Source organism: Oreochromis niloticus, linkage group LG15 (assembly GCF_001858045.2).
Source record: "Oreochromis niloticus isolate F11D_XX linkage group LG15, O_niloticus_UMD_NMBU, whole genome shotgun sequence".
NCBI lineage: Eukaryota > Metazoa > Chordata > Actinopteri > Cichliformes > Cichlidae > Oreochromis > Oreochromis niloticus.
In genome coordinates, this window is record NC_031980.2 from 26,007,527 (window position 1) to 26,151,705 (window position 144,179).

Below are 144,179 nucleotides of genomic sequence, written 5' to 3' on the forward strand. Positions count from 1 at the left end.
TTGGATTTTCACGATCCCCCCGCTCAGGTTAAGACTTGCAACGGTGTCTCACAAGCCATCTGACTTCGGAAGCATGGACAGCTGGCTCTCACTCAGGTTAAATAATTTAACATTTAGGCCTAAATGTAACTCTTCTTTTCTACCGGAAAAAAAACCCTATGCAAGAGAGATTCCGATTTTGGGGCTATGCCTTCAGCCTAAGAGAGAGCAAAATCTTTTTCTACCAGCTAAAAGGAGGTGAAAGTTTTGGTCCCCTCACACCGCGGATCGCCTTTACTTTGTCTAATTGGGGTGTTTTGAGCCTCATCGCTACACCCGAAGTGCAGAAGAGCCTGCGGGAAACGAGCTCGCAACAACCGAGAACCAGGGATCAACAACAACTCGCGTCGCTTTCCCTATGTGCATATCACTCGGTAAGTGTTCATCTTCCTCTCTAACTACATTTTTGCATTTTCCTTTTTACCATTCTCTCAATCCTTTCATTTAAAAAATATCACATTGGTTTGTAACACGTACAATACACCATCCGTCCATCCATTCGCTTCCGCTTATCCTTTTTTCAGGCTCGCGCGGTGCGCTGGAGCCTATCCCACGTACAATACACTTTAAAAATATATATAAGATCCAGTTTAACTCCCGTCAAAGCTTATACATTACATCTCTACATCACCTATCATTTTCTCATCAGGTATCTCATATCCTCTTGTTATTGTTATGTTATGCTCCTTTGATATTTTGCTAGTTTGCGTGTTTTAAAATTCTTTTTGTTTTTCTTTATATTTTTTAGACTCTCATTTAAGCCAGATGTGTTAACCTGATCCCTGCGAAACACCAGCTCTCCGTGGATTTTGACCGCGAGTGACCGGATGTTGTTTCCGGCCTGAGGTTGCCTGAAATGCCGTGAGGCTCGTTTGAAAGATTGCGCCCGAGACCAACTCCGCCTCCAAGGCGTGCCTACCTTTAGCTGCCACCAGTGAGATATCAGAGCCGGGCTCCACATATCCAATCAGGAGCACGAGCAAGACAGCTTTTGCAGACTCTCCAGAAATATACAAGTCCTTACCAACTGCTCTGCAACCCAGTGTTTCTGGTCCCCTCACCAACATCGCTTTTTGAGATATTTTTTTTACGAACCACCAAAAAAGCAATTTTACCCCCCAGTACAGAAGACTGGATCTGAGGGCAGCAGCGGGGACAAATGATTGTAATGAAGCGACAGACATTTCATGGCTGGTCTTAGATAATTGTGAGTCATTGTGTCTTATGGTGAAAAGTACATAGTTTTGCAAGAGGCATACAAGCACTGTGGAAAAAGTAATCATAAAACTGTTTTTGTGAACACTTTGCTCCCTACGTTATGCTTTTAAAATTTGATACATGTAATGTGATCATCAAAGAACATGTTCTTTTTAAAAACACTCATTCTTATGCTTTTAAACTATGTCAGATTATCATAAAACACTTATTTGTATGTTATAATGTTTTTCTTACACCATGTGTAATTTTCATTCACACCTTGTTCATTGTATCAATGTGTAATTATGTATCTTTGATAAATAAATAAAATATTTAATCCTGTATTTGTGTACTTTCTGGTGATTCAATAAAAAATTAGTCACATATCGCTCTGATAAACACAGATGGCTGAAAGAAATGTTTGATGGAGCAAAGGAAACAAGTGTCTTGCTGCTAAACTTTTAAGTCACCATGGTTTAAATGAGAAAATGCCACTAGGAAACTAGCAGCCCTAAGTCTTTATGTAAAACATGAAAAACTCCATATCAGTGATATCTACAAAGGTGTACTCATTTCTTTGTTATGGTACTTTACTGTTCCAATGAAACAAAAGAAAATCTCATTTTAAAGTACATTTTTCAGCCATCCTGGCCTATTTTCAGGGGCAAGAATGTTGATGTTAGACTGTGTTTTAAATCAGGTTGTGATCTTAAACTATCACAGCACTGATTTTACAGTAATGTGCAACAGTTGTAATGTCAATTAGAATTCCAAACTGGCTTTTCTCCAGTCAGTGTTATTGTGAAATTTAACTTGTTCTTTTGTGTAATTGCACATGGCCCATCAAAGGACCCCTTAGTAAGCTGTACAGCATAAGTTTTCAATTCACTTTTGTCAGAAAACTTCACAGTATGAGAAGTTACAGCACAGTTTCTCCAAATGTGTGCTTCTTTTTCAGTCAGCGTGCTTTTAGAGCATCTACATTAGCTCATGTAGTAAAAGTACAATCAGTAAGTGTACTTTAACATTTGAGATTCCGAGTGACTCTTGCTTAGATCATGTGAACAATTTCATCAACCTTTTTTTTTGTATAATGCATCAAACCTGTTCAAATCAGTTTATTTTCAATTCATATTAACTAATCTAGAGACAAGGAACTCCTTTTTAGCTTCTGTGATGCATTTACCTCTCGCACGTTAAACTAAATGTTAGTGTTCACAGAGTTAACATGTCTTATGTTACCATCATGTATTTCTAAAACCCAGCCTCAGTCTATGCCCTATAGACTCTCACATGGAAACACCATTGATCTAGATATTCACAAATTTCATCAGGAGATTCTTAAGGTATTAAGTTTTTTTGTTTGTTTTAATGTTTTACACAAAAAACTTCACATTTTTATATTTTTAAATGAAAGTGTCATGGAAAGACATTTTTTCTTTAATGATGTTGCTGCCACATTCTCAAATACTAATTATTCTGGGATTTTATGGTCAAACTATGTGATTTTCCAAGTGTGTGTGTGTGTGTGTGTGTGTGTGTAGTAAAATGACCTTATGATGCTGTCACCGTGAATCATTCAGGATTAACAACACAAATTGTATCGATAGCAGAAACAGTCTTAAAACTTAATTAGTCTTATAGTTCTCACACGTTACCACTAGTTTTACAAGCACAGTCTTCTTCAGTTCTGTTTATGTAGCTTTTATGAAACTGATTTTCCATAGTACAAGTAGCATTTAATCTTTCTTTGCTCTCCAGTATAAATGCAAGAATTTTCAGGCTTTTATTGAAACTGTCACAAATGTAACACTCAATGCCAAAAACAGGGTTGATCAATGTTTCTATGAACACTGCTTCGTATATAAACAGCTCTGAAACCCCCTTTATTTTTCTAAAGTAATGCAGAACAGGATCTCTGTGACTCTCTGTGTCTCTAAAAATCCCAACAAAACTGGCAATCACCTTGTAGAGGAATTTCTTTCATTTATGTATTGATCACTTTGTTTATTGGTAATGCTTTTAGGTCACTGTTTTAGCATGTCTGCCTCATACTCCATTCAAACAGTTAGACACACGGTGGGGGTCTGGTAAGGAAGTTGTGGGGAAAGCAGACAACTCCACAGGAAGAGTCTTTTTGTCTTTTCTCCACTGTAAGAGATAGCAAGGGAGTGTGAAACTTTCTTTGGGGGAAAGACCAAAGGTGTGAAAACAGCTGTGTACTGCCTTTTGTTCCTGTAGGAGGTATTTAACTGAGAGCCATGCTCACCGTCTGCCCCAGCTATGGCAGTCCCTCACCAAGCTTGATTTCTGTTCTTTGTCTTGATTAAAGAATGTTAGCTACCGCTCTTCGCTTGTCTGCAGGCTCTATTAAATGGAAAACTTCCACAACAACCTCTAAACAATGGTTTATGGCTTTTTGTCACCTGCAACACCATGTAACACTTGGATGTTATCACATTTTCAAGGGTTTATGTGTTATCCTTGATCACAGTTCTAAACAAGTTAACTTTCTTAACATAAAAGTAGCCCAAAAAAGACAAATATACGTCCAGTTCTTTTCTTACTCCAAGCCTACTGATCGGAAAACATTATGTGATGCTGGAAGTTTTCATCCTATCCACCTCCAAAACAAGTTTACCTGTAAGCCAACACATTAAACTCAAGCAAATTTGTGAAATTCCTGAACAATATGCTTTGTGCAGTAGCAGTAGTACTAGAACTAGTACTAGTAGTCCTAGTATTGTGCAGCAACCAGGCTTTAAGAGTGATCACTATTCTGGCTTGCAAATGGTGAAAACATGTCACAGTCTTAGCTGCAAATCAGAAATGTTGGTAAATTTAAAAAAGGAGTTTAAACTTCAGGTTTGGCATAGACACAGACTTTCTTAATGCCACACTCAGGAAATTCACATGTTACACATGATTTAGCTCACCTGCTAAATCCCCAGAGCAATAACCCCATCAGCATCCTTAGCCTGAGTGTTGATCCTCCAGGTGAGTGAGTGGAGTTGAGTGTGTGTGTGATCAGAGGTGAAGCTGCTTTCTTCAAAGTCTCATCAACAACATCTTTAGAAACAAACATCAACAACCAGGAAGAGTCTAAAAGCACTGAAAATGAAACAGACCATTTACCATACACTGAAAAAAAGGCCATGTTGGATTTACTTGATTCAGTAGTGGACATTGGTTGCACACAAATGTTTTGCTTTGGCAGAAACTTAAACAATTGAGTTCAATCAACACAACTTGTTCATATTCAGTAAACCTGTGCATTTTGTGTTCATAAAACGCGATTGAAACATGTTTAGATGAAGTAAGTTGAGCTCTTGGAATATTTTAATCCTTCACAATTTTGTCATTTTATTTCAACACTATTCAATAACTTTTACCCCAATACTACTTGGTCACTTAAATACTACATGTTGTCTTCATATTACATAATATTCAACAAAGTCTAGATCCTGGTTACCATAAGAATTCAATGGATACCATCCTCCTATCTTTATCCTGGTTGCAGGGGGGCTGGGAAATAACACTGAAGTGATAGGTTTCAAGGCAGGGTACACCCTGGACAGCCCACCAGTCAATCACAAACAACCATTTGCACTTACATTGACAGGTAATTTAGAATCACCAATTAACCTAACTCCAACAACTGCATGGCTTTTAACTGTGGGAAGAAACCAGAATACCCAGAGAGAAACCAGTGGAAACTAGCCAAACTGTGGATTTGAACCCAGGACCTTCTTACTGTGAAGCAACAACACTAACCACCATGCCAACAATCCAGACTTAACAGAAGTAGGAAAGCTATGATTTCAAGGCTTGATGCAGAAGTTTTTTGTACGTTTTTGTCCTTGACAGGTTAAACCACAATAAATAGCAATAGCATACACGTGGTGTGTGTGTGTAGTTGTCTGCCTCTTATAACTCCAGTGTTTTCCTGCAGTTTGACATCTTGTGAATTTCATGAGTTCAGCAACTAACCACTCTTACTAGAATGTATCATGTCATCTCATCAAGGACAAATTAAGTTGTTGAATTTCGTACAGATCCTTCATGATTTAATTATGTTCATAGAAACATGAAATTATTGTGTTTAAATTACAAGTTAGACTTTTTTAATGTAACAACCACCCAATTTACTTTTTTCGGTATACCAAAAAAAAAAAGTAGAAGCGGCTGCTCGATTTGACTGAGATGGATGCCTTCCTGAAACCACGATCCAAAGCGCACGAGACTGAAAGTTATTGACTTACTTCACTCGAACATGAAATGAACAATTTAATCTAGCCTCTCTGCATATCATGTAGTTTCTACACTATATAGTTACACTTAACTTTAAAGCATGATGCACTTATGTTAAATACACGCAAGATGCTTACGTAAATCAAAGAGTTGGCCAATCCCTTTTTTTCAGTGTACCCAACACTGAGCTCCTGCACAGTCAGATGGAGTGAAACATAAGGTCCCAGTGGTGTTCTGTTGGATTTAGCAGGTGAGCATTGTTGCCAGTCAAAACTTTCTTGGAAAAGGATTGCAAGAATCCATGTAATTATTTGTTTTACTTGAATCAAATGTATTGGTTTCATTACATCAAATAAAATAATTTTGGAAACCCGTTACATCAAACAAAACTTTCTTGGAAAAGCATTGCAAGAATCAATCTCGTTATTTGTTTTACCCCATTCAAATCTATTGGTTTCATGACATCAAATAAATTGTTTATGGAAAACCGTTGCATCCAATAAAACTTTCTTGGAAAAGCATTGCAAGAATCAAACTCATTAATTTTTGTTTTCACTAGAATCAAAGTGTAATGTTTTTCATTACATCAAATAAAATATTTTTGGAAACTCATTGCATCAAATAAAACTTTCTTGGAAAAGCATTGCAAGAATCAAACTCATTCATTGTTTTACCCCGTTCAAATCTATTGGTTTCATTACATCAAATAAATTGTTTGTGGAAAACCGTTGCATCCAATAAAACTTTCTTGGAAAAGCATTGCAAGAATCAAACTCATTAATTTTTGTTTTCACTAGAATCAAAGTGTAATGTTTTTCATTACATCAAATAAAATATTTTTGGAAACCCGTTACATCAAACAAAACTTTCTTGGAAAAGCATTGCAAGAATCAAACTCATTAATTGTTTTACCCCGTTCAAATCTATTGGTTTCATTACATCAAATAAATTGTTTGTGGAAAACCGTTGCATCAAATAAAACTTTCTTGGAAAAGCATTGCAAGAATCCATGTAATTATTTGTTTTACTTGAATCAAATGTATTGGTTTCATGACATCAAATAAATTGTTTATGGAAAACCGTTGCATCCAATAAAACTTTCTTGGAAAAGCATTGCAAGAATCAATCGCATTATTGGTTTTACAACCAAATGTATTGGTTTGTTTACTTGAAATAAAACTTTTTTGGAAACCCGTTACATCAAATAAAACTTTCTTGGAAAAGGATTGCAAGAATCAATCTCGTTATTTGTTTTACCCCGTTCAAATCTATTGGTTTATATACCTGAAATAAAACTTTTTTTGGAAAACCGTTACATCAAATAAAACTTTCTTGGAAAAGCATTGCAAGAATCAAACTCATTAATTTTGTTTTCACTAGAATCAAAGTGTAATGTTTTTCATTACATCAAATAAAATATTTTTGGAAACCCGTTACATCAAACAAAACTTTCTTGGAAAAGCATTGCAAGAATCAAACTCATTAATTGTTTTACCCCGTTCAAATCTATTGGTTTCATTACATCAAATAAATTGTTTGTGGAAAACCGTTGCATCCAATAAAACTTTCTTGGAAAAGCATTGCAAGAATCAAACTCATTAATTTTTGTTTTCACTAGAATCAAAGTGTAATGTTTTTCATTACATCAAATAAAATATTTTTGGAAACCCGTTACATCAAACAAAACTTTCTTGGAAAAGCATTGCAAGAATCAAACTCATTAATTGTTTTACCCCGTTCAAATCTATTGGTTTCATTACATCAAATAAATTGTTTGTGGAAAACCGTTGCATCAAATAAAACTTTCTTGGAAAAGCATTGCAAGAATCAAACTCATTAATTTTGTTTTCACTTGAATCAAATCTATTGGTTTCATTACATCAAATAAATTGTTTATGGAAAACCGTTGCATCAAATAAAACTTTCTTGGAAAAGCATTGCAAGAATCCATGTAATTATTTGTTTTACTTGAATCAAATGTATTGGTTTCATTACATCAAATAAAATATTTTTGGAAACCCGTTGCATCAAACAAAACTTTCTTGGAAAAGCATTGCAAGAATCCATGTAATTATTTGTTTTACTTGAATCAAATGTATTGGTTTCATGACATCAAATAAATTGTTTATGGAAAACCGTTGCATCAAACAAAACTTTCTTGGAAAAGCATTGCAAGAATCCATGTAATTATTTGTTTTACTTGAATCAAATGTATTGGTTTCATTACATCAAATAAAATATTTTTGGAAACCCGTTGCATCAAACAAAACTTTCTTGGAAAAGCATTGCAAGAATCAAACTCATTAATTGTTTTACCCCGTTCAAATCTATTGGTTTCATTACATCAAATAAATTGTTTGTGGAAAACCGTTGCATCAAATAAAACTTTCTTGGAAAAGCATTGCAAGAATCCATGTAATTATTTGTTTTACTTGAATCAAATGTATTGGTTTCATGACATCAAATAAATTGTTTATGGAAAACCGTTGCATCCAATAAAACTTTCTTGGAAAAGCATTGCAAGAATCAATCGCATTATTGGTTTTACAACCAAATGTATTGGTTTGTTTACTTGAAATAAAACTTTTTTGGAAACCCGTTACATCAAATAAAACTTTCTTGGAAAAGGATTGCAAGAATCAATCTCGTTATTTGTTTTACCCCGTTCAAATCTATTGGTTTATATACCTGAAATAAAACTTTTTTTGGAAAACCGTTACATCAACTAAAACTTTCTTAGAAAAGCATTGCAAGAATCAAACTCATTAATTTTGTTTTCACTAAAATCAAAGTGTAATGTTTTTCAATACATCAAATAAAATATTTTTGGAAACTCATTGCATCAAATAAAACTTTCTTGGAAAAACTTTACAAGAATCCATGTAATTATTTGTTTTACAAACAAATGTATTGGTTTCATTACATCGAATAAAATAATTTTGGAAACTCATTACATCAAATAAAACTTTCTTGGAAACCCTGTACATGAAGTAGAAGGTTTTTGATGTTGTAAGTTCTGGCTTTAATATTTTCAGCTGATAAGGTGAACTTCATACAAACTTTGTGTTAAAAAAATCAAACTATGTCTCGTGAGTGTGTATTGGCGTGTATTGTGACTGCTCCATCATAATGTATGGAGCAAATGTATGGAGCAAATGTACCCCTGAGGCACAAAGGGCTCAGAGGCACATTTGGCAGCCAGGGTTAGAGCTCAGAAACGTGGAGCCTGGGGGGTTGGGGCTAACAACACTGACTGGTAAAAGAATCTAACATCCAAGTGTTACATGGTGTTGCAGGTGACAAAAAGCCATAAACCATTGTTTAGAGGTTGTTGTGGAAGTTTTCCATTTAATAGAGCCTGCAGACAAGCGAAGAGCGGTAGCTAACATTCTTTAATCAAGACAAAGAACAGAAATCAAGCTTGGTGAGGGACTGCCATAGCTGGGGCAGACGGTGAGCATGGCTCTCAGTTAAATACCTCCTACAGGAACAAAAGGCAGTACACAGCTGTTTTCACACCTTTGGTCTTTCCCCCAAAGAAAGTTTCACACTCCCTTGCTATCTCTTACAGTGGAGAAAAGACAAAAAGACTCTTCCTGTGGAGTTGTCTGCTTTCCCCACAACTTCCTTACCAGACCCCCACCGTGTGTCTAACTGTTTGAATGGAGTATGAGGCAGACATGCTAAAACAGTGACCTAAAAGCATTACCAATAAACAAAGTGATCAATACATAAATGAAAGAAATTCCTCTACAAGGTGATTGCCAGTTTTGTTGGGATTTTTAGAGACACAGAGAGTCACAGAGATCCTGTTCTGCATTACTTTAGAAAAATAAAGGGGGTTTCAGAGCTGTTTATATACGAAGCAGTGTTCATAGAAACATTGATCAACCCTGTTTTTGGCATTGAGTGTTACATTTGTGACAGTTTCAATAAAAGCCTGAAAATTCTTGCATTTATACTGGAGAGCAAAGAAAGATTAAATGCTACTTGTACTATGGAAAATCAGTTTCATAAAAGCTACATAAACAGAACTGAAGAAGACTGTGCTTGTAAAACTAGTGGTAACGTGTGAGAATTATAAGACTAATTAAGTTTTAAGACTGTTTCTGCTATCGATACAATTTGCGTTGTTAATCCTGAATGATTCACGGTGACAGCATCATAAGGTCATTTTACTACACACACACACACACACACACACACACTTGGAAAATCACATAGTTTGACCATAAAATCCCAGAATAATTAGTATTTGAGAATGTGGCAGCAACATCATTAAAGAAAAAATGTCTTTCCATGACACTTTCATTTAAAAATATAAAAATGTGAAGTTTTTTGTGTAAAACATTAAAACAAACAAAAAAACTTAATACCTTAAGAATCTCCTGATGAAATTTGTGAATATCTAGATCAATGGTGTTTCCATGTGAGAGTCTATAGGGCATAGACTGAGGCTGGGTTTTAGAAATACATGATGGTAACATAAGACATGTTAACTCTGAGAACACTAACATTTAGTTTAACGTGCGAGAGGTAAATGCATCACAGAAGCTAAAAAGGAGTTCCTTGTCTCTAGATTAGTTAATATGAATTGAAAATAAACTGATTTGAACAGGTTTGATGCATTATACAAAAAAAAAGGTTGATGAAATTGTTCACATGATCTAAGCAAGAGTCACTCGGAATCTCAAATGTTAAAGTACACTTACTGATTGTACTTTTACTACATGAGCTAATGTAGATGCTCTAAAAGCACGCTGACTGAAAAAGAAGCACACATTTGGAGAAACTGTGCTGTAACTTCTCATACTGTGAAGTTTTCTGACAAAAGTGAATTGAAAACTTATGCTGTACAGCTTACTAAGGGGTCCTTTGATGGGCCATGTGCAATTACACAAAAGAACAAGTTAAATTTCACAATAACACTGACTGGAGAAAAGCCAGTTTGGAATTCTAATTGACATTACAACTGTTGCACATTACTGTAAAATCAGTGCTGTGATAGTTTAAGATCACAACCTGATTTAAAACACAGTCTAACATCAACATTCTTGCCCCTGAAAATAGGCCAGGATGGCTGAAAAATGTACTTTAAAATGAGATTTTCTTTTTGTTTCATTGGAACAGTAAAGTACCATAACAAAGAAATGAGTACACCTTTGTAGATATCACTGATATGGAGTTTTTCATGTTTTACATAAAGACTTAGGGCTGCTAGTTTCCTAGTGGCATTTTCTCATTTAAACCATGGTGACTTAAAAGTTTAGCAGCAAGACACTTGTTTCCTTTGCTCCATCAAACATTTCTTTCAGCCATCTGTGTTTATCAGAGCGATATGTGACTAATTTTTTATTGAATCACCAGAAAGTACACAAATACAGGATTAAATATTTTATTTATTTATCAAAGATACATAATTACACATTGATACAATGAACAAGGTGTGAATGAAAATTACACATGGTGTAAGAAAAACATTATAACATACAAATAAGTGTTTTATGATAATCTGACATAGTTTAAAAGCATAAGAATGAGTGTTTTTAAAAAGAACATGTTCTTTGATGATCACATTACATGTATCAAATTTTAAAAGCATAACGTAGGGAGCAAAGTGTTCACAAAAACAGTTTTATGATTACTTTTTCCACAGTGCTTGTATGCCTCTTGCAAAACTATGTACTTTTCACCATAAGACACAATGACTCACAATTATCTAAGACCAGCCATGAAATGTCTGTCGCTTCATTACAATCATTTGTCCCCGCTGCTGCCCTCAGATCCAGTCTTCTGTACTGGGGGGTAAAATTGCTTTTTTGGTGGTTCGTAAAAAAAATATCTCAAAAAGCGATGTTGGTGAGGGGACCAGAAACACTGGGTTGCAGAGCAGTTGGTAAGGACTTGTATATTTCTGGAGAGTCTGCAAAAGCTGTCTTGCTCGTGCTCCTGATTGGATATGTGGAGCCCGGCTCTGATATCTCACTGGTGGCAGCTAAAGGTAGGCACGCCTTGGAGGCGGAGTTGGTCTCGGGCGCAATCTTTCAAACGAGCCTCACGGCATTTCAGGCAACCTCAGGCCGGAAACAACATCCGGTCACTCGCGGTCAAAATCCACGGAGAGCTGGTGTTTCGCAGGGATCAGGTTAACACATCTGGCTTAAATGAGAGTCTAAAAAATATAAAGAAAAACAAAAAGAATTTTAAAACACGCAAACTAGCAAAATATCAAAGGAGCATAACATAACAATAACAAGAGGATATGAGATACCTGATGAGAAAATGATAGGTGATGTAGAGATGTAATGTATAAGCTTTGACGGGAGTTAAACTGGATCTTATATATATTTTTAAAGTGTATTGTACGTGGGATAGGCTCCAGCGCACCGCGCGAGCCTGAAAAAAGGATAAGCGGAAGCGAATGGATGGACGGATGGTGTATTGTACGTGTTACAAACCAATGTGATATTTTTTAAATGAAAGGATTGAGAGAATGGTAAAAAGGAAAATGCAAAAATGTAGTTAGAGAGGAAGATGAACACTTACCGAGTGATATGCACATAGGGAAAGCGACGCGAGTTGTTGTTGATCCCTGGTTCTCGGTTGTTGCGAGCTCGTTTCCCGCAGGCTCTTCTGCACTTCGGGTGTAGCGATGAGGCTCAAAACACCCCAATTAGACAAAGTAAAGGCGATCCGCGGTGTGAGGGGACCAAAACTTTCACCTCCTTTTAGCTGGTAGAAAAAGATTTTGCTCTCTCTTAGGCTGAAGGCATAGCCCCAAAATCGGAATCTCTCTTGCATAGGGTTTTTTTTCCGGTAGAAAAGAAGAGTTACATTTAGGCCTAAATGTTAAATTATTTAACCTGAGTGAGAGCCAGCTGTCCATGCTTCCGAAGTCAGATGGCTTGTGAGACACCGTTGCAAGTCTTAACCTGAGCGGGGGGATCGTGAAAATCCAAGCTGAGCGCGATTGGGTGAGCGGGGTGCGAATGGAGCCGCCCCTTTTGTAATGTGATTGTCATGGGGCAGTAAGGTTTACCTAGGACGATTGATATGCACACAGGTAAAAGTGCCGCTAATTGTTTTAGCGGTCTGGCGAAGGGGGTATTATTGTGAATTGGTCTGAGTACCGCTAATTGTTTTAGCGGTCTGGCGAAGGGGGTATTATTGTGAATTGGTCTGAGTACCGCTAATTGTTTTAGTGGTCTGGCGAAGGGGTATTATTGTGAATTCGGTCTGAGTGGCGGCAGGGCAGCGGGGCACCTGGGAGGCGGAGTGGATCTCCGGCGCAAATTTCAAACGAGGTAAGCAGCATTCGGGGATGAGCCGGGGAACGAACAAGAAGGAAAAAGAGAATGCTCTGGTTGCGGGCCGGTGCGGCTCGGAGCGAAGGGAGAACTTAGACTCTGAGCGGGATTTGAGAAAAAAAGACTAAGGATTTGGTTTCAGGATTTGCCCTGTTATCGAATATAAGGTTTTGGGTATACGGGGGTTCCCTACAGGTTATTTCTAGGGGTTTTTTGTTTTGCGTATTTTTGGAGAGAAACCGCGGAGGTTTTTTTTTTTTTTTTTCAGGAGGATTGGCCGGTTATGTGCCTAAGGATCGCGAGTAAGAACTTAGACACGGAGCTAGTGATAGGGCTGTTTTTTGAGAAAAAAAGACTAAGGCTTTTGTTTCAGGATTTGCCCTGTTATCGAGTATAAGGTTGGGGATAGGAGGGTGCCTACAGGTTATTTCTAGGGGTTTTGGAGAAAAAACGCGGAGGGTTTTTTGTTTTGTTTTGTTTTTCAGGAGGTTTTTTTTTGTTGTTTGTTTTTTTGCTGTAAGCCGCTGGGAGCCGCGGTGCGTTTATGATCGCGAGAGTTTTTTGCGACTCGGACTTTGATTTTAAATTTCTTTGTTCGGATTAAACAAATGCATATAAATTGAAATAAACTTTTCCCACAAGGCATGCACCCTGTATGTCTGGCCATACTGAACGTTACAAAAGCACAAGTTTAACTAAGCACATTTATACTGGTTTAACACATTTTCACCCATAAACACGAAGCCCCCACAGAAGCACGGTCCCGAGTCAGGCGCGCGCACGAGCGCGCCTAGACACACAGGCGCGCTCGTGCGCGCCCTGTGCACTCATGCGCTGTCATGCGCTGACCCACCACCAGATGGCGTTTCTTTAGGGAAAAAAGGAAAAAGTTTTTAATGGATTAAAAAAATAAAAGAATGCTATTTGATATAAAAACTTTTCTAAAATAAGCAATTAGTTCTTATTTTTGGGGGAAGAAAAGCAATGAACTAGCATATTTTGGATGAATATCATACTTTTATGAAAATCATAATTTTTATGAATATCATAATTTAATTATTATCATAATTTAATTACTTCCTGAGCTCATGAATAATTCATAGAACCTAACACTCAAAAAGCTCATGAATATTTTGACAGAAGGGGTCTATTATCACTCTCTCCCCAGGCTCCAGGTGTCTGAGCTCTAACCCTGGCTGCCAAATGTCCTCCTGAGGCCTTTGTGCCTTTTACCACCAGACTAAGTTTGTAGTCCTATCTACTAATATTATTTTATTTTTTATTATAGCACAAGGTTCAGTTAGGTTACTACTTTGACTTTCTCACTTTGAGCACATTTCTGACCCGATACTTTATCAAACCTTTACTCGAGTGTTTTTGACACTAGCAGCTGTACTTCTACTTAAGTAAAAATTGCCTGCACTTTTGCCACCTCAGTTGCCACTTTTTCTGGAGTTTGTACAATTTTTACATTCACATTTTCAAGGGTTTATGTGTTATCCTTGATCACAGTTCTAAACAAGTTAACTTTCTTGACATAACAGTAGCCCAAAAAAGACAAATATACGTCCAGTTCTTTTTTACTCCAAACCTACTGATCGGAAAACATTATGTGATGCTGGATGTTTTCATCCTATCCACCTCCAAAACAAGTTTACCTGTAAGCCAACACATTAGACTTAAGCAAATTTGTGAAATTCCTGAACAATATGCTTACTTATGCAGTAGCATAAGTAAGCATATCAACAATGGGAATTGTTGATATGCTCGCTTCACCTCTGATCACACACACACTGAACTCCACTCACTCACCTGGAGGATCAACACTCAGGCTAATGATGCTGATGGGGTTATTGCTCTGGGGATTTTTTTGATTCTAAATCTCCTTGTTCGGATTAAACAAATGCATATAAATTGAAATAAAGTTTTCCCCCAAGGCATGCACCCTGTATGTGTGGCCATACTGAACGTTACAAAAGCACAAATTTAACTAAGCACTTTTACTACGGTTTAACACATTTTCACACACACACAAGCACGGTCCCAGAGACACAAGCACGGGCCGAGACAGGTGCGCCCACGAGCACGCGGGGGCGTGCGCGTGCGCACACACGCGCTGACCCACTACCAGATGGCTTTTTTTAAGCATAAAAAAGTAAAAACTTTTTAATGGCTTAAAAATAAAAGAATGCTATTTGATATAAAAACTTTCTAAATAATCAATTAGTTCTTTTTTGGGGGGAAGAAAAAGCAATGAGCTATGAACTATCATATTTTTTGAGCAATATCATAATTTTATGAAAATCATACTTTTAGGAATATCATATTTTTTTATGAATATCATATTTTTTATGAATATCATATTTTTATTACTTCCTTTATTACTTCCTTTACTTCCTGAGCTCATGAATAACTTATTGGGGCCACAAATCACTCAGTTTGACATAAGGGGCCTAATCTCTCTCTCTCTTTTGTACTTGTAACTTGAAACTTGAGTGCAGAGTTTCACACGTATTTTTTGGCTATGTCCACACACAAATCTTTCTTTACGCACACACAAATTCTTTTTACACATACAAATCTTTTTCACGCACATAAATTCTTTTTACACATACAAATCCTGATTTACAAGTACAAAATATTTATGACCACAATTTGAGCCCATAACCACGGGCATTTCAGATTTCACACAGGTGGTTGGTTGGCTGTAACAGTCTTGAAATGGAATGAAGGTGAGTGTTATTAACCCTCTGGGCTCCACGGACACGCCGCACCTCCAAATCACATGACTTATTTAAGCTGACATAGCAACAAACTAAATCTCTATTTCAGCTTGTGTTGAAAGTTCGGACTTCAAAGTATACACCAGTTTTTACATTTTAATGAAAGGGCACTAAATCCAGAGGTATGATAAAAATATATATATATAAGTGATGCTTTTTTCTAAATACTATTGTCACGGTTAATTTTAAAAAAGCGTTTTCTAAGGACAGCACGAAAAGAGTAAAGAAAGAAAAAAAGCCACTTCTTTCCTATTGGTGGAAAAATGTACCATGTCGACCAATAAAAAACGGCAAGACCTGGGATTTGGTTGTTTAGAAAGAGGGGAAAGTTTTGGGAGTAATGGCAGCAAGACAGAGCCAGCGAGTGAGAGAGAAAGAGAGAGTTTTGAGATGTGAGAGATTGGTGACGTTTAGTGTATAGTTAGTGTGTTGTGTAGTCGTTGTTTTGTTTTGTGTGTCAGTGAGGGCACTAATGGATGTCACAAAGGCAAATTGCAGTGCAAACACTGTCTCCAGATGGAAAACAGGAGCAGTGATACACCTGTTGTCAGGCCTACAGGTTTATCCCTGTGATGTTCTCCTCTGTCTTGTGGTGGACATTTTTTTTACTGGCACAAATCATTTGTGGGGCATCTTATTGTGACACCTGATTGTTCTCTCATTTTAGTTATAGTAGTATTTTTAGATGGTTGTACAAAAACAAACAAACAAACAAACAAAACAAACACCAGATGCATTGGCTGTATTTTTAGATAAATAGTTGTATCTAACTTTAAAAATTTAAAAATTTACAATTAATATTTGCATTTCAAGTTATGAGTGTTTTTTTCACAGTAAAAAGAAAATATAACTATGACTAGAATTTTATGTTTTTGTGTGATTTCGAATCAGTTGTGTTAATACAGTATGTCAATGAAAAAAAAACTGTAAATTCAAACATGTGATGTTGTGCTGAAAAGAATGATATCAAGCAAGGCAAGGAAAAAAAATAAATAAAACAATTTGAAGGTGAAATACAAATGTAAAATCAAAAGTAGCCAAAAATGGCCAATTATATTTTGGACGTCACAGAGTTAACCCAACAAAGTATTAAAAAGTTAGGTTCACATTTTTGTTCATGACAGTGCAGATTTCTGACATTTTGTGTAAATTTAAGCACGTAACAATTTGATTTTTTTTCTAACAAAAAACAATGTGAAACTTAAATTAGACTTGTGTTTGTAAATGAACCACCCCATGTTGTGTAGCTTTCTGGATTTTATACTTATTGGACTACATATTTATTTACTATATAGGCTATACAGTACATAAAATCAAAATTCACATGTGTAGTATAACTGAAATGTTTAATTATGTGGGCTACAGAAAAGAATTAAGTTATAGTCTATATTTATGTGAAACGTGTATACTTACAGCATTTTAATCATTTAAATCATATGTAACACCTGCATATGTGTTTTAAAAAAGGCATTGTTTTTTGCCACCCCATTTGATTTTCATGCCACCCTCATGCCACCCTAAAAAATGTCTCTAGATCCGCCCCTGTCCCTGCTGCATCTGCACACACACAGAGATATAGTTTTCATAATAATAATTGTTATTTTTGATGTGTTTGTTTGCATATTGTAGTTTTGTGGGATTTGTTGTATTTCATTTTCTGATTTTCATGCATATTTTCTTGTTTTGAAGAAGAGACAAATTGGTACTATGAAATGAATAAACTGTGACTTCACTTCCATTTTTCATGTATTTCTTTATTCTGGTTATTCTTCATGTTAGTGTAAACCTGACGTAATTACCGGTAACCACAGAGACCGAGCACGTAGGTGAGAGCCAACTGCCACGGTGACGTCACCCTGCTGCTCTCAGCGGGCTCTGCTTCATAGAACAGAAGTTATGTGCGTACTGAAGCGCACGCACGCGCCCGCTATCGGCGGCTGGCACTGTGACCTCTGACCCCGCCCACAGGGCTCGCGCGGAGACTCTCGCAGACACCGATCAGTCCTTCAGACTTTGTCCGAGTTTCTGGAAGCTTCAGCGGGGACTGCGGGAGCCTTCTGCCCCCTCGGGGTCCGCAATAAGGACACGAGCTTACCGCCTCTCTGTCTCTTTAACGGAAACACGAAGCAGTTCGTGAGCCAAAACTTTTCAGTGACCTGCTGACAGATTCCAGGTAAGTTTGCATGATGAGCTTCTTCTGTTCCCGGTAAAATACACCTGTACCTGTGGGAGCAGCGGAGCGGCTGAAGCTGCTCCACCCTCCGTCCTCCGGCTGGTGTTACCGAGCCGAACCCACCACAGCACCGAGTGAACTGAAGCTCAGACACTAAATTCATTGAATTTTGAAGGGAGTGTGGTTTGGCGGGGACAGCTCGACCTGTCAGCGGTTTTTAGCCACAACTGTGTTTAAACTTTTGAACCTTTGAATCGGAGCATGCGGGTCTGCTCTTATCCAATCACTGTATTGATCCATCAGCACTGAGATCAATGCATTTGTTCTTCTGTGAGGGTGTACCACTAACAGATATGCGCATGTGTACAGTGAAAGGTCTGTTTGAGTTGTTAAATGATGACAAACACCTGAGCTTCAGGTTTAAAGGATCATTCCGCAGTTTTTCCGATACTGGGCTCTGATACTGAAACAACTAGCGCTGAGTTTGTTTGCTGGTCCTTCTCTGAAGCCTGAAACCTGCTGCTGCTGCTGAGGAGCGTTTGTTTCTGTGTGATTAAGGTTCCGATGAGGAGTGTTTGATTCTGTGGTTAAAGTTCTGCTGCTGGGCATGAGGAGGAGACCACAGTTTAATGATGAAGCATCTGTCCAGAACGAGGAAGAGTCTCTATCTGAGCTCATCTGCTGAGAAGAAATTTCTCCACCCAGTCAGCCTGTCTTCACTCACACACACACACACACACACACACACCCACACACACCTTTACAGGTGAATTTCCTGCCTTTGTTTCTGCTGGTTTACACAGTCAGTGCTCACGTTATTAGGACCATGTTGCAGTGAGTCTGAAAGTTTCATGGTTGTGTTTAATATTATGAAGCTTTACCAACGCAGGAAGGCTGGCTGGACGGGGCGATTCAAATGCCCCGGGGGAGATTTGAATCCAGGCTTCTGGAAACACCCTTTGACCATGTGACTGACCTACTCCACCTTTCAAGTTTAAAGTTCAGGTTTTCTCACAACGGTGCGTTAATGTGGCGAGCATGCTCAGCTGTCAGGACACGCACACGCACTGAATACCAGAAATACCACATAGCTGACATATTTCACCCACCACGCTGTGATGCGCAGTCACTCTTCTTCACTGATGAAGACTCTGCAGCACACTGAGTGCACGATTCACGTAGCCTTCAGTCTGATTCATTCAGTTTCCAAATCACAGCCATGATAGCTGCGAGTGCTTCGTGTTTATTTTTCTGTTACTGGAGCCAATCATGTGCTTTATCATCAGTCTGTTAATCACCTGACCCATCAGCCTGATTCACTGCATTCTTCTTCTTCTTCTCTTTTCTTGTTATTCATGCATTCCACAGAGTGCCTTTGTCCTGTCTTCCTTCCCTCACCCCAAACCGGTCTGAGTCTGGCTCTGCTGGAGGTTTCTTCCTGTTTTCTTCCTGTTAATGGAGTTTTTCCTTCCCACTGTCGCCAGACTTCTCACTTATGTGATTGTTGAGTGTACAAAGACAGTACAACACCTTGAGGTTACTGTTGTTGTGACTTGGAGCTGTGATTTGGAGCTGAATAAAACCAAGTTAAAACCGGTCCACATCAGAGGTGGACTCGAGCTGTTGGTCAGGAATACAATTCAAATAATAATTTATGACACAACCAAAGCCAAATGGAGTCCAATCAGAGTAAAGGACTCTGACCTCCTGAGCAGATAAAGACGTCCACTGGAGGAGCTCAGTTTGTGACTCAGAGACGTGTTAATGAATGTGAAACTGTGACCCGAGGCAGGCTGACACAGGTGTGATGTCATCGCTTGTGTCGGGTCTGCTTGTCGTGGACGTTAAAAAGATGATAATGTCATTGACTGTTTGTGATTGATTACCTGTATCTGTTTTAACCCTCATCAGCTCAAACGTCGGTAAAACATTTGGCCTGTCATCATGGCAACCAGTACCAAATGGGGGGCGGTAAAGGACCAGGTGACCAGAGGCCCCGCCACAGTCACTGACGGCAAGGTGGAAGCCAATCTGGAGAACGCTGACCCCGAGCTCTGCATCCGACTGCTGCAGGTAGGAAAGAAGCAGAACCTCAGGATTCCTGCAGGGGAAGAGGAGGGCGTCTCACAGCTCTGACCGATGGTCACTCTGCCCCTCCAGGTTCCCACAGTGGTGAACTACTCGGGTCTGCAGCGGTGGCTGGAGGCGAGTAATCGGTCATGGATGGTGCAGTTCCTGGAACTACAGGGTTTGGACCTCCTGCTGGAGGCGCTGGAGCGTCTGTCGGGCCGCGGCTGCGCCCGCATCAGTGATGCTCTGCTGCAGCTCACCTGCGTCAGCTGCGTCCGGGCCATCATGAACTCGTCCACAGGGCTGCACTTCATCCTGGACAACGAGGGCTACGTCAGGACGCTGGCTCAAGGTGGGTGCAGGAACAGAAAGTCAGAGTGAAGCAGATCTGCCTTAAAACCACCTTAAAATCACATTTACACGCTACCCTGAGCAACAGGTAGACTCGAGGCTGTTCCAGCCTAAGCCTAGCAGGTAGCCGGTGTACCTGTGAGGTGACGATGACGACTCCGAGTTATTACTTATGAAAGCTGTAACTCCGCCTCCTCCTATATGCCCTCAGCTCTCGACACTTCCAATGTCATGGTGAAGATGCAGCTGTTCCAGCTGCTGGCGGCTCTTGCCGTCTTCGACCCTCGGGGACACCGCCTTGCCCTAGATGCGCTCGACAACTACAAGGTATGCTCGTGTCCTTGTCCACTTCCTCCTCTTTCCTTATTTCCTTCCTGTCCTTCCTTTTTTCCCTTCCTTCTCGGTCTCCTCTGAGGTGATTTATTTCATGAGATCAGTTTAAGTAATCTGAACTCTGCCCCACGGTGGCAGTCAGGACAAGTAGGTGCTTGGTGATATAAACAGTTAAATGTTGCTGCAGGTCCAGGTCACTTTCAGAGGCTCTCTTGGCTGATTTGTTTAGAGGGGCATGTTTAACTGCGTGATGGACGAACTAACAGATGTCGCATGAGCTGGATGAGGAGACGTGAGCAGGCCATTTGGGTCGGTTTGAAAAGCTTTATCGGCAGGACGTTAGCAAAAGGAAGTGCGAGTCAGTTTCGAGGCCAACACGACAAGCAGAACGGCTCAAACTGAAAGCCACTGGCTGATTACCTGAGTCAGCAGAGAGCTCACAAAGCTCCACCAGAGCTCCTTGCTGCCAGGTGAGAGCAACGATGACGTCGTCTGTGTACCATCAGGGCGTGACTGCAGATATGCCACAACAAACAGCTGAGCCTCAGACGCTGCAGATCTTATCGTCCTTGCCCAGCCTGTTCTCACAGGCTCTGAACTTACAGCATGGAATCATGGGATACCACATGCACACACGTGCGCACACACACTCGTTTTAATATCTTAGTGAGGACATCTCATTGACATAACCCTTTCCCTAGCTGCTTACCCTAACCATCAAAAATGAATGCCTAATCCTAACCATAACCTAACTGTAACCCTGACACTAAAACCACATTTTGAGCCTCAGACATGCCTTCAAACTTGTGGGGATGGGCACTTTGTCCCCATAAGGGCTGTTGGTCCCCACATGTATAGTGGCATGCCAATTTTCTGTCCTCACAAAGATGTCTAAACATAACATGTGTATACACACACACACATGCATGCACGCACATGCATGCACACACACACACACACACACACACACAGCTGTTAGGAGTGTTTAATCATCACACTTCAGTCAGACTGAAGCAGGAAGTTGTGTTTAATGAAGGTGTAAATGAACCGTGTCCGTCCTCTGACCTGTCACTTCCTGTGTCTGTATTCAGAGCTTGAAGAAGCAGCAGTATCGCTTCAGCGTGATCATGAATGAGCTTCACGCCACCGACAACATCCCCTACATGGTGACGCTGCTGAGTGTGGTCAACGTCCTCGTGCTGCAGGAGGAGGAGCTGAGGAGGAGGCACCGGGTGCGGCAGGAGTTCATCGGTAAAACGAACTGTTTATCACCACTGACATCACCCCTGCCATCATCATCATCATCATGTCATTGCTGATATCACTGCTTTCATCATGTTGTAGGGTCTTTACCTCACAACAGAAAGACCTTGATGTGACTGTTGTTGTGATTTGGCGATGTATAAATAAAGTTGAATTAAACTGTTATTAGAGTAACGTGAAGGAGAAGCTTGATATCTGTCACAGTGTGACATCAGATCCTTGTACGGAGGCTCTCCTGGAGTCAGGCCTCGCTGAGGGCTCGAGCGTCAGACCCTCAGAGGTCGTCATGGTGTGAGTGCGTCCTGCTGCTTGATCAAAATAAGAAGTGATATATGTGTCTGTGATTTTCAGGTCTGCAGCTGCTGGACCTGCTCCCCAGGCTCAGGTACTGGCTTCATTCTCACTTTGCTTCCATCACTTTATTAATCAATAATCAATCGTGTTTCCGATCAGTTTCCTGTCTGTGTGTGCAGGGAGACGCAGGACAAAGACCTGAACATCCAGTGTGATGTGTTCGAAGACTCTCTGTCGGAGGACATGGAGGAGATGGAGAGACTGTACGGAGGGATTGATATGAGCAGCCACCAGCAAGTCTTCACGACGCTCTACACCACGGTAACCGCAGTTTCAAGAGCGATGCGACTCAAGCCGGAGCGTTTAAACCAATGTTTCCCAACCACTGTGCTGTGGAAGATTATCTTATTCCACCCGATTGGTACTCTAAGCGACCGGCGTGAGTAATGGGCAGAACAATTACCAATTATATTATCTTCCACTAGAGGGGAGTACAACTACCTGCTTTAATTTAATTGGTTGCCAACTGCCAGTAAAACAGAAGAAGATGAAGAAGAAATTACATAATAGTCATGCTGTGAGTGAGACTACGCAGCACGCAATAGCAATAGATAGATATTTGAAAAGAAAAATAGTTTTCTTCTTAGTACAAAGGCTTCGCCTCCAAAATTTTGAACACGGTAACAAATCCGGACAATTTCTAGCGAACCAGTTAAAAATCAATAAAGAAAAAACAACCATATGTGCTGTTAAAGATTTATCTGGGAACACAATATATGACCTTAAAAAAATAAACAAAGTTTTTAGGGATTTCTATGAAACTTTATATACACCACAAATAAACCCATCTAAAAACGAAATTGATCGATTTCTCGACAACGTAACTCTTCCAAAATTATTAGATACCCAAGCAATGGCACTGGATTCGCCACTGACACTAGGTGAACTCCAGGAAGCCCTGATAAGTATGCCCAATAATAAGGCTCCAGGTCCAGACGGCTTTCCAGCAGAATTTTACAAAGAATTCTGGACGATTCTGGCACCAATTTTTCACAGAATGTTGCAGGAAATCAAAGAAAATGGCAGACTACCACCAAATATGAACTCTGCAAATATTAGTCTCTTACTAAAACCAGGCAAAGACCCTGTATTTCCTTCAAGCTATCGTCCAATATCCCTTATTAATGTAGACCTTAAAATAATCTGCAAAGCTCTCTCAAAGGGATTAGAGAAAATAACCCCCCTTTTAATTCATCCTGACCAAACTGGTTTCATAAAAGGTAGGCATTCATCAACAAATACACGTAGACTACTTAATTTAATAGACTACTTGTGCAGTAAAAATACTGAAACCATAATATTGTCTCTTAATGCAAAAAAGGCGTTTGACAGAGTTAACTGGAAATTTCTATTTGCAACTTTACACAAATTTGGTTTTGGAAACTCTTTCGTAAGCTGGTTAAAAATATTATATAATTCCCCAACAGCTTGTGTCAGAACAAATGACCAAACATCCTCCAGCTTCTGTCTCCTAAGGGGCACCAGGCAGGGATGCCCACTCTCCCCTTCACTGTTTGCAGTTTTTATTGAGCCACTAGCAGCAGCAATTAGACAGGCTACATTAATTAAGGGCATAAAATGTAAGGATGTAGAACATAAAATCAGCCTTTATGCGGATGATGTGTTACTTTTTCTCCAAAACTCACAAACCAATCTCTCTGGGGTAATTGCATTGATAAACTCTTTCTCAAGAGTCTCAGATTATTCAATTAACTGGCCAAAATCTACAGTTCTTCCGATTAATTGCTCCTTCCATAATTCTTCATCTACCTGACTGCAATCTGGAAACATTAAATATTTAGGTATCAATATCTCTCCTAAACTTGCAGAATTAACTAAATTAAACCACATCCCACTTTTAAAGACAGTAGAAGGCGATCTGGCTAGATGGAAATCTCTACCCATATCACTCATGGGAAGGGTCGCCGCTATAAAAATGATGGTTTTGCCAAAAATAAACTATTTATTTTCAATGATCCCAATTAAGCCATCACAAGATTGGTTCAGATCTCTAGACTTGTATATTTCTAAATTCCTTTGGAAAGATAAACCCCTGCATATCAGCTTAAAAACATTACAAAGGACCAAGGATAAAGGAGGACTAGATCTGCCTAACTTTAATCACTACTTTTTAGCCAACAGGCTTCAGTTCATCTCTAGATGGTTAAAACACACCTTCTTAGATGAACCCTGGATAGATGTAGAACAGGCACTATGTAATAATCTAGAAATTTCAGACCTACCATTTATCAGCTCAAACATCAAACGACATGAATGCTTTAAAAGCATCGACATCAGCTCTTCTCTGACAGCATGGTGGGAGTTTCTAAAAATAACAGTCTTCATTAATCCCATGCAAATGTACACCTATCTGGAACAATCCGGACATACTACAAAACAATAATATGATCAACTTTCCAGATTGGAGTTGTAAAGGAATCAAATACTTAGAACATATATTAGAAGGAACAGAATTGATTCCATTTGACAGAATAGTTACACAATATGATCAACAAGAAAAGATTTTTGGAATATCAACAAATTAAATCCATAGTAAAAAAGAAATTTAATCCCAGTGAAGCTGAATTACAAACACCACCAAGTGTGGTTCAATTTTTTAATCTTAAAACCCCCAAATTATTGTCTAAAATATACAGAACACTTTCTAAAATAGATGAATATCCCTTCCTATTGCAAAATGGGAAGTGGATTTATCGATCAGTTTAGACCAAAACCTTTCGTCTCAGATATGCTTAAAAACCTTTCAATGGATCAGAAATCCCAATTTGCAATTAATACAATACAAAATATTACATAGAGTGCACTATATTGGTCATAGGATGTTCAAGATGGGCTATACGTCTTCTAACAACTGCTCACACTGTCAAGCAAATACACCGGACAGTTATATCCACTCTCTTTGGTTCTGTCCACCAGTTCAGAAGTTTTGGCGTGAGATATGTGAAGACTTATCAAAGTGTCTGAAATGTAACATTCCAGCCTCCCCTTTACTTGAATGAGGTCACTACAGAAATAAACACAGCCCACATTATTTTTACGGCCCTATGCATTGCCAAGAAAACGGTCCTCATTAACTGGATAAATAAAAATAATCTTAATTCTAACCAATATAAAAACCATCTAATAGATCACATTAGTCTTGATACAGCCTCTGCCATCACATTTGATCAATCCCTCTGGGCTCCCTTGATTGGCTTCATCACCTAGTGGGGGTGGGGGGGTCATGGTTTGGTCCTGCCTTTGCTATTGTGGTTGATATGGGGGTAGGGACGGCCTTAGGATGTCTGGGTATTCCCTAGGGACGTTTTCCGTGGAGAACCTAACGCGGGGGTTGTGGTCATGACCTGGTTAGGGGCTCTGGTGGCTCTTAGATGGTGTTTTCCTTGTGGCTCCGTACAGCGGAGATGGGGGAGGGTCTGTGCTGGCGGACGTTGGTTACTGGCCTGGTAGCCTGGCTGCCCCGGGGTGGGTCCGGGACGGGCGTGGAGGCTTGGGGGTCTGGGGTTGCTCCGCCCCCAGGCTGGGGCTCTGGCTGAGCCTTGGGGCCTTGGGTCCTGGTTGTTGTGTTGCAGGGTGGTGGGCGGGTGGGTGCATGGGGTCTCAGCCCCGGTGCGGGGGACCTCTAGTACATCGGCCCAACTGCAGGGCTCTCTAACTGGTGGGGAGGCTGTTACATCTTTGCAGGAGGTTTCCTCTCTACAGGAACTCACTCTCCAGGTGGGGGAGAGATTTTGGAGAGGTGGAGAATGACTCACCCTGGGTGTCTATTGTCTTGCGTAGTCTGGGAGAAGATTGGATGATGCGGTGGGTGCACTTTTCTCGGGGTCGGGTGGGCTGCCCTGGACTCTGTGGGGCGGGGGTGGTACTGCTGCTGCGGGCCCCGGTCCAGATGGGCCTGGACCCCCTTGCCCTGGTGGGTTCCAGAGTGTGGGGGTGCCTACTCGGGTCAGTGGGGGGAGCTGGCCCCAGGGAGGGGCTGCTTGCCCCTCCCTTTCTTCCCTCCCCATCCTCAGCTGCCTCCCTCTTCCCGCTCCACCACACCCACACACACGCAGGGCTTGGGGTGCAGGTGTGTCACCAGGGTGCAGAGGAGGAACTCCCCCTCTGTACCCTTCTGGCCGCCTGTGCCTCAATTTTATTCCGCAACCTAGACATCCACATTACTCATACTCTCATAACACATACATATAGGGCCTTGGGGGTGGGCACGTTATATACAGCATCCAGAGGATGGTCTGTGTATTCAAACCCACCTCTGGCGCTGGTGCCCTATCCTCAATTTTAAATGCATATAGACACTGAGGGTTTTCGGGAGGAGCTGTGCTGCTCTCTGGCAAGAAGCACCGTGCCCTCCTGTGTTTTAAATGCACTTTAGAACAGCACGCAGCAACACTACATATGAGCAGGCGGAGGGAGGTTTGGGGTCTTCACTCACCCCCGTTCTGTTAACCGTCGGGACTGGGGGGCTGGGAGGAGGTGCTGGCCGTCGGATTGGGGTCTGTGATGCGGGGTCTCCCTGCTACTGCAGATAAGGAGGTGGTCTGCTTTCCTCCACCCCAGAGAGAAGGGTTACATCTCCTGGGTCCGGGTACGGTTTGCAGGGGTACCCGTACCTGGGATACAGAGTATGTTTGGGGAGTGTGAATGTGTGTACAGTGTCTATTTGTGTCTGTCTCCACGTCGGGTGAGTGCCGAGTATTTGTTTGTGTATATGGGGGTGAGAATGCACGTTTGTGTCTCCGTGCGCCTGTTCGTCTGTGTCTATATGTCAGCTTGGGTCTTAGACTTCACCTCTCTGGGAACATCTCAGGCTCTCCAAGGTATGGAGGCCTGTCTCCTCTCACCACATTCCCTGCCAGTGGCTGATGCCCTCAGACGTTGGTGTGTTGGTGGTTCTTGGTGTCTGGGGCTGGGCGCTCATGTATGTACCGGCTGACTCCCGGTGGCCGATTGGCGGGGCCTGGCGCCTGTGGCCCAGCTGGGCCCCTTCCGGGGGGTGGGGTGCCCTCAGGCCTCTGGCCTCTGGGCCTGAGACCCGGTCCTCTCTGGCACAGCTGGCTGCCGGCAGAGCCCGCGGGCACGTCACTGCAACCCCCTCTGGCCTCTGCTCCATGGCTGCTGGGTGACCTCTCGTTTGGGGCTCTCCTCAGCTCTTCTCAGGAGGGTGGCACGGTTACCCCCCGGTGGTCCTCCTTGGGTCCTCATATTCTGGGGCCTCTGGATGTCTGGGGCCTGGATCTCCTCTATACCTGCTTCATGCCCTGGGGGATGGGGCTATGGCTCCCCACACTCCCTAGCAGATCATTACATGGAGAAACCTTTTGAATACAAGCGTTCCGATCCACACAGGTGTGCACACAGGCGTACACACGGGTTTTCACAGACACAAGCTACACCTTTCTTGGCTGCTACCTCAAAGCACATTGTGTGCTGTTGATCTTGCGTACTGCACAATAACATGTAATATTTAGTATCTACTGTTAGCTAGTTTATTGTGATGGTGTTGTATTTATTATGTTGCTCTGTTTTGTTTGTTTTCTCGTCTTTTCTTATCCCTATACAGGTGATCCAGGTGTTTTGTTTGTTTTTCTTTCTTTTTTTTCTTTTTTTTCTCTCTTCCCCCCTTTCTCACCATCTCTTCTCCCCTCTATTTTTCTTTCTCTCCCTCTCTTTCTTTCATTTTTTCTCCCTGTCCTATCCCCCAGTCATGTCTGTCCCGTCTGTAACAGCCGAAAAATCAAATCAAATAAATACATAATTATAATAAAGGTCAATCAAATGGACCAATATGGCAAGGCCATGATGATCCAATTGGTAAAGTAAATCCGCTTGGCATCTTTCTTGGCCTTCAGACAACAATTCTGATGGCTAAAGATCCAAACGGGACAGGCAAACAAAAAAAAAAGAAAAGAAAGAAAAATAGTCAATCTGACCTGGGTCCTTGAGAAAATTCCGACCCAGACGAAGGCCCTAGCATGAGTAGTGGTCAGAAGAAAGCAAAAAAGGTAGACTGGGAACAAACTGAACCAATTCTGCTAAACCTGGTGCGCGGGGAAAAATTATCAATATGCTTTTTGTGACATGTTTGTTTGGTGGTGTGCTGTGTGATTTTTCTAACGTGAAATATGTACCGTCGCTCCAAAAGATTGGGAAACACTGGTTTAAACTACAAAACCCAACACTGTCACCCTCAGAGTGATCGGCACAGTATCTGTGAAAGTGACACTGCTGGTAGTTCTCTTTTCAATGATAGAAATGTACGGAGACAGAATAACCTGTCTTGACCCTCTCTGCGTTCAGGTGTCCAGCCATCCGTCCTCCGTGCAGCTGCTGTCCATTCTTCAGGCCTTGTTGCTGGTGGGTCCGGACAGAGCTGAGGTCTGGTGTGCTCTGGAGCTGCTGATGGATCGAGCCACCCTGCTGGCTCAGGACGGTAAGTATGAGGGTGCATCCAGCAGCAGATCACTGGGTCCAGCTCTGATTCCGCCTCTTTGTAGAAGTGTCCTCTCTATATGAACCGTGACAACTGTAAAGAGTCCCTCAAGGTTCAGATGCAGGCCCTGTTTTTATGTCAGTTTGTATAAATGACAGCAGGCAGAGTATGATCAAAGCTGAGGGCATTTCACAGGATCAGGCGAAGGTGAACTCATCGGCTTTGGTTTTCTTGATCGCAGCTGAGGTAGACTCTGCAGACCACCTGCTGGAGAAGCTCCTCCCCCGAAAGACTTACTCAGCCAATCACAGGAGCCGTACCATCGACAGGGTGGTCCAGACTAGACTACCAGACAGTCCTCCCAGCCAATCAGAGGCACTCACCAAAGATGCCCCAACAGCCCCCACCGCAGCAGCACTGCCTCCGGCTCCTCCCACTTCCTGTCCCCCCGCTCTACCTCCTCCCTTACCCGGTGCTATGGCTCTTCCCCCTCCACCCCCTCCACCCCCACCCTTACCTGGTCCTATGGCTCCTCCCCTCCACCCCCACCCTTACCGGGTACTGGACCTCCACTCCCTCCTTCTCCTCCAGATGACATCAGAGCTGAGACAGTTCAAAGTCTGGGCAGGTCATATAGCAGCTCCGCCCCTAATTCAAGCCACACCCCCTTCCCAACGCTGCGGATGAAGAAGCTGAACTGGCAGAAACTTCCGTCCAGACTGGTGTCAGGTGAGGTCTGGTATTGGCCCAGGTCAGGTGCAGGATTCATGCGAGCTGACGTCACTCTGTGTCCACAGGCCACGAGTCTCTGTGGACGTCGACATCTTTGGACTCCATGGAGCCAGATTACTGCAGCATCGAGCAGCTCTTCAGTCTCCCTCCAACTGAGACAAAGACCAGAACCAAGTCAAAGACGGAGCCCAAAGAGGTGCCGCAGCTTTCCCTGTCCTCACCTTACAGGTGTGGCATTACAGGTTTTAAATTTTTCACATCCACATGTTCAATTCTCTCCACAGGTGTCCTTCATCGACGCCAAGAAGAGCCTTAACCTCAACATCTTCCTCAAGCACTTCAAATGGTGACTGTTCTTTTTCTGAGTCTTGCAGCCAATAAAAACACCTGTGCTGTGACATCACTGTCCCTGTATCACCTGACCTGTCTCACCTGCAGTTCCCACGAGGACTTTGTGGATCTGATCCGAAGAGGAGACCGATCGAAGTTTGATGTGGAGGCCCTGAAACAGTTGATCAAACTCCTCCCAGAGAAACATGAGGTCAGAGCAGAGGTCACCTGCGCTTCACCTGTTCTCCACCTGCGCTTCGCCTGTTCTCCACCTGTCCCTCACTTGCCCTTCACTTGTTTTCCATCTGTCTCTCACCTGCCCCTCACCTGTGCTCCAGTTGTCCTTCACCTGTACTTGACCTGTATCTCATCTTTCTCTCCTCAGGTAGGGAACCTGAAGTCTCATCAGGCAGAGCGGGACAAGTTGGCATCAGCAGATCAGTTTTACTTGCAGCTCATTGATCTGCCCAGGTGTGAGGACAGCGACAGCTGCAGCACACATCACGCACAGATAAATAAGCACAGCTCACCACAGGTCCACTCACTCGCGGTGTGTGTGTGTGTGTTGCAGTTACTCTCTGAGGATTGAGTGTATGTTGCTGTGTGAGGAGAGCAGCTGTGTGTTGGAAACTATGAGGCCCAGAGCTGAGCTGCTGGACCGCGCCTGCCAGAGTGTGTATACACATGACAAACACACAGCAGCTACACAACAAACACACTGGCTGCACACGCATGTTTGCTGCTGATCTGCTGTGGTGGTGTTCCTGTTTCTGTTTGTGTGTGTTGTTTTGTGTGCAGGTGTGAAGGAGAGCGCTCGGCTGCCAGTCTTCTGTAAACTAATCCTGAGTGTCGGAAACTTTCTCAACTATGTGAGAATCTTTTTTTTTTCTCCTTGTAATCTGATTACTTTGTGTGGCATGCTCAATGAGGGTCCTAAACCAGTTCTCTTCCCGAAGACTCAAACCACACAAACAAACTCAAACACAAACTCTGACCAGTGTCGGGGTCGTTACTCAGAAAAAGTAATCTATTACACATCACTTGTTGCTTTGCAGTCTGTCATATGACCATCCAACCTGAAGCACAGTGTTACATGATCATCAGTGACCAGTGTAAACCTGAGGCTACATTTACACGTGCAGCGCTCTGAAGCACATTTGTTTCCACTGCTGTGCCGCACAGTAACGGTTTCCCGCTGTGCCGAGTAAAGCGCAGCACGTCAGTGAGGAGTACTCACGCATGTGCGCTGTGACATAGTTTCACACGACCAATAGAATCGAAGCCTACCACTGCACTAAATTCCGTCACATGATGAAGGAAAACACTCGTATCAGTGCGTATCAGAGTTCTGTGAACTTTCTCACACAGGTTTATGTGCATGTATGGGGACCTCTAGAGCCTCTCAACAGCTCTGGGGACGACACACTCTTCACTAGTCGGGATAGTTGAAAGCTTTCTTCTATACTAAACGTCACCAATCTCTCACATCTCAAAACTCTCTCTTTCTCTCTCACTCGCTGGCTCTGTCTTGCTGCCATTACTCCCAAAACTTTCCCCTCTTTCTAAACAACCAAATCCCAGGTCTTGCCGTTTTTTATTGGTCGACATGGTACATTTTTCCACCAATAGGAAAGAAGTGGCTTTTTTTCTTTCTTTACTCTTTTCGTGCTGTCCTTAGAAAACGCTTTTTTAAAATTAACCGTGACAATAGTATTTAGAAAAAACCATCACTTATATATATATTTTTATCATAACTCTGGATTTAGTGCCCTTTCATTAAAATGTAAAAACTGGTGTATACTTTGAAGTCCGAACTTTCAACACAAGCTGAAATAGAGATTTAGCGTGGCTGAAGCTTGTTGCTATGTCAGCTTAAATAAGTCATGTGATTTGGAGGTGCGGCGTGTCCGTGGAGCCCAGAGGGTTAATAACACTCACCTTCATTCCATTTCAAGACTGTTACAACCAACCAACCACCTGTGTAAAATCTGAAATGCTCGTGGTTATGGGCTCAAATTGTGGTCATAAATATTTTGTACTTGTAAATCAGGATTTGTATGTGTAAAAAGAATTTATGTGCATGAAAAAGATTTGTGTGTGGACTTGAGTGCAGATTTGTGTGCACTCAAGTTTCAAGTTACAAGTATGAATTTTGACCCTATTTTTCTTCCTTTCAGCTGATTGGTCAATGTCCTGTCAATCACAAATTGAACTATCCAATCAGAGAACAGATGGGTTTGGCTGTCAGAGGGGCGCTTTTTTGAACTGCAGGTCCTCGAAGGATAAATGCCCTTTCAGGGCCACACCATGAAGGAAAACATCTGTGTGTGTCCAAGTAAACTTTTTCTCACAGGTCGACGTGCTTACACAGGGACCTCCCGAGCGTTTTCAAAGGCGCTGTCGACCTCGGAGGAAAAGCAGTTTTGTGGAAATGACACACTGTTTACTAGTTGGGACAGTTACAAAGCTTTCCTCATTATGAATGAGCGATAAGTTTTTATTAAACATTTGAACATAATTCAACACAAACTCTTGTGAAGGACACAAAGGCAGAGAGATGTAGGTTTAAAAAAGACTCGTAGAGTGGCAACAAAGAAAAAAAAGACATCCAAGCAGAGCACAGCGGCCAGCACAACACAAAGTTTGGGTCCTTTACGCTAAGTGGGACAGGTGGAGAACAAGCTAGCGGTCAGTGTGCCACGTCCTATGTGAAAGGGCCTGAAGTTCTTGGCTAGCTTAGCATTAACATGCTGTCTGTGCAGATGTTAGCAGTATAATGCAGCTGTTTATGTCCTGGATGCCAGTTCCACTTCACCATCATGCTTGTTGTCCTTTCATGCAAAATAAATAAGTCATGTCCATGTCTCTGCTGTAGACTGGGCTGCTAGCGACTGCTGGACTTCACCTCAGCTAACTGGAGTCTGATGAAGTTTTTATGAAGTTATCTAAGCAGTAATATCACAGCTGTGAGGTTGATTGCACTAACAGTTCATCTAAGGAGTGTTTTTTTTTTTTTTTTTTAAATGACACTGATTAGCAGGTATCTGTGTGACAAAACACTGATAACTAAGCTAGCTACTATCCACAGAAATGACTATCCAAACGTAGTCATTTCCTGGAACAAAAAGCAACATAACACCAAACAAAATGTTAACGTTGACGCTGGTGTTACGCTAGCTGTGTCCATTTTTATACAGTGTGTATGCTCACCTGCAGATTCAGGCGGGTGTGACTCAGCATCACCTAGTGGTTCAGCAGCAAATCTACCAAAAGACAGTTCATTTAGTTGCCAAATCATAAACGTGTCTGTTATTTAGCTGAAATAAAATGTAAAGGCTGGTAGTCTGATTTAGTCGTGTGATGTATGGTCCATCAGGGAACTCACACGGGGAACGCTGAAGGCTTTAAGATCAGCACTCTGCTCAAACTGACCGAAACCAAAGCCAACAAGTCAAGAGTCACGCTGCTGCACCACATCCTGCAGGTAACGCTGGGAATGCTGGGAATACTACGAATACTGGGGAATACTGCAATATTCTCATAATAATTCAGTTGCTGCTGTTTGTGACCCTCAGGAGGCTGAAGAAAATCACCCCGACCTGCTGAACCTTCCCGATGACCTGGAGATCTGTGCAACGGCTGCTGGGTAAACACATATAAAAGCTTAGCCTGCTGGGCGGAGTCTGTGACGTGGTAGCTCAGGTGTTTCGCCTGCAGCAGTGTTAAATTTCACCCTTTGACTCCACCTGCAGGCTCAGCTTGGACTCTATTCAGTCTGAAACAAACACTCTAAGCAAACGGCTGAAAAACTCAGAGAGGAGCATTTCCTCCTCATCTGACGACATGAAGGAGCAGTACCTGTCCACCATACAGGTGAGACACTCAGTATGACGCTGTCACCTTTACGGGCAGATAAATCCAGTCTGTACACTCACTAACACCGTTTTAGTGGGACAGATTTGCCGTTCCAGGTGAACTTACCTTGTGTTCTTCTGTGGTGTTACCAGGAGAGCCTGCAGGCTGTCGAGCAGCTGCAAGTGCTGCTGTCATCTGTGGAGGAGCAGAGGAAGCACCTGTCCGTCTACCTCTGTGAGGACACCAGCAGCTTCTCCCTCGAAGAGCTCTTCACCACCATCAAGACCTTCAGAGACCTGTTCCTCCGAACCCTCAAGGTCAGCGGCCAATCATTGTGCGGCTCAGTCTGCAGGGCTCGTACCCTGCCGCATGTTTGTATGTGTCATCTAAACGGTGTCTCAGCCAGCCAATCAGCTCTGACTTCAACCGTAACAGAGTGTGGTAGCTGCCACACATTAGTCCTGTTTCCCTGTAAATGTTAAGCTCCGCCCTCTCTGGGGGCCTGTAGGCCTGCTGAAGTTTGAGCTGTGTGTTCCTTTTATTCTTCCATCAGGAGAACGAAGGTTACAGGGAGCAGGAGAAGAGGAGGAAGAGGCTGGAGGAAGAGAGGAAACGGAGAGGAGAAGCTCCCACCGGAAAGATCAGTGAGTCAGACACTGTCATTTCACCTTAAATCCTGTCTCCTTAAATGGAGAGACAGGTGTCCCTCACCTGTCTCTCCAGGTGAGGGGCAGGTGGAGAACAGGTGAGACATGTGAAGGGCCGGTGAAGGACAGGTCGAGAATCAATAGCTGACATCAGCAACACTTCTCTGCAACAGTTTATCAGCAGCTGAATATTTAAAGGAAATGATGTGACAGCATCAGGACGAGAAGAAAGTTTGTAAAGATTAAATGCTGTGGTACCTGTGAGGCTGTCAGGTGACGCAGTGACAGCTTTCATCTGTACACGTGCCCTGAGGTCACAGGGGAATGTGTGTCTGTGCTGCAGTTAGGACGGACACGGCCAATCAGGACGAAGGATGCATCGTCGACAACCTGCTGGCCGAGATCAGGAAGGGCTGCAGGCTGAGGAAGACAAGGCCACGGGCAGAGCCGGGCGGTGGGGTTAAAGGTGAGAGCCCGGCAGGACTTCTGTAGACTTTCTTGTCACCACTGCTCGTTTGACCCAGGTTCTCCTTTTCAGGTCAGCCCAGGGTCACGCAGATGTCGCCGGCCCAAGATGAGCCAGATTTGCCCAAGAAGCCTCGGGAGGAGGTCCGGACTCCCACACATCCACCTGCTGGAACCAGACCAGAACCGGAGCTGGCAGAGCCCGACAGAGCTGCCTCAGAGCTCCAGGCCCTCGGTGAACCCCCCACAGCTGAGGCCCAGGGTCTGGAGTCTGAAGTGGAAACTGGACCGGCGCAGCAGGAAGTCCAGCACGCAGCAGCTGGTCAGCAGGATGTGACCCAGGCGAACAGGAGCAAAGATCCTAACCCGGAAGATTCTGCTCTCCAGAACGCATCGAACACCTTAGACACCAGCCCGGCAGGTAGAGTGAGGCGCTGTGCTCTCTGCTTCAGGCTTTGAGTATGCTCAGTGCTGCTGTTTGTTTCTGAAACGTGGAAACTTTAACTCTTCCTGTTCCACAGCCCACCCACACAGATCAAGTTGTGTTCAGTGTTTGCAGCAGAGTGACAGAGACTCAGCCGCAGATAGCAGTTGAGTCGAGTCGAGATTGCCATACCATGGTGATGTAGCCGGGTCAATCTGGCTGTTGTGATGTAGCTCTGAGTCTATGAGGTCACTTCCTGTTTCTTAACATTAGTGTTTCCTGCGACATGGTGAGCTGAGGCTCAGGCTGTAAGGTCGCATCAAGGCGATGATAGAACATCCTGTAGTGTTGATGATGAAATAAGCTTTATATCTAGAAACCGACCAATCGTATCCTCTCTTTGATCCCCAGGAGGCAGTGGTCACACAGGAAGGAAGCGTTCGAAGAAAAAGAAAAAATGCATCCTTCAGTGAGGTGAGCTCACCTGCAGCTGTGTAAATCCACGTCAGCGGCGATTCACTGCTGTCCTTCACTCTGAAGCATTTCATTGGTCGAGATGTTTTTATGTTGTGGGATTTGAAGGTCTTTTTTAAATGTCATTTATTATTTTATTCTTCTATGGTTCCAGGTGAATGGATCAGGACTTGTTTCTGTGGCGACAGCACTGAACCTGCAGGAGAACAAAGTGTTTAAAAGGGAAACACAATCACAAAGGAGGAGGAAGCAGCAAGGATTCTGGGCGGAGCTTCCTGTGACTGACCGATCTAACCCTCGCTCACCTCTCGGTGGCGACTGCGTCCGTTTGTGATGTCAGCAAGGTTTCTGTGTACACTTCCTGTCAGGTGGAGGCGCTGCTGGTCTCTGAGCTCAGGTGGTCTGATGTGGGTGGGGCTCAGAAAGCACAGCACAGCAAAGAAACTCTGGCCAGGTTAATGCCACCTGCCTGCTCACCTGCTTTCCTGCAAAAGACCTTTCAGATTAAAAGCCTCACATTGTTCCCCTGCAGGTGTTCAGGTTTTAGACTTTTCGGTTCTTATTGTTGAGGAAATGTTCGCTGAAACTTTTACTGTGAGAATAAATGTTGTTCCAACTCTTTGATGAGTCTTGTTTTTTGTTTTTTGTTTTTTTTCTGGCCCTGTTCGGTACTTTAGCAATCAGAATTGTTGTCTGAAGGCCAGGAAAGATGCCCAACGGGTTTATTTTTTCAAGTGGAGAAAATGTGGCAATGGGATATTGGTCCACTTGATTGATCTATATTATTATTATGTATTTATTTATTTATTTTATTTTAAGTTATTACAAATTGGACAGACAATTAGACAGAAAGGGGGAAAGAAAAACAGAGGGGATCGGGGGACAGTAAGAAAAGACACTAAGATCACCGTTGGATCACCTGTTAACAGAAGAAAAAAGAAAACAACACAAAACATAGGTCAAAGCAACAACCTAGCTACGTGTAAGTAACAGTAAATATTAAATATTGAATGTTATTGAGCACCACGCAAGACCAACAGCGCACGATATGCTTTAAGGAGCAGCCAAGAAAGATACAGTTTGTGTCTGTGAGCACCCATGTGTACACCCATAAGCACGCTTGAGTTAAAAAGGTTTATCCATGTAATGATCTGCTAGAGGGTGTGGGGAGCCATAGCCCTGCCCCCCAGAGCATGAAGCAGACATGGAGGAGACCCAGGCCCCCCAGAGTGCGAAAGCCCAAGGAGCACCACCGGAGAGACAACCGCGCCACCTTCCCAGAAAGAGCTGAGGAGAGCCCCTGAGCGCCCAGCCCAGGACACTGATAACTACCAACGCACCGACGACTGAGGGCATCAGCCACCGGCAGGGAGTGTGGTGGGTGGAGACAGGCCTCCATACCTTGGAGGGCCTGAGATTTTCCCAGAGACGCGGAGGTGGAGACTCGACCTGACACATAGACATAGATAGAATGGCACACACAGACACAAGCATACATTCCAATCCTCATTCACATAAATACAAATACTCACCCAATGGGGAGACAGACAGAAATGAACACTATACACCCATTCACAGTCCCCAAACATACTCTATACTCCCAGGTCCAGGTATCACCGTCCCCAGGGGGGAAATCAACCTCCAGACCCAGGAGATGTTACCCTTTTCCCTGGGGTGGAAAAGGCCGCCCCCGGCCTGGAAGCCGCAGGAAGGCCCAGGGTCCCAGGCCCCAGCCAGACTGCCAACTTCTCCCAGCCCCCTGCCCCGATGGTGTAGAGCAGCGGTCCCCAACCTTTTTTGCGCCACGGACCGGTTTATGCCCGACAATATTTTCACGGACCGGCCTTTAAGGTGTCGCGGATAAATACAACAAAATAAAACTAGTACCGGTACTGGAAAAAAAGAAGATTTATTCATAACATACGTGAAAAGACCCAGGAAAACCGAGTTAACGATAAAAACGATAACAAAATAACGCTGAAAACCGATAAAGAACCTGCAAACCATACATTTCACACCTGAGCCTCAACTCTCGTGGCCCGGTACTGGTCCGAGGCCCGGGGGTTGGGGACCGCTGGTGTAGAGAGAACAGGGTGTGAAGACCACATACCTCACTCCACCCGCTCATATGTCGTGTTGCTGCGTGCTCTTCTAAAGCTACTTTCCTTTTCAAACCTCACATCCTGAAACAGCGAGCAGCTCCTGTGCTCACTTGACACTCACCTGCACCGAGGAGCTGCTGTGATTTTCTCAGCATCCAAGGCCTTTACACATTCTGAATGCTGACTATGTACTGTACATTTCTATGGCAATGATGAGAGAAGCAGTGGTGGGACAGGTTCCTGGTGCAAGCTTTGGTCCATGACCAGTGCAGGTGAGGCCGTGTCTGCAGGCCAACAGACAGAGCAGCAGCTGTCCGAGAACCAACACGTTGTTGGACTTTCAGTTCCAGGTTTTGAGCCACGAGCGTGCTCATTGCTATATGCAGTAATCTGATTGGTCAAATCTGAGCCTGTTTAGAAAAAATAACTCCCAGATGCATCCACCCATGATGGGTGTTTCTTCTTCAATCACTATGTGTTAATAGACCTCCCTGCACTGTATCATACTTGTTATCAATCTCTGGCTCTCTTCCACAGCATGTCTTCTATCCTGTCTTCTTTCTCTCACCCCAACTGGTCGCGGAAGATGGCCGCCCCCTCACTGAGCCTGGTTCTGCTGGAGGTTTCTTCCTGTTAAAAGGGAGTTTTTTCCTCCCACTGTTGCTAAAGTGCTTGCTCATAGGGAGTCATATGATTGTTGGGGTTTTCTCTGTATTATTGTAGGGTCTACCTTACAATATAAAGCGCCTTGAGCATGTATAAATAAAACTGAATTGGTGTGTCCCCCCACACACACAGCTCAGGTAAGCAGCTGAGTCACACCTGTGAGGTGGACTCTTCATCTGCAGCTCACAGACGGTCACACGCAGAGCCACCCACCAGAGACGTGCACGTGCTTATTCACGTGTTTGCTTATGTGTTCATTTTTACAATAGACAGCAGCCGTGTGGATGACGTCATCATCCTCATCCCCGTGTCAGCGCTGCGGTGACGTCACGCAAAAACCGGCGCTTCCCGTACTGAAGCGACGGCGCTCCATGTGAACTCTGCCCGCAAGCTGAGCTGATCGATCAGAAGAATCTGTGCTGATTATCGATAAGCAGGTCTTCCGAAAACCCTCACACCGCCGAGCGCGCGACCGGAAACCGACCCGCCTTCACAATAAGTGCAGGCCGAGGGCAGCCGTTCTGTCACGGTCACACCTGCAGTCAGGTCTGCTGTGACGAAGCTGCTCGCGTGGTCACACTTTTTACTCGTACATGAGTTATCCTCCATCATCGCTCCTCAGCAGACCAACGCTGAGGGGGCCGTGCTTTTCCGTGCGCAGGACTTACAGTATATCAAAGCGACTCTGAGCTGCTCTCCGGTTTAAGTCTTGGTGGATCATGCAGGTCTGACGTGCCACTTAGCCATTCGAGTCAGTCGTGAGAGGTGTGCACCGCTGGATTGGCTCAGCACACACCAACCCTACCGGTACAATCTGCAGAATCCTGCCTACCACGTGACTTTAGCCAGCAGGTGAAACACTGGTTCATTTTAATCAATGACTAGTTTTGTGTGAACTTTACAAAAACAACATGAAAATTCAGTCTGACTCACCAAAACTACAACATAGCGCCTCTGAGTCTAACCTCTGACCTCTGCCAAGCCAGCTGTATGATAACAGAGCTCCACAGCGCCCTCTGCTGTGGCAGTACAAGGTAATGTGACAGCCAGCCCCAGTGTACCTGCCTCAGACTCTGTCGGTGCTGCAGTGGACTGTAATATTCTATTTTTTCTAATAAAACCTGGTCGAACCTCACTGGGCATATTATCAGGTGCGGGCTTTTATTGTGAAGGTCCCGGCAGCTCTTCCGGTGCGGTGGTCGCTCTCGCGGTGCGTGTTGACGCAGCGGGTGCGTCAGGAGGAGATGCTGTAGAGCATCATCGGAGCCGAGCCGCTCCAGTCCGTCCGAGTCCGGTTAACGGGACCCGCTCATGCGCTGCCCGCCCCGCAGCACGCCAGCCCCGGATCCAAGAAGCGGAGAGCAGCGGGGAAGAGCCCGGAGGTAAGAGAGGAGGAGGGGGAGGGCAGGGCGTGGAGGAGGAGGAGAGCCTGTCTGTCATCTGTCTGTAACTCCCCCACCCACCCTTCACACACACACACACACACACACACACAAACACGTCCGTCGGTCTGTTGGAACCGGACAGGAGGAGCCGGGCAGCAACTGGCGAGAGGCGCTGAGGCCTGGAGAAATGCTGCTGAAGAGCCGCTTCTCTCCTCCAGCATCAGCTCAGTGTGTGTGTGTGTCTGTGTATGTGGTTGTCTGTTTATGTGTGGTTGTGTGTGTCTGTGTGTGTATGTGCGTCTGAGTGTGTGTTGTGCACAATTGTCCACATCATGAGCAGCACTGAGTTTTCTTCACTGGTTCTATGCTGTGATGAAGAACAGGAAGATCCCGCCTCCCTTCCCCAGACTTTTTACCTATGGAATCACTTCTGACCTCCTGAGAAGGGCAGAGCTTCACAGCAGCGCTCCAGAGTGGATGTGAAGCCTCAGTGACTGATGGAGGAGCTGATCTACTCCATGTTTGCCCGTGTGTCAGCCTCTGATTGGACAGAGCATCTGTGGTGCTGCTGTCTGTGCTACAGAGGAGCTTCATCTTTCCTTCAGCTGTGTCTGTGAGAGCTCCTGCATGAAAAAACCCAGTGCTCAAACTCCAAACTCTCACTTCATCTGTTTGTGTGGTTCACACAAAAGTATTGACAGTACTGATGATACGGCAGTATATGTGCAGAAAAACACTAAAGCAGTGAAGTTTTCATGTCAGTGACTCTCACCTGTGTGTGTGTGTGTGTGTGTGTGTGTGTGTGTGTGTGTGCGAGATCATATGGTCATTTGACCGATGGATATTTCCTGTTAGAAATAGGAAATATCTTTAACCTGTTCCAAGGAAACAGAATCATCTCTGAGCCATTATTTCAAATTAAATGTTTTATAACGCGCTCGTGTTTTATTTTCTGCTGGTCAGCGAGGACCGACCCGTTTTTATTTTTTCTGTTGCTTTAGTTCAACGTTTAACTCTAAAGATGAAATGAACAGTTGACCTGCTCATGCTCTGTGTTTTTAATAAATATCACATATTTGACTGCATGACCCCGTTTCTATGCCGAGCCTCTGTAATCAGAGCACTGTGAATAAAAATGTCTGTAGGAGTTCATTCAGTGCTTGAATGAAAGCTGAAGGTGTTTAACCTCAGACTCAGGCTGGTGTGGACAACCTGCAGGTCCTTTTGCGGGTGCCTCGGCTGTCAGGATTCACACACACACAAATCAGTAAGAGCAGGATCGTCTGAAATTACTCATTTTGTCTGATTAAATATTAAAAATCTGTCATGGTGGCACAACAGGCCCGCACAACCTCACCTGCATCACCTGCCTCTGTCTTCATTTCCCAGGATGCTCTGGGGTTTCTCAGCAGGCCTGTGAAGATGAGTGTGACATCATGGTTCCTGGTAAGCAGTTCGGGGACTCGACACCGCCTCCCCCGAGAGATGATCTTTGTGGGCCGAGAGGACTGCGAGCTGATGCTTCAGGTGAGGCTGATCTGTGCAGGTGTTCGGGTTAGTAGAAATCGCCTCCCTCTAGGTTGGTCTGAAAAAGGAAGTTGTAATGGTGTCTTGTTTGAGTCGGAGTGAAAGTAAGCAGAAAGAGTTGTATGTGTGTGTGTGTCTCAGTCTCGCAGTGTGGACAAACAGCACGCTGTCATCAACTACAACCCGACCACAGATGAACACCTGGTGAAGGACCTGGGCAGCCTCAATGGGGTGAGCCATACACAGCATATCAGTACATTATCATAGGTATCCACCAATCAGCAGCAAACACGGGTAGGGGGTGGTGATGTCTAAGGTCAGAGGTCACAGTACAAAGATTTTTTTTATTTATTAACTTTAAAAAAAAATTAATTCCACTTTAATTTAAACAGGCAAGAACTGTAAAATCACAAAAGAGTGAAAACCTTCAGAGTGGACTTCATCATCATCATCAGAAAGTTTCACCTGGACGTTTGTTTGTTTGTTTGTTTCCTGCAGACGTTTGTAAATGACCTGCGGATTCCTGATCAGACCTACATTACCCTCAAACTGTCTGACATCATCCGCTTTGGATACGATATCCTTCAGACGCACACACTCACTGTGTGTGTGCGTGTCTGCGTGCGTATGTGTGTTTCTGTGCGTGTATGTGTTTGTGTGTGTGTCTGTCTGTGTGTAGATGTCTCTGTGTGTGATAATTTTAATATTTTTCTGAGCTGTTGTTCACATTCTCACGTCTACGTTCTGGAGAAAAGTCAACACAAAGTCCCAGAGGAGGCCCTAAAGGTTGGTTTGTGTGTGTGTGTGTGTGTGTTTTCTAGTGTACAAATTACTGCATAGAGGGTGTTATTTAATTTCCTTCTTTAACTGCATTTAGTTTGCATTTCCAAAACTACTCCATGTATCATGAATTTCTCATGACTACACACAGCATGTACAGTACTGTGATTAAATGCAGTACTGTGAGCACATGCAATACCATGGGTACATGCAGTTTGCAGTACCGTGAGTACTTTTGCCTCGTTCTTCTGTTTCAGCATGAGAAGTACAGCAGTCAGCTGCAGATGAGCCTAAAGCCTTCAGAGATGAAGAAGAGCGACGTGGACGAGCGGACGAGAGGCGAGAAAATGCAGAGTACCAAGAGCCTCGCACAGGGTAAAAATAATACAGCAACAGTACTGGCAGTAAAAATACTGTGTAAAGAAAAAGTACTCCTATTATACTGGCCAAAACACAAGCAATAACACAAAATCTTGACATCACACAGGGTCAAAAATATACTGCACTGTACAAAACATATTATAATACAAAACCCTGCACCAGAAAGCCTGGTGAAGGGTTAAAAAGTACTGGATCAGGTGTCTGGCCGATGTGTGTTCCTGTACTCAGACGATGTGTTGCTGGTTGTTCTGATGTATTTTTTACTGTAAATCTGCTCGTTCAGGAAAATGTTTTAATAACGAACCAGAAATTCATAATTATAACAGCGACGGCTGTTTGTTCACGCTCCTCTGGACACCCTGATTGGTCATCACATTCACCTATCACACGTTTCTGTGACAGAGGCGCCGGTGTGTCGGCCCACTCCTTTGTATGGCCAGCCTTCCTGGTGGGGAGAGGAGGATTATGGGAGTAAAGTCCAAACCAGCGATGAGCCACATTCAGGTACGCACACCTTAATAAAGTGGAGGAGTGCAGTAAACTGGTTCTATATAAATAAAGCTAAATTGAGCTGATGGTGCGTTATTGATGATGTTGATGAGATGTCGTCTCTTTTTCTCTGTCAGATGTTCAGAAAGACGCTCCATCTGCAGATCCAGAATTTTCTGCATCGCTGTCAGACTGTCAGCCAAAGACTGCCTTCCCTTCGTACCATCGTGAGCCGAGCTACTTTGAGATCCCCACCAAGGACTTCCAGCACCCTAAATCCTCAGGGGCGGAGCTCCATGAGATCCCCACCAAGGACACTGACACGCCCCCGGCCCCACCCTCACCTCCCACTCCAACTCCGCCTGTCGTTCAGAGCCACGCCTCCTTTACCATTGAGTTTGATGATTGCATGCCTGGGAAGATCAAGATTAAAGACCACATCACCAAGTTCTCCACTCGCCAGAGGAAGCCGCAGGCTACACCCACCAAGACAGCCATCATGGCCACACCTGCAGAGGTGATGTCAGCAGAGAGCAAGGTGGCTGACTGGCTGGTCCACAGTGATGTAAGCATGATGAAGAGACGCCCGCCGTCTGAAGACGTTTACAGCACCAAGAGTGACCTCGCCATGAACATCAAGACCCTGAAAGGTCAGAGTTGCACCTGTGTTCCGGACCATACCTGTGTTTGTCATTCACAGGTAATCGGGGTTTATGCTTCCTGCTGGTGATAAAACCTGTCCAGCACTTCATTGTTAACAATTTACTGACACACGGTCCCTGAATCTTCTGATATTTCTCTGATTTTACTGAACCCCACTAAACTTTTGCCTTCGTTTGAGGCTATCAAAGCTTCAGTCATACACTTGTGACCTTTGAGCTTCAAAGTTCAAAAGCTAGCACTCACTGACGTCTTTATTCCTGTCTTTAGGTCACCACCATGAGGATGGGACCCAGAGTGACTCAGAGGACCCAGTTCTCAAAGGAAGGAGTAAATCCCACCACTCGGTCCGCACTGAGCACTCTGTGCAATCAGAGCTGTCCCAGGCGTCGCAGCAGGCCATCCAATCAGGCCAGTCCATCCATAGTCAGCTACACCAACCACTGCAGTATTCTCCACCCAGACAGGCCTCTGCCTCACCCGTGGCCCCTGAGAGGCCCCTGTCCCAGAGCCCTCCTAAAACTCTGTCACCCACCGAATTTCCCAAACAGGGGCCCCCTGAGCACCTCACTCAGCAAGCTTTCATCATTGAGTTCTTTGATGACAACCCACGCAAGAAGCGCTCTCAGTCCTTCACCCATAACCCCGCCCATGCTGACTCATACTCCACACTCAGAGCCAAGTTGGAGCGGCGGAAAGGTGGCGAGAGGCCAGCATCCGTGCACGGCCACATCCCTCCCACCCAGCAGGTGACGGTTCCTCTGAAGGGCCAGAGCCATGGCGGCCCTCAGAGGTCAAGCTCTCTGAAGAGAGAAAAGACTGAGGGGGAGGTGGCTTCGTCAGCTTCCTCGTCTCGCTCCTCATCGGGCATCATCATCCGACCTTTCGGCAGCGTTGGGAAGAAGTCAAAGCTCGCCCAGGAGTTTGCTGCTGAATTTCTGAAGGATTCAGGTCGTAATGACTCCTCCCCAACCAGGGATAAGACATCTCCTCCACCGATGTCTGCACCTCCTGTGATGGTGTCGCCTCATCATACAAGGATCCCCTCCACACAAGAACCTCCAGCTCCATCTTCTGTCTCCTACCCTGCCTCCCCATTACAGCCTCCAGCAATCTCAAAGACCCCAGTCCCACTCAACATTCCAGGCCCAGCTGCCGCTCCAGTCCATTCGTCTGGACCTCCCTTCTCCCCCATGCTGCCCATGGCCGTCCGTGGAGGAGATGTCAAAGGTACCCAGAGGTTGGCCAGGAACGAGGAAGATGACAGCTTGAGCGATGCTGGGACCTACACCATCGAGACGGAGTCGCAGGACAAAGAGGTGGAAGAGGCTCGTAACATGATCGATCAGGTGAAGTCTCAGTGAAAACATAGTATGAATAAGATCTTTGTGATAGTAGAGGGGTGAGGCAGCATTCATTGTTCCTGCTGCTCATGAAAGGGTGTCTTTAAGTGGTGGTGCGTGCAGGAAAAGTGCAGCACAGCACACGTGCTGTGCCGTATGATTCTTCAGCAGGGATGTGGGCTTTGATAAAATCTTATGTCTTATGTGCTGTTGTATTCAAACCCTTGTGTCATTGCTGATTATCTCACCTTTGTTGTCACGTCTTCACTGAATCTTCCAGATAGAAAAATGTTTATGAAATTAGAAATGATCCTAGAGTATCTGGAAGTATTCTGATGTTGCTTATCTAAACAGCATCTCTTAGTGATGCACTGACCCTTGTATCCTTCCTATTTCTTCTTGTTTGTTTTTTCTGCCCATCCTCATGCATGCCCTGTGCTCTGACAGGTGTTTGGTGTCCTCGATTCTCCAGAGTACAGTGGTGTGAACACAGGTGTGTATAGACCTGTGATAAACGATGGAAAGGATGAGCACGCTAACCTGCCTAGTGATGGTAGCACTGTGGACTCATTGCATGGCTTTATCCCATCTTCTATCAGCGGCCCTTCAACAGGCCCCATACAGGTAAAAAGAAAATGTGAAAATTTTGAAGTACAACCTGGAGAAACACCTTTGTGGTCCCAGTGCCCACAGAACCATGTTGTTATTCCCTGTTTCTCCTTGTGATATGCATGTAAATGTTGACGTTTGTTTCCGCTGATCTTCCTGAAAATTGTGTTGGTCATCATATTTTGTTCTGCAGGTTCCAGCTGCTCATGCTGCAGGTCTGGAAGGCCCTAAGTGGGTTTCACGTTGGGCCAGTCTAGCAGACAGCTACGCCGAACCTGGTTCCACTCCACCTCAAGGAGAATGTCTAGAAGGTGAGGTTTGTTAAAAATACCTTAAAGATGTTTAAAGAGCACAGAGCCCCTGGTCATTGTAAGTGCCGCTGTTATCTCAGTTTTATGTGATTCCGTTTATGTTCTTGGAGTCTTGAATTAATCAGTAATTTGCAGTTTTGTAAGTGAACAATTAATGTATCTATACACAGTTCAGAGCATGTGGACCCATGGTCTAATTTTTCACTCCACTTATCGTTTTGAAACTAAAGTAGTTACGCAACATTAAAGCAACTCATATGAAAAGCTGATGTGACTAAACCTGTGTTGCAGATTCACGTCTCATGAGCCCTTCGTTGGGAAACTACAGCTACGACAACTCTGAGTCAGAGTCCAGCCACAGCTCCAGGACAAGAAGGCTGCTGCCCCAAGTGCCTCCAGAAAAGCTAGACGGTGTCACCCCAAGCATCATTATTCGCCATGAATCTTACCAAAGCCAGGAACCTCTGGACAGAGCCTCTGGTCCCTCCCACTCAGTTGACTCCACCCAGCGCCTGTCCGTTCAGGATGATGTGGACCCAGACAGCCTGAGTGATGCCAGTCGCTCAGATGATGGACCTGTTCAAGAGAAGATGAGGACGAATCAGGTCAAGACTGCATTTGTATCTCCAGGGATCACTGGTCCTCAGCTTAGAGGTCCGGAGAAAGTGTCTCCATCCTCCAAATCCACCTGCTTCTACATTGGTTCGGAAGACCATTCCAACAAACCTGAGCAAGCCCGGAGCCCAGTACAGTCTGAGAAGACAAGAGACCCCCCAGCAAAAACTCCCCCTACCACTGTCCTGATCCGACATCTGAGTGGACACGAACCCAAGAGGACAGGAGTCAAACCCAACAGCTCTGCTCCAAACCTCCAAACACAGGACAAAGATTCAGTTCCAACCAAAGACAGTTGCACATCATCCTTCATCCGTCAGGAGAGTTTCACCAAAGACCAGCCCAGTGACACTGTCCAGATGAAGAAGCTTCCCCACATCTCCAGCCACCCGTCCATCAGAGATATGGAGCAGAGGCGGGAGAACATCCAGGACGCACAGTCCTTCCTTCAGGAAGGAACTCTATCCTCTCTGGATACCAAGTTCCCCTCCTCTGGTTCAGGTCGCAGCTCAAAGAAGGAGGGTTCGTCCAGCCACATGGACGACTCCCTGTCTGGTGAGTCAGATGTGGACACGGCTAGCACGGTGAGTCAAGTGAGTAGCAAAAACACTCCAGTCAGCTCAACTTCTAAAAAGCGTCCTCCCATCAGCAGCCTTCAAAAGGAGAGGTCCTCCTCTAGTCCATCCATTCAAGAGAAGGGACAGCAGCTCAGCGCCCGTGAGCGACTTTCTGAGAAACGCCGAAACCAGATCACTGCCAATGCAGCAAATAAGGCAGAGGCAGCGAAGCGCTTCCAGATGCGCCGCAGTGCCGGGAATCGTGGCTCTCTGGATCTGTCTGAGGGCCAGCAGGGGTCTGGTCTGCAGTGGACCGAAACCCCATCATCTGATCACGAAACGTCCCGTCCATCCAGCCGCAGCAAAAAAATCATTGCCCCTCTTCAGAAAGAAGACAACGGGAAGACGCCCAGGACACTGACACAGCAGGTTCTGACACGTTCCAACAGCCTGTCGGCACCACGGCCGACCCGAGCCTCAATGCTGCGGCGGGCACGTCTGGGTGAAGCCTCAGATAACGAAGGTGCCGAGACTGACCGAGGCTCTCAGAATTCTGACCATATCACTGCGCCGCCCAAAGTGTCCACCGAGGGGAAGAAGTTGTCCAGGCTGGACATCTTAGCGATGCCCAGGAAGAGAACCGGCTCCTTCACCACCCCCAGCGATACCGAGGCATCCTCCACAGGACGGCCCACTTTCTCCAACCGGAACACAGAGGCTGTTGTCAGCACCAGGAAGACATTGGTGGGTGACAACCGGCAGGCAGCTAGCAGAGGAGGCGGAGCTCCAGCGAAGCAACCTCTGACACGTACCCGTTCGAGCGGAGCCAAGTATGCCGGCAGTGGTGAGTTATTCCTTACTGACCCTGAATGTGGGGGGTTCCTGATGTTTCAGTCCGAGCTGTTCCTCCTGAGTTGTTCCAGGATGAGAGACAGAGGTCGAGTCTGCCGTCACTCAGTCTAGTCGCATTAATCATAGGTGTTTCAGTTGCTCAGTTCTCCAACAGGTGAAGACTGGTCAGTTTGAATTTTTTGGCCTTTTATTATGGAATGATAATAATTTCATTTCACTGGTGCAATTAAATTCCTCATTCCTCTTAAATTCAACAACCTGCTTGTGTAAGTCTCAGAGCTCCGAGAAGCCATTGCTCATGCCGGCGTATCAAGGTACTAACCGCAAGTCCAATGTGTCCCAGGTGTGAGTGTTAGATTAAAAAAAAATAAAAAAATCTGTTTACCAGAATTAACTTTATTGTGCAAACCTGAGTTTGTCAAAAGTTAGAGCGAGAAGCCTCAGCTGACGGGTGTGAAACAGCAAACAGACGATTCAAAGGAACCAGGACAAATGTGAGGAAATCAGGCAAACACATCCTCATCGCGGTCTCACTTTTTGAGCTTCATGATGAGCTGAATTGTTTGAGTCGTATCAATGTCGCATCTTTAACTTTACAGCATAAAGTGCTTCGAGGCCGTGTAAATAAAATTGAGTTCAGTTGAATCGTGGTAAAAAGCACTTAATCTGCCCCACCCTCCATGAGCACAGACTCTCTGGTGCAGGGGTGGCAAACCAGTCAGAGACCAAGAGCCACTTTTTTTTACTGTGTTACCGCAAAGAGCCACATCATACGCATGGGCACACATGAACATCACCCATCCTTTCCTCCCTCTCTCTCTCACACACACACGCACATAAAATACACACATCTCTGCTCAGCCAGATTTATTGTAAATGTCACACACCAACATGATAATGACAGAAATGGACTCCTACAGTACTAAAACCACAGGCCAGTCATTTTCAACAATGAACATTGTGTGCACTGTCTCACACACACAAACTCTCAGTTCAACCAAGTCCACAAACAAAAATATAATAATCTACAATAGCATTTTTCTTTTACAATGCATGTTGTTTAGTGGGACTTCTGGCATTCCTTGCCTTGAACAATCCTCTTCAAATCTGGCTTGTATTCCGTTGTTGCCACTCGAAGCAATTCTTTCACATGAGTGTCAGTCAGAATAGATCGATGCTTTGATTTCACATGTTTTAGGGTAGAAAACACAGACTCGCAGATGTATGTTGACCCAAACATTGACAGTATCTTAAGTGCAGCCCGTTTGACATTGGAGTATTTTTCCATTGGCACACTTTTCCAGAACTCAATGGTCCCTTCCCTTAAAGCAGGTTTCAATTGGTCCTCCTCACAAAGATCGATCATCTCCAACTCAGCCGCAGCTTCATCTGTGACTAGCGGGACTTTCAAACAGCCGGTCTCTGCATTAAATGGGTCGACGAGGAACGTAATCTGTGGCCTTTTCAATTGTAGATCATGGAACCGGGTCACAAAGCTTTCGTGCAAGTTTTCAATCAGCGTTGCATATCTGGCTCTTTGCTTACTCAGGGCAGCGCTGGCGACTTGCCCGCTGGCTTTTAGCAGAGTGGGAAAATGTGTTAAATCTCCCTTTTGAATATGTGTCTTGAACAGCTTCAGTTTGTTGACAAATGCAAACACACTTTGCACCAGGTCAGGAAGCATTTTTAACTTACCCTGCAGGGTCAGGTTCAGTCTGTCCAAGTGACACAGCATGTCGACCAAAAAGGCCAGATCCATAATCCACTTGAGGTTTGAGAGCTCGGGATAGTCCTTGTAAACAGTTTCATGGCATCCAAAAGCTCAAAGAAGTGAGAGAGTACCTGGCCTTTTGACAGCCACCTCACAGTGCAGTGCAGCGGTAGGTCACCTGGAAACCCTTGGTCCAGCTCAGCGATGAGATTCTTGAATTGCCTGTGGTTATGCGTATGTGTGCGGATATAGTTGACGATTTCCATCACAGGCTTCATGACGTTATCTAAATTCAATGATTTCGACATGAGTTGCTCCATGTGGATGATGCAGTGGAAATTCCAAAAGTCAGGAATAGTTCGGTCAGCTTTGCACAGCCCCACAAGCCTGTTCACAGATCCCATCATGGCTGGTGCTCCATCCGTGGCTATTGCAGTTAAATTCGTTATGGGCAGATTTGCTTTTTCAAATGCAGCCATCATGGTTTCTTTCACATCTATGCCACGGGTTCTGTCTTTTAATGGCACAATATCCAGGAGTTCTTCTTTGATCACACAATTGTTTGACACAGACCGTGCAAATATTGCCAACTGAGGCTTGTCTTGTATATCACAACTCTCATCCAATGTGACACTAAAATACTCACATGTTTGAAGGTCAGAGTGCAACTGTGATTCAATAGCCGTGTTAATGTCCGATATTCTGTGTTCAACAGTGTGGCGACAGTTGGACGTCTGATACCATGCGTTTTAATTTGTCGTTTTCAGGAGACAAGATTTCAACAACGTCACTGAGGCATTTTTTAACTAACTCCCCTTCATTGTATGGCTTTTTGGTCCATGCAATGTTCAAGCCAGCTGATAGGATGCGAGCATTATGGTCTCTGATTGCTTCGTAAATTTTTGGAAAAACTGTATCTGCTTTTCTGCCTGACTTTTCAAAGTGGCCAACTCGTGCTTGCAAAGTTCAGTCCCTTTTGGAAATTCCTGGTTGATGTTAGCATGGAGTGAGCTGAAGTGGTGCTGGAGATTTGAAGCTTTGAAATGCGCTAATGACGTCTGACATATAAGGCAGAATGACTTGCCATTGCGTTCAACAAAAAAATATAAACTCTCCCACTCTGTTAAAAACGTCCTGTGTTCATCTTCATATTTTCTTTTTGCTGTGCATTTTTTCCCTGCCATTTTAAGGGCGAACTTGCTCCTACTGGGAAACTTTGCGGTATTTTCATCTCACACACATGTGCATTTGATGAAAATACCATATTGAACTCAAGCGAAGCGAACGCGCAAATTTTAAAACAACAACACAAAAAAAACCCAAAACACAAACACAAACTTTGATATGAACGTAAGAGCCGCATGAAACCAGGCAAAGAGTCGCATGCGGCTCGAGAGCCGCGGGTTGGCCACCCCTGCTCTGGTGGGACCTGCTGACCTTTGCTGTCATTGGAAATCTCGTTCAATTTCTGATGCTGCTGAGTCTGTTTGTATTAACGTGGAAACAGCATCAGCTCCCTTGTTATGAACAGGAATTAGGACACAAACCCAGATACCATCTGCAGCCCAGAGCCTCGCCCTGCAGACACTTTAATCTGATGTCCTGTCACATTTACAGCCATCCAAACATGCTTATTAACACTCTGAGGTCATCATCATCAGTGGCAGCCGCGGCCGTGGCTGCCACTGATGATAGCAAAACCTAGGGCTGTGTGGAGTTAGACAGAAAGCACTGTTTTTAGGTCTGTGCGGATGATGAACAGACCTAAAAACAGCTGCTGTGGTGATTCAGCACAATATAAAATAGTATTGAATTGAATAATTTCATTTTTTGAACCTTGATCACGTAGAGCTGAGATGGGAGGGTCAGGGTTATCACTGACGAAGGCTCACAGGGATCAGATGTCAAACTTCACCTGAGAGTCTGAGGTTTCTGACTGAATGTTGGCATAGCGGTGCTCTCTGGAAGTCATGGTTGGCTCTTATCTGAACATCGAGTTAAACAGAATCTGGTAGTTGAGGTTTGCGGTTTCTCATGACCGGCTGTTCTCAGGTTCCCGTCGCAGACAGAAGGGCTCGGACTTCTCCTCTTCCTCTGACGAAGAATACGAGACGAGTGGTGGCATCTCCAGAGCCAAACGCTCCTCCCATCCTTCCACCTCTGACCAGACACCACGCAGCCACCGGACGCCCGCCACCAGGACCAAGTCCGTCTCCCTGGAAACGGAGGAGGATGAGGATCAGAACGACGTTGACCCGTACCAGAACTGGTCCACGCACAGTGCTGAGATCGCCAAGTAAAAGCACCATCACATGTTGATACGTGTGCCACGGTAAGGTGATGTCACTCACGTCTCTATGGTGTTCATGTGTTTGCGTTTCCCCTGCAGGCTCAGTCAGGACCTGGCTAAAGACCTGGCCATCCTGGCGAAGGAAATCCACGACGTCGCTGGGGATGGGGACTCGCCGAGCTCTGGCATGGGCACCACCACGTCTCCCAGCTCGCTGCCCAACACGCCGGCCTCCACCATCTCCGCCAGGGAGGAGGTGGGCCACAAAAATCCCTCATAACACTCTCACTACACACAGGCCATACAATGACTAGCAGGCGGCAGTGTGGGCAGTGTTAGCAGCAGGTGTTGTGTTGCAGTGTCTCCAGGTCTTGTTTATTAGCTCAGCAGAGGTCAGTGCGGGCTCCAATGTTCCCAGTTCAGAGGCTGGTCTGACTGGGAGGAAACGCCTTCGTCATGCTTCGACTCATTGTTCATTTCTCTGTTCTGCTCGCAGACGCCATCCTGTCCATACTTATGGGGGGTCCGACCATCTCAGGTGTCTGACTCATCTCTCCTCGTGCCCTGTGATTGGTTCCCCCTGCCATCACTGATCCTAACACTCCCTTCTCATTGGTGTTGGATTGTGTTGAAGCACATTTGATTTGTTTTATTTGTGTTTTGAAAGATTATTGATAATAAATTGCTGAGGCGGTGCCGAACAAACCTGAGCTGGAACAAGTGCCCAGGTGTGTCAGAGCAAGGACTCGAAGCCCCCCGGAGGGTCCACCGAGAGCAAACAACTCCATAAAGAATATGACCTGAGGCCAGGTGACAGGTGGCTTAACCTGTGCTACTTCACCCTCCCTACATGAGAATAAAAACGTCTCACAGCTCGGCACGCTTCTTTGGATTCTATGGTTTGACAGTGGCAACCAAACAGCCTGTAGGGCCCTAACTGCCACCTTTTGGCAATCGTAATTACACCCTCCAGGTGCCAATAAAAACAAGATCAGAAGTCATGATCCCTGTAGTGTAAGCCTGTTCTCTCACTTTTCACAGCCACCACATTTAAGGCTTTATTGTGTTTTTTATCGGCTGTTTCACAGATTTGCCAGATACTCCACCTGTGATCCTCTGCGGAAAGCAGCTAATGACAAACCACAGAGTGTGAATCAGAGAAAGCAGTTCTTCATCACAGAGAACAAATTTCCACAGCGTACCATCCGGTGGCTCCGTCTGACACGCCCTCATAAACAGACGAATAAAACCCTCTGACGTTCGTACCTGTCTCAAACAGAGTCCGTCCCCTCCGTCAGGTGACTGAATCAGATGTAAGAACCTGAACCTGCCCCGATTGTGTCGCTTCCCGCTCGGTGTTGTTTGGCGCTCACTCAGTGGTTTTGATGATAATCGCGTCCATCGGCCTCCACCGTGAATGAACTGGTGTTACTGGTTTTGGAACAGTTCGTGAAGCCGTGGCTGGTGCCCAGTAGGGTTCTCCCGCCCTCCTTCGCCTCCCTGTTGTCGTTATGCTCTGTCTCCCAGCAGCACTGAAATTCACTGCATACGCTGTTGCCTCCACCATTGCAGCTGCATGTTGACTTGGTGCATGCGTTCACAGAGCACCACCATCACCGTCTAGCTGGTTTCATCACCGGAGTCAGACTCCTTTTATTCTCTTTCCAGCTGGTCCAGCGTATCCCTGAGGCCAGTTTAAACTACCAGAAGGTTCCTCCAGGTTCTGCTGCTGTCTCGGACCTGGACGCAAATATGAATGAGCCAGAGACCGGTTCTAAGCAACGGCGTCTGTGGAACCGTGAAGAGGTCACTGTCTAATCCCTCTGAGGCTACGTTCACACTGCAGCTTGTAGCGACACGGTCATGTTCATGTGTAATTAACAGACCAGTAAACGCCAAGGTGTGTGTGTGTGTGTGTGTGTGACCCATCGCACTGACCATCGTCACACCCAGATTTAGCTATGTGTTAGCTGGGACTAATAACCACTAAAATGATTGTAATATTTAGGTTTTAATTAGTGCTGTCAGGGTTAATCTCGTTGAAATGACGAGCTAACACGTTAGCGCGGTTAGCTCATTAATGCATTAACGCCGTCCAGCCCCACGCACGCGGTGATTCGCGTTAACTCGCTAACGGAGATTGGCCGCGTTAATGTGGTTATGGCGTTAACGTCATTTTAACGAGATTAACGCTGACAGCACTAGTTTTAATATTTTGGTCTGCTTACTTCAGGAGGAATTGTGACTGTGGTACACTGCAGCCTGAAACATGGATGTGCGTGCTGTGACACTTCCTGTAGTGACCATATTTGGATGGGATGGTGGTGCTCCAAGTGATCAGCTATCAGGTGTTATGAAGGGGAAATTATCAGCATCAGGCTGTAAATGTGTTTGTTTTAACACAGTCCATAAAGACTGACTCAGTGCTGCGTGTGCTGGACGTCAGAGGAAGTCCAGCTTCATTTCTCAGCCCTGGAAGGTGCGTCAGGCTGAGGACTCTAGCTGTGCTATATGCTCAGATAGTAACATCTAGAGGCTGCAGGGATCATTACAGCTCGCACCATGCAAAGGTCAGACTGAAGCGGGGCTCTAGACAAAGGCACTGTTATTCATTGTTTCAAGACTAGAATGTGATGCAAAAGTAATGAAACCCTACAGAGCTGCCGTGTGAACATAGCCAGTATGATCGTTACCATGACTACAACTGCTGCAGTTAGTTTTGGTGTGCTGGGAAATCAGGATGTAACCTGCTGGAGCCACGTGACGGGTGCAACGCTGGCTTCATCTCCTGCCCTCTGCATGTCCCTCTGAACTCTTTTAGGTGATTCTGGACAATCTGATGCTGAATCCAGTGTCTCAGCTGTCTCAGGCCATCCGGGAGAACACAGAGCAGCTGGCCGAGAAAATGAAGTAAGGAAGCACTGACTCCCCGAGGCTGTAGCAACTCAAACCTGAGAAATGTTGGGATCCCTTTTCATCAATATCTTTTTAGTTTGAACAGAAATAAACACCTCCTCCCATTCAACACATGTTTATCCAAACCATTCAGTCCAAGTACAGCCTCTCTCTGGGGGAACAGCTAGTTTCCCCTCACAGTGAGACAAAGATTTAAACTTCAGACCACAGATGTAAAACAAAGACGATTTCTTTGGTTACCTTCACTTGCTATCAGGCTTATTAGGGGTTCAGGTCTCAGGTCCAGGTCGGTATAGTAAGGGGCACTTTTGGGAGTGCCCCTGTGGTTTCTGAGTACTAGTGCTGACTCGACAGTGTCTTCCTCTCAGGGTTTTGTTCCAGAACAAGGCAGAGGTCTGGGAGGAGATTGAGGCAAAGATCAATACTGAAAATGAAGTCCCCATCCTGAAGACCTCCAACAAGGTTGATCTCCATATTTATTGGCTGATTTTAAACAGCACAAAAGCTACTTCACAGAACATCTGGAAAACTCCGTTTTCTGCTTCCTGTTGTAGGAAATTACCTCCATTTTGAAAGAGCTGAGGAGAGTTCAGAGGCAGCTTGAAGGTAAGTTCAGGTTTGGATTTGTGTGTTTTGTCCAGTTTGAGTCTGTCGAATCCAAAAACAGTTCAGGGACAGGGTTTTTTAAACTTCTAATGAAACCACAAGAAAAAGACAAAGAAGTGCCAGAACTGCCTAATAATTGAGCTGATGAACAGTGCTCAACAAATTTATTACACCACACAGTGTAAGATTTATGGCACAGTTGCCCTAATTAACAGTATTATTTATCATGTTTTATGTTTTTCTAATGGTTAATCCACCACTATGCTCATTTAACTGAAGTGATTTCAGTGCTAAATTATCATTACTGTGCCTGACTCAGCAGAACATATAGTAAAGCAAAATTATTGTTTTTTTTGTTTTTTTTTATTAGGATGCCAAATTATAGATATTTACAGAAAATCAGTTTTAGTGGTTGAATGTTGTGCTTGAATCATTCCTGTGTGTGCCGGCTCAAATTTAGGTACAAAAGTGTGAATTCAGTTTATCTACATCATAACTATTAAACAGCCCTTGTCACTGTAGTTTTCAGTTGAATTAAAGTTTTAACTGTGGTTCTTTATAATGTTCTCTTTGTTTTAACACAGTCCATAAAGAGAGTACAGTGCTCAGCATAAATGAGTACACCCCACTACATTTGTCAGAAAACCTTTAGTTTCCTTTCAGAATCAACATTTTCTATGAGATACTATACTACAAAATACTCCCACAAATGTGGGCCATTGATTGCAAACAAGATTTATGTGCACACACAAAAAAGTGATTTTCCTAAAAAAGTTCATTCAAGCCTATGTCGCAAAAATTAGTACAAAGCCACACTTAAGTCTACAAAATTCAAATTAACAGGCATTCAAGCACAGGTGAGTCTAATGATTCATTTAAGAGGTGTCCAGCAGACAGGTGACTGTAAAAGGGCATTACTTAACAAAGAAAAGCCCTTCCAATTTCATGCTGTCATCAATGGCTCCACATGGAAGAAAAATGTCACAAAATCTGAGAAAGGAAATAATTTCTTTACACAAAAAAGGTGAGGGCTACAACAAGATCAAAAAAGCTTTACATATCAGTAAAAATTCTGTAGCAAAAGTGATCCAAAAATTTATGAAAAATGGAAGTGCAACCATTGTACAGAGATGTCCAGGCCGTCCACGGAAGTTAACATCTCGACAGGAGCATCTTCTGATGAAAAGGGTTGAAGAAAATCACCATGCAAGTTCACTGCAGTTAGCCAAAGCAGTAGAAAGCCAAACTGGAGTGACCGTTTCCCGTGACACTGCAGAGGAATGGCATGCATGGGTATCGTCCATGAAGGAAACCTCTCCTAAAGCCCATGCATAAAAAAGCACGCCTAGAATTTTCTAGGGCCCCTGCTGAAAAAGATGAAGACTACTGGGACTCTATAATCTGGAGTGATGAGACAAAGATCACTGTTTTTGGAACTAATGGTTTCAAAACTGTATGGCGTCATAAAGGTGAGGATTTCAAAGAGAAATGCGTGGTGCCTACAGTGAAACATGGTGGTGGCAGTGGTCTTATGTGGGGCTGCATGAGTGCTGCTGGTGTTGGGGAGCTGCATTTCAATGATGGTATCATGAACTCAGCAATGTACTGCTCTATACTGAAGGAGAAGATGCTGCCATCACTGCGTGCACTTGGTCGTCGTGCACTTTTCTAACACGACAATGAGCCAAAACACACATCTAAAGCTACTGTTGCATTTCTGAAGAAGAACAGGGTGATAGAATGGCCAAGTATGTCTCCTGATCTGAACCCAATAGAACACCTGTGGGGTATTCTGAAGCGACAAGTTGAGCATCACTCTCCGTCCAGCATCCAGGCTTTAAAAGAGGTTATTCTTGAAGACTGGAAAAAGATAGATGTTGCAATATGTCGCCAACTTGTTCATACCATGCATAGAAGACTTGGTGCTGTCCTTGAAAATCACGGTGGTCATACAAAATACCTGATGTAGTAGTTTTTGTTGCAGGGTGTATTCATTTTTGCTTCAACCAATTTGAGTAAAACTGAAGATTTTGTGATCTAGGTTATATTATTAACGTAATTTTCATGTTATGGAGTTAAACAAGTGTTCAATAAAACTCAGCCTTGTGAAAATTTGGGAAATTGTTCTTTTGTTCATTGAGCTACTGATTAAATTTGTACTTTTTAAAGGGGGTGTACTCATTTATGCTGAGCACTGTACATCTTATAAATCAGCTCAGACTCCATCTGAAGTAGACTTGCTGGCCCTGGTATGTTAATATTCTTGTAATGTTCTTGTTATAGTTATAAACACGATTGTGGAGCCTGGTGGCGGTCTTCAGGCAGCAGCCAGCGCAGCATCCCTCAGTCAGACTCGACTGTCCTCAAGGGAGAAGAAACCCAGCACCAAACCTTGCGGAGCCCCCAACACCAACGAAAGCACCAAACGACCGCCTCATGGACCCGATGGGGCCCACAACATGGCCTGATCAGGCCTCTGTAGCACCTCTGAAGAGTAACTGTGCATCCACCAGTCCCTACCTCTGACTGTAACACCCAGATCCACACCTCAGTGCTGACTTCAGCTGTAAATTTGTGGTTGGGGGCTGGTGTGGGTTTGTGGCGGGCCTGTTTGAGGTCTGCCTCTAACTTATCATCCATTCGCAGCAAGAATGGATATTTACAAAGCTTCTGACAAATGCCATGCATCAGTGGAATTTTTGGTCTGAATTTATTGGTTTCCAACCCAAAACTGACAGAGCGATGTGATGAGGTGATGATCTCGGTGTTCCACAGGTCATAGCTGTGAACTTTCAAGGATGCAAATTTTAAGTGAAATGCTGCCGTGGACCAGAACCACATGCATCGTTTCTAGCAGACTCCTCTCACATGAATCCTTGTCTGTAAATACCACGGCTGTGAACAGACCTCAAACACGCCCCCTCCCTGTTTGCAGGGAGCCGCTCGGTCTTGCTCCTTCCGGCTGTTACCGGGACGACCCGTCTCTGGTGTGTGTTTGTTAGGGTGGAAGAGCTGCGGCGTGTGGATGCACTGAAACTGTCCAGAACTAACTCTCATTCGTGGTCAGTGTATGTCTGTAGAACTGCTTCCACTTTGCACAAGCTCAGCAAACATAGTCAAAGCTCCAAAATGAAGCAGCCGCTCGCCACCGTAGTACGTGGATGATGTACAAACATATACATAAACTTTGTGCTTTGATAATCTGTTGTTGCGTTGCATTTGAACAGATAGATTGTGTTGCTGTTTTTTATGTCTGTATTTATGAAGAGAAAGGGCTGTGCAGACAGGAAACGGAACCCTGAGCTCAGCTGTAGAAGAAAAAACGATGTAATGTTGTGTTCCTGAATGTTTGGGTGCTCCGCTGCCTGTCCCAACATGCTCAGCCTCATTTTCTTTTGCCATCTTGCTGTGAATGTGCATTAGCTTTGAAGTTGCGTCAGGTTGTGCTGAATGATCAGACTCATACTGGTCCCTGAACGCATCGCCTTTCTACCTAAAATGAAAGAAATGCGATGACCAGACTCGGCTCTGTTTGGCACGCTGGTTTCTGATAGAAAGCCCTGCCCCTTAACACAGTTCAGGGTCATGTGAAACAAAGGAACGCTGAGGTGTTCTCCACAAGTTCTGCCTCACTTCATTATGACTCCTCATGTGTTCCTGGTGATGAAATGAGCCGTAATCGCAGACCACAGACGTCTGTGAAAACAAAGCTGCAGCTCTGATCAGAGCAAGCCGCCGTTCATTTGCCACATCCTGATCTGTGAGGGCTCAGAGAGTCCAGCTTGGCAGCGTTATGTCATGAGCACAGGCTATATTCCTGATGATGAAGTGTGGACCCAGCCAATCATCTGCCGGCTGAGAAAAAACGTTGAATTTTTTTCTTTTCGAAGCTGTTCTGTCAGAGATGCTGCAGATTCGGTTCTGGAGTTCGGACTGACACTCCAATCGATGAGCAGCTCGTGTCCCTTATCTCCTCGCTTCAGCTGACTCTGCTCGCTGAGTTCTGCTCGTCTGCAAGCAGCATGAGCTGCGGGATCAGGCTCACCTGTGATACACTTGTGTGTTGTGGACTTGAGTGTGTAACTCCATTCATCTGGAGTATTTCTGATCTTTGAATTTCTTGTAAATTTCTTGTTCGGCTGCGTTAGAAAAGTTTATATGAAGAAAGTATGTAGAGTTTTACCTGTGAGAGCACCATCTGCTCTCAGAGAGGTGGAGGATGGCGCACGCGCGTGTGTGTGTGTTTTCGTTTAGGCGTCTGTGTGGATAGAAGCAGGTTGTTGAGCGCGCTCAGTGAAACCCTCTTGAGCGATTTGCCTAGCTTAGCACAAACCCTGGAAGCAGAGGGAAAGTGTTAGCATAGCTCCACAGGAGGAAGTTTGCTGTGTGAAGACATCATCGGTGGGCGGAGCACACACGGCATGCCAGGAGCTCGTTTGCGTTGCGAGGACTGCAGACCCAGCCAATCATCTGCCAGCTGCGACTCTCAGGACCAGTGCAGGCGAGTGGCAGGCAGGTGATGTATTAGACGGGTCTGTGTATGTCCAGGATTTATCCAGCCGCAGAGCTGTCCAGCACCTCTTCAGGAGGGATTTGCTCCAACGTTAGTGGGCGTGGTCTGTAGAGAGGGTGAACAGTTTAAGCTAGGCTCACATCACCTTGTGAGCTAGGAGAGCCGAGAAAAAGAGGATTTCACTGAATCTGCTGGAATGTGTGTGTCTGAAGAAGCTGGACTTTTATTTTGTAAGGTGCATGTTTCCTGTAGCTTGCGGCAGGTGAGAGTTTGAGGCTGGGTCACCAAATGTGCACTTTTTCATTGCCGAACGCCTGTGAGGGCAGCTGGAGCTGAGCTTTGTTTGCTCGTGGTGTTTTGGCGCAGCCTTCCAGAATGTACCAATTCATTGCCACCCACAGCAGACACCTGATTGGCCGTTGCTGTGATGATGTAACTGCTGCTGCTACAGGTCATTTGGGCTACCTGCCTTTGTGTTTTACTTTTGTTACAGTGCATGCGGCTGAGAAGCAGCCAGGGTGTAGAAACGTGTGCTCACGTCTCATCGACCATTTCACATGTCTGACGGTCCTGCGGCCGCCCGCAGCCTTTCTGTCCACATATCTGAAGCGTAACGCCTTCATCATGACGGGATTTCTTTTATCACCATGTCACTTGTAATAAACTGATCTCATGCAGATGTCTTGGGCCTCTGTGGTTTTTCAGTGCTGTGAAAATTGAAATGAAAATAAAAACCAGAACCTTAGACGGCCTGTGCTTAATGTGTGGCTGAGGTCAAAGGTGATCGTGCCCAGAGGAAGTGACATTGCAGGAGGAGGAGCTTAATCACGACACGTGACTCCACTCATACTCAAATCGTGTACAAACAGGTGCATAAAAGATCTCGTCGTTTAAAAACTCACATGATGTTTATTCACTTTCAAAATAAAGGCCCACAGCTCAGAGCTGTTAAACATTCATACAGTTACACATGAGAGCTGAAAACAAAATTTTTACTACACAACTTCTCATTTAAAGACTCCGCGCTGAGCTGCTGCAGTCACGTGACGGGACGAGCTGCTCTCAGCTGCTGCTGTGGCTCCTCTGCGCCTGCTGGTAGCCTTTCTTCATGGTGCGAGTGATGTACAAGAACAGAGTCTGCAGGAAAGAGAAGAGTCGTGAAAAAGGGTCAACACAGACGGCAGGGTTTGTGTGATGACCAGCAGGGGGCAGCATGAGTCTGCAGGCCCAAGCAAGCTGAACTGTGCAGGTAAATGAGGTAAACACAGAAATGCAGATAAACTTTCAAACATGAGCCTGGTCCTGTTACAGCAGGTCTGAGAGCACAGCGTTAAACCTGCTGCTGATATTTACACAGTCCAATCATCAGCTGAGGTCATCCCAACAAACTGACATCTTCATTTATGGAAAACTCTCTGGAATATGAACAGTTAATTTTCTGTTTCTTTATTTCTATGAGTTTCTTTCATTTTCTCAGAAAGCAGAGGTCAGATCAGAGGAAGCTCATTACAGCCAAGCTGTCTTTGTTGCCAGCATGGTGATGGTATCACTGCTCTATCCATCTTTGCAGGCAGCACAAAGGTGACCCGGAGACAGTTCAGCACAACCAACCGAAAAGTAGAGCTAAAACGCAGAACATCAGGCCTAAGATCCTGTGGCAAAGAAAAGACAAATTTAATTTTAATTATACAGCGCCAAATCACAACAGCAGTCACCTCAAGGTGCTTTATATTTTAAGTTAGACCTTACAATCATATGACCCCCTAGGAGCAAGCACTTTGGCGACAGTGGGAAGGAAAAACTCCCTTTTAACAGGAACAAACCAACAGCAGAACCAGGTTCGGGGAGGGGCGACCATCTGCAGCGACCGGTTGGGTTGTGAGAAGGAATGGTTGGCTCAACAGTGCGCTGACTTTTTGTCAACCTGGCTACAGTGCCTAAGAGAAACCTAGGGTTGTTCTTATTTTCTTCAATCAGTGATGAATAGTAAGATGTTGTAGCTTCACGGAGAACTTTCTTATAGAGCAGCAAACAATTTGTCCAGGCTAAATGATGAAATGTATTTCCCTTCTTCATAAGTTTAAATGCTAGTAATTAAGGGCCAGGTGGATGACAGGTAACAACAGATTAAAGTGGGGTTTTTTCACTTTTCTTTGTTAATTTTTCTGCTTAATCCATTTCTTGCTGTTTCTTTGTTTTTTGGTGGTCTGAGAGCAGACAGGGGGAGGAGGGGGGGTGCAGTTGCACATAAGAGTGCAACTGTTTCCTGGAATTGCCACATTTATCACCACTGTGATGAGTGTGGCAATTCCACCTAACAGTGACGTCAGGAAGAGAGAAGTACCGCGGGCTGAGAGAACAGCTGGAGCAGATTTGAAGTCCTTCAATGGGAGATTATTTGAAGCTACAGTTTTCGTATTAAAAAGGTGACTGACATTTCTAATAACCAGATAAACGCGCAGCCCTGTGAAAGTCCACTGCTACTGCCATGTACGAGTTCAGAGGGTAAGACGCAGACAGGAGCACAAGCTCAGGTGTGACAAAGAGCTTTCCCATCTTCATGGCTCATCATCCCACTGTAGTTCCTTCATCATGTTCTTGATCAGAAGCAGTACACTTCTTCTTCATTCGTCCTCATCCTCTAACTCTCCAGGACTGTGTTAAACTGTCCACCACCCTCTCTCCCAGATGTCTCGTTACCTGCACAGGTGTGTCCTCTGGACCAACCTCCTTTACCTCTTCATCCTCTTCATAGTGGCCTCCTTACTAATTCTCTGCACTTCCTACATTCATCAGCTCCTCAGATTCCTCCTTGCATCTTTTCACCACACTCTCCTCACTCCATGCAAATCCTTTCCAGCTCCATCCTTTTCTCCGTACTTAGTGTCCGGCCTCACATACAGCTCACTTTAAGCTTTTGTCATGGGCTGGTTGAGTCATGGGCTGTATCCCAATTCAGGGTCTGCAGCCTTAAAGGCTGCATTTTAAGGCCGATTACGTCACAGCAGCGCGCCGAAGGCTCTCCCAATTCAAAGGCTGTTCGAAATGCGGCCCTGAAATGCGGCCTTCATTTCCCTGAATTTTAAGGCTGTGGCGATGTAGACTTCGTGGCCCAACATATCCCACAATTCATAGTGCGGCAGTCACTGTGGATAATTTTGCCGCAGACGGCAGAAGCGTAGCGGCCGAAGAGTAAACTGTTAAATGTAAGTACTGAATATGATGTCACTTATTTATGTGCAAATGTTGAATAATGAAGAACATTAAAACATTACTGTTGGCCACATGTCGGCAAAGTTATGTGACATTAGCGATGTTTGTACTTTCAGCGTTTACTTGGTTTTAGAGCCTTTAAAATATAATAATACAATAGTTGACCTTAATCTTACAGAGAATCTGATGATTTTATGGATAATTAAAGTCAGTCATATATCCACAAACACAACAAGCTGAAAGTCAGTGAATGCTGCTCGGTTTGCAGTCCTGAATATCACGGCACAAGCAGGATTCACTGCACTGTTAATGTTAGCTATGTTATATTGCTGCCTCTGTTCGGTGGTGTCGAGCCAAACGGACTTTAACGTGTGTTTGAACGAGCTGACGGTTCACTCCTTAAGCTGAAAGAAAGATGCTTTAATCACAGGAGTCACACATGTGTCCACTGTACCATCTGGGAACTCTTCTTGTTTAGCACTCGTAATAACACAAACACTAAATCCTCCTTCTCTTGTGCTGTTTTGTAGCAGTGTATACACCTGAGACTGTCACCTGTCTGTCTGTCCTGCACTCTCTCTCTGTTTCTTTCTCTCTGATTGTGGAATAAAAGTATGAACATGTATTTATAAGTTACACTTGTGTTTGAATCCTGCAGCTTATCACACATTTGATTTCCATCTGTGACAACTGCAAGTGTCCAGAGTGAGGACAGACTGAGGGACCCACTGCTGCACATCATCTGTGAGGCTTTGCACCCCTGATGATCCACCAGGACAAACTCAGCAGTGTGTGAGGAAGAGGAGGAGGAAGAGTCAGCAGCAGCTGACAGATGTTGAGAATAGACAAACTGTTCCCTGTTTGTGAAGGACTGCTAGAAAAGTTTAAAATAACTAATTATCTGTCCTGAATCAATCTTATTAGGTAATCTTCAAATAATTATAATATCATTCCAGTGTTTTCAGTGTGGGAGAAAGTACTCAGGGCCTTCAAGTTACACACTATGAAAGGCAGCAACAAGTTTAATATTCAGAAACCTAAAGTATGTATCAGCAGCAGAATGGAGCTAAAAATAAATGTTTGTTTCAGTTCTATGAAGCTTTGAGTATTTTGGATTAGTAGTACTGCTGTGTTTGTTGCATCATATTGCTGTAACTGTTTATATGCTTTATATAGTCTGAGGTAAGTTGATCTATAGTGTTACATCATATTCTATAAGGATGTTATGTGTTTGTATACTTTCTGCCCAGTTTGACCCATTTAGCAGAAGTCAGCCTGTTTAAGGCTCTGATATCTATTCTGTATGACTTAAAGCAGTTATGACATGGTATGATTTTCTCACCCAATAAAGGAATATTTAATATATCAGTCTACTCTTTGTTTATCAGAAACAGTTTTCACAGCTCGTACATTTTCTTTTTACACATATATGTAAGCATTGAGCCAAATTTAGTAATGCCAACATATTAAAAGAACAATATTTGTCTCTTATATATAATACATCTACATATACACTGTCAAAGATACTTGTCTTTGAGTGAAGATTTAAGGTGATAGGAAATATAAATAACTGCAACTTGAATCTTTACTGAAGCTCAGTATTAGACACAGAGTTCACTCACATGAATTTCACTCACATGTGCTGTACCAGTGTACCTGCACATGTGATGTGACAATAAACTCACTGCTGTAATAACTTATGATGATTAATATAATAACTATAATATTGACTTTAGTCTCATGAACAACATTGGCTAATTGTTATTTACTAGCTAATCTTAAATGACTGTTCAGTACAGAACTGAAGGCCAACAATCATGTTTTACAGTCCTGTGGTCTCAGCCTCAGATACTTATTAAATCACACAAAGCTCGTGTAGAAACAAACACACGAACAAAATATGTTCTCCTTCATTTCTGTCAAACAAAGCTGTATGAAACGTTTCCAGCGGTTGGTGTTATGGTTGCTAGGCAACCTGGGCAGCGCGACGGAGGCTAGACCGTCCCATTTCACAAGCCTCGCACTTCCGGCATTAGCGGTCTTTGAGTACGCGGCCCTTGAGGATCGTTGAGGCTGCGTACTTTAAGGCTGCAGACCCTGAATTGGGATACAGCCATGGTAATTTTCCACAGTGTCTGCTCTTCCCCTCAGGGCGGAGCCCTCATTGCTTCTCCCAGGATCACCACCTGAGACTGACTGAGTCGGCTGTATTTAAGATCAGAGTTAACAACCAGCCTTTGCCAGATTGTCTGTTAACCCACTTGTTTCCTGACTCTCCTTACAATCCTGCAATAGCTTCACTCACTTGGTCGCTGATCGCATTCGCACTTCAACAGCCGGTGAACTCTCAGTCTTCTTTCTCCAACCTCACCTGCCTGCCTTTACTGTTTGGAATTATGGATCACTACTCCACGGGACTCACCCAGGCCTTGTTACTTCGCTTCCTCCGTTGCATAACTTCACCTGCAATCAAGTAACACTGTTCAGACTATCAGTTTGGATTTATTCAGTCATTTCCTCAAGGACCAACCTGACTCTGTTTTCCCTTTCCCGGTGTGGAAATCTGACTCTTTATGAGCCTCACGTCTGACTTGGCAAAGATTTCACACATTTCCTCCTAACAGCTGTGAGCACGCTGGAGGAGCCATGATGATGATGACATGAGCTTCTCTGTCTACAAAGTATTGTGGAGTCAGCATGTGGCCGTCTGTCCCACAGCTCCAGTTTGGACCAAACTGGGTCCTCAGCAGGACAAAGATGCATGCACAGCTGAAACAGGACAGAACAAGTCCAGAGCTCAGCCTGACTGAGAACACTGTGGACTGAATGTAAAGCCTGCCCTATTTAAAATGTCTTTATCTTCTTTCATGACAGATAGAGACAGCCCCTCTACAGGCTTCCAGAAGTTGGCCAGTGAGAAGAAAACAGGCTCTTCATTCTGATTTGCAGTTTTTATTGAAGCCATTGTCAGCTTCAGGCTTCAGCAGAGATCACATCTGTTTCTCCTCTGGTTGTTTATATGTTCAGGTTCTTGAAGCAATAAATCACATGTTTAATCATCATCTGTATGATGAGGTTAACTTTTCTCTGCTTGCTCTGAAGAATCCGTAAACGTCGACTCTGTTTACCTTCCAGGCCTCCTCCAGGTCTGAAGTCCAGCGCTCCTGCAGGACCGGATGGATGGCTTGGATGAACTCTTCCCCCATGAGCTGGACAGACAGAGAAAGGGTTTGTTTGATGAGCACACACATGCAGCTCTGGGTGGATGGAGTTAAGAGTAGAGCAGTTTGGTGTTTCCACAGAGCGTGACAAGATAAACCAAAAAAAAAGAAGGCCTTTCTCCACCCGAGCACTCCTACAACCTTCTTACAACTCTCCTACAGCCATCCTACAACTGTCCTACAACCCTCCTATAGTTATCCTACAGCCATCCTACAGCTGTCCTAGAGTCCTCCTACAACCCTCGTACAGTCCTCCTACACCCGTCCTACAGTCCTCCTACACCCGTCCTACAGCTGCTATACACCCGTCCTACATCTGTCCTACACCCGTCCTACAGCTGTTATAAAGCCGTCCTACAACCCTCCTACAGCTGTCATACAGCTATTCTGCAACCCTCATACAACCGTCCTACAACCCTCCTACAGTCCTCTACAACCATCCTACAGCCGTCCTACAACCCTCCGACAGCTGTCATACAGCTCTTCTACAACCCTCATACAGCCGTCTTACAACCCTCCGACAGCTCTTCTACAACCCTCTACAGTCCTCCTACAGCCGTCCTACAACCCTCCTCCAGCTCTTCTACAACCCTCCTACAGCTGTCCTACAGCTCTTCTACAACCCTCCTACAGCTGTCCTACAGCTCTTCTACAACCCTCCTACAGCTTTCAATCTGCCTAAAGCTCAGAAAACTGAGAAGAATCGCCAGATGTGTGTGAGCAGGCTCAGCTGAGGATGACCAGTGTGGACTGAACTAATGTCACAGCTGAGTGGAAACCAATCTCCACCACTGTGCTCGGCTTCACACTGACATCATAGTATTTTGGCAGGGCTTTGTACTGGTAATGCTTCCTGCCCAGATCCAGGATCAGCTGGTCCAGACGGTCATCCTGGTCGATCCTGGCGACCGTCTTCTCAATGATGTACATAATCCTGCAGAGAGGGCAGAGGACAAAACCAGTCAGCTAAACCCAGAGACCCTGCATGAGTCACAGGCAGCTTTTGCTGCTAGCTATCAGCTAACCGGCCCTCTGGGCTGTGTTTTAATGAAATGAAAGGTTAAGTTCATGCTTCTGTATGATTACAATAAAACTGATCAGAGGCAATAATAAATATATCTTGAGCCCTCGTCGCAGCCCTCATACAAAATGTTACAGCAGGATGTGAGAGTACAGTTTTATATTTCCTCTCCAGCACAGTTTAACAAAGTGTTTCAGTTTCAGAGATAAAAATGTACGCGAGTCATTATGACTGATAACAACATCTACCTCTTGTTATTGTGTATGACATTAGATTAGCACCACCCTCACATCCTTCCTGACTTCAAAAGAACTTTATTTATAAGTCCAACATAGGTGGTATTTGTGTTTGACGCCTCATTTGACTAATATTAGTGTTTTATGTCATTTGTGAAATCAGCTGATCAGCTTTTAGCACATATGTCCCTGTTTCTGATTAGTCACAAACTTTCCCCCCACTCACAGTTACACTGCTCAGCTCTCACTTAAAAAAGGCTTCATGATGATTTTAGAGATAAGAGACACATATCCTCTGTGTGTGTGTGTGTGTGTGTGTGTGTGTGTGCGCATGCGCGTGTAACCTGAGGCCATGGGCTTTCAGCTCTTTGCTCGCCCTCAGGGCGTTCACATCATTCAGGTCTCTGAAGGCGAAGAAGGCGTCTTTGCACTCCGGGTGAGTCTCAAACAGCCTGGAAGAGGGTGGGGGTGGAGTTAAATGGTTGATGTGAGCTCTGCTCTGATGTCTGATAAGCTAACAAAGGACTAACAGTCAGTGAACCTGCAGCTGCAGAAAGGTCACATCCTCATTACCCACAGTCCTCTGTGCTGTGCTGAGGGCTGAGGTGAACTTTCATACGCAAACACAAGGCGAGAACAGACAACTGAGCACAAACCACAGAGAGCGGCTGAGACTGCTGAGTGGCTTGCTGCAGCTGCTTTGCATGACCATCAGTAACATCAGTCTGCAGGTAAACAGCACACCTGAGCCCAAACACTGTGGCTCTGCCCGGCCCTGCTCCATCTCGCAGAGGAGAGGAGGACCTCCACCCACCACGAACTCAGGCTCAGCAACCAAACCAGCTCCAGCCCACTTCCTGTCAGGGTTCGTCTAACCACCGCACCGTTTTCTCAGACTCCAGAAAGCAGAACATGACCTCCTGTGACCTTTGACACATGACCTCTGACTCTGAGGCACTCACCTGCATCAGAACCAGAAAGTCTTTCAGACCTGCGCATGCCCGCTGTTTGGTGATGAGCTATCAATCAAACCTTGCTGCATTAAAAAAAACCCGCATTGTTTACAATAATCTGATCATCTGAACGATAATCGCCACTGTTTTCTGACTGAACGTCGTTTTACGCAGAAGTGACGTCACAGCCGTGCCTGTGGGCTGGTGGGAGATCAGATCAGCGAGCTGAGAGATACTCGCCCTTAAACTAAAACTCAACACGGCTTTATGACCGGTATTTAAGGATACCTGCTCTGACGTAACACTCCTTCATAACGTCTACCTGCGTGACAGAGGACGGCGGAGCGCGCGTGAACTCACCTGACGAACATGATGACGCCCACCCTGCTGATGTCCTCCTGGATCTCCTTCCAGCTGCTCCTGATCGCCTCCCGGCTCTCCGCGCTCAGACTCACCGGCACCGCATCCTCTTCCTCCTCCTGCTCCGGCCGCCGGTCCGGAGCCTCCGCTGAGAGGGAGCAGCCCATCCAGAAAATCACCGACAGCACACCGGAACCGCCGCACACAGCGCGGCGCACAGCTGGTACTGACTGCGCTCACTTCCGCACTCACGCTGCGGGTCACCTGTGCGCGCGCACAGACGCGCGCTTCGTTTTCAGATCTGAGCTTGTTTCTATCAGATAAAGTTCAAAAGAAACACACACACACACACACACACACACACACACAGGGACACATGCACACACAGGGACACATGCACACACAGGGACACATGCACACACAGCGCTCCTGTTTTAATAATGTTTAGTATCACCTGAATGCGCTGACACACTGATCACCTGCACAGGTAAGAATGTGACAGCTGCTTAGTCCAAACCTGCTGAGAGGAACTGATAATCTGATCCCAGCTCAACTTCACAGTCTCATGCTTGTCATCATCAGCCGCCTGACTATCATCAGCTCACAACAGCAACAACAACAACAACAACAACAACAAAAGAGCTTTTTAAGGCGACTTTAGCTTCCTGTGTGTTAGCAGAGAATAGGAAGTGAGCTGCGGCAGAAAACCTCTGAGCACAGAGCGAGCCAAGTCTGAGAAACTGTCATGTAATCAGCTGTCCTCACAACTGATCGCATGATGACCGCCACCACCATCACTTGTGTTTCTGTGCAGCGTTTAAACCTGGGGTCACATGTATGATTTCATGATAGCATGTCAGAACCATGAAGACTGTGTATGTTCCCCTTATCTATGGTCACGGGTTAAAGCACTGGAACGCAGGTTCCTCTGATCCTGGTCTGTCCTCTGCAGGTCTTTAGAGGTCTCTTCTCTTCCAGCCTGATTCTGAGTGTGCTGGTCCAGGTTCACTCACAGTTATTGCTCCAGTGCACAGTTACCAGATCAGCTTACATTTAGTGAGGTCAGACTCTCTCCAACTGTTTTGGTTTGTTTCCCAAAAATGAGAAAATGATTATTCAATTTAATTTTATTCATATAGGCAAGGCAGTGAGGTAGACCATACAATAATACATGCAGAGAAAACCCAACAATCATATGACCCACTAGGAGCAAGCACTTTGGCAACAGTAGAAGGAAAACTCCCTTTTAACAGGAAGAAGCCTACAGCAGAACCAGGCTCAGGGGAGAGCCAGGGAGAGGAAGACAGGACAAAGACATGCTATGGAAGAGAGCCCGAGATTAATAACAAGTATGATTCTGTGCAGAGAGGTCTGTTGACACATAGTGAGTGAAGAAGAAACATCCAGTGTATCATTGGAATCCCTCAGCAGCCTACACCTACTGCAGCATAACTAAGGGAGGATTCAGGTCACCTGATCCAGCCCTAACTATATGCTTTAGAAAAAAGGAAAAAAGTTTGAAGCCTAATCTTCAAAGTAGAGATAGTGTCTGTCTCCTGAATCCAAACAGGAAGCTGGTTCCACAGAAGAGGGGCCTGAAAACTGAAGGCTCTGCCTCACATTCTACTTTTAAATACTCTAGTAACAAAAAGTAAAACTGCAGTGTGAGAGCAAAGTGCTCTAATGGGTTGATATGGTACTATAAGGTCATCCAGATAAGATGGGGCCTGATTCTTCAAGACCTTGTATATGAGGAGCAGGATTTTAAATTCTGGATATAACAGGGAGAGAATGAAGGGAAGCCAGTATAGGAGAAATATGCTCTCTCTTTCTAGTGCCTGTCAGTACTCGCTTGCAGCATTTTGGATTAATTGAAGACTTTTCAGACAATGATGACGATGACAACGATGATGATAATGACGTTCTTTCCAGGGGTCATGTACTTTGTGTTGCAGTGATTACATTATTAAAGGCACTGTCTTCATAAGCAGCACAGGCCTGAGGTAAAATCACTTTTCCTCAGATGCTGCCAGGCTGACCTGTTAGCCAACAGTCAGCCAGAGCAGATGGAGCCCTCTAGTGTTCATGTGAAGAACTGCTGATAAGGAGCTCCTGCATGGCCGTTCATATACACCTAATAATTAACAGATAAACAACCAAATGACAGAAAAGTTACTGTTTTTTCACATCTGCGTTGGAAATGTCAGGTTTTTTTTTAATGTGTCCACAGTAAAAACATTAAAAATGAAAAGATTCCAAAACAAGATTTTAAAAAAAGAAAATTTCAGTTTTCTGACTGCAGGACAGTTGGAGCGATGAGCTGCTCTACACCAGTGTGTACAAAAACTGCATTTGTTCCTTCTACTAGTTAAACTTGCATACTGTGATAAATGCACTTTTTGTACACACTGTAGTTCTAGTAAAAGTACTTCTACTTTAACATAGTGCTCACAACGATACTGACTTCTTCCTCTGAAAACAACGTCAGAGTATTTCAACATACATTTGAGTACTTCATCATACATCAGAGTACTTCAACATCACACACAGTACTTCAACACATATCAGAGTGCTTCATGATATATCAGAGTATTTCATCACACATCACAATACTTCAACATCACACAGAGTACTTCATTACACATCTGAGTACTTCAACATACATCTAAGTACCTTATCATACATCACAGTACTTCAACATCACACAGAGTACTTCATCACACATCAGAGTATTTTATCACATCACACAGAGTACTTCATCACATATCAGAGTACTTCAAAACACATGAGAATACTTCATCATACATCAGAGTACTTCAACACACAGAGAGAGGGGAGACCTCGGCTCATCCAGCTGGACAGCCTGACCAGGAGGAGTCGAACATTAACTCTGCTCTTCCAGGGCACCCTGCAGACTCAGCTGCTGGCATTGGCTAGGGAGTGCGGCCGCCGCTGGGATGGCGTGAACGCCAAACTGGAGTCCATCATAGGTTGACTGCAGGTATGCGAGTCAGACCTTCTGAGGAGGGTTTCAGTTTTCTCTCTTCTTTATAACTGACCCTTGTTTTCTCTCTCTCAGCTCCTTGTCTCAGAGTGGGAGGGATTTGAAGCACAAAGGGAGGAGCTTGTCGTTTGGTTGGCTGATATGGATGTCCGCCTGAGTGAGGTTGACCAGCTGACAGGAAACACCTGAGAAAAACTGAAACAACTGCAGGTGTGGGGTTGTTTTGATATGACATATATTTGATATGATATATATGTCAGTGACATTGTCCTAAACTGGACTAACAAAGGACAATGAGTCCAACATGAAACTTGCCTTACATAACGCTGAAGTTCATTGATCATTTTAATCATAAACTTGTTGTTGAAAATTTTTTACTGAATATGCAAACATCTGCTGATGAAAATGTGTTGATTTATTGCTCTGTTATGAAGCTATTGCTATTTCTTATGTGTTTTTATCACTTTCTGATGTTTTATTAATTAAACAATACATGTATTAATTTTTGTGTTATCTATAGATATAGTATTTATATATATTTATTTATAGTATAGTAAAAATGTTTAATTATTACTGTTTAAATGACTAATATGTGACATGTATTGTGATGTTGTGCTGAGGGTTAAAATGCCTTTTTGTCTTCTGGTATACTACAAAATGGCAATAAACCATTAATATATGTCTATGCTGTGCTCGTATTTATTTTACCCTACTCAAATTCAATTTGTTACATTTTATTTTGAAAGATTTAAAATGGTTCTTTAAAGAACCATTTCAAAAAAGGTTCTTTAAAATGGTTTTTTAAAGAACCATTTGAAGGACCTTTTTAAAAAGGTTCTTTGAAAAACCCTTAAAGGTGCCCCTAAGAACCATTTCTTGATGGTTCTTTGGGGCACCTTTAAAGGTTCTTCAATGAACCACTGAAAGAAATGGTTCTTCAAAGAACCATTGTTTGAAAGGTTCTTTGTGGCACCAAAAAAGGTTCTTCTATGGCATCAGTCTAAAGAACCACTTTTGGTTCCAGTTGGCACCTTTATTTTTCTGAGTGCAGAGAAGAGTCAAATATTACTTCAAGATTTCAAATATTTGACTTGACAGAAGGACAGAAAGAGGCAAGAACCTGACTAATCTTAGAATGTAGTTCAGGAGGAGCTATGATCATGGTCGCAGTCTTGTTTGTGTTTAGAGCAAGGTAGTTGCTTGAAAGCCAATCAGAAACCCGAGTTAGGCACTGGACTAGGGTGGACAGCCTATCCAGCTGATAAGGCTTAAAGGACCTATACAGCTGAATGTCATCAGCATAAAAATGATAAGACAGGTTGCTAAAAGACTGAATAATGCCAGCTAAAGGAAGCATATAAAAAGAAAATAATAATGGACCTAAAACTGAACCCTGTGGAACCCCGCAGGTTAGGGCAGCAATATTAGATGTAAACCTATCAGTATTAACAGAAAAGGTCCTATCTGATAAGTAGGACAAAAACCAGTCTAAGGCAGAGCCAGATATACCAGCCAGAACCTTAAGCCTGTTAAGTAGGATTTTGTGGTTGATGGTATCAAAGGCTGCACTAAGCTCAAGCAAAATGATCACAGAACAATTCCCTGCATCAGATGCCATTAATAGATCATTATAGACTTTTAAGAGAGCGGTCTCAGTGGAGTGCTGCTTTTGAAAGCCAGACTGAAAAGGGTCAAAAATCTGTAATTTACATAAAAGGGACCTGAACTGATTTTCAACAATTTTTTCTAGTAATTTACTTAAAAATGGCAATTTTGAAATAGGTCGATAATTACTAGTGGAGCTAGGATCTAAATTCTGTTTTTTTTTATAAGAGGAGTTACTTCTGCATGTTTAAAATAAGATGGAACACAGCCTTGCCTCAGTGAACTGTTGATGATGGATAGTAAAGTGGGACCAATGCTGGTGATAGACCCAGACAGGACAGAGGGAGGTAATATATCTACAGAGCATGATGAGGATTTCATTTTACCTAATACTGTAATTAAGTCATTAAGTGTGATTGGAGAAAAGGAAGTTAATGACCCAAGACAACAAGGGGTATCTTCATAAGGGGTGGCACTTGAGGAGATTTTGGATCTCAAGTCCATCACCTTATTTACAAAATGATTGAGGAAAGTATTGCAATCTTCATCAGAAAGTAACACAGCATGCTGAGTTGGAGGAGAAACAATACTGTTTATGGTATCAAATAGAGCTCTTGAATTTTTTTATGACGATTTATAAGATTATTGAAATAAGAGGATCTAGCCTCTTTGACTGACTCATTATATAAGTAAAGAAGTAATATGTGGTTTTAATGCAAGCAGGTTCACCTACAGCTAACTAAAAGCAGATCCAGCCCATAATACTGCAGCATGCAGTTTGTGATTTATAGGCTTTCTGTGGTAAAAACTCTGAAATACCATTTAGTTTTTAGAGACAAGTCTAGACAAGTTTGTTGAGTTACAGTTTGATCATCTGATCTCGTGGAACAAATGGAACAGGTGCAAACAGCTGTAAACAGCTGTTCTATCTGCAGCTAATAAAATAAATTTAACATTTTCCAGTCTACACACATTCAAACACTCATTGTGTCTGTGTAGCAAATCAATGAACTCTACAGGCAGGTCACTAAAGGAGCAAAGCAGCAACAACCTTGACAAAATGAAAACTATGAAAATCACTTTTTGTTGCATTACAGAGGTCCTGGCTGCAGTTTTACAGATTATTAATTAGAACAATTTTGCTTAATTTGACTTCACAGCTCATATGTGTTGAATAAGAGCACTCTGGATGTAGTGAGAAAATATATTTAGTTCAGGCTGAGTCATAGCAAACTTTTCCCCAGTCAGGTTTAACTGTTGATTTAACATCTTCAGCTCTAGGACTGACCAGAACGGACAGATTAGAAAGAGTTTTTCAGAGGGACGGGTTCGGTAAAGCTCAGGTGTTTGGACATGTGCAGGCCTGTATTTTTGACAAAGGATGTTGAAGCTGCCAGGGAGGATGAAAAGAGGACCTCAGGGAAGATTCATCTAGTGAAGGAGGACATGCAGAGGGCTGGTGTGTTGCGGAGGATGTTAGGAACAGAGTGATGTGGAGACAGATGACTTGCTGTGGAGACAACAGCAGCCGAAAGTTGTGCAAGAAGTGGTCAGAAATCTTGACCGTCTGTTGCAGACACTGACAGATGAAGTCCACCTCCTGGGGTGCAGTTCTCTGTGGGTGAGTCCACATGGTCACAAAAACACAGGCAGGCATCCTCGTGGTCACTGTGCGACAACAAAATACTCAGGCCACTGCAGGGTCGTGTGACAAGTATAACAGAGGCCTTGTTTTATTTCGACACACAGACCGTGGAGACGTCACTGTAAGTGGAAAAAAGAGACAAAGTATGGTCGGAGCTTTTCTGTTGTATTGACTTGCATCACCACAGTTTGTGGTAACATAAAGCAGCTAACATTAAGGTCATGGAATGGCTGCGCTTAGAAGTCGGTCTGTGCCAGGAAACCATGAACTTTACCAGTTCTGTGAAGAAGAGATGGCTCATTTACTCAGATACACCAGCATGCCATTTTTAACATGGACGAGGGGAACAGGCAGGTTTTCTACATCTGTGTGCGTGGGATTGGCTGGTCCTTCAACACCCCCACCCTTGGCTGTTGGAGCTCTCTCCAGGGGGAGTACGTTCTATGACAAGCACTCACAGACACACGCAGAGAGACACACACAGTGTTGTTGATGATGCAGCTTTTCTGAACTGAAACTGAAAGTGTTCTTTCAGGATGACGTGAGGAGGATTCAGACATCACCCGCTCTCAGCTCCATCTGGTCCTGGTTCCGGTCGGTCGGATCGTCGTCCTGCCCGCGCGGAGGTGCTTTCAGCTCGTAATGAGTCATCAGAGGAGTAAAGGTGAGCTCAGCTGTGTGTCGTCCACCGTGGTCAAATGAGCCGTCACTTGTGAGCCGCGGTCAAGCCAGCCGCCTCTTATCCGCCGCATAAATTTTCTTCCGCTTCTACACCAGTCTTTACGGTAGCGCCTTTTCTCGTTATATCCCGATCGAACGCGTGCGCACGCGCGAACAGTCACACGTGCACGCGTGCACACAAATGGCAATGGGACAACCCAATACAGCCATCGGGACAGTCTGGTTGCATATTCAAAAATTCATTAAAAATCATCCTTAATAGTTGAGGTCCAACTTTCAACACATCCCTCCTCTCGGACACCTACTGTACCTCTGTGCCAAGTTTCATCCAGATTCACTGTAATATTCCCCAGGAATTACAGGAAATTTGTATTCAATGCAATACAGTCAATAGAATTATGACATTTTCAAAAATTCATTAAAAATCATCCTGAATAGTTGAGGTCCAACTTTCAACACATTTCTCCTCTGGGACACCTACTGTACCTGTGGGCCAAGTTTCATCCAGATTTACTGTAATATTCCCCAGAAATTACAGGAAATTTGTATTTAATGCAACACAGTCAATACAATAGAATTATGTCAATTTCAAAATTTCATTAAAAATCATGTTCAATAGCTGAGGTCCAACTTTCAACACCGGCTTACTCTGGGACACCTACTGTACCTCTGGACCAAGTTTCATCCAGATTTACTGTAATATTCCCCAGAAATTACCGGAAACTTGTATTCAATGCAATACAGTCAATACACTTTAATTATGACATTTTCAAAAATTCATAAAAAATCATCCTTAATCGTTGATGTCCAACTTTCAACACCATCTTACTCTGGGCGACCTACTGTACCTCTGGGCCAAGTTACATCTATGGTGGCCAACGTTTCAAACGCAGGTTTGACAAGTTTGTGAGTGTACACTTTATCCAAAACCTAGTGAGGGTTTACTCATATTTGCCACTGGGTGGCTGTAGCTCAGGAGGTAGAGCAGGTCACCTACTGATCGGAAGGTAAGTGGTTTTATCCCTGGCTCCTCCAGTCTGCGTGTCAAGAGTGTGAATGTAGTTAGGAAACACTCAGTTTAGAGAAAGTGTGTGAAAGATATGTATACATTATGTATTCTTTTGTTTTCAGTTCCATTTTGCTTTTGAGTGTAGTTCTTCTTCAGTGTTCCACAAGTGGATGGAACACTTGTGAAAACACTGTAGTGTTAAAGCCAGTCTTGTCTTCATGTCTGTTTACGGTTTTGTCTGTGTCAAGCTCGTGTGTCTTAGTCTGGGTTTTAGTTTGGTGGCCTCTTGTCCCTTTCTTGTGTTGAGTCTTACTTCCACTGTCTTCTTATTCCCAATGTATCCCTGCTGTGTTACGCAGCTGTCTCCAGTTCCCCTAATGGCCATCCTATTCATACATTTTGCCAATCTCCCACTCTGAAGTACATTATTCTATTCTATTTTATTTATACAGCGCCAAATCACAACAACAGTCACCTCAAGGCGCTTTATATTGTAAGTTTGATTTTCCAATTATACATACAGAGAAAAACCCAACAAACATATTATTCCATATAAGCAAGCACTTTAGCGACAGTGTTAAGGAAAAACTCCCCTTTAACTGGAAGAAACTTCCGGCAGAACCAGGCTCAGGGCCATCTGCTGCGACCGGTTGGAGTAAGAGAGAAGGAAGACAGGATAAAAGACATGCTATGGAAGAGAGCCAGAGATTAATAACAGGTATGATCCAATGCAGCATAACTAAGGGAGGATTCAGGGTCACCTGATCCAGCCGTAACTATATGCTTTTGCAAAACGGAAAGTTTTAAGCCTAATCCTAAAAGTAGAGATAGTGTCTGTCTCCTGAATCCAAACTGGAAGCTGGTTCCATAGAAGAAGGGCCTGAAAACTGAAGGCTCTCCCTCCCATTCTACTTATAAATACTATAGGAACAACAAGTAAGCCTGCAGTGCGAGAGCGAAGTGCTCTAATAGGGTGATATGGTACTACAAGGTCATTAAGATAGGATGGGGCATGATTATTTAAGACCTTGTATTTTGAATTCAATTCTGGATTTAACAGGGAGCCAATGAACTGAAGCCATTATAGGAGAAATCTGCTCTCTCTTTCTAGTCCCTGTCAATACTCTTGCTGCAGTATTTTGGATTAACTGAAGGCTTTTCAGGGAGTTTTTAGGACATCCTGATAATAATAAATTACAGTAGTCCAGCCTGAAAGTAATAAATGCATGAACTAGTTTTTCAGCGTCACTCTGAGACAGGATATTTCTAATTTAAGAGATATTGCACAAATTGAAATAAGCAGTCCTACATATTTGTTTAATATGTGCATTGAAGGACATATCCTGGTCAAAAATGACTCCAAGGTTCCTCACAGTGTTACAGGAGGCCAAGGTAATGCCATCCAGAGTAAGAATCTGGTTAGATACCATATTTCTAAGATTTTCAGGGCCAAATACAATCACCTCAGTTTGATCTGAATTAAGAAGCAGAAAGTTAGCGGCCATCCAGGTCTTTATGTCTTTAAGACATTCCTGCAGTTTAACTAAATGGTGTTTGTTATCTGGCTTCATGGATAGATAGAGCTGGGTGTCACCAGCATAGCAGTGAAAATGTATGCTATGCCTTCTGATGATACTGCCTAGGGGAAGCATGTATAATGTAAACAGAATTGGTCTTAGCACTGAACCCTGTAGAACTCCATAATTAACCTCAGCGTGTGAAGAAGACTCTCCATTTACATGAACAAATTGGAGTCAGTTAGATAGATATGATACAAACCACTGCAGCGCAGTACCTGTAATACCTACAGCATGTTTTGCAGCCATCTTTTATGGTGTGGTCTGCTGGGGTGGCAACATCTCTGCCGGGGACAGGAAGAGACTGAACAGGCTGATCCGCAGGGCCAGCTCTGTTCTAGGATGCCCTCTGGACCCAGTGGAGTTGGTGAGTGACAGGAGAATGGTGGCTAAGCTTTCATCCCTGTTGGACAACATCTCCCACCCCATGCAGGAAACTCTAATGGCACTGAGCAGCTCCTTCAGTGACAGGCTGCGGCACCCACGGTGTGGGACGGAGAGATTTCGCAGGTCTTTCCTCCCTACTGCTGTCAGACTCCACAACAAAGACTTCAACTGATCAAACACACACAAACCCACACATGTGCAATAAGACTAAGTGCAATACTCTTTTCTGACAAAGTTGTATTTTTACTCAGTTGTATATAGAATTTGTATTCTATTTTTATCCTATTGTATATTTTATTCTATTTTATTCTACTGTATATAGTATTTTATTTTATTTTTATTCTATTCTATTCTGTACAGTTGTGTACAGTATTTTATTCTTATTGTATTCTAACTTTTGCTATATAACTTATGCACTGTCCACTTCCTGCTGTGACAAAACAAATTTCCCACGTGTGGGACTAATAAAGGTTATCTTATCTCATCTTATCTTATGTTCTAATCGCTCTAATAGAATATTATGATCAACAGTATCGAACGCTGCACTGAGGTCTAGCAGGACAAGCACAGAGATGAGTCCACTGTCAGAGGTAAGAAGATCATTTGTAACCTTCATTAAAGCTGTTTCTGTGCTGTGATGAGCTCTGAAACCTGACTGAAACTCTTCAAATAAGCCATTCCTCTGCAGATGATCTGTTAGCTGTTTGACAACTACTCTTTCAAGGATTTGTTAAATGAAAGGAAGGTTGGAGATTGGCCTGTAATTAGCTAAGACAGCTGGGTCTAGAGATGGCTTTTTAAGTAAAGGTTTAACTACAGCCAGCTTGAAGGCCTGTGGTACATAGCTGATTATTAGATCAGAGCAGATCAGAAGACTTTATTTATCCCCAAGGGACAATTAACAAACAACCGAGCAGCATACGTTGAAGATAAGGACAATAAGAACAGGCAATAGGAGTGAAATAATAAATACACAGAATACACAGTATATACATTTTTAAAATTACACAGTTTTAAAATTAAAGTGACTGAAGGTGAATAAGTAAGTGACTAAAAATGAATAAAGTGTCAGTAGTGTAAGAAGAGTGTAGTTTATGTTTATGGGTGTGGGAAATGTTCTGGAGTTAAAAAGCAGAGTGGCTTTGGGGACAAAAGTGGCTCTCCTCCTCTCAGTCCTGCAGGAAATGCAGCGGAGGCGTCACGCAGAGGGGAGGCATTGAAATGCGGGGTGAAGAATGTGAGAGGGGTCGTTGATGATTTTGGCTGCCTGTCTAAGGGCCTGTGGGCTGAAAACCTGTGCCAGAGTTCTGACAGGCAGTCCAATGATTTTAGAGCACACTGATGCAGTGTGCTGCAGTCTGTTCCTGTTCTGAAGGCTGAGGGAGTGGAACCAGCAGGTGATGAAGAAGGTCATGATGCTTTCCAGGAAGGCATAGTAGAAAGTCATCATGATTGGTGTGCTGACTCCAAAGGAGTTGAGTTTCCTAAGGAGGTATAGCCATTGGTGGCAACTCCTGAGAATCTCCTCCGTGTTGGCAGAGAATTTCGGGAGGTTGTCAAAGATGGTTCCCAGGTATTTGTACTCCTCAACTACCTCCACTGGATTCCCGTGGATGGTGGTGGTGACTGAAGCAGCCAGATCCCTCTGCCTACTGGAGAAGGTCACCACCATCTCTTTGGTTTTGCTCACGTTCACTTCAAGTTTGGAGCTGTCATACCACTCTACAAACTCCTGAAGAGTGGGCCCGTGGTGTTGTGAGGGGCCTGACAGCAGTGACAGGAGAACTGTGTCGTCAGCATATTTCACCAGGTGACAGTTGGGCTGTGTGGATCTGCAGTCATCAATGTAGAGGATGAAGAGCAGGGGGGAGACCACACAGCCCTGGGGGAGCCCGTGGAGGTGGAACGGAGACCCAAAAGAGTTGTTGACCCAAACTTTCTGAGTCCTGTTGGTCAAAAAGTCCAATATCCACAGGATTAGCTGATCATCCAGGTAAAATCAGGTGGAAAGTTTAGTGGCCAGGATATGAGGCTGCAGAATGTTGAACGCTGATGAGAAATTAGCAAACAGAAGTCTGGGAGAGGAGTCAGGGAGTTCTAGATGACTTTTTGTCAGCCTGGCTACAGTGCTGAAGAGAAACCTAGGGTTGTTCTTATTTTCTTCAATCAGTGATGAATAGTAAGATATTCTGGCTTTGCGGAGGGCTTTCTTATAAAGCAGCAAAGTGTTTCTCCAGGCTAAATGATGATCTTCTAAATTTGTGACATGCCATTTCCACCTTATGAGTTATCTGCTTTAGGCTACGTGTTTGAGAATTATACCACGGGGTCAAGTACTTCTGATTTGAGGCCTTATTTTTCACAGGAGCTACAGTATCCAGTGTCATATGTGGTGAAGAGGCAAAATCAATTCACCTATATATTGTGTATTGTGCCTTAATTAAGTTTTCCCTGGTGTTTCCCAGTTGCAGTGTGTGTTACTACCAGTAAGTTTGGTAGTTCATGAAATAGAAGAGCTTCTGTTCCTGTAATATTGAATGTTGTTTTAAAAGGTGTCCAAAAACAGAAAATAAAGTATTTCAAAAGACAAGGAGTATATCACAATGAATATATAATTTGAATTTATACAATTTAATTAATTTCGGTGTTAGCAGTTAAAGGTTATGTATTTAGCGCCAAATCACAACAGCAGTCGCCTAAAGACACTTTATGTTGCTGGGTGAAAACACAACAATAATACAAATAAAAACCCAACAATTTAAGTACCCCATATGAGCTGACATTTAGTGAGAGTGGGAAGGAAAAACTCCATTTGAAGAGGTAGAAACATCTGGCAGAAACAGGCTTAAGGAGAGACAGCCATCTACTGTGACTGGCTGAGGTTGATGAAAAGGAGACAGGGCAACATATACACTGTGCAAGAGAGCAAGAGATACATACTAACTAATGATTAAATGCAGAGAGGTGTATAAACACAGAACGAGCAAAGAAGGAAAAAATTCATACATCATGGGAAGCCCGCAAGAGCCTAGGCTTATTGCAGCACAAATAAGGGAAGATTCAGGGTCACCTGATCCACTATAGCTGTATTATTTGTCAAAACTGAGGGTTTTAAGGCTAATCTCAAAAGCTGAGATGGGTGTTTGTCTTCTGAATTAATATTGTGAGCTGCATCCACAGAAGAGAGGCCTGAGAGATGAAGACTCTGATTCCCGTTCAACCTTAAAATTCTATAGGAACCACAAGTACACCTAATATTCCAAAATTTAAATCTGGATTTCAAAGCGAGTCAGTGAAGACAAGCAAATATGGCTGAAATATGCTGTCTCTTTATAGTCCCTGTCATGACTCTCTCAGCAGCACTTTTGATCCATTAATATTAAACAATTATTGATGCAGCGGATTGAGATGAAACTTGGCGCAGAGGTACAGTAGGTGTCCCAGAGGAGGAATGTGTTGAAAGTTGGACCTCAACTATTCAGGATGATTTTTAATGAATTTTTGAAATTGACATAATTAAAGTGTATTGACTGTATTGCATTGAATACAAGTTTCCTGTAATTTCTGGGGAATATTACAGTGAATCTGGATGAAACTTGGCCCACAGGTACAGTAGGTGTCCCAGAGGGGGAATGTGTTGAAAGTTGGACCTCAACTATTCAGGATGATTTTTAATGAAATTTTGAAATTGACATAATTAAAGTGTATTGACTGTATTGCATTGAATACAAGTTTACTGCAATTTCTGGGGAATATTACAGTAAATCTGGATGAAACTTGGCACAGAGGTACAGTAGGTGTCCCAGAGGAGGAATGTGTTGAAAGTTGTACCTCAACTATTCAGGATGATTTTTAATGAATTTTTGAATATGCAACTAGACTTTGGGCTGTCCCAAAGCAATGTATGCGCGCGTGCATGTCCGAGTCCGCGCGTGTGCATGTGTGAGTGCGTGCGCGCGTGTACTTGTGCGCGGGTCTATGCTTTCGATCGGGAAATAAGGAGAAAAGGCGCTGCTGTAAATGCCGGTGTAGAAGTGCAAGAAAATTAATGCGACTGAAAAGAGGCGGCTGGCTTGACTGCGGCTCACTTGACCGCGGTTTTCGTCCTGAGGTCAGACTCAGCAGTAACACCTCCTACTCCTGCTGCTCACGCGCCCCGCCCTCTCCCGCTGCTCTTTCTAGTGATGGTAAATTTGATTCTTTTTACTGAATCGAGTTTTAATGAGTCACTCACCAAAGTGAATCGGGTTTTTTGAGTCATTTGATTCACTGAGTCAGTTGACCAGAGAGTGCAAAAAATGTACATTTTCACTCAAACTTAATTTCTTTTCTCTTTTCATGTATATCCTACTGCCTACTGCTAAGATGAGTGATTCTAAAAGAAAACAACTATTTTATAGAGCAAAAAAATTTCTAAAGGGAACATTTATTTTGTTTATTTTTATTTTATTAGTATTTTCCTTAAATGTGTCAAATATATATTTTCTCATCTAAATGTCCACTGAGCTGTGAGCCAGGGGGCGGTAATGCGCCTTAACATTGGTTGCCAACCAAGAAGAAGAAGAAGAAGCTGTGAGCCAGGAGGGAGGGGGTGAGTGAGTGAGTGAGTGATTCGTTCGCTCTATGATTCAGCACAGGAGGGAGGGGGTTAGCGAGTCCTGAGTGATTCGCTGGCTCTATGATTCAGCACAGGAGGGAGGGGGTTAGTGAGTCCTGAGTGATTCCCTTACGCTTACGATTCAGCACAGGAGGGAGGGGGTGAGTGAGTCAGTGAGTGATTCGTTCACTCTACGATTCAGCACAGGAGGGAGGGGGTTAGTGAGTCCTGAGTGATTCGCTGGCTCTATGATTCAGCACAGGAGGGAGGGGGTGAGCGAGTCCTGAGTGATTTGCTTACCCTACGATTCAGCACAGGAAAGGAGGGGGTGAGTAGCTCAAATGTGCTGTTAGCATGTTAGCAGAGCGATGCTACTGTGAACCGAGGAGCTATTGTCTTGATGTGAGCTTCTACTCAGGGCTTTTTCTTCCAGTTCAGAGCAGAAATGTTTTTGTTAAGATACTGGATGTTGTGTTTTTCTCCACAATTTTAATTATAAGCTAGATATGTTGCTGCTAACAGCAACAGGGATAAGTCAGTGAGTCAGTTGGGCTTGTGAATCATGATTCACGAATCAGTAAAGTGATTCTCGAGTATTGAACGATTCGTTCATGATTCACGCATCACTAGCTCTTTCAGACACGAAGCGGCAGCTGAGGAGATGAGGTAAGGAGCAGCGGAGTCCGTGTCGTCGGTTTGACGTTTGTGTGTGCTGGTGATCGATACGCGGACTCATTGATCAGATTGATCGGGCTGTTTGAAGTGTTTCCATCAGAGCAACAGCGGGTGTACTGCCGCCTTGAGACTGCAGGCGGCGCTCTGCTGGGGAAGTGCAGAGTCCGCACCAAACTCCGCTCAAAAAACCTCAAATTTACGGCGCAGCAGCGAGTTTTACTCTGGTGTTCATATCAGTGTTTCATGGTGCCGCTCAGGTTTAGCTGGAAAATCTGTGAGCCCTCTGCAGTGACTCAGAGCCTGTCAGCTTACACCGTATTCAGTGTCTGCAGCAGGGCTGGGTGTTTGTGATCATTTCATCATCTTTATCCATTACAGTGCTTATATCTATATATAAAAACAAAGCTGACACCGGGAGACTTCATCAGAGGTGTGAGCATCACAGCAGATGCCTTTGTGCCAAAGTAACTGGGGATAAAAACATGAAGGAGATTTTCCTGGCCTGGCTTTTTATAGCAGATAACCGCCTTAAAAATATTCTGCAGTAGATCAAAAACAGAAGAAAACCATGAAAACATATGAACATTACCTGATGCTGCTGAAGTGAAGCAGAGCAAAGTTACAGAGGTTTGATTAGAGAGACAGCTAAGCAATCATTTGTAAAAGTTTAAATTTCCTCAGTACTGAACAGCAGAAATGAGGCTTTCATGTTGGAGGCCGACAGCACTGAACACAACGGTAGACTGGTGCATGATAAGCAGCAAATAATGCAGAAAACAGAGATTTTTGATGGTAAACTGGTCTCTGAGTACACTGAGAGAGAGAGAGAGAGAGAGCTGTGCAGGAAATAACAGCCAAAGTAAGAGGGAATTGATGACAATTTTTATCAAATGTGAAGTCCAGTTTTGATCTTCTTTTGCTGCTCGTTAAGTGAATTTTAGTCTGAAAGCGTTGAAACCTGCAGCTTCAGAATCTGTGAGATTTTGGCTTTCAGCACCAACGGCGTGTCTGTGTATGTGTTTACATCTTTTTCCATTTTCCTGCTCTTTAATCGTTGCTGTTTTAGCTGTTTGGCAGTTGTTGAAATAGTTTTGTGAGCTCTAAGCCAAGATTCTGGCAAAATACATTTATATTTAAAATTCGATTCAGGATTTAATGAATCAATATCAGCTGCACAAATTCATTCATCCTCTTACTGACTGCACCAGGAGGTGCAGAGGAGAGCGGAGAAGGAGGAGGAGCCCGGAGCAAACTGCCAAGACTGAAGATCCCCTCAAAGATCTGGAAGAACCGCAAACTGCACAACAACAATGAAGGTGAGACCTCCACAAGACCTGCTAGAACCAGGTAACTCTCTAGGACCACAGACTGTAGACGAAAGATGGACATAGCAACAGTCACGTCACCCACTGGTAGCTTTCATGAAGCCTCGGTTTGAGGATTTTCTCTATGTTAGTTTTTGTTTCAAAAAATGGCAACATGTGGACACTAATGGTAGCTAGGTTAGCATAGACTGAATGGGAGCATCTTACTGACAACGGTGCCTGCTAATTAGTGCTCAGTGACATCCAATCACAATACTTTCACCAGAGCTCCGCCTTCTTGGACAGTCTATTAGTACAGTAACCTCACAGCAACTATACGATTGGTCACATGATCTCATTAAAAATGGTTGAAAAGGGTCCAACAGGACAAACACAGTCCAGAAGTCCAGTTCAGGTGAAGCTAGCTAGCTAACAGCTATAGCCTCCTGTGTCAGTGAAAATAGGCCAAGCCCCTAATAAACAGGTGATGTATAAAGACCCCACCACCCCATTCATGTGCAATGAAGGAGAAGACCAAACTATTTGTTTATCAGGCTGTAAACATGTTTATTTGTGCTGTGAAGTTTTAACATGAGAGTCTATGGGGCTGACTCACTGCTGTTTCTTCTGGACGTCAGAGGAACTGCAGGTGTTTGGTTCACATGAAGAATGAGAGCCAGGACCTGATCTGCTGATGGATTTAGCTCCTGTGGTTTTTTGCTTCTGATACTTTCTGTTCTCTTCAGGGGATGAGGTCGAGCAGGTGCAAGTGGAGCAGGAGGAGCAGCTGGAGGAGTCAAGCAGGAGGCTGATAGAGAGGGAGGAGGACCTGTTCAGACATGACTCGGTCAATGAGGAAGAGGAGGACGAGCTGCACAAAGACTTCAAGGCTCTGCAACTGAAGCTGTGGAAGGCCATCAATGACACCTTCACCCCCTCCTCCACCTCCTCCTCTGCAGGGGAGCTGGGGGTCCTGAGGAGTGCCATGGCGTCCATCCAGCAGCAGGAGGCGCAGGACCAGCGCTGGAGAGACTGTCAGGAGGAGCAAGTCCCAAGATGGCGTCCTCAGAAATGTCTCAGCATCCACAACATACTGCTCCAGAACATGGTGGAGGGCCGAATAAAGGAGGCTGCCGAAGACACCTCGGGAGGAACCGACCGGCTCTCCTCACCTGTGAAGAGACAGGTCAGTCACCTGAGAGGAGGTGTGGGAGGAGCTCTGCTGGTGTTCAGTTTGAGCTGGATGAGAGTTTTTTTTTTTTTTTGCATTTTATAACAACAAATACAAAAATACAACAACCAAAAACAAGAAGCAAAAAAACCCCCCCCAAAAGCGAACAAGAAAAAAGCAAACAAAAAACAAACAAACAAAAAGTCAGGTAGACATGTACTGTAGGTGCAGAAATTGTCCCATTGTTCTACCGAAGCTTCCGTCACATGATGTTACCTTCTCAACATCTTTTCACAAGTAAAGTTCCCAATCATTCTTTCTTTCCACATTTTAAGCATTTGAGTATGGGTGTCCTTCCAGTATTCCAAAATGACATGGGCACATGGTACCAATGCAGTGCTTAACACTCTAAACTGGTGTTTATTTAATTATGGCACCTTTCTTTTGTCTCCTAGTAGACACAATTTAGGTGATTTGGGCAAGTTACAAAGTGTCCATCCCTGCATATAATTCAATACAGTGTTCCAAACTGGAAAAACCAGCGGGCATTCCCAGGGGGCATGTATCAAAGTACCTTTGGCTTGTTGGCATTTCCAACACAAGTCCTCTCTACCAACACCCATTCTATACAGCCTTGAAGGAGTATAATACTATCTATTAAGAATTTTGTACTGAATAAATTAACCCCTGGCTTCCCTAATGTATAATCCATTGTTTGACAATATAGAATCCCATGTACCTTCATCCATTGTACACCCTAGATCCCTTTGGCATATTTTTTCAGGCTCTTATTTATATTATTTTTAATCCATGGGCAAATATTATACCATTTCGCAGCTTTGCACAGTGATGGGTGTAACAGCTTGAAATTCTCTATCGGCTACTTTCCTGTCTTATTGTAACTCCTCCTTTTAAACAGTTTCTTATTTGCAAATACTTCCAAAAATGGTCATAACCCTCCAAACGAAACTTATTTTTAATATCCTCATATGACATGAAAACACCCCCCTCAAATAGGTCACTGATACCTCTTCTTAGCCATTGTGTCCAGTAAACAGTCTGCTTACCAAATTTAATTTTAGGATTATACCACTTTTGTACATATGGCACAAGTTTATATTTCTTATGCATCTCCAACCATACCATTTTCGAAAATTTCAAAATAGGATTTTGCGTCTTACCCTCTTTATTTACTTTTTTTGATAAAATATCAATTGGTGTGAATGGAGATGCAAGCTCTTGTTCTATGAAAATCCAATCTATATTGTTTTTCTCTGCCCAATGTTTGCCTAATCTAGCCATTTCAAAAGGATGCTATAATACTCTATATTGGGCAGGACTAGTTCCCCTTCTTGTTTTGGTTGGGACAGTCGATTAATGTTAATAGGGGGTTTGATGAGAGTTTTTACCCTACTTCCTGTTTGATGAACCTGCCCAGGTGTGTCGAGTGGGAAGATGTGTGAAGGAAGACCTGCTGATGGTGGTGAGGAGGGTGAAGAACTGCTACCCTCCCCACATAGACATCATGAACCTCTACGCCGGCCTGTACCATCAGGAGTTCTCGGTCCGCCTCACTCAGCTTACCACTGCAGGGCTGGACGACGATGACTGCAGCTACCTGTTGTCCTGGGTCAACCAGTACTACCCACAGTGAGTCTTGCGGCACCGGGTGTGACAGCTCCACCCACAGGCCAAAGAGCAGAGTGCTGATCACCATAGCAACAACCATAACAACAACCATGAAACAAATCAATGCAAACCTAAACACTTCTACTGAGCTGAACCATGACAGCAGAACCATTACTGCAAAGCCGTTATTGCATAACTGTCACAGCAGAGCCGCTACAGCAGAACCGTCGCAGCAGAACTGTCGCAGCAGAACCGTTACTGCAGAACCGTTACAGCAGAACCATCACAGCAAAACCGTCACAGCAGAAGCATTACAGCAGAGCTGTTACAGCAGAGCCATTATTCCAGAACTGTTTCAGTAGAACCATCACAGCAGAACTGTTACTACAGAGCAGTTACTGCAGAACCGTCATAGCCGAGCCATTACAGCAGAACCATCACTGCAGAACCATCACAGCAGAGCTGTTATTCCAGAATTGTTGCAGTAGAAGCATCACAGCAGAGCTGTTACAGTAGAACTATTACAGCAGAACCATTACTACAGAACGGTTACTGCAAAACGGTTACAGCAGAACCGTCAGACCAGAGCCGTTATTGCAGAGCCGTTACAGCAGAACTGTAACAGCAGAACCATCACTGCAGAATCGTTAATGCAGAGCCATTACACAGGTCCATCATTGCAGAACCGTCATAGCAGAGCTGTTATTGCAGAACTGTAACAATAGAAGCATCACAGCAGGTCCTGTCTGAGCGTCAGTCCTCTGCCTTACCTGAACACAGCCCTGATTCCTGCTGCACTGTGAAACATCCACAGTTATTTATTTAAACCATCAGCGGGCCAGACTGGACCCTGTAGGTCCCAGTTCTGGTCCACAGGCCTTATCTTTATCCTCTTTGTAGTAACCACAGACTAGTTTCTTTTGCATAATCGTATTCTGTCAGGCTCATGCTTATTAATTTGCAGGAGAGAAGTTAGTGTGTGCGAATTATGATCTTTGCTCAGTGTGGTGGTATCCCCGACAATAAGACTTCAGAAAGTATTCTCTCCATGAAGTATAACTTTGGTGTACTTGTAATCAGAATGATCCCAGCAATACGTCACACAGTAAGAACCTGGTCCGCGTTCTGAGGCACTTTGGAACCCACACAGGTGCTGAACTTTGTGAGGTCATCACAACACACAGCAAGAGACAGTCATGCCTTTAAACAAGGTGCACAGGTTTTGGTCCCGTTCAATAGAGGAGTCAGAGTATCCGAACCTGAGGTCAGATTTGTGTTTTAGTACTTTTTATGGTCTTTTTTTCCTCCTCCGTGGAGCACAAACTGCTTTACACAGAAAGGATCAGCTAATTTTACAGGCTGAAGAAACAATAAGAGAATTTAGCAGTTAGGTTAATTTTACTTCAGCAAAAAAAGCCAGAAGCTCTTAACTGCTTACAGTAATTAGCAGGCTGTTATCATGCATTTATGAAGACCAAACACTCAGTTTTATCTCACATCTATAAAGAATCCTTCCAGAAATTCCTGAATCCAGAACAACTTTTGGGTAATCCATCTCCTGTAGAGTGATCATGCTAACAGAACCAGATACATTGTTTCATTTAATTCAGTTCAATTTTATATTTATATCACCAAATCACAACAGTTTCCTCAAGTTAAAAACTCTACAATAATAGAAAGAAAACAGAAAAAAACAACAATTATATGACTCCGCTTGAGCAAGCGCTTTTTGACAGTGGGAAGGAAAAACTCCCATTTTAACAGGAAGAAACCTCCAGCAGAACCAGGCTCAGGTACACAGCCATCTGCTGTGACCGGTGGGAGGTTATGGGAGGAAGATAGGACAAAAGACACCCTGTGGGAGAGAGCCAGAGATTAATAACACATAATGATTAACTGCAGAGGTCAATTTTCACATAGAGAGTGGAGACGAAACACTCAGTCCATCACGTCCTGATATATGCTCAATCATCCAAGTAAGGAAATCCTAAAAGGTTGATTCTGTTGATCTGGATGTTTTCAGTGGCAGAAACGACCTTGTAAACAGTGCATTTGTATAATGACTGAAACTAGCACCATTAACTGTTAAGTCAATTTCTTGATCATTAATATGCAAATTGTCATAACCCTTGATCAACAACCACTGATAAATGGCCATTAGTACTATTCACAGAGAGCTGGGGAATGACTGAACTCACAGCATTGTAAGATGGTGAAAAATGTACCCTTAGGCCGCCTCCTTGATTCAGAGATGGTCTTTCCCGTTTCACATAAATGGCCTCCTTGACTCGCCGCTCCCTCCCTGTCCAGGATGTGTACATCCTCATTATTAAAAGATTGTCCACTGGCCTGTAGGTGTGAATAGACTGCTGAGTCCTGGCCTGTTGTGCCATCCGCTTTACCTCTTTAGGTTGTTTGGTTTCCCCGATGTATAAATCATGGCAATCCTGGTACTTGGTGGCCCAACACATTCACATTCACCAGGGAGATGCAAAGTGGCAGGTTAGCCTTCTTAAACTGTGAGATTTTCATCAGTAATGAGGGACATTTAAAAGTTGATGTAAACTGTAAACCTACACACACTTTTCAGAATTTAAGGTCTGACTCTCATCATTCACTGGAGCACAAACTGGGTGTCATCAGGACGTTACAACACAGAGTGAACACCATCCCCATAGGCAGAGAGGCCAGGAGTTTGTGTCAGGAGTATCGGAACAGTTGAGACTCTCAGCACCACGTCTCTTTGGCTTTTAAACCGCAAACACGCTGCTCCAAAAATTGGTCAAAAGAGAAACAAAGCTATATATTGTATGCTGTTAAGTGCCAGGAGGATTGCCATGATTTATACATTGGGGAAACCAAGCAACCTCTGACTGTCAAAAGGGCCTGGAAGCCTGTATGTAACTGCAGACTCAAGTGCAGAACCAAACGCAGAGACAACAGAGTAAATGTCGCACAAACTTTATTGTTTAACAACACCCATGGAGTTTAAAAAATCCTTAACATCAACTCCATTAGCAATAACCCAATCATCCTTAATGGACGTCCTCTGGAGGAAGTACATTCTTTCAACTAGCTTGGCAGCATCATCGACCAGCAAGGTGGAACCAATGCAGATGTCAAGGCAAGGATCAGCAGCGCAAGAGTCGCCTTCATCCAGCTCAAGAACATCTGGCCTTCCAGGGAGCTGACCGAGACTACCAAGATCCGACTGTTCAACTCCAACGTGAAGTCAGTCCTGCTGTACGGGGCTGAAACTTGTAAGACAAACAAACCTCAAACAGAGAAATCCAGACATTCCACAACAGCTGTCTCAGAAGGATTCTCCACATTCGCTAGCCAGACACCATCAGTAACATTAAACTATGGGAAAGAACCTGTCAACTCCCAGTAGAGGAAACATCAGGAAGAAAAGATGGTTGCTGGGTAGGGCACACTCTACTTGAACCACCAACCAGTATCACTAGGCAGGCTTTCAGGTGGAACCCTCAAGGCAAGCGAAAGAGAGGCCACCAAAGAAACACCTTCCGACGAGACCTTGAGGCAGGAGTAAAAAAGATGGGCTACACCTGGAGCCAACTAGAAAGAATGGCTCAGGAAAGAAATCTCTGGAGCTCTACCTTTCCCTGGGAGGGGTGACGAGCGGTAGTAGTAGTTTATTCTTTGAACATAAACAAAGGGTTAAATTCAACAAGGGACTCATGGCTTGGGGATCTAAGTGGTAGGCATAGGACTTGAGTCGTGGTGTGACAATCTAGCGTGGCAAACTGTGAACAGAGGAGACAGTTAGTTAGTGAGGGTACAAAAGTTATCCAGGAGAGAATGAAGGTTAAGAGAGGACTACTAATGGGCAGGTGGAGTCTGTGATACTTAGAAGGGGAGGTGAAGATCCAGGTGGTGAGCTGAGTATAGTGATGATGGGTTGACCTGAGTTCCAAGGTCCTGTGAAAACCAATGACAGGAGGGTAGGCAGGTGTGGCAGGGAGATCCTTCCAGGGGGACAGAGTGTGAAGCAGCGGCAAGAATCCAGTGAATATAGACCAGCGTCCGGATGGTGAGCACAGCTGAGGCGTGGAGCATGACAAGAGAACTGTATCACAAAGAGAATGAGGTAAGTACACAAATTTCATCATAGAACATGGAAAGAGTGACTCTATTACCAGCGTGGGTAAGTTGATGAACTGGAGATGAAGAGACAGTGACGGTGGCCATAAATACCTAATCCTGGTCATAGATTGCCTGGGATTAGCTCCAGGTGAGTTGGGCAAATGAGGAAATGACAGCTCTGCCCAGGGGTGGACACAGAAGAACATGAATCTCAGCGAAAAATTATCAGCAGGTCACCCGGACCATGACACTAGCTAAGCAGATGGCATAACACAGAAGAGCTAACTCTTAAAGCCAGGTCAGGCCAGTCTATTCACACCTACAGGCCACTGACCAGTCTTTCAATAATGAGGATGTACACATCCTGGACAGGGAGGAACGCTGGTTTGAGCAGGGAGTCAAGGACACCATTTATTTTAAAAGGGAAAGACCATCTCTGAATCGAGGAGGGGGGCCTAAGGGTACATCTGTCACCATCTTACAATGCTATGAGTGCAACCATTACCCAACTCTCTGTGAATGGTACTCATGGCCATTTATCACTGGTTGTTGATCAAGGGTCATGACAATTTGCATATTGATCAAGAAACTGACCTCAAAGCCCATTGTTAGACGGTGGTTCCAATTTAAGTCATTATGCAAATGTACTGTTTATAAGGTTGGAAACCTGCAGTCAGCTGAGACTGAAGTCACTCGAATGAGTGACGAAATGTTTCTCACACTGATATGGTGGGTTACCTGATCCAGCCGTAGCTATATGCTTTATCAAAAAGGAAAGTTTGAAAACTAGTCTTAAAAGTAGAGATAGTTTCTGTCTCCTAAATCCAAACTGGAAGCTGGTTCCACAGAAGAGGGGCCTGAAAACTGAAGGCTCTGCCTCCTATTCTACTTTTAAATACTATAGTAACAACAAGTAAGCCCATAGTTTGAAGTACAGCAGGGGGTTCCACAACAGATAATTTGCCTCCTATCCTAGAATCCTCCTCTGTCACACCATTCCTCTGCATGTCCTCCTTCACTACATCCTCCTCTGAAGTATTGCTCTTCTCCTTCTGCCAGGTAACTGTATCTTCATCCTCCACGCTCCCTCCTCTCCACATGCTCAATCCAGCTCATGTCTGATCCTGTCTATACTGCTCTCTGAAAATCTTCACCTCTGTCTCCTGTCTTTTTGTCAGTACCACTGTCTCCAAACCATAGGTAGCCAAGTACAGGATAGGGTAGGGGATGTTAAAGTAAAATGGAGAGAATGGACCAATAGCCAGATTCGTAGGAGGGCTAAGTTGAGTTGCGCGGAAAAGAATGACTAGAGTTACAGGTAAAGTTGCTTTGAATTGTATTGAACTATGTAACAACAATTAAACAGCACTTCATAAACAGAAACAAAAACATAAAATAAAATACAATAACAGCAATAATAATGATAACTAGAATCCTATCTGAGCTCAGATATGTCAGTCTTGCCAGCTTAATAGTCAGTGTTCAGTCAACTCAAATCCAAAAGGTCAAAAGTCTGTGATTAGTGCGATTTCGTTCTACTGCACTGTTGCAATTGTTCGTGAGAGAAGAGCAACCTGCCCTTCTGGGCCAACTCGGAATGGCTATGGTTCGGTTCAAAGGGAACAGTTTGCCATCTTCCTCGTCAGGAAGAAATCCAGGTCTCACGATCCCACAAAAAAACCTAGCCCTTAAACAACAGGGCCATTACTAGTTCACATTCTAGTGATATATATGGCCATATGTAAATAATGTAAGTGCTATAACAAAACAAGCACAAAACATTGTTTCATTTCTAATCATAGTCTTTACAGTGCATCTTAATCATGAATGCAATCTTTAAATCACAATCAGCTTATTTTATCATCAAGGTGCATATTTCGATCAGAAATCATAAATAAACCATGAACTATGGTAGATTATTTTTCCCAGTACTGCCCCTTTAACTGAATTACAGGAACATTGCTTTGCACTGCATAGCAATGAAGCAATATGTTAATTACACTCAATGTACAAAATCAAATTACCAAAAAATATACAAAAGCCCACAGGCTGTAATTTTACAGTGTGTGGTAAGGCATTGGCAAAATAAGAATATGCAGAGACATCAATACAGTGCTGCTCAAGCATCAAATGTAACAGGGAAATAAAATAGATTTATAACCTTTAACTCCCAGTAGAGGAAGAATCAGGAAGAAAAGAAGGTGCTGGGTAGGGCACGCTCTACATCAGGGGTGGGCAATCTCATTCCACAAGGGCCGGTGTCCCTGCAGGTTTTAGATGTGTCCTCGAACCAACACAGCTGATTTAAATGGCTAAATTAGCTCCTCAACATGTCCTGAAGTTCTCCAGAGGCCTGGTAACGAACTAATCATGTGATTCAGGTGTGTTGACCCAAGGTGAGATCTAAAACCTGCAGGGACACCGGCCCTCGAGGACTGAGATTGCCCACCCCTGCTCTACATGAACCACCAACCAACATCACTAGGCAGGCTCTCAGGTGGAACCCTCAAGGCAAGCGAAAGAGAGGCCACCAAAGAAAGACCTTCCGACTTTTTAGCTTCAAGGTTAGCTTAACAGCTTCTGACTTACCGCGATGTTTCCAAAGTCCAACATGTTCACAACAAATCAGGTCCGTTTCTCCAAGGTCCTTGCAGATCTCCAGTATGGATATTTGCTCAATTTATCAAGTTTATTGTTCTTTTCCAGCAATTAGCTCGGCGGAAAATAATCAGCAGTGGTCTCTTTCTCTCTCTGTGTCTGAGCACACGTGATGGTACAGAGCAGGGGAAGGCGGGGCTTGTTCCTTCTTAACCAGCAGGGGTGTCAAATATACTCTTTGGGGTTTTATTCTTATATTTATATTATTTATCTTTTATTATTGATTTATATTAGCTCAACTCAGTGATTAACAGAGTAATGATGAGTCACAATTAACAATAACAATGTTGTAGTGCATTACTGAGTCTTGTAAAACTCACTGGGTTACACATACATCATATAAACACTCAGATATGCTCAATATGTTTGTAGCCCCTCCCACAGTCGCCTCTGTTAGGCGGCTGGTTTCTGGAACCTGTCTAAGGACTGGGACAGGGCTTTCCTTTAGTGCAGAGTTAGTGTGGAGCCAACTGGTCAATTTGGTTGGTGTGTGTACACTCGTTATTCATAGACACCAGGTCTTTGAATAACGAGTGTAGAGGAACTTTGTAGACTGTCCATAGGCTCCTGCTGTTAGTCTTTTCCTTTTGTTCATTCTTCTGTTATTCACATTAGTATTTGTGTACTTTTGCAATGCCAGAGTTGACGAGTGGTGTAATATCGAATGTCTGTTGTTTCATTGCAGTGAAATCCTGGAACATACAGAGCTGGATGGACAGATAAAGGTGCCCTGTCTGGGTTCTCTGCTGCCGCAAGATGAGCTGAAGCGGCTGGAGGAGCAGTACCTGACCCACAAAGAGGTAAAGAGCAGCAGGTACTGATGCTGCTGTCGGGTCAACTCAGCTCTTTGTCACCATGTTAAAACTGTTGAGGGTGGCCATCACTCTTTAGCTTCTCGCTTCAGCCTGATGGTCGTCTTTCTGCTGGGGTGGTTACATAGATAACCCCGTTTCTATGATAACTCGACAGCGTCTGATTATAATTCGTAGAACAAATGTGAAGTGAAACGTTTTCTTCAGGAAAAGGTGAAGCTGTGGCTGAACACTGCCCTGAAGAAGGAACAGGAGAACTGGCTGAGTGGAAGGACACCCGAGATCATCGATGGTTATTACTTCAGTCCTCTGGCTGTAGACGTCATACAGGTGAGGCTCAGGTGAGACCCGTTGTGCAGGTGAGGCTCGGTCTGTGTTAAGTTGATTAGTGTTGTGATGTTTGTGTTTTCAGGTGATGACCGGTTCCCTGTCTGAGTTCAGCTGTGCCATCAAAGACCAGAGAAAAGTTCAGAGGCTCACAGTTCAGCTGGAGAACTTCCTGTACAGGTACAGTCATACTATCTGGTTTGCTAATCTTGAACTAACTTTTTATGTTATGGCGTCATTCCCCCCATGCTCACTGAATATTTACTGCAAATATATAAATTAGTGCTGTCAGCGCTAATCTCGTTAAAATGACGTTAACGCCATAACCGCATTAACACAGGCAAATCTCCATTAGCGAGTTAACGCGGATCGCCCCGTGCAAGGGCTGTACTTTCCACTTTTAATAAAAATGGTACAGCTCAGCAATAAATTGTTCCACAACCTTATTTAAATAAAATTTTTCATAAAGCCTTCACTGCTTGTTCACATTTTCCATATTAAAATTAATCTTCAGTCAATATTTGAAGTCTGGTTTTCACCTGAAAAAATGCAGACATGTAAATGACGTCTGACTGACACCCAGATGTGTAACAGATGTGTGTGTGTGTGTGTGTTTCAGCTATGTGAAGTGTGTGGAGGAGTTTGTGAAGGGAAACCATGGTAATGTCCGCTCGGTGGTCAAAGCTCAGCTGGTCTGCGAGCAGCAGCTCAGGTGAGGTCACCTGTTCAGTTCTCAGACATCTGAGTCTTTGAAAGTCTTCCAAACATAGTGGACTAGATCACATGACCTGTCTAAGGACCAAGGATAGAGGAGGATTAGATCTACCTAACTTTCAACATTACTTCTTAGCCAACAGGCTTCAATTTATCTCAGGATGGCTAAAACATCATCATCATCATCATAGTTTATTTAGGTAAAACATACCTATGAAGGTATGTTTTACCTTCTAACATACCTTCTTAGGTATGGAGATTTCAGACCATTTATCAGCTCAAAAATCAAACGACATGAATGCTTTAAAAGCGTCAACATCAACTCTTCTCTGACAGCATGGTGGGAGTTTCTAAAATTGATGGAGTCTTCATTAATCCCATGCAAACGTACACCTATCTGGAACAACACTGACATATTGCAAAACAATAATATGATTAACTTTCCAGATTGAAGTTGTAAAGGAATCACATACTTAGAACATATATTAGAAGGAATAGAATTTATTCCGTTTGACAGACTAGTTACACAATATGGGATCAATAAGAAAGATTTTTAGAATATCAACAAATTAAATCCATAGTAAAAAAGAAATTTAAACCCAGTCAAGTCGAATTACAAATACCACCACATGTGGTACAGTTTCTTACTCTTAAAACCCCCCAAATTACTGTTCAAAATATACAGAATGCTTTCTAAAACAGATGAATCAATATTACTTCCTATTGCAAAATGGGAAGCGGATTTATCAGTCAACTTAGACTAAAACTTCTGGTCTCAGGTATGCATAAAAACCTTTCATTTAATTAGAAATCCCAGTCTGCAATTAATTCAATACAAAATATTACATAGAGTAATAGCCCACAAGGTTTTCACTGCCCTATGCATTCCCAAAAATCAGTCCTCATGAACTCGAAAAATAAAAATAATCTTAATTCTAACCAATAGAATAGAATAGAGAAGAGAATAAACCAGCTTTTCTCCACAGAACCAGCCAAGGTGTACTCTCAGTGGCAGGGGAACAATATGAGAACAGGACCACCAAGGCTGGAGACGGAACAATACTGGAAGAGCATATGGGAGAAGAAGGACGCAGCCCATAACGGCAATGCTCAGTGGCTAGTGGCTCTGAGGGCAGACCACAGCAACCTCCCTAAACAGGGTCCAGTAACCATCACAGTGGTAGACATCCAAGAAAGGGTCTCCAATATGAAGAGTTGGACAGCACCAGGCCCCGAAGTGGATCACGCCTACTGGCTAAAGAAGCTGACTGCACTCCATGAGCGTCTGGCAGCACAAATGAACCAGCTGCTAGTTGTCCGGCCTTCGGTTACCCAGAATGGCTAACTGAAGGCCGGACAGTACTGATCCTGAAGGACCCCCAGAACGGACCGGTCCCCTCCAACTACCAACCAATAACCTGCCTCAGCACCACGTGGAAGCTTCTGTCAGGCATCATAGCAGCTAAGATGAACAGGCACATACATACTCAATACATGAGTGGGGCACAGAAAGGGATGGGCAAGAATACCAGAGGCGCAAAACACCAGCTACTGGTAGACCGAACAATCAGCCGAGACTGCAAGACCAGACTGACCAACCTGTTCACTGCCTGGATTGATTACAAGAAGGCCTATGACTCAATGCCCCACACCTGGATCTAGAACTGTACAAGATCAACAGGACCCTAAAAACCTTCATCAGGAACTCAATAGGGATGTGGCGTACAACACTAGAGGCCAACTTCAAGCCCATAACACAAGTCACCATCAAGGGCGGGATCTACCAAGGAGATGCTCTGTCCCCACTGCTGTTCTGCATAGGCCTGAATCCCCTCAGTGAGATCATTGACAAGACTGGCTACGGATACCGACTACGGAATGGAACAGTTGTCAGCCACCTCCTGTACATGGATGACATCAAGCTGTATGCCAAGAGTGAACAAGACACCAACTCACTGATCCACACCACCAGGATATACAGCAATGATATGGGAATGTCATTTGGACTGGAGAAGTGTAGTCGGATGGTAACAAAGAGAGGGAAGGTAGTCAGAACTGAGGGGATCGAACTACCAGGAGGCAACATTGCAGACATAGAGCACAGTTACAAGTACCTGGGGATCCCACAGGCAAATGGGAACCATGAAGAGGTCGCTAGAAAAGCTGCAACCACCAAGTACCTGCAGAGGGTCAGGCAAGTCCTGAGGAGTCAGCTGAACGGTAAGAACAAGATCTGGGCTATCAACACCTAGGCCCTGCCCATGATCAGGTACCCGGCTGGGATTATAAACTGGCCAAAGGAGGAGATAGAAGCCACTGACATCAAGACAAGAAAGCTCCTGACCATGCATGGAGGGTTTCACCCCAAGTCCAGCACCCTGAGGCTCTACACTAAGCGGAAGGAAGGAGGCCGGGGACTGGTGAGTGTCAGCACCACGGTCCAGGATGAGACAACCAACATCCACGAATACATCACGAAGATGGCCCCAACTGACAGCATGCTCAGTGAATACCTCAGGCAGCAGAAACCCAAGAAAGAGGAGGAAGGCGAGGAACCATCATGGAAGGACAGGCCCCTGCACGGTATGTACCACCGGCAGATAGCGGAGGTGGCTGATATCCAGAAATCCTACCAGTGGTTGGACAAAGCTGGACTGAAAGACAGCACAGAGGCACTAATCATGGCAGCACAGGAACAAGCTCTGAGCACAAGATCTATAGAGGCTGGGGTCGATCACACCAGGCAAGACCCCAGATGCAGGCTGTGTAAAGATGCCCCTGAGACAATCCAGCACATAACAGCAGGGTGCAAGATGCTAGCAGGCAAGGCATACATGGAACGCCATAACCAAGTGGCCGGCATAGTATACAGGAATGTCTGTGTCGAGGTTAACCTGGAAGTCCCGAGGTCAAAATGGGAGACGCCCCCAAGGGTGGTGGAGAATGACCGAGCTAAGATCCTGTGGGACTTCCAGATACAGAAGGACAAAAAGGTGGTGGCTAACCAACCGGACATAGTGGTGGTAGACAAACAGAAGAAGACGGCCGTAGTGATAGATAGCGGTTCCCAATGACAGCAACATCACAAAGAAGGAACACGATAAGCTTGAGAAATACCAAGGACTCAGAGAAGAGCTTGAGAAAATGTGGAGGGTGAAGGTAACTGTGGTCCCCGTGGTAATCGGAGCACTAGGTGCAGTGACTCCCAAGCTAGGCGAGTGGCTCCAGCAGATCCCGGGAACAACATCGGAGATCTCTGTCCAGAAGAGCGCAGTCCTAGGAACAGCTAAGATACTGCGCAGGACCCTCAAGCTCCCATGCCTGTGGTAGAGGACCCGAGCTTGAAGGATACACCGCCCATGGGGGCGAGCGGGGGATTTATTTTTTTGTACATATATATAATGTTTTTTTGGCCCCCCCTCTTTGTTGTGCCCTTTATCACTGTTCCTCTTCCCAGCTGTTTTTCTTTCCCTCCCTCCCCCTCTTTCTTTCTCCCTTTCCTTTCCCCCAGTCATGTCTGTCCCGTATGTAACAACTAAAAATAAAATAAATAAACAATAAAAACAAAGGTCAATCAAATGGACCAATACGGCAAGGCTGGGATGGTCCACTTGGTATAGTAAATCCACTGGGCATCTTTCTTGGCCTTTAGACAATAATTCTAATGGCAAAAGAACCAAACGGGACAGGTGGCAAAAAAAAAAAAAGAAAAGAAAAAAAAAGAACGCATGACCTCGATCACATGACCTGCAGATCTGATAGCACTGATAGAGAGAGTTAACCATTTTGTCTTTCTACAGAAGAGACATGCTTATATTTAATGTTAGAGTCATCCATTGCTTTTATTTCAGACACAGAAAATAAAGAATTACATTTCATATGTGTCCACAGGAGACTGCCTCACATTTAAACTGTGGAGGACTCACAGAGGAAACAAAAATAAAAACTTTATCATGACGTTACAGCCTGACTTCTTCCTACTTGTTATCTTTATTGGTCTATTTTTAAGATTGAATCGTTTTATTGTTGCTGTTTTGGCGAGGTGTGTGATCATGAGCTCTGCTGCTGACTGGTTCTCTCTGCTTGTCTTTAGGGATTACATCACAGCTGAAACAGGAAATCTGTCTGAGGAGCAGAAGCACGGCTGTCTGAATGCACTGTCTGCCCTGAGGGATTGTGGGTACAGGTATCTCACCTGTCCTCTTCACGTTAAACTGAAGGTACGAATACTGTACTGCAGTAGTAATATTCAGAAACATGCACATTAAGAGAAGTCCTTAAATCAAATCCTCCTGGAAATCCCGTCACAGAGGTTTTCAGAGTGTTTTCGTGAAACGTTGCATTATTCACCTGAAGCTTGTTCTGATAAACGTCTTTTTGTCGCTAAGAGCAGTGCTCACGTCTCACGGTTTGAAGATCTGAAAGTTTCATGTTTACTGCCTTTATTTCTGGAAATGACAGAAGGTGTGTTGGAGTCAGCTGTGGACGCCACGATGGCTGAATGGCTCACTTCCTCTCGTTGACTTGCTCCTGGACTCTCTGAGCCAACAGCTGGTCGACCTGACTGACCTGAAACCAGTCTGCAGAGAGGTGAAAAGCCTTCATACCTGTGCATCTGTCTGCACACCTGTCTGTATGTCTTTCTGACCCCACTGTGTGTCTGCAGTTGCTCCTTTGTGACCTGCATCAGGATGTGGTCCTTAAGTATGTGAAGAGGATGATGAAGACTAAGATGAAGAGCAAGGAGCAGTGGACTGCCGGAGCTCAGCGGATGATTGAAGACGCCAAAAAGATCAGCAGCTTCTTCTCAGAGAAGGTGAGACAGGTGCACCCTCACATAGGTGTGTGCTCACTACCAGAGCTGTCTCAGTTAGTTCACTCTTCAGTTAGTAATACTGTGATAGTACTGCGGTACTGTTAATGCATTAAGGCGTCTGGGAAGGATCTCAAAACTGGATGGCATACAGTTGGTGTCATAAGACCCAGCCTCTGTTCAAAGATGGTCATTCACTGCGGACATAGATGGCTTCTTTCACTCCTCTGTCAAACCATCTGTCTTTTTGAGACCACGCCCACTCACATCCTGGGCCATTTGACCTCAGTAAGTCACATGATAGGGTGGGGCAAGGTCTCATAAAGGGTTCACCCGAAACCTTGGCTCATTGTGACCCACACCTGTTTTCACACCTTGGCTCGTGTGATTAGGCAGAGGATCAATAGGGGGTCCATGACCCTTTTAGGGACACTCCGATGGGGCTTAAAAATCTGTGACTCCACCATTTGCTCTTAGAACTGAAGAAGCTTCTTGGATGAAACATCTTTAAGAAACTTAAAGAAGCCCAGATGCTTTTTTTTTTCAAGCTCCTTAGGCCAAGAAGTAAAATTATTAACAAGATAATCAGCCTCTGTTAGAGTAGCGTTCAGGTAGCTGTTCTGTGGTACAGAACATGATAACAGTGGGGTGCATTATATTCTTAAACTTAGTTACAGCACTTAGTTACAGCACTTTCAGAAAAACATCTACTGTGATGAAATCGACTCCCCACTGCTGTGTCAATTATTGTAAATTTAAATGTTATCAGGAAATGATCATTTTCAGGAAACACTGTTAAATGTTCAGTTTCTATGCCATATGTTAAAACAACATCTAGAGTGTGATTAAATTGGCGGGTGGGGTTTTTTTTTACATTTAATGACAGATTAAATGCAGTGTTGAGGTTGTCATTTTTAGCATCTACGTGGATGTTAAAATCGCCCACAATAATTATTGTGGCATGCAGAGGAATTTTAGCAAGGAAGCTCTACAGAAAGTTGGAGCTTGCTGTTCAACCCCAAGCTGATAGTGGGAGCTCTTTATTAAACACTTGCTGGTGCTACAGTGTGCCTCAAGGGTCAACAACAGCACAACAGAACTCACTCATGGTACAGCACTCTCTCTACAAAACAACAGCTGTCAGTGACTCTGCACCGCAGCATAAACACAACATTCAAGATAACAGTTAAAAGTAACATAACCATAAACAATAAAGCAAGAAGATCTAAACAGCAGCACATGTCCCAAGGCATGATGGGAGAGAACTAGCTGCTCCCCCAACACGCCACATTATTTTATCTGAGCTGAGCACTAAATCAGATAAAAAGTCTGAGAATTTTGGGAGGGTTAATAAATTTGGCCAGATTTCTAGAAATGAAAGCTGCTCCACCCAAAGTGGGATGGATGCCGTCCCCAGAAAGTTTTCCAATTATCTATAAAGGGCACATCGTTTTTTGGACAGCTCTCCTGTGAACATCACTGAATCAGAATAATTCATTTATTTGCAGAACAGATAAAGTAGGAGGATACATTGGTGTAACAAGGAGAAACAAAAAGGAAGCTATTGGATTGTTGAGTAAGGACAGTGAGCGATGACGTGCATACTGTCACATTTAGAGTCAAGGCAGTTTTTTCTTGCAGTACTGAGAGAACTGACAGTGTATTGTTTTACCTCAGGGCTGCAGCAAGGCCTCGTGGCTCTTCGAGATAGTATGCAAACTTGCAGAGGTCCTCCGTCTGCAGGATCCTGCTAGCATTCAGCTGGAGCTCGTCACTCTGGCCCGGAACTTCCCCGACCTCAGGTACTACACAATTCATTAAAATACACATTAAATTATGTCACAAAGCACTTCAGACTACTTTAAAGTATCTCAAAGTATGTCAGAAAATACTTTAAATAACTTATGAAATTTGAAAAGTACTTTGACATCGTTAATAGCCAGATTCTTCCTGTTAGCAAATGGTGAAATGATGACAAACGCTGGTTTGTTGTAGTGATGATAGTACTCGGAGATGTTGAGCTGAACGTGATGTTTGACTGGTTCATTGTGTTGTGTCTGAGTCACTACTCATTCAGACTGTCACCCATCTAATCAGGTGGCTGCTGGTGATGTCACCTGGTTAACATTCAGGTCATGTTGTTTCATGTTCTTTCCTGATGAATGAAGCTGAGTGGAAGAAAACGACTGAGCGAGCAGCCAAAGCTTTCTTCACTCATTTGTCCAAACACAGAGATTATAAAAACCACGTCCACCGACACGTTTAATGAAATAACAAAGAGCAGCAAGCATGAGATGAGGATTAGAACCATCAATAGAGCTTTCAATGCAGGATTCAGTTTCCCTGCTTTAATCTTTGCTGCGGTGGGAGGTCCTGCTGGGTCCCCTTCATGCTCACAACTTATGTAAGGCCTCAGCCTGCAGACCTTCCTCTGAGTCTGCACAGATCACGCTGGCCGAGTTTCCCCTGAGCCATCAACCCGACTCCCCTCCTCATCCCTTGTAATCTGCACATGTTGTATTCAGGGCAGAGCAGCAGTAATTTGTGCTTGAAATCTCTTTTGTCTGTTTTACTTCAGGAATATTTCAGAGTTATTTAGTAAAAATCAGATGAAACATTCGTCTCTGTATCAGGACTTTATCTGTCATCCACTGTGATGACAGATAATAAACCTCAGTGACTGAAAACAACAGACAGGAAATAAAAGACAGATTTTAATGAAAGCTGGAGCTCTGCCTTCTTGCTCTGTTAGTACAGTAACCTCACAGCAGCCATGTTATTGGTCAGGTGATGATGAGAAGGCTCCAACAGCACAAACACAGTCCAGAGGACAGCGTAAAAACCTATCAGTCTTCAATGGTAAATGGCCTGTATTTGTATAGCGCTTATACTAGTCCCTAAGGACCCCAAAGCGCTTTACACAACCAGTCATCCACCCATTCACACACACATTCACACACTGGTGACGGCAAGCTACATTGTAGCCACAGCTACCCTGGGGCGCACCGACAGAGGCGAGGCTGCCGGACACTGGCGCCACCGGGCCCTCTGACCACCACCAGTAGGCAACGGGTGAAGTGTCTTGCCCAAGGACACAACAACCGAGACTGTTCAAGCCGGGGCTTGGACCGGCAACCTTCCGATTACAAGGCAAACACCCACCTCTTGAGCCCCAATCGCCCCAATGATGATCGGGTCAAAAGTTACAGTTCTACAGTGTTACAGTGAGTGACCACCACGGGGTCAGAGGTGAGGCTTAGTGTCAGATTATGTTTTCTAACTTTGCTTAATTTTTAATGAATCTTTGTTAAGTTCACCTTCAGCTCACTGATACCTGACACCTAACAGACAGGCATACCTGTGCTCACCTGTGCTGCCTTCCCGCAGTCGTGCTGTGCATAGGACGTGTTACTCAAACTCTGACTCTCTGACTTTGACTCTCTGACTTTGACCCTCTGTGGGAGAATCACCTGGTTCCCATGGCAGATGGTGGGTGCGGCTAGGTGGGGTTCATGTATCACAGGTGTGTAACATGAGTGGAAAAATACTGACTGCCTGACTAGGGTTCCTCTGCTGTATTCCTCTGAACTGTATTTAGGCTTGAAGTTTGCATTATTAGGGGTGTGGCGCGTGACTGGCAGGTAGATGGCGACAGAGGTGGCTGTAGCTGCTAGTTGTCTGCTAGCTTCACCTGAACTGGACCTCTGGACCATGTTTGTGCTGTTGGAGCCTTTTGTCATTTTTAATAACATCATGTGACCAATAATATAGCTGCTGTGAGGTTACTGTGCTAACAGACTGTCCAGGAAGGCTGAGGTCCAGGTTTTGTGTTTTATTTGGATGTTACTGATTAGTGTCTGTGATGTAACCAAGCTAAGTAGCATTAGCTGATGATCCACCAGGTTAACGCTCCACCCTCTTGTCCAAATACGATGACTTCCTGTAACACAAACCATCATGGCGGTTCTAATTCATTATTAATTCGCTGAACCTTAAACACATTAATAATTATAAGGTGTGTCTGCTGAAGTGTTCTTAATGTGTCATTGAGTGGCAAGATGGAGCCTGCTGCAGTTTGCTGGAAGCAACAGTGTAGTTTTCATTGTCGTCAATCGTCATTTGTAATGTTATTTTTGCTCTTTTGTGTTCTGACTTTGCTTCTGCTGCTTTAATTTGTGATTGGGATACACTGTTAAACATTAAAGATTAAATGGAGAACTACTGTGACAGCTGGGACAGCTACAGAAAAACTTTTCCTCATCCTCTGGTGTGTTCCTTACCTGAGTGCGCGCTACTGTGCACAACCCACGGGACTCCCACCCCTAAGAGACGGAAAGGGGGAATGAGGCCTAGCATCCAGGTGAAGCCGGAGGCTAGCTTCTTGTCTGTGGGGAGACCCCAGGGTGCCTTCAACCAGTTCCTCTCCTGACATTTGGTAGGGATGTTACCCTGCTGCCTGGGACCTGGGCCCCATGGCTCAAAAGCAGTATGCTCAACCTGTGTCCGTCATCAGTTTTCCTTTTTGCTGGTGACAGCTATGTCCGTTCATCGATCACTGTTTCCCCCAGCTCTGGAGTCGCCGTACCGCCCGGCAGTCACACAGGTGTGCATAGGTGTTTAATTCAAGTGCTGCTGCAGTCAGCTGTTGATTTCGCAGATCAACTGTCATCAACTCAGTTCGCCCTGCTTAACGTTCGTTCCATAACGAACAAATCATTTATTCTAAACAGTCTCTTTATTAAAGAGTCTCTAGATTTTATGTATCTGACTGAGACATGGCAGCAAAATAAGGTTTATGTCCACTTGAATAAAATCTGCCCGGCTGGCTGCTCCGTCATCGGAACTCCGCATCTTTCGGGATGTGGTGGAGGGCTTGCTGCTGTTTACCAGGACAAATTCATGTGCAGGCTGATGACCTTGGACTCCTTTTCGTCATTTGAGTCACAGATGATGAAGATTTGTTCTCTGAAAAACTTTTATTGCATTTTAATCCATCGACTTCTTGGACCTGCTGGGGTCTTTCTAACTGAATTTAACGACCTTCTGACATCCATCATTAAATTGGAGAAGGCTGTAATAGTGGGAGATTAAAACCTTCATATTGATGAAGCATCCTGTAACACTGCTGCTGAGCTCATCGCTGTCACAGTGTCTTTTAACTTTAGGCAGAAGTTTCTGGCCCCACACATAGAAAGGGCCACACACTGGATCTTGTTTTCTCTCTGGGTTTAAATATACATGATGTATGTGTGGAGGATGTGCATGTGAGTGACCATAGCTACATATTTTTCAATTTGCCGTTTTACTTGGATCCTTCACCCCCTAAACTAATGATCCAAAGGCGGATTATAAACCAAGATGCTGCTGGAAGGTTCTCTGCTATGTTTGACCCTGGCATGGGTCAAACATGGCAGAAACATTTCTAAACTCAGACTACTGGTGTCAAAGGCAGAACTTGAGATGATTATTCATGCTTTTATTTCTTCTCGTTTGGATTATTGTAATGGTCTTTTTACTTCGTCTTGATGCATGCTCAATCATCCAGGTAAGTAAATCTCCAAAAGTTGATTCTGTTCATCTGGATGTAGCGTTTTCAGTGGGAGAAACGTTTCGTCACTCATCCAAGTGACTTCTTCAGTCTCAGCTGACTGCAGGTTTCACCATACTTATAAACAGTACACTTGCATAATGACTGAAACCAGCCCACTGAAGGAACAATGGGCTGGGAGGTCGGTTCCTTACTAATAATTATGCAAATTCTCATAACCATTGATCAACAACCATTGATTAACAACCACTGATCAAGGCCCACTGATCACTGATCACAGTCCACTGATCAAAGTCCACTGATCAATCCAGAACACTTTGGATTTTGTTGAGAAGGTGAGAGATGTCATTATGGAGGCAGATGAAACCATGGTCTCGTACGATGTTACATCTCTCTTCACTTGCATCCCAGTCACGGAAGCGTTGGAGGTAGTTCGTAACAGATTACAGGATGACCCCAACCTCAGCAACAGGACCACTCTCAGCATCGACCAAGTGTGTCTACTTTTGGAACTCTGTCTTAATTCTACCTATTTCACATACAAGGGTCAGTTCTACAGGCAGAAACATGGGTGTGCCATGGGTTCCCCAGTTTCACCCATCGTGGCCAACTTGTACATAGAAGAAGTGGAAAAGAGGGCTTTGCTATCCTACCCTGAAACACCACCAAGCCACTGGTTCAGATATGTGGATGACAGCTGGGTGAAAATCAAATCTCAGGACGTGCCACATTTCACGGACCACATTAACTCGGTGGACCGACACATCAAATTCACCAGGGAGGATATGAAAAGTGGCAGGTTAGCCTTCTTAGACTGTGAGATTTCCATCAGTAATGGGGGATATCTAAAAGCTGATGTGTACCGTAAACCTACGCATACGGATCAGTATTTAAGGTTTGACTCTCACCATCCGCTGGAGCATAAACTGGGTGTCATTAGTACGCTGCAACACAGAGCGAACACCATCCCCACAGACACCGTGGCCAGGGAAGCAGAAGAACATCACATCAAGAAGGCCCTGAGTAAATGTGGTTATCGCAGCTGGACTTTTGTCAAAGCTGGGAAGGCGCTAAAAGAAACCTCCAGCCGATCCAGGAGAGAAGGACAATCGCTGCCTAAGCGAAAACCTGTAGTGATCCCGTATGTGTCAGGAGTATTGGAGCAGTTGAGACGCATTTTTCTAAACACCGTGTGTCTGTGGCTTTTAAACCCCAAAACACGCTGCGTCAAAAATTGGTCCACCCCAAGGATCTGGTCCCCCGACACAAACAGAGTAATATAGTGTACGCTGTTAAGTGCCAGGAGGCTTGCCAGGATTTATACATCGGGGAAACCAAATAACCTCTGGGGAAGCGGATGGCACAACACAGAAGAGCTTCCTCATCAGGCCAGGACTCTGCAGTTTATTTACACCTACAGGCCAGTGGACACTCTTTCAATGATGAGGATGTACACATCCTGGACAGGGAGGAACGCTGGTTTGAGCACAGAGTCAAGGAGGCCATTTACATGAAAAGGGAAAGACCATCTCTGAATCGAGGAGAGGTCCTAAGGGTACATCTTTCGCCATCATACAATGCTGTGATTGCAGCCATTCCCCAACTCTCTGTGAATGGTACTCATGGCCATTTATCACTGGACTTTGATCAGTGGTTGTTGATCAAAAAATTTCAGAGAAGCAACGTGGAGCCTGTCTGTCCTCTGATTGAGCTGCATTTGAAGGAGGAAATATGTGGTGGCTTTAAATATTTACCTTGAGTTGTTTTTTTCTTGCAAGGAGCTGCAAAGCCTTGAACATTTCTTGCACTGCATTGAAGGATGGGAGGTGATAAATTCCAGGGACAGTTGAGTTTTTTTCTTCCCCAGTGGGTTGGTTTGTTTGTTTTGTGGTTTGCTCCATTCCAAGAAGTTCAAGGAAAACTTGTGCTGTGGGACATCTTTTCTCAGTTGTTTTGGTGCATATTTGAAAAAGCTTCGTTGCTCAGGTGCTTCTGTGTTTCGCTTTATTTGGTTTGTGCATTTGGTTTGACTTGGAGCAGCTTAGTTGATCACAAAAATGGCGACCGAGCGTGTCGGACAGTCGGAGTGTGGGTTGTTGGGCTCCACTGTAACGCTCTTTATTCTGACATTCTCTTTTTCGCTATTTTATGCTCTGATTTACATATTACAGCAAACTTTTAGCACTTCTCAGGATGATTCCAAGCAAAGAAAACCAGTCCGCAAGAAGTCGCTAGTTCAAGAAAAGGCCTGTATGCTTTTATATTGCTGTCTGCTGTTACTATTTCCTAGTGGATCATGGTTAAAATCAGCAGAGGACATGACTACATCAACGTTTGAAGGGTCAATGGGCCCAACCGCTGATAACCAGACAAAATTACATCTGTTTGGTAATGGATATTTGGCGTTATATTCCATCTTTACTCCAATGAGAAGGATCAAAAATGAGAAAATAAAGAATACCTCGCAATCCTCAAAACACCATCACAAGGGGCGTGTGCTGCAAACCTTGTTTATATTATTACTATTAGCTGGGGATATACATTTAAATCCCGGTCCATCGGTCTTTGAACAGAGAGGAGACCTTGCCTCGACGCCGGTGTTCGGGGCTCGGCCGGTGTGTGATCCGGAGTTGCCGGTGGCTGGAACGCGGCCGGTGTGTGTTCCGGAGAAGCCGGTTTTTGAGGCGCAGCCGTTGTGTGTTACGGAGATGCAGGAGCCCTCAGCTGTGATCGGCGCATTTGGGAAGGAACTAGAGCACCTGTTCGAAGGGCAAGATCCGAGCCAGGAGCAGGCAGCGTTTTCTACTGATTATTTAAAGACACTTCAACCAGATTCTGTAATGCATCGTAATGGTGAGTCCCATCGTTTGAATGCAGAGACAGTCACAGAATTGAAGGCTGGGACGAAAATGGAACATACCGTCGTGCTCAATGAAAAATCTACCATGGCTTTCCAAGAAACAAGGAGAGAGAAAACTGAGCGAGGTGCAGTTCAGAAACAAAAACAATATCTATTCTTTCAAACTGTTAATCATGCCAAAGTGTTATGGGACTTGAAATCTAAACCCAAAGGTATTCTTGGCGGCTACTTAAATATTCGGAGTGTTATTCCAAAAATAGATCAGATTTATACTCTTCTTTGTGACTCAAACTTGGATTATCTTTGTTTAACTGAAACATGGCTTCATGTGAATATTCCAGCAAACATGATTGACATTCCTGGCTACAGTTGTTTTAGAAAGGATAGGCTGTATGGTAGAGGTGGGGGGGTTCTGATTTTCATTAAAGAAAAGTATAAATGTAGTGAAATACAAATGAATACTCCTCTTGAATGTTTAGCTTTACAGGTGATTCTTTCCCCCCAAATGTGTTTTAATATTGTTGTCCTATATAACCCGCCATCACATAGTGTCTCATTTTATGATCAGTTACAAGATGCAGTAAAAAAATTGAATTGTTGTAGAGAAACAATATTTTATGGTGACTTTAACATCAACTGGCTGGATAAAACTAATAACCAAAAATTAAAAATTATTATGTCAAAATTTCAATTTAAGCAAATAATTAAAGGACCCACAAGAGTCACCAAAAATAGTAGAACTCTAATTGATATGGTATTCACTAATAAAATAGATCGGATAACAAAAACATATAACTTATTAACTGGTCTGTCTGATCATAATATGATTTTAACTGTTAGGAAATTGACTAAAAAACGATTGCAGTATTATAGTACAAACAGCCCTGACCATGTAAAGACATTTATTCCCAAGTCTGAAATTGTACAGCTTGAACAGGAGCTTGCGAATTGCAACTGGGATCATCTTATAAAATCAGATGATTTGGAGTTGTGTTGCAATTCCATGACTAGCTCCCTGACTGAAGTAATATCTAAATATACCAAAAGTATCAAAATTAAGCAAAGGAAGCAAAATCTACCATGGTTAAATAGTGAAATACATAAACTTATGAAAAGACGAGATTTGGCGTTAAAAACAGCCTTAACTACTAAAGGTAATACGGATTATATGATCTATAAAGGCCTAAGAAATAAAGTAGTCATGGAATTGCGTAAAGCTAAGGCTTTATATTACACTCATATTATAGAAAAAGCTAAAGGTCATAATGTCTCCCTTTGGAAGCATTTAAACGATTTAATTAACAGATCATCTAGCAGGAAGGAAATTGAGCAAGTCAATATAAATGGCACAATTATTATAGATAAGGGTTCCATGGCATACAAATTTAACAAATATTTTATACAATCTGTAGAAGAATTAATGCAAAATTTCAGCTCTCCAGTGGTCACTATTAAAAACAGACCTATCGATTCATCAGACTCATTTTTTATTGAAGAGGTTAATGAAGCAGAGGTCACAGAGGTTATTGAGAAATTATCAGATTCTAGGGCAAAGGATATTTATGGCTTGGACACTTGTTTTATTAAAAAATATAGAGATTTCTTGACAAAACCTTTAACACATCCTATAAATTTATCAATAAGAAATAGGACATTCCCAACTGACTGGAAAAGGGCTGTAGTTACTCCAGTCTTTAAAGGAGGCGAGCGTGATTTGATATGTAATTATCGTCCAATTTCCATACTCCCTGTTCTTTCGAAGGTGCTTGAGAAGGTTGTGGCAGCACAGTTAATTGATTATTTAGAGACTAATCAACTGCTTCATCCAATGCAGTTTGGTTTTAGACCAAAATTTTCCACAGAAATGGCAAATTGCTATTTTGTTGAAAATATTAAGGGTAATCTGGAGAATGGTAATGTTGTGGGTGCAGTGTTCCTTGACCTAAAAAAGGCTTTTGACACTGTCAATCATGACATACTTCTTTCTAAGTTGATAAAATTTGACTTTTCAAAGCAAGCAGTTGACTGGTTTGAGTCCTATCTCTACAAAAGAGAACAGTGTGTGAGGGTTGATAAAGAAAAGTCATCCATGTTGGAAAACAGAATCGGTATTCCCCAAGGATCTGTTCTTGGCCCATTGCTATTTAGTTTGTTTATAAATGATTTGCCTACCAGCTGCCCAAAAGCCAACTGCCAACTTTATGCAGATGATGCAGTAATACACGTACCAGCTAAGTCACCTGGTGAAGCAGCAGACACCTTAACGGTACATCTAAATGGTGTCCAAAAATGGCTGGAACAAAATCATCTTGTACTGAATTTAAAAAAAACTGTTTCTATGTGCTTTTCGATTAGGAAACGAAATTCATCTGATGATTTTAAAATCAACCTAGGGAACGAAGAAATAAAGGAGGTCAAAGATTTTAAGTTTTTAGGAATAATCTTAGATTCACATCTTAAATTTGACAAGCACGTAAAGAAGATTTCTAAGACGGTCAAGGCTAATCTGAATTGTTTTAAGTTAATTCGGCACTATATACCCACTTCAGCAGCTCAGTTATTTATGCATTCTATGATATTTTCTCATTTTTCATATTGTATGACAGTTTGGACTCAAGCAGCACCATCTACAATTCAGCCTTTGGTATCCTTATATAATCAAACCTTAAAAATAATGGATAAAAAATCGGTTCGGTGGCATCATTGTCACATTTTACAGAAATATAACTTATTTAGTTTTAAGAGTTTTAATCATTGGTGTTATCTTAAATTAGTTTTTAAATGTATAAATAGGATGGCCCCAGAGTGTCTCAATAGATACATCCAGAGACAAGACAGTAATCGTGTTACTAGGAGTAATGTGAACGGCAACTGCAAGATATTATATCGCAGATCTACATTCGGTCAGTCAGCTTTTTCTATAAAGGCCTGCCATCTGTGGAACACACTTCCAACCGATATCAAACTGATTACAGACATTAGATCCTTTACATTGAAGGTTAAAGTGTGGTTAAAGGGAAACCAAAGTTGTAATCATTTTATCTGATGATTTTAATTTTATTTTAAATTATTGTCTATTAATTGTAATTGTATTTATGATGTAATTTGGTTTTATGAAAATGTATGTTTTATTGTAATATGTATTTATTTAGACTGTAAGCCCAACAAGGGACAATTGTTGAAAATTAGCAGTAGCTATAAACCTATGTGCGGTACATCAGTCTCATGTCTTGCACTTGAGCTATGTTAAACTGCACTGTCCCTTTTAAATAAATAAATTCAAATTCAAATCAATGGTCATGAGAATTTGCATAATTATGATTGAGGAACTGACCTCCCAGCCCATTGTTCCTTCAGTGGGCTGGTTTCAGTCATTATGCAGATGTACTGTTTATAAGATTGGGGAAACCTGCAGTCAGCTGAGTCTGAAGAAGTCACTTGGATGAGTGACGAAACGTTTCTCCCACTGAAAACACTACGTCCAGATGAACAGAATCAACTTTTGAAGATCTTTTTACTTGTTTCAACAAATCAGCTTTTGCTTGCCTTCAGACTGTACAGAATGCTGAGGCAAGACTTTTAACTGGCACTAACAAGAGTTCACATATTACTCCAGTTTTGGCTTCTCTTCATTGGTTGACAGTAAATTTTAGATTTCATTTTACAATTTTAGTTTTAACTTTTAGAGCTCAACACGGTGAAGCTCCCCAGTATATCTCTGACCTGTTGAAACCTCATGCTTCTTCCTGAGCACTTAGGTCTTCAAGTCAGAAGATACTGTTGCTCCCATGTACTAGATTCAAAACACGTGGGGATCAGACTTTTCAGGCACAGGCACCAAGGCTGTTGAATTCTCTTCCGTTGTCATTACGCTACATAGACTCCGTTGACTCTTTTAAAAAGCAGCTGAAGACATTTTTCTACAAACAAGCTATTAATTACTTTTTCCATTGTTTTATATTATTTTTTAATTTTTATTTTGATATTATTTTATTTATATTTGTGGTTTTATTGTGAAGCACTGCACTTTTTATCTATGAAAGGTGCTATATAAATAAATTTTACTTACATCTAGTTATCGTGTTCGTTATCTTTCTTCATCATTTGTTATCTTCGTTGTCATTCGTTATCGTTCTAGTTATTGCTTTTGTTATCATTCATTTTCTTTCTTTGATTAACATTCTTTTTCATTCGTCATCATTTGCTATTGTTCGGTATCATTTATTTTTTTTCATTATTGTTCGGTGGCACGGTGGTTAGCACTGTTGCCGCACAGCAAGAAGGTCGTGAGTTCAATTCCACCATCAGGCCGGGGTCTTTCTGTGTGGAGTTTGCATGTTCTCCCCGTGTTTGCGTGGGTTCCCTCCGGGTACTTCGGCTTCCTCCCACCGTCCAAAGACATGCAGTTTGAGGGGATAGGTTAATTGGATAATCCAAATTGTCACTAGGTGTGAATGTGTGAGTGAATGTGAGCGTGAATGGTTGTCTGTCCCTGTGTGTTGGCCCTGCGACAGACTGGCGACCTGTCCAGGGTGTACCCCGCCTCTCGCCCTATGACAGCTGGGATAGGCTCCAGCGCCCCCCGCGACCCTGGAAAGGATAAGCGGAAGCGAATGGATGGATCATTATTGTTCATTAGCATTCGTTATCATTCATTATTGTTCGAGTTATCGTGTTTGTTATCATTCGCCTGTTATCATGTCTGGCATGACTCTAACCCTAACGATGCCTCCTACAGCTAACTGCTGTAACCCTGTGTGTCTGTGTCTCTTTCTCAGCGGCGCGCATGTCTCGGCTCTCCTGTCTCTTAAAATTGGCCTCTCAGCTGCTGACGCTCGCTCTATCAGACGCAGTGTGGAGGAGAATCGCCACGGTGATGTCTCCACCAATCACAGTCCTCCGTTCTTCTCCAAGGTCAAAGTCAAATGGATTGACAACAAGATGAATCAGATGGGACTGTAGGTATAACCGCATGATGTTAGCGGTTCAGGATGTGAGCAGTGTTTCCTGTATGCTACCCTCCTTTTTCATCTTAATGCAAACAAGTATTTTATTGTGAAAGGTGCTGCTGGAGCCCATGATGAAGGACAGAGCAGCAAACACAACGGCTATGTCCAAATTCAGGGGCAGCATGTTTCGAAGGACCCGACCTAACTGGTCCACGTAGGGTGGGTCCTTCGAAAGCTCATCTCACACTTCTGTTTGATGTTTATTCAGCTGTGTGTAAACTATAACTTTAATCTCAACCAAACCGATTTACTTAAGAACAAATAAAACACTGAAAAAAGAATAAACAATAACATTTTTAAGTTATCTATTTGACTTATATATCATGTTTAACCTGAGTAGCGGAAGACTGCAGGGGTCTGAAAACAATGTGCCGGGAGTCCGGTGTTCTCACCGGCTCTAGTGAGCCTTGACCTCCCAGTCAGCTATCGAGCTGGTGGGTAACAGCAAATATTGGAGCACTTTTGCAAATATGTGATGTCTTGATACACTGAGCATATATTTGAAGTTAACACAGCTACATTCTCACCAGAAAATATCTTAAAAGTTTATTTTGTGACCCAGAAAGAGTAATATTAAAACTAAGTAGCTGCCGCCATTGTTAGAAACTGGATTTGGCTAGGCTGCGCTATGATTTCTGGGATAGGGTGGGCCACGAAGGATACACCCGACCCATCCTTCAAATCTGGGGAAAAGGAGGACGCATTTGTCGCCGCATTTGGAGGAGTCTTCGAATTTGGACAGCCTTCGTCGCGTCGCTGTGATGCAATTACCTACAAATGCTGCCCCTTAATTTGGACACACCATATATCGTTAGAAATTCTCGAAAGCTGTGCAGCTGCTTTCTGCTTTCTTCTGATTGGCTGGTTTCTGGAAGAAATCTGTGAGTGGACTCTAATGTCCAACAGGTGTGCTCACCTGCCACTGAAAGAACGCCAGGAATGATTTCCTGAAGCATCGGCACTAAATGCGTCTGAGGAGGCGTTATGTTTGTCCCACCCTGCACCTCATCAATCACGCTGCTGTGACATCACAGACAAACTTTTATTATGCTGCTGTTGCAACGCCAGCAACATGGCAAACAAAGGCAACATGGCAACCAACAGCAAGCTGCTCTCTGACCAGCTTCGTTCGACAGAACCACAGAGAAAAGGGAGGGGTCAGGAGGACAGAGGAGGAGTCAGGAGGAGACGGGAGGAGACGGGAGTTGTCAGGAGGAGATGGGTCACACACACTCAAAGTTGTTTTCATATCTTAGTGAGGACATCTAATTGACATAATGCTTTCCCTAGCTCAGGGGTCGGCAACCCGCGGCTCCGGAGCCGCATGCGGCTCTTTAGTCCTTATAGTGCAGCTCCGCGTGGTTTGGGAAAATAAATTAGAAGTATTTCGCTGAAGTGTATTTTATTTATGTTAGTTCTTTTAAACTTGTAGTTCTAAATTGGAAGATTATTGTGATATTGAAATATAAATATAAAATTATATTCTTTTATTTTTTCCTCGCTCAATATAAGCGTCACACTCGCGGAAGCCGGTATTCCCGCCGAAACACCGTGCATTTATCGAGACTTTCAACCCCGGGTAGGCCAATTATGGATCTTCGGATCCACATTATGTCAGCAGCTGCACCGTGAACTATGTTAAAGACAAACACTGCTCACGCCTCACAGACGACAGATGACAGCTTACAGTCCTGCGTAAACTGACTTCGCACAGCACCGATTAGCAGACGCTGTGCACAGAGGTTCAGGAGCAGAAGTCCCATTGTAAACATACCACGGCAGACCCGACGATGTTTGCATGAACGCGCTTTTCACACGCGGTTGCTGTAAGCATACAGCCGGCTGTAGCTTCGCAGCTCACAGCCCGACACACACCACCAACACAACAGCACAGATAGCGCAGACTTTGGCGGCGAGGCGTGATTGCGGGTGCCGCTCAGGTGCGTCCGCCTTCCCTGCAGCGGCGCTGCAGACCACGCCCCCGCCGCACCATTAACCAGGTAAAATACATATGTAGGCAGAATTTTGCAAATATCTATTTTCAATTTTTCAGCAGCATAGTGCTTTTTTTACCAATTATTTTTTAAAAGTCAGGTCAAGGCTCCAAAAGCCCAAAGGAGATATAAGGGAGGCGGCTCACAACAGTTTTTGTTTGCTACATGGATCATTTTAGTTCAGCTGGGTGTCTTTGCTTTTGTTATATTTCTTTAAGAGTTCAAAATGTGTTGATTACATAAATAAAATGTAATTTTCTCTGTAGCACTTCATGGATTTCATAAGCATCACACCTTAGTTGTTCACACAAAGGTAAAAAAAACAATATATATACAGTGTTATCTTCATTTTAGATGTCAAAAAGTATTTGCGGCTCCCAGTGTTTTCTTTTGCGTGGAAACCGGGTCCAAGTGGCTCTTTGGGTGTAAAAGGTTGCAGACCCCTGCCCTAGCTGCTTACTCTAACCATGAAAAATGAATGCCTAAACCTAACCATAACCTAACTGTAACCCTGATACTAAAACCACAAACATGCCTTTAAAAACACAAGTATAGTGGCATGCCAGTTTTCTGTCCTCACAAAGATATGTGAACATGTACAGTAAAAAAGTATTTGGCCCCCCTTGAACTTTTCCACATTTTGTCACATTACAGCCACAAACATGAATCAATTTTATTGGAATTCCACCTGAAAGACCAATACAAAGTGGTGTACACATGAGAAGTGGAACAAAAATCATACATGATTCCAAACAATTTTTGCAAATAAATAACTGAAAAGTGGGGTGTGCGTAATTATTCAGCCCCCTGAGTCAATACTTTGTAGAACCACCTTTTGCTGCAATTACAGCTGCCAGCCTTTTAGGGTATGTCTCCACCAGCTTTACACATCTAGAGACTGAAATCCTTGCCCATTCTTCTTTGCAAAACAGCTCCAGCTGAGTCAGATTAGATGGACAGCGTTTGTGAACAGCAGTTTTCAGACCTTGCCACAGATTCTCGATTGGATTTAGATCTGGACTTTGACTGGGCCATTTTAACACATGGATATGTTTTGTTTTGAACCATTCCATTGTTGCCCTGGCTTTATGTTTAGGGTCGTTGTCCTGCTGGAAGGTGAACCTCTGCCCCAGTCTCAAGTCTTTTGCAGACTCCAAGAGGTTTTCTTCCAAGATTGCCCTGTATTTGGCTCCATCCATCTTCCCATCAACTCTGACCACCTTCCCTGTCCCTGCTGAAGAGAAGCACCCCCAGAGCATGATGCTGCCACCACCATATTTGGCAGTGGGTATGGTGTGTTCAGAGTGATGTGCAGTGTTAGTTTTCCGCCACACATAGCGTTTTGCATTTTGGCCAAAAAGTTCCATTTTGGTCTCATCTGAGCAGAGCACCTTCTTCCACATGTTTGCTGTGTCCCCCACATGGCTTGTGGCAAACTGCAAATGGGACTTCTTATGGTTTTCTGTTAACAATGGCTTTCTTCTTGCCACTCTTCCATAAAGGCCAACTTTGTGCAGTGCACGACTAATAGTTGTCCTATGGACAGATTCCCCCACCTGAGCTGTAGATCTCTGCAGCTCGTCCAGAGTCACCATGGGCCTCTTGGCTGCATTTCTGATCAGCGCTCTCCTTGTTCGGCCTGTGAGTTTAGTTGGACGGCCTTGTCTTGGTAGGTTTACAGTTGTGCCATACTCCTTCCATTTCTGAATGATGGCTTGAACAGTGCTCCGTGGGATGTTCAAGGCTTGGGAAATCTTTATGTAGCCTAAGCCTGCTTTAAATTTCTCAATAACTTTATCCCTGACCTGTCTGGTGTGTTCTTTGGACTTCATGGTGTTGTTGCTCCCAATATTCTCTTAGACAACCTCTGAGGCCATCACAGAGCAGCTGTATTTGTACTGACATTAGATTACACACAGGTGCACTCTATTTAGTCATTAGCACTCATCAGCCAATGTCTATGGGCAACTGACTGCACTCAGACCAAAGGGGGCTGAATAATTACGCACACCCCACTTTTCAGTTATTTATTTGTAAAAAATGTTTGGAATCATGTATGATTTTCGTTCCACTTCTCACATGTACACCACTTTGTATTGGTCTTTCATGTGGAATTCCAATAAAATTGATTCATGTTTGTGGTTGTAATGTGACAAAATGTGGAAAAGTTCAAGAGGGCTGAATACTTTTGCAAGCCACTGTACACACACACTGTCAGCTGACATCTTTGTGTCTTGTGCAGAAGCTGTTAATGTACCTCTGTGGAGAGCAGAAGAAATTCATAGTGCTCTTATTTCTTCGTACCAGTGTGTGTCTGTGAGTGTGTCTCTGTTTGTGTCTCTGTGTGTGTGTCTGTGTGTGTCAGCCGGCTGATGAATGTGAGTTTTTGAGGCTTCTCCTCAGTAAAATAAGAGCCTTTCTGTGCAGCGTCTCCTCGGGGAGGAACTCCAGCTGCTGCTGTAACCTTCACCGAGCTTCCCCCTCTTCCACCTCACTGAGAGCGAGGTGGGAATTTTCCAGGGGAAAATGAAGAAGCAGGTGTGAGTGTTACTCACTGCTTCCCCCTGCTGGTGAAAGGGTGATCCCACATAAGGCTCTGTATCTAATGAAACCTGACCTCATATCAGAGAAAAATTCTTCCCTCCAAAATAAAACGTTTCTTTGATGGCGTGTATACCAGGCTGGTCCTAATGTTTTGTCTCCAGGTGTGTTTCTCACCTGCCCGGCTCTGAACACCTGCTGTCAGTGAAACAAGGTTTTTTACCTTCTGCTTCTGATTGGGAAACATATTTTCTTCAGTGGTCACATGACACATGTAGGATCAGAAACATTCCAAAAATCAGCCAATCAGAGGAAGAAATGCTCCTCTGCAGTCTGAGGTCCTCTGGGCCTCATCCACATGGCCTTGCTCCTCTTCCTCTGACCGGCTTCCAGCAGTGATGTTTGTCAGTGATGCTGATCAGAGCTTTGTTACTTTAATCACCTGAACACAACAAGCTCGATCTGATGTTTGACGAGCTCGAATATGAAGCTGCTGGAAATCAGTGCTGAATCTGATCGATATCTTCATCTCCTTCATGTTCACCACCGCCTGCTCTGCACCACACTGTCAGGCACTAACTTCAGCTTGTTTGCAAGATGTTGATATACTTACTTATGACATACTGAGGATATTATTAACAGTAACAGAAATAAATTAATATTAGTAGTAATATATGAGAAATTAAAGTATTTCAGAGGAGACAGTACGGATTTATTCTGGTCTAAAGACTTCCTGTATTTGAGTATTTAATGATCCTTTTTCCTGAAGTGTTCATGTGCTCCCTTCCTCTTAAACTTCCTCTATGATTTTATTTATGGAAACTACATTTCCTGCATCAATTTCAAAATAAAACCATTCTAATGTTTCAGTAGTAGAGATGCTTTGTTTCTCTTATTGTGAAACATTCTTTGGGACACAATTTTGGGGGTTTGGGAATCATAGAGCAGGAGAACATCTGTTCAGCTGGTAATGTTTACTGGTTTAAATACGAGAGCAGAAAAATCTGCTGGGTCCGACCGGGAGAGAGGAAGATGAGACTCAGACAAAGATTTATTCAATCAGTCCAGTATTTAATCATGTGATCAGCCACAGTGGACCACAACCACAGTTTTCAAAAGTACACACATTCTGTACTTAAGTAGAAGTACAAAAACTTCTGTTTACTCCACTCCAGTAAAAGTGGAAGTACTGGCTCTGAAATGTATTCAAAATAAGAGAGTAAAAGTATCTCCTTCTACCAGCTGTTTTTATCCAAATCTAACTGAACTCTGTGCTATATTAATGTAATAAAATAATAATAGTAGGCGGAAATGGAAATACATGTTATTTCAGTCTAAATTTTCATTTTAATATTTTAATTTTAATAAATGAACTCAACTTGAATCTGTTAAGTAGAACATGAGCAGAGAAAAAGAAGGAAAATAAAAAATATTTCTATTTTCTGTTGCCTCCATTGTAGAGGGTGACTTTACCTCTAAACAGTATAATGTGCACAGTCAGGGGTTACAGTGGATTCAGAAGGTGGGGGGAGGGGGGCTTGTAATGTCTCAGTGTGAGGGAAATAATCATAACTAACAGTAATTTCTATTGAGAGCTTCACTAGATTTTCTTAATGTACAGGCTGTGATCAGTTGACCTGCTGCTCTTTGTGGATGTACACAACTTAAGTTGTGTACATTAAGTGAGCAGATGTTTCCTGAGTTGTCCTGGCTGATTTCATCCTCTACTCTGGCAGTACACTGTTTGTGCTGTCTTTATATTAGACTCTATAAAACCATCATCAGCTAAAATTCATATCAATCTCTGCTACACTTGATGTAAGCTAACTGTGACCATGAAACCACAGCAACTGTGCACCAGTCACCACTGTTCTTTACTGTAAATCCTTCACAGTGCAGCAAACTAACCTGTTTATCCTGCACTAACCTGCAGAGGATTTTCATGCAGCCTTTAAATAACACAGTTAGTCTGCCTCAGTTTGTTTAGCAGCAGGTTTCACAATATAAAAAAAATATAATGTCACATGTACAGATTTGAAAACATGAGGACTTACATGTGAGCTTTAAATGAGCAGTCCTTCCCTTTAAATCTAAGCTCTCTTCTTCCTCTCCTGTCCTGTCTTTCTTATCTTTTTCCATCTCTGAGTGAAGTTAGCTCTCTTTCTATTGGTAGAACTTTGTGCCATCAGAAACTGAATTTAAATAAGTTAAATTCGAATTTGAATTGCTCAGATTGAATCTGAATTGTAATTTGAATAAATGCTTTTCAAAACTAAAATTTAAAATGTTCATAAATCAAATGACTACCGGATAAACTCTCAGGTTGGTAATAAATGTATTACATGTATAAGAACAAGCGTCATGTTAACAAATGATAGCCATACAGTAACTTTTATGCTTATTGTAGCTGTTAGCTAAAAACGCTAATTTAGTGTAGTTTGCCCTGGGTTCAGCTTTGACAAACAAATATGATCGACTGTTTCCAGTTGAATTCCAAAGTTGTCATCTTGTACCCTCTCAGAGTCCCGTATGCTTGCAGAGGCCACTACAGTAGGGAAATGTGCAAAGAATGTCCAAACCATTGTATTTTAGGTTTATTTATGTCTTACACAGCATCCCAACTCTTTAGCTAACTTAATAACTTTAGCTACAGTGAATAGTTAGTCTAATTCTTTAGTGAAGCATTACTGGATTACCTCTGTTTGAAGTGATATAATATGATATATAACTATGACTTAAACAGCAAACTTTGTAAAAAAAACAACAACAACACTTCTCATTCTCTAAACGTTTGGCCACAGGTGTAGATTACACTATCAGTGCTTGTTCACTCTTGTCAGTAATTATATTTCTAAATTCTCTTTGTGCAGTTGGAGGTTAACAATATCTAATATGGGATGTAAGTCCCCCAAAAAATGAATTCTGAAACTGAAATTGAATTGTAGAACTGAAACTGAATGGTGAGAAGTGAAAGTGAAATTATTCGGGAGCCACATTTTTAAATGATAAAATAGTTTCAAAGCAAATGAATTCATTTTCAAAATATAAAATTCAATTTCAATTTAGTGACGATCATTTTCAAACCAATAAATTGAATTTCAAATTAGGCTAATTCAAATTCAGTTTTAAAAAAGCATTTATTCCGTGGTGAGAGTCACGTGTGCGTTGCAAGCAAGATGGCAACTGCTTAGAAGTGCTCCTTCCTCAAACATGATAATGTATTGAATATTGCAAATTCGTAGCTTATATTTTTTCAACGCAAGCCATGTAAGGTGCTGCTGTCACCTTTGTAAAGAGAACTAGCACGAGACAGCCATAGCTCCGAAGCAAAATAGGGAGAAACCCGGCACCCGCAGTGGCTTGCAAGATGGTGGTGAACAACAAGGCCAAGTGGAACAGCGAGGCCAGGAATCTCCATATGCAGACAATGTGCTAACTGAAGTTTTAAAAATTGGAAGCACGTTGCAGACTGTCGCGGCTGATATCACTTCGATTAAGACTAAACTGATGGAATTAACCACCGCAGTCACGGACGTGCAAGAACGGGTGACTGAGGCAGAGTCACGCTTTTCCAGTGTGGAAGATGTTACAGCATGGCTGCACACGGAGGAAGCTAAAATGAGCAAACGGTGTGAGGTTATGTGGGATCGTATACAATTTAAATACAATTTAATTTAAATATATCTTCCGGCGCCCCCCGTGTGCGGCAGCCTGTTACAGCAGCTCTGCTCATTCTGAGTTTCTTTCTTTCTTATCTTTTTTCTTCTCGTAATTTTTATAACTAACGTATTAGTAATTAGACTCTGCAACCATGTTCTACCGTTTTGTGCTAGTTCTGGTTGTTTTTCTTAGTTTTTTTCTACTTTTTTCACCCGTGTCTGGGGACCCAGAGCAGGGATCCTTTGTTTACAGTAGGGATCAGCTGTTAGCGCTGCGTCCAGCAGCGGTACTGCCGGCGGACAGACTCGACATTCCCAGTGAACTGAGGAAGAAAAGACGGGGGTGTCGTGCTGGGAAGGAGCGCCGTCGCCCGAGAAGGAGACGTTATCGACCATCTCTTCCTTCTGTAATTATTGGAAACGTACGATCTCTGCTCAATAAGATGGATGAGCTAACGTCGCTAACCTGGTCACAGAGGGAGTACCGGCAATGTAGCATCATGATGCTAACGGAGTCGTGGCTAACACCGCTAACTCCGGACACGAGCGTGACACTACCGGGATTCCAGATGCTGCGAGCGGACAGGACGAGAGAGAGCGGTAAGAGGAAAGGAGGGGGACTGACAGTGTTTGTGAATGACAGATGGTGTAACCCTGGGCACATCACTGTAAAAGAACAACTCTGCAGCAGAGACATTGAGCTGTTAGCCGTTAGCATGCATCCATACTACCTGCCCCGGGAATTCTCGCATGTTATCGCGATAACAGCGTATGTCCCCCCCTCGGCCAACGCGGATGCAGCCTGTGACACTCTCCACTCTGTGGTCAGCAGACTGCAAACACAATCTCCGAGAGCCCTCTTCATAATATCAGGGGACTTCAATCATGCCTCACTGGACTCCACACTGCCCACCTTCACCCAGTATGTGACCTGCCCAACCAGAGACAATAAAACACTGGACTTACTGTATGCCAATGCTGAAGAGGCATACAGTTCATCACCTCTCCCTCCCCTGGGCAGATCTGATCACAACCTGGTGCACCTTGCCCCTGTGTATGAGCCCTTAGTGCGCAGGGAGCCACCAGCCACCCGCACAGTGCAGAGATGGTCGGAGGAGAGCGAGGAGGCTCTTAAGGATTGTTTTGAGTCCACTGTGTGGGAGGTGATCTGTGACGACCACGGAGAGGACATCGACAGCCTTACTACATGCATTACTGACTATATTAATTTCTGTGTGGATAACACCGTACCTACCAGGACTGTACGGTGTTTCTCCAACAACAAACCTTGGATTACCCCAGAAATTAAAGCCGTCCTCAAGCAGAAGAGGAGGGCCTTCAAATCCAGAGACAAAGAGGAGTTGAAAAGGGTGCAGAGAGAGCTGAGGGGACTGATAAGAAATGGGAAGGACAGCTACAGGCAGAAGATGGAGAACCAGCTTCAGCAAAATAACGTTGGTGAAGTCTGGAGAGGCCTCAGAACCATCTCAGGCCACAAACATCAGAACTCTCTGCCTGGGAGGGATGTGAGGTGGGCAAATGAACTGAATCATTTCTTCAACAGATTTGATTCAGCCATGAGGCAGTCTCCAACATCGGCTGCAGACTTACCCACCCCCACTGCTGCTGTTCCACCTCTGACACCTCAGACACTTCACACCTCCTCTATTCACCCTGCTCACTCCTCCCCACCCCCAACAACAGCATCCAATACACACTCAACACAAGGCTCCAGCCTGTCTCTCTCAACCACCCAGGTTCGGAGGGAACTGAGGAGGATTAAAGCCAAGAAGGCAGCGGGTCCAGATGGCATCAGCTCGAGGGTCGTCAGGTCCTGTGCGGACCAACTGTGTGGGGTGATGGAGCACCTCTTCAACCTGAGCCTGAGGCTGGGAAGAGTCCCACAGCTCTGGAAAACTTCCTGTGTTGTTCCAGTGCCAAAGACTTCACGCCCCAAGGACCTCAACAGCTACAGGCCGGTGGCTCTGACATCCCACCTGATGAAGACCCTGGAGCGGCTGGTCCTGGCTCAGCTTCGGCGCCTTGTGAGCTCATCACTGGACCCACTTCAGTTTGCCTACCAGCCTGGCATTGGAGCGGATGATGCCGTCATTCATCTCCTACATCGTTCCCTCGCTCACCTGGAGACCGCTGGGAGCACTGTGAGAATCACGTTCTTTGATTTCTCCAGTGCCTTTAACACCATTCTTCCCTCGGTTCTGAAGGACAAGCTGGAGAACTCTGGAGTGGACCATCACCTCACTACCTGGATTTTGGACTACCTCACCGACCGACCACAGTATGTGAGGACTCAGGGCTGTGTGTCGGACAGGGTCGTCTGCAGTACGGGGGCCCCACAGGGAACGGTTCTGGCTCCGTTCCTCTTCACCATCTACACTGCAGACTTCTCCCACAACTCCACCCAGTGCTTCCTGCAGAAGTTCTCTGATGACTCTGCAATAGTCGGCCTCATCACTGATGGGGACGACAAGGAGTACAGAGGACTGACTCAGGACTTTGTGGACTGGTGCCAGCTGAACTACCTCCAGATCAATGCCAGTAAAACCAAGGAGCTGGTGGTAGACTTCCGCAGGCACAAGCATCCTCCACTGCAACCACTGAACATCCAAGGTATGGACATCAAGGCTGTGGACAGCTACAGGTACCTTGGTGTTCATCTGAACAACAAACTGGACTGGACTCATAACTCAGACGCCCTCTACAGGAAAGGGCAGAGCAGGCTGTACCTGCTGCGGAGACTCAGGTCGTTTGGAGTGGAGGGCCCACTCCTGAAGACCTTCTATGACTCTGTGGTGGCCTCAGCCATTTTTTATGGTGTGGTCTGCTGGGGAGGCAGCATCTCTGCTGGGGACAGGAAGAGACTGAACAGGCTGATCCAAAGGGCCAGCTCTGTTCTGGGAGGCCCTCTGGACCCAGTGGAGGTGGTGAGTGACAGGAGAATGGAGGCTAAGCTGTCATCCCTGATGGACAACATCTCCCACCCCATGCATGAGACTGTGACAGCACTGAGCAGCTCCTTCAGTGGGAGACTGCGGCACCCACGGTGTGGGACGGAGAGATTTCGCAGGTCTTTCCTCCCCACTGCTGTCAGACTCTACAATAAAGACTTTTGCAGCTGATCAAACACACAAACCCACACATGTGCAATAAGACTGCTATATGTGCAATTCTTCTTCTGACGAAGTTGTGTTTTTGTATTTTCCTACTCAGTTGTATATAGTATTTGTATTTCTATTTTATTCTATTGGATATATTATTCTATTCTATTTTATTCTATTGTACATAGTATTTTATTTTATTTTATTTTATTCTATTGCATTCCAGTGTTTTCTAATTTCTGCTACATAACTTTGCACTTTTGCTGTAACAAAACAAATTTCCCACCTGTGGGACTAATAAAGGCCATCTTATCTTATCTTATCTTATACAAGCCCTCGAAAACTAAGGCAAAAGGAATAATGTAAGAATAATTGGACTAAGAGAAACTGTTGGTGCTGACGGGGCGTTGCTGAATAGCTGTTCACAAGATGATGGCTGAAGGGCTTGGATTAAATATGGACGACCCCGAGTTCGAGATTGAGCGCACTCACCGGGCCCTGGCTCCTATGCCGGAGCCGTACAAACCTTCGAGGCCAGTGCTCGTCCAGTTCTTGCGTCAGTCGGCAAGAGATAAAGTTATTACAGCCGCGAAAGTTAAACGCGGCTTTGAATGGGAAGGGAGCAGAGTGTCTGTGTTTCCCGACATGACAAAGGAGCTGGTGGAGAAGAGGAAGGCCTTTACAATGGTGAAACGAAAACTACAACAACACAATGCGCGTTACACCCTGGTGTTCCCGGCCACACTGAAGGTGAGATGGAAGGGAAGGAATCTGAGCTTCACATCGGCAGCAGCGGCAGAGAAGTTTTTCAACAACGGGAATGAGGAAACGCGGACGGCGGATTAGCTCTTAACTTGAGCTACGAACCAAATGTCGTGTAGTTGATAAGTCGATGGGAGAGAGGTCTGTGCCGCCTGTCATCTGGGACGAAGCTACGAAGCCGGTCTGCATCTCTCATGGACCCGGTAAGGTTTTGTTTTTTGTTTTCTGTTTTTTACGCTGCGTTGCAGCAAACTGCAAGTTTGTTTGTTTTTTTCTTTTTTCCCATTTCAAGTTGATAAAAATGTTTTCTCTGTTCAGGGGTTTTGGCTGGTGGCAGTTTCTGGGGTTAGTCAGTTGGGAAGGGAGAATGATCACTCCAAAATGCAGGAGTACTGGTTCCAAATTACTGCTAACTTTCTCGCAAAATGACAGGAAAATTTATTAGAATACTACATTTTATGAAGGTGATGAAAAGACAGGTAAAGTATTAGCAAGACAGGTTAAGAAACAGGACTTCTTAAACTTCATTCCAGCTATCAAACATGAAAATAATTTGGTCACATCAATTAGAGAAATAAATAGGATATTCATGAATTACTACAAAAGTTTATACACATCTGCTGTTTCAGGAAATCTAATAGGTGAAGACCTTTTTCTGTCTAAACTGGACCTCGCCAAAGTGCAACGGGACCAAATGGAATGGCTCGAGGGTCCGATTACTGAGGCAGAAATCAGAAAGGCAGTAACTTTGATGAAAATGGGGAAATCACCGTGTAACGATGGCCTACCAGCTGAGTATTATAAAACATTTATTGTTTTATAACGGTCCTACAAAAAGTGTATAAAGAAGCTTTTGAAAATGGGCAGATCCCAGCTACATTTAATGAGGCACTGATATCACCAATACCAAAAAAAGATAAAGACAATACAGATCCATCAAATTACAGACCAATAAGCCTATTGAATTTGGACTGCAAAATACTTACAAAAGTTCTAGCCTTAAAGTTACAGTAGGTTCTGGGTGTCATCATACATCCAAATCAGACTGGATTTATGAAAACACGCTCTTCCTCAGATAATATTCGAAAGCTACTCCATTTGATGTGGTTGAGCCAGTCTAAAGATACTCCAATAGCTGCTTTCTCCTTAGATGCTGAGAAGGCTTTTGACAAAGTTGAATGGAGCTTTCTTTTTTCAACCTTGTTGCAGTTCGGGTTTGGTCCACACTTTCTAAACTGGGTTAAAGTGCTATAGAAAGAACCAAAGGCGGCAGTAATATAAAATGGTATGGTTTCACCCTTCTTTAGTTTGTCACATGGAGCTCATCAGGGCTGTTCTTTAAGCCCCCTTTTGTTCTTAATTTTTGTAGAAACATTGGCAGTGAGTATCAGATCAAACAAGGAGATTAAAGGCGTCATAGGTGGGCAGCAGGAACAAAAACTCCTCCTCTATGCTGATGATATTCTTGCCATTATAACAGACCCACTCTTATCAGTGCCATTCTCTGAGGTGTCAGGTTATACTATTAACTGGGAAAAGTCTGAAGTAATGCCACTATCCCCACTATGCTATCCGTACATGGTAGAAAAATTCAATTTTAAATGGGTACCTAGAGGGATGAAGTATCTCGGGATTAGGCTAAGCCAAGATATGGAGGACCTACCCCAACTTAATTTTGACCCAGTCCTTCTAAAAATAAAAACAAATATAGAAAAGTGGGGCAAATTAAAAATCTCATTGTGGGGCAAAATAAATATTGTAAAAATGATTATAGCTCCCCAGTTCAACTATGTAGTAATGATGTTACCAATTGCGATACCGCCTGGTTTCTTTAAACAGTATGAAAACCTGATTAAGCAGTTTCTGTGGCATGGGAAAAGGGCAAGAATCAAGCTAAGTAAATTATATGCTCCTAGAGAGAAGGGTGGTTTAAGTTTACTCGATCCAAGATTATACTCAGTCTCATTCGAGGTGGCAAAATTGGTTAATTACTGGGGAAAAAATCAAGCCGGACAGGAATGGCTAAGTATAGAGTCTGAGATTTATACTCCTTTCGATCCGAAAGGTATGCTGTCTCAAAGCCACACTTCAACGAACCCAATTTTGCTTCACTCTAGCCAGGTATGGCTCAATATACATAGAATTCTTAAAATATCACCTCATGTGCAGTTTTACTCATCTCTTTGGAACAATCCAGCTATTCCTATAGGGAAAAAAACTGTGTTTTGGAAATTGTGGCAGTCTCATGGCATAAATGTTATTAGCGACTTATTTAAAGATGGGGAATTTATGTCCTATATAGACCTTGTTCAAACATACAAATTGGAAGAGAAGGAAAATTTCTGGAGATATTTGCAAATTAGACATTGTGTGACGTCGAAGTTCAGAAGGGGACATGAAAATCTTGTTCTAAATTTTATAAATATGCCTCAGGAGCGCCACATAGCATCATGTTTTTATAGGTTGGTAAATGGTAATAGAAGTGGGGAATGTTCAAATATTAAAACTTTGTGGCAGAAAGATTTAAATGCACCAATTCCAAACGAAAAATGGATGGGCATTTTGGTGGAAAATGGGATTTATGTTAAGGAGGCGAGGAGCAAATGCATACAATATAAAATTCTGCATAGATATTATCATACTCCAACATGATTACACCATATTAAGCTTATGCCTGACAATCTCTGTTGGAAATGTAAAATTGAGGTGGGGACTTTCCTACATCGTTTTTGGGAATGTTCCCTTATAGCTCCTTTTTGGAAGGAAGTCGTCACACTTTTAAAAGGTTGGTCAGGATTAGAAGTGCCCTTAACTCCTGAATTGTGCTTGTTAGGAGACCGTTCTCATATTCCAAGAATTCATAATAATATTTTTACGGTTGTTATGGTTGGACTGGTAACTGCATCGAGGATTATCCTTAGGCACTGGAAGACTACAGCACGTCCTGAGCTAAAAGACTGGATCAGAGCAATGGCAGAGACTGCTTCCTATGAGTCCATGCTGAAAAAACTTAAAAATGACACAGAAGACAAAGATGAACATTGGGACTACTTTTGGAGCTATCTGAAGCAAACCGGAAATCATGACCATATTATCATAATCTTATTAACTGTGACCACCAGTCCAAATGTTACTTTACCGTCATTTTTATTTGCCCATTTCTGTGTTTCTTCTCTTGGAACCCACTGTTAGTTAGTTTCTCTTTTCTTTCTTTTAGACTTGTAAGGACAGGGGTGCACACCAGCAGTTTTCTTGTGTTTTTTGTTTTTTTTCTCCCTCTTATACAGGTTTAAGTATATGTTGCAAAATCAATAAAAACTTAAATGTCAAAAAAAAAAAAAAGAAGCATTTATTCAAGTTACAATTCAGATTCAGTCTGAGCAATTCAAATTCAGTTTCTGATGGCACAAAGTTCTGCCCATATCTTTCTTTTCTCTCCCTGTGAAATACAGCAGCTGCAACACACTGTGAGACAAACTGCACACAGTTTGTGTGTTTGCTGATGTTTGGTGAGCTGATAGAAACGTTGCATTTCAAATTACCTGACACTTAAAAAACATTACACACAGTCTCAGTTACATGTGGCTGAGCTTCAGTGTCGGTTACAGATTCCTCTACAGTGACTCTGTTGTTCTCACAGGACTTTTAAACTGGAGACAGATTACAAGAACAAGAGAGAAAGTAACCAACAGTCCATTTCCACCTCCGGACCTAAAGCAGGATCAAAGTTATCTTGGGCCTCTGTGCAATTCAGTTTTATTTATACAACACCAAATCACAACAACAGTCACCTAAAGGCGCTTTATATTGTAAATGAAAGACCCTCCAATAATACAGAGAAAACCCAACAATCAAATGACCCCCTATGAACAAACACTTTGGTGAGAGTGGGAAAGAAAAACTTCCTTTTAACAGGAAGAAGAAACTAACTGACTGGGTTGAGGGGAGGAAGACAGGACAAAGACATTCTGTGGAAGAGAGCCAGAGATTAATAACAAGTATGATTCAATGCAGAGGGGTCTATTAAGACACAGTGAGTGAAGAAGAAACACCCAGTGCATCATGGGAATCCTCCCGCAGCCTTGACCTATTGCAGCATAACTAAGGGAGGATTAAGGGTCACCTGATCCAGCCCTAACTATATGCTTTATCATAAGGGAAAGTTTGAAGCCTAATCTTAAAAGTAGAGATTTCTCGATTTAACAGGGAGCCAATGAAGGGAAGCCAATATAGGAGAAATCTGCTCTCTTTTTCTGGTCAATAACGTCAGTTTTATCTGAGTCCAGTCCACTAACACCGATATGAGCGTCCCTGTGCTGAATATGGGAAACTACAGCTGGTCTTTATTGTCTGATCTAATGACTACATCAGAACTAAAGAAGCCATTTTCATAACTTTAGTTCAATGAGATCAAAAGTTTGTAGGCGAATAAAATTGTCCTTTGAAGAAAAAAAGGATAACTTTTAGTTTGAGAGAGCTGAGGCAGGTACCACAGAAGATGGATGGAAGATGGATGACCTAGTAATACATTTGAAGATTGGGCAGACCTCCTACAGCAGTCGATATTTATTAAGAAGTGGTTAAAATGATGCATCCTCAGCCACTTCCAATAACACTTTTGAGTTATAACAATCAGTGTCAGAAGAGCATGGTGCTAATATCAGGCCCACGTTCACACTTGTGCACTCGCCTCACATTGTGGAAGCAGGGCCATTTGCTCCCTGCGGGTTTGTTGGTTCATGGAGTCATTTTCATTTGATCTACCAACCAAAATGTTGGCATCCTTGTAACTCCCAGATCTCTCAAAGTATTTTACAAGAATTCATTCTGTTTTTTAACTAAGCCAGAAGACAAACTTTCCTCTGCTCAATGAGGACAGAACATCACTGTTAACAACCTGAAGCCCAGTCGGCTCAGCTGAGTCATTGGTGAACTTGAACTTGGTTAACATGTCAGAGCACAAGTTTGGCTGCCATGCTTCTCACCATAATTTAGATTTATTTACTAAAGTGAAGCAGAAAAATAAAACCCCATCATCAAATCAATAAATCAATATAAAAGTAGAAATGTAACTACTTACAAAAATTTTTTATACAAGTTTTTACAAACGACAGTTCAAATATCTGATCGATGTAAGGAGTTTCCAGGGTATTCAGTTACTTTTAAGAAACTGATGCACTTTAAATTTCAACATTCAGATATACACGTTGGTCGTCAGCCAATTGGAGGTCACTGTCTTTTACAACCTGGGTGATGTCATCAGGAAGGAGGTGCCAGAGTAAAGCAGAGATTCTGGTGTTTCAGCATCTTTGTGTTGCTGGTAACCTTCATGAGGTAGTTTATATTGAAGTTCTTAGCTGCCATCATGATGTTACAGTCAACTGCCATCCACACAGGAAGTGATTTGCAGTGGCATGGTGCCCAGCGACCATAGGTTAGTAAAATTCAGCAACTTCAAGCATCTGTGGGCAACAAAAAAAAAAAAGACAAACAAAAAAAAACACAGGCAATGCGAAGTGGCCGGGTCCTGAGATAATCTTTTCTTAGCTTTGATGTGTGGCAGCAACCGACCATCAGTTTCAAAGCTTCCTGTGTGGACATAGCTGAAGCTCCGGCTCAGCTCACGTGCAGGGTTTCAGAAAGGTATGGATCCAACTCACGGAGGCCATCAATCAGGGATGAGCTGGCTTCTCCTTTATTTCACACCACATCGATCACATCTCAAGCTCGGTCAGCTCTGGGTTTGATTCTGGCTGAATCCATTTCTTCCATATTTATGATTCCCTGTTGGAACAGGCTGTCCAGCAGCTGGTTCAAAGTTGAAACCGACACTTGATCCACAAACTGCTTCCGAATCAAGAGCAAATGCTTGTCTGTTGGGAGGCTCTGCAGCCTCGACCGATTGTCTCCAGTCTGAACAACATCTGAGGGAATAGAGAAAATTTGTAGCTTTCTTCATAGCAGAATAATCAGCTTCAAAAAATCGAGAGAAATCTCTGCTGGTAATTAATCAGCACTGAATGTTGCTGAGCTTCAGACACTCAGTAATAGCATGAATCATAAAACGTGGCTGGAGACAAATTCAAAATGAGGAGATACAATTTAATGAATACAGGACAGGAGGCTGAGCTGGAGGTGCTCAGGTCCTCAGTGAGCAGGATGGAAACAAGTCCATCAGAGGGACAGCTGAGAGTGAGAGAGGTTGAGATTGTCTGAGCATGTGCAGAGGAGGGAGGGTGGAGAATGAAGATGGAACTGCAGGCAGACGGAAGGAGTGAAGAAGGACATGCACAGGTTTAGAGGATTCTGGAATAGGAGGAGATGGTGGCAAATGATCCTAAACAGAACAGCCAAAAGAAGAAGAAGAGGAGAATGAAGGAGGAAGAAAACTTGCGGGTGATCCTTTGTCATTACTGAAAAGCCAACACGGACCACCGTTTCTCATCATTTCTGATCGAGTGTCAGGTGTAGTGATGTTACCGCTCAGATCAATGTCCCGCCTCCAGACATCTGTCTGCGTTTGGTCCAGGACTGTTATCGATACTTCTTCAGTGTTTGCAGGAAGGCGGATCTCAAATGTTGGGTGGTAGTTTGGTCCAAAATCCAGGTGAAATTTTTCCTCCTGCAAACACAGTGCAAGTGTCTCCATCACATTCAGAGTCCTCTGATGGACGCGTGTCAAAGGGCTCCACCACAGAGAGATGAATTACTCACCTCAGGCTGGATTCTACAGGCAACTGGACACAGAACTGTGTATCTGCAATCTTTGAAAAATTCACAGTTGGAAGGCGCCGGGATGTAGTCAGAATATCTGTGTTTCATCCTCACCTTAAAATATGACAAGTTTATTTCTAGAGTAATTTTAAATGACCTCATGATGAAATATACATGTGAAGAAAACTGCTCTTCAAGAGGCAGTGAAACTATGAGGAAAAAGATGTAAACCGGCAATCTTCTCCCTCTGAACTGCACTGGATGCAGTGATAAGGAAACGTTTTTACTTTTAAGACTAACAGTCTCTTTTCCATGTTTCACCCTCTTTGCAACTGATTTCACACTAGGGAGACCCAGCAACCTCTAACAAACATTCACCAACCAGTTGGGGAATACATAGTTTTCCTAGTGACTGGAGATTGCAGGTGTCACCGATCTTGGCTCTGTGACAGCGCAGAGATGCAGCAGTGGTTAGCCGAGAGACGTAAATCATCTGCCTCTGAACTGTTATGGTGACCTGGAGACAAAGATCCAGCTGTGGTACAGTTGTACGTATTCTGACCACCATTTTTAACATGATGTTTCTGAGAAACACTGTTCGTTGTACAAAGTATAAAAATACTACAATACAATGGAGCCTTAGCTGTCTTTGCCATCCCATGTAGCCATGATAGTAGTGAATTCAACACTATGAACAACAACAGTTTCAACCGTGAAATTCAAGCATGAAGCCACAAATGCTCAGTTCACCCACAAATGATGCTGAATTGGATGGTAAGGGGCAGAATGAGGTTTGAGTTTTCTTCCACTCAAATGTAACCTCCTCTAGAGCAGGTTAGTTCTTTATCATAAATTTCCATTGTAATGCACCCTAGTATTAATTAAACCACCTTCATGAAGTACAACATCCATACAAGATATATAGTCCCAATCGGTCTGGGATCTCCCCAAGATCCCCTGGAAGAGGTGGAAGATTCTTCTGAAGAGAAGGAAATCTGGAATAATATTTTCTGCTGTCTCTGCACCTGACTTGACCCAAGTAACAGAAGATGGACAAGCTCAGAGAAAGATGAAATTAGTTAATACTGAAGGTAAAGGTATAACCTTTCCTAGATCTTTACCTCTTCCACTGGGATGTTGCTTGGCAGGAGAAACACATTGAGGTTTTGCTTCTGTGTTTTGGGGTTTGGCAGATGGAGGAACAACAAAACTTGGCCCAAAACTGGTGTCTCCTTGTTCCAAAACCTCCTTATTATGTCCCACACGAGGCCAAAGGAAGAGAGGTGAGGAAGTTCCACAATGACATGAGTGTCTGTTATCTTTAGGGGCTTGAGGACGTTGATATCCCCATCAGAGATGTGGACGACAGACAGACAGTTGGAAAGCAGAGCTGTGAAAACAAAGAGCCAGCAGATATCTCTTCGACTCCCAAAACGTCATTACAATGACAGTGCAAATCTGATTTTACAAAGAAAACACTTCAAATGGTGTCCTGGGTCAGGCAATGAATCAAACCCTGTTGCAGAGATACAAGTGAGTCTCCTTCATTTCTACCAGGTAGGACCTCTGTGGGGAGAACACAGACTGATGTCCCTGTGTTGGTGTTCCTCCATCATCATAACAATGACGGTCCAGGATCAAAATCACTATTGACCATTCACATTGTCTGAGCATTCAGTTGGCATTAGCTAAGAAGTTAGCTTATGCCATGAAACACTGTCACTAACAAACTAGCAGAAGTAACCTAAATTTGGAAAAGGAAAACTAACTTGATAATACAAGTAATTATAAATATAAATAAATGCTTTTTTCCTTCTATTTCCCAAAGCTACGACAACGCAACAATGTGATTGGTCAGCTGCAATGCCTATCCTGGACAAACGTTATTATCAACACCAACACAGAGATATCAGACAGACTACGGGGAGAGGCTTCTGGAGAATATTTAAACGCACCACTTATGTGATTTGCAGACGTGACTGATTTTGCTTTTAAAAGTACACTATACATTTTAATCCAAGTATAGGCAGTTACTCTAGTAGAGCTGGACATGGCCATAGACGGCCTTAACCCAGTAGTGGGACCAGTATCTTCTCCTTTGTGCAAATAGGAATAGGACGAGCATTGCCAGAGCTACAAAATGACCTCCAGCAGGCCACTGGTGTTAAAGTTTCTGACCAAACAGTAAGAAACATGGGGGCCTGAGGGACCGACATCCTCATTCAGCATATCAGTGGGTCAGTGACGGTCTGGGTAGGAACAACAAGTAAGCCTGCAGTGTGAGAGCGAAGTGGGAGTACCATGGGATGATATGGTACTATAAGGTCATTAAGATAAGATGGGGCCCGATTATTCAAGACCTTGAATGTGGGGAGCAGGATTTTGAATTCTGGATTTAACAGGGAGCCAATGAAGGGAGCCAATTTAGGAGAAATATGCTCTCTCTTTCTAAGTCTACATTAACCAAGAGTCTCCTTTTGAGCTCTGACATTAACAGGGTCTCAGTGATCATTATGGCAGTCAGTAAAATTTCTACAGCCTGTAGGGGGCACTAGCATCCCCACATGAGGAGTGCTTTGCTCACCATCCTTTGGTACACAGTGTGGTAGGTGGAGCTGACGAACTACATCCTTTGAACTCTTAATGTTAAACACTGGGCCTGCAGCCATCTTATTGGATTGCTGGAGGAGTTTCTCATCCCATTGGACGGTCTTGTACAGAAGCTCTGCTTGCTGACTGATATTAAACACAAGTCCAGTCAGAGTACACTGGAACACACCTGGACCAGGACACCTGAAACTGAACCAATGAAGAGATGAGTGACCATGTTAAAACCTGAAAACAAACAGATATCTGCATATGAATAAATAAGGTCATATATAGACAGGGATAAGTTTGGTTTATCTGATCAGTTAGTTTGTTCCTTTGTTATTATTTGCTTCCTACTTTTTTATGTTATAACCCATTTGTTTAAAAATCTACCTATGTTCCTGTTTCCAACCAGCTAGGTCTACAACTGTTTATCTGCTATATTCCCTGATACAAACCATCTGGTGAATGAAAGCTTAACTTTCAGTTTTTTAGTTGTTGGTGGAGTTTACAAGCTAACCAACCGATCTGCAGGCCTGTGTGACTGACACCTCGGACTCTGTCCTGAAAGCTACTGGAGCCACTCCTTCACGTTCAGGGTTACAGCTCCCAGTGCTCCTGTTACCACTGGGACCACTTTGGACTTTACCTTCCACATCTGCTCCAGTTGTTCCTCCAGCCCCCTGTTCTCTGTTTTGTCGTGCTCCTTCTTCTCAACGTTGCTGTTTAGTGGGATTGCTACATCTATGACAACTTTGGTCTTCTGCTCTTTCTCAACCACCATTATGTCTGGTTTGTTGGCCAGCTTCTTGTCTGTCTGGAACAGGAAGTCCAGACAGACAAGCATTATTATTAGCGAGTGCGACTCCAGTGACTCTCGCTAAAAATAATAATGTAGGTATTTTATTTTTATTTGTTGGTTTCTCTGTATTATTTACTTTTACTGTATCCCAGTGCTCTTTATACTTCTTGTATTTCATTTATTTCCTGTTGTACACAACCTTACTTCTTCATCATCATTGTTCTAAAGATCATTTCTCATTGTTTTCTGGGTTTTATTGTTTATCTTCAAGAAAAGAGATAAAGGAAAAAATATACCCCCCCCAAAAAAAAAAAAAAAATCCTCCCTGTTTCCAGTCCTGTTGGTAAATTCATCTGAGAGATAACAAACTGCTATGCCTCCCACACTTAAACACACGACAGCACGTCTAGCTGGAAAAGGACCCAATATGCAGACTCCTGGGGGCAGAACTTAAACTCAAGGACCACTGCTTTATTGCAGGCATAAGTCAAAAAACGAACAAAACTAGAAGGGCTACAAACTGAAATAGAACCAAAACACACAGGCCAGAATGAGGGATGACGTGACACTGAACGGGAACACACGCAGACACTAAATACAAAGACGAGATTGGGAGGAAGCAAAACAGAATAAGTTGACCTTCAAAGTAAAACAGGAAACAGACTGGGCACAGAACTAAACCTAAGAACTAGACACAGAAAAAAACCTAAAAACTAGAATACAAAAACAGAACTCAGAATACAAGAAGTCATATACAAAGGAGAACTCACAGAATAACAATAATAATACACAAAACACAGGGTCACCGACCCAGGACCGTGACAGTTTAACCCCAATAGAAGGAAACTGTGGAGACAGGAGGAGGAAGACATAGTCTGAGGTCTGATGAGCTTCAGATTTGTTACATGCAGACTTATGCAGGATTACCTGTAAAAGATGTGTCCAGATTCACCGTACACCTCAGGTGTGAAACTGGACTGAAAGAAGCAACATTAGAGGTTTTAGGAACATATACTTGGAGAAGAAAGGTAGGTCGTGAATCACATCAACAATATGTACCTAGAAGGGTACACAACTGTCCAAAAATTACAAATTAGTATTTGCTGGGAATTCAATTCAATTCAATTCAATTCAATTTTATTTATATAGCGCCAAATCACAACAAAAGTCGCCTCAAGGCGCTTTATATTGTACAGTAGATAGCACAATAATAAATACAGAGAAAAACCCAACAATCATATGACCCCCTATGAGCAAGCACTTTGGCGACAGTGGGAAGGAAAAACTCCCTTTTAACAGGAAGAAACCTCCGGCAGAACCAGGCTCAGGGAGGGGCGGCCATCTGCTGCGACCGGTTGGGGTGAAAGAAGGAAAACAGGATGAAAGACATGCTGTGGAAGAGAGACAGAGATTAATAACAGATATGATTCGATGCAGAGAGGTCTATTAGCACATAGTGAGTGAGAAAGGTGACTGGAAGGGAAAAACTCAATGCATCATGGGAATCCCCGGCAGCCTACGTCTATTGCAGCATAACTAAGGGAGGATTCAGGGTCACCTGGTCCAGCCCTAACTATATGCTTTAGCAAAAAGGAAAGTTTTAAGCCTAATCTTGAAAGTAGAGATAGTGTCTGTCTCCCGAATCCAAACTGGAAGCTGGTTCCACAGAAGAGGGGCCTGAAAACTGAAGGCTCTGCCTCCCATTCTACTTTTAAATACTCTAGGAACAACAAGTAGGCCTGCAGTGCAAGAGCGAAGTGCTCTAATAGGGTGATATGGTACTACAAGGTCATTAAGATAAGATGGGGCCTGATTATTTAAGACCTTGTATGTGAGGAGCAGGATTTTGAAATCAATTCTGGATTTAACAGGAAGCCAATGGAGGGAAGCCAAAACAGGAGAAATATGCTCTCTCTTTCTAGTCCCTGTCAGTACCCTTGCTGCAGCATTTTGGATTAGCTGAAGGCTTCTCAGCGAGTTTTTAGGACATCCTGATAATAGTGAATTACAGTAGTCCAGCCTGGAAGTAATAAATGCATGAACTAGTTTTTCAGCATCACTCTGAGACAGGATATTTCTAATTTTAGAGATATTGCGCAAATGGAAGAAAGCAGTCTTACATATTTGTTTAATATGTGCATTGAAGGACATGTCCTGGTCAAAAATGACTCCAAGGTTTCTCACAGTGTTACTGGAGGCCAAGGTAATGCCATCCAGAGTAAGAATCTGCTTAGATACCATATTTCTAAGATTTTCAGGGCCGAGTACAATAACCTCAGTTTTATCTGAATTAAGAAGCAGAAAGTTAGCGGCCATCCAGGTCTTTATGTCTTTAAGACATTCCTGCAGTTTAACTAATTGGTGTGTGTTACCTGGCTTCATGGATAGATAGAGCTGCGTGTCATCTGCATAGCAGTGAAAATTTATGCTATGTCTTCTAATGATGTTGCCTAGGGGAAGCATGTATAATGTAAACAGAATTGGTCCTAGCACTGAACCCTGTGGAACACCATAATTGACCTTAGTGTCTGAAGAGGACTCTCCATTTACATGTACAAACTGGAGTCTATTAGATAGATATGATACAAACCACTGCAGTGCAGTACCTGTAATACCTACAGCATGTTCTAATCGCTCTAATAGGATATTATGGTCAACAGTATCGAACGCAGCACTGAGGTCTAGCAGGACAAGCACAGAGATGAGTCCACTGTCAGAGGCCATAAGAAGATCATTTGTAACCTTCACTAAAGCTGTTTCTGTGCTGTGATGAGCTCTGAAACCTGACTGAAACTCTTCAAATAAGCCATTCCTCTGCAGATGACCTGTTAGCTGTTTGACAACTACTCTTTCAAGGATTTTTGATATGAAAGGAAGGTTGGAGATTGGCCTATAATTAGCTAAGACAGCTGGGTCTAGAGATGGCTTTTTAAGTAAAGGTTTAACTACAGCCACCTTGAAGGCCTGTGGTACATAGCCGATTATTAGAGATAGGTTGATCATATTTAGGATCGAAGAATTAATTAATGGCAGGACTTCTTTGAGCAGTTTTGTAGGAATGGGGTCTAAAAGACACGTTGATGGTTTGGAGGAATTAATTATTGAAGTTAACTCAGAAAGATCAATTGGAGAAAAAAAAAATGAGTACAAAGCTTGGATACAGCACAAAGTTCTCATATGAAATGATGAATCCGTTTCTGTACTGACAGTTTGTTGTAGAAAGAGTTGAAAAAGTACCAGCCTACAACATATATTTGTTAAATCTGTGTTTTAGACTCCTTAAATATCTGGAAACTCACCTCGATCATCTTTGTGTTATCCTCTGACAAACCAGGGTGTGTGTCTGCTTTTACACTGGAAACACCTAAAGACAAAAGATCAGGAGCAGACGTCAGTAGGTTTGGGCAATTTGAACCTGGCTTGTTAACATTTTTGAACACTTTCCAGCAAAATACTTCTAAGTCTGAGTACTCACAGGAAGCTTTAATCATTGTGAACCCTTCGACCCTGCAGAGACAAACAACAGTAACTGTTTCTGTAGATCCAGTTTAAGGGTTAGTCTGCCCCTTTGGACATCATACAAAGAATACATCCTTTCTTTGCTGTATACAGGTGTATTAAGCTGTAACTAACCAGAATGAGCTAAACTTTCAACTGAAGTAAGTTACGACATAATCTAGTCTCAGGTTCAGTTTTACTGCATTTAATAATTTGGTACCTGTGTGAAGGTTTTTCCGTCAGCTGTCTTTTTCTGGCATCCTGACGTGGATATGGGAACAAAATCAGCAAGAAACTCTACACAATGGATGTAAGTGTTTCTATAACAGGAAGAGACCATTGATACTCAACTGCACACAGAGACACTGAAGAACCAAATGACCAGAATCCAAATCCAGGATACAGAGTTTCAGTGAATGTGGTGTTAAAGGTGTGGAGGTGGATCAGTGTCAGAGGAGACACTGTAGAAGGACAGAGTGCCAACAGGACAGTCCACATACACCCCTACTCTGTGAGAGACCGAGGAGGAGGAGGAGGAGGAGATCGTAGTTCCTCTGTCACTGTGCCACACAGAATAACAACCATCATCAGAGCAGTTCAAACTCCACGACTGGTCATTCCATCCATACACACAGTCTTTACTGAATCCTCTCCTTCCGTTTCCTCTGTAAGTCAATGAAATGAAAATGTCTCCACTCCACTCCACCTCCCAGCAACAGCGACCAGTTAGACCATTTCTACACAGCAGCTGAGTGCACCATTCGAATCTGTCTGGATGATCAGGATACGGTTTATCGCCTTCCATGTATGTCACCTTCCTGTTTCTATCAGACAGTTTGAGGTTTCTGTACACTGTGTTTGTGTTGATGTCGAGTTCACAGAAATCTGAGTGAAAGTAGAATACAGCTGCAGTTATTGATCCATCATCAGTTCATTGATTGACACCTTGATGATGACTCCTGACATCGCAGATGTAAATGAGTGATGCCACACTTTGAAGATGGTTGAATGTGTGCTGCTTTGTTTTTTCATGAATCGCATGAAAAACACACTTACACTTCCTCAGGCCTGGTATCAACCATCAGACTCCAGCAGGCTCCAACCTGAAAGGAGGAGCACAGCCTGTTTCAGCATGCACACATGGACATTGTGTTAAAATAAGAAACCTGAATTAAAGTTGAATCTAAGATGAATGTCACGTTAGTTTGGTTTCTTTAATTCCATCTTAGAATAAATTAATTTTTGCAATATTTTCAACATATGGACAGGAACACTTAAGTAAAGCATCTCTAAAATATTGTGCTGTGGTCGTTCCTTTCCAGCACAAACTGAAATTTAACCTTCAGGAACGATTTATTCTGTCTGGCACAACACCACTTGGGCTCGGGAGGTAAAACAGGTTGTCCACTAATCAGAAGGCTCACGAAGACTTTGGTTCAGGACAGGTTCACTTAGGAGTCTACATACCTGAGAGTGTCCAGTCTCCAGCGTGGATCCTTCAGTCCGGCTGACAGCACCGTCGTTCCTGAGGCTCCTGGATGGTTGTAGCTCAGGTCCAGCTCTCTCAGATGGGAGGGGTTGGAGCTCAGAGCTGAGGCCAGAGAACAACAGCCTTTCTCTGTGATCAGACACCCTGATAGACTACAGAGACACAACGCACTCACTGCATCATGGGTTTCTTGTTTTAATGTTTCAGAAGTTACTTTGAAAAATACTTCTGGTGTGTTTTATTAATACGAACACTTAAATCAAAGCACATTACTGGTCCGCGTGTGGGGTTGCATTAGCAGGCAGCAAACTGTTTAAAACCACAGAGACGTTTTAAAGAGCAGTGCACCGGCATACATTTGACTCCCATTTCCATTATTTCTGTTTCTGTTTGTGGGTAATTGAACTGCAGGAGCTTGCTGGTAGTTGTTCACAGTTGTTTCCACTTCTTGCACAGTAAAGAGGGATAATCATGAGGTTCATGAAGCTAGAATAAAATCACTAATCATTGCCGTCTACAGGAACAGAACAGTCCTGCTCCTTGGCATTATTTACCTCCTTTTGAATGTTGGTGAGGTGCTGAGGTAAACTGCTACTTCACTGGGTGTGCCTTGTCAGTGTAAGATGGAAACCCTTAAATAATAGAGTGAATGCTACCAATAGATAAATCAGCCGTGGTGGTTCTCCTTGAAGATGAGCCAGATTTGAGCTTGGTGGCCAGTTTCATAATCAAATTCCAAGTCAAACAAATAGTAATATAATTGTCCTGGGCAGGCTGTGGCTCAGGAAGCAGCTTACTACCAGTCAGAGGGTCAGTGGCTTGCTCCGTGCTCCTCAAAGTATCTTTGGACAAGGTACTTAGCCCATCCATCAAAATGAAAGTGTGTCAATGCAAGTGTTAAACTATGTTTGTGTGACTGGGTGATAGAAGTGAGTAACAGATTAAGGAGGCAGATCTTAGTTCGTCCCTGTAGCCCGTCTGATATGACACCCAGCTATTCTAATCTGAGATCTGAACACCAAGTGGCGCTGTCACTTGGTGTTCGCTCTCTCTGCGGTAGAGTATCACTTCCTGTTCCTGCTCAAACACGGTGGTGTTTTTGAGTAGCTTATCTGCTTAGCAATTTAATTAAAAAGTTTTAGATATATTCTTTTTTCATAGCATAATCTTCACGTGCTTCATCTGAACACTTTCTGTGTACTCACTACCTAATTTATAGCCAAAGTATTCAATTACTGTTACTGTGTCTTTACTGTTTCGCTAGCTTAGCTTAGCTTGTAGCCAACTCGCTAGCAGCATGGCCTCTTCACCTGTCCCTCCTGCACTTTCCTGCTCAATGTGTCAGATGTTTAGTTACTCCTCGGCCTCCTTTAGCAGTAGTGATACTTGTAACAAATGTAGCATATTTGCAGCTCTGGAGGCCAGGAGACTCGGCTTCGCACCCTTGATTCACCCGTAGCTAGCCAGGCCACTGTAGCTGGTGCAGCCGAAGATAGTGTAGGCCCTGAGTGGTGTCCAAAAAACGATGTGGGCTTCATAGATAATTGGCAAACCTTCTGGAGGAAACCTGGTCTTGTTATGAGAGATGGCATCCATCCCACTTTGGATGGAGCAGTTCTAATTTCTAGAAATATGGACAAATTTATTAAACTCCCCTAAAATATGACTATCCAGAGTTGGGACCAGGAAGCAGAGTTGCAGTCTTCCACGCCTCTCTGCAGCTTCTCTCCTCCTGTTACCCCCCCCAAAACCCCAATAATAATACAGTATCCACATCTGAACCAAAGAGTAAAACAGTGAAATGTGGATTATTAAATATTAGGTCTCTCTCCTCCAAGTCTCTGTTAGTACATGACTTAATAATTGATCAACAAATCGATTTACTCTGCCTTACAGAAACCTGGTTGCAGCTGGATGATTTTGTTAGTTTAAATGAATCAACACCCCTGAGTCATTATAACTACCAGAAATCTCGACCAGAAATCTCGAAGCACAGGCAGAGGGGGCGGTGTGGCAGCAATTTTTCACACCAGCCTATTAATCAACGAAAGACCAAGACAG

The 144,179-nt window shown here is 43.5% G+C and overlaps 4 protein-coding genes and 2 long non-coding RNA genes across 14 annotated transcripts; 4 read left to right on the plus strand and 2 right to left on the minus strand.

Annotated features, from left to right (window-relative positions):
- Positions 1-17,409: 17,409 nt before the first annotated feature.
- On the plus strand, positions 17,410-36,123 carry LOC100697518 (inverted formin-2). The gene is given in 25 exon segments (XM_005452515.4): positions 17,410-17,750; positions 19,662-19,823; positions 19,911-20,172; positions 20,383-20,498; positions 21,596-21,755; positions 22,119-22,152; positions 22,241-22,382; positions 28,443-28,575; positions 28,817-29,109; positions 29,112-29,304; positions 29,373-29,503; positions 29,592-29,653; positions 29,746-29,848; positions 30,023-30,108; positions 30,209-30,309; positions 30,436-30,506; positions 33,014-33,121; positions 33,213-33,283; positions 33,390-33,510; positions 33,645-33,809; positions 34,046-34,136; positions 34,483-34,605; positions 34,678-35,025; positions 35,440-35,502; positions 35,657-36,123. Coding segments are annotated over 23 exon segments (3,105 nt in total). The 5' UTR covers positions 17,410-17,750; positions 19,662-19,694; the 3' UTR covers position 35,502; positions 35,657-36,123.
- On the minus strand, positions 32,138-33,753 carry LOC112842467 (uncharacterized). The gene is made up of 2 exons (XR_003214238.1): positions 33,619-33,753; positions 32,138-32,900 (listed from the first exon to the last, which is right to left on the minus strand). It is a non-coding gene; the product is annotated as an uncharacterized LOC112842467 (long non-coding RNA).
- A 2,403-nt stretch (positions 36,124-38,526) lies between the features above and the next one.
- On the plus strand, positions 38,527-60,560 carry cep170bb (centrosomal protein 170Bb). Of its 5 annotated transcripts, none has more exons than XM_019345833.2 (20): positions 38,527-39,304; positions 39,422-39,652; positions 41,045-41,182; positions 41,324-41,413; positions 41,681-41,759; positions 41,910-41,968; positions 42,220-42,337; positions 42,746-42,847; positions 42,970-43,482; positions 43,763-44,841; positions 45,283-45,459; positions 45,638-45,755; positions 46,047-47,771; positions 51,543-51,786; positions 51,880-52,036; positions 53,449-53,586; positions 54,602-54,690; positions 55,065-55,158; positions 55,251-55,302; positions 57,586-60,560. In XM_019345833.2, exons 3-20 carry the CDS (start codon positions 41,078-41,080, stop codon positions 57,768-57,770), a joined length of 5,124 nt encoding a protein of 1,707 aa, XP_019201378.1. In that variant the 5' UTR covers positions 38,527-39,304; positions 39,422-39,652; positions 41,045-41,077; the 3' UTR covers positions 57,771-60,560. The 5 variants fall into 5 exon arrangements, 4 of the variants coding, with proteins under 4 accessions (XP_019201378.1, XP_019201379.1, XP_025754863.1 ...); XM_019345834.2 differs by having other exon boundaries at positions 39,443-39,652; XM_005452516.4 differs by lacking the exons at positions 38,527-39,304; positions 53,449-53,586 and having other exon boundaries at positions 39,450-39,652.
- A 140-nt stretch (positions 60,561-60,700) lies between these two features.
- On the minus strand, positions 60,701-69,448 carry LOC100698055 (neuroglobin). 4 transcript variants are annotated; one of them, XM_019345836.2, is made up of 5 exons: positions 68,820-69,204; positions 67,851-67,958; positions 67,063-67,183; positions 66,157-66,237; positions 60,701-61,467 (listed from the first exon to the last, which is right to left on the minus strand). In XM_019345836.2, exons 1-5 carry the CDS (start codon positions 68,984-68,986, stop codon positions 61,303-61,305), a joined length of 642 nt encoding a protein of 213 aa, XP_019201381.1. In that variant the 5' UTR covers positions 68,987-69,204; the 3' UTR covers positions 60,701-61,302. The 4 variants fall into 4 exon arrangements, with proteins under 4 accessions (XP_019201381.1, XP_019201382.1, XP_019201383.1 ...); XM_019345837.2 differs by having other exon boundaries at positions 60,701-60,952; positions 68,820-69,157; XM_025899107.1 differs by lacking the exon at positions 60,701-61,467 and adding an exon at positions 65,041-65,491 and having other exon boundaries at positions 68,820-69,170.
- Positions 69,449-70,529: 1,081 nt separating this feature from the next.
- On the plus strand, positions 70,530-72,071 carry LOC112842465 (uncharacterized). Its single transcript, XR_003214236.1, has 2 exons — positions 70,530-71,820; positions 71,899-72,071. It is a non-coding gene; the product is annotated as an uncharacterized LOC112842465 (long non-coding RNA).
- Positions 72,072-75,409: 3,338 nt separating this feature from the next.
- tnfaip2a (tumor necrosis factor, alpha-induced protein 2a) lies at positions 75,410-116,313 on the plus strand. 2 transcript variants are annotated; one of them, XM_025899091.1, is made up of 14 exons: positions 75,410-75,507; positions 75,609-75,737; positions 85,208-85,315; positions 86,050-86,489; positions 87,913-88,124; positions 95,554-95,668; positions 95,888-96,010; positions 96,093-96,187; positions 96,627-96,719; positions 100,815-100,941; positions 101,183-101,311; positions 101,388-101,537; positions 103,212-103,336; positions 114,721-116,313. In XM_025899091.1, exons 2-14 carry the CDS (start codon positions 75,716-75,718, stop codon positions 114,902-114,904), a joined length of 1,923 nt encoding a protein of 640 aa, XP_025754876.1. In that variant the 5' UTR covers positions 75,410-75,507; positions 75,609-75,715; the 3' UTR covers positions 114,905-116,313. The 2 variants fall into 2 exon arrangements, with proteins under 2 accessions (XP_025754876.1, XP_025754877.1); XM_025899092.1 differs by lacking the exons at positions 75,410-75,507; positions 101,183-101,311 and having other exon boundaries at positions 75,557-75,737.
- Positions 116,314-144,179: the final 27,866 nt, after the last annotated feature.

Excerpts from the sequence above, each read along its gene's own strand:
- cep170bb (XM_019345833.2), top strand. The coding sequence starts at position 41,078 with ATGAGTGTGACATCATGGTTCCTGGTAAGCAGTTCGGGGACTCGACAC. Across the intron at positions 53,587-54,601 it reads GTCTGTGGAACCGTGAAGAG|GTGATTCTGGACAATCTGAT; the intron begins GTCACTGTCTAA and ends GAACTCTTTTAG. Across the intron at positions 54,691-55,064 it reads CAGCTGGCCGAGAAAATGAA|GGTTTTGTTCCAGAACAAGG; the intron begins GTAAGGAAGCAC and ends TCTTCCTCTCAG.
- tnfaip2a (XM_025899091.1), top strand. The coding sequence starts at position 75,716 with ATGAGTCATCAGAGGAGTAAAG. Across the intron at positions 100,942-101,182 it reads CTCTTCACGTTAAACTGAAG|AAGGTGTGTTGGAGTCAGCT; the intron begins GTACGAATACTG and ends TGGAAATGACAG. Across the intron at positions 103,337-114,720 it reads CGGAACTTCCCCGACCTCAG|CGGCGCGCATGTCTCGGCTC; the intron begins GTACTACACAAT and ends TCTCTTTCTCAG.
- LOC100698055 (XM_019345836.2), bottom strand. The coding sequence starts at position 68,986 with ATGGGCTGCTCCCTCTCAGCGGAGGCTCCGGACCGGCGGCCGGAGCAG. Across the intron at positions 67,184-67,850 it reads CTGAAAGCCCATGGCCTCAG|GATTATGTACATCATTGAGA; the intron begins GTTACACGCGCA and ends CCCTCTCTGCAG. Across the intron at positions 61,468-66,156 it reads ACCTGGAGGAGGCCTGGAAG|GATCTTAGGCCTGATGTTCT; the intron begins GTAAACAGAGTC and ends TCTTTGCCACAG.